This window comes from Cervus elaphus, chromosome 9 (genome assembly GCF_910594005.1).
Source record: "Cervus elaphus chromosome 9, mCerEla1.1, whole genome shotgun sequence".
Taxonomy (NCBI): Eukaryota; Metazoa; Chordata; class Mammalia; order Artiodactyla; family Cervidae; genus Cervus; species Cervus elaphus.
The window spans coordinates 14192507-14303014 of NC_057823.1; the positions used below are offsets into that span (position 1 = coordinate 14192507).

At 52.3% G+C, this 110508-nt stretch overlaps 5 protein-coding genes, 1 non-coding gene and 1 pseudogene across 15 annotated transcripts; 4 read left to right on the plus strand and 3 right to left on the minus strand.

Moving 5' to 3' along the window:
- The first annotated feature begins 2256 nt into the window (after positions 1 to 2256).
- On the plus strand, positions 2257 to 11776 carry PALM3 (paralemmin 3). 5 transcript variants are annotated; one of them, XM_043911245.1, is made up of 8 exons: positions 2270 to 2457; positions 5336 to 5384; positions 6288 to 6368; positions 6704 to 6961; positions 7104 to 7188; positions 9466 to 9511; positions 9600 to 10771; positions 10805 to 11776. In XM_043911245.1, the coding sequence occupies exons 1-8, from the start codon at positions 2433 to 2435 to the stop codon at positions 11537 to 11539; spliced, it is 2451 nt and encodes an 816-aa protein (XP_043767180.1). In that variant the 5' UTR covers positions 2270 to 2432; the 3' UTR covers positions 11540 to 11776. The 5 variants fall into 5 exon arrangements, with proteins under 5 accessions (XP_043767181.1, XP_043767179.1, XP_043767180.1 ...); XM_043911246.1 differs by having other exon boundaries at positions 2257 to 2457; positions 6819 to 6961; positions 9600 to 11776; XM_043911244.1 differs by having other exon boundaries at positions 2268 to 2457; positions 9600 to 11776.
- A 147-nt stretch (positions 11777 to 11923) lies between these two features.
- On the minus strand, positions 11924 to 35471 carry IL27RA (interleukin 27 receptor subunit alpha). The gene is made up of 14 exons (XM_043911250.1): positions 35214 to 35471; positions 34652 to 34769; positions 28831 to 28988; positions 28575 to 28729; positions 26231 to 26390; positions 26065 to 26138; positions 21215 to 21395; positions 20931 to 21119; positions 18288 to 18389; positions 18055 to 18213; positions 13964 to 14089; positions 13280 to 13373; positions 12974 to 13067; positions 11924 to 12627 (listed from the first exon to the last, which is right to left on the minus strand). Exons 1-14 carry the CDS (start codon positions 35308 to 35310, stop codon positions 12376 to 12378), a joined length of 1959 nt encoding a protein of 652 aa, XP_043767185.1. The 5' UTR covers positions 35311 to 35471; the 3' UTR covers positions 11924 to 12375.
- LOC122699384 lies at positions 32828 to 33473 on the plus strand (annotated as a pseudogene).
- Positions 35472 to 35650: 179 nt separating the features above from the next.
- On the minus strand, positions 35651 to 38009 carry RLN3 (relaxin 3). The gene is made up of 2 exons (XM_043911255.1): positions 37793 to 38009; positions 35651 to 36444 (listed from the first exon to the last, which is right to left on the minus strand). The coding sequence occupies exons 1-2, from the start codon at positions 37965 to 37967 to the stop codon at positions 36215 to 36217; spliced, it is 405 nt and encodes a 134-aa protein (XP_043767190.1). The 5' UTR covers positions 37968 to 38009; the 3' UTR covers positions 35651 to 36214.
- Positions 38010 to 54326: 16317 nt separating this feature from the next.
- LOC122701100 lies at positions 54327 to 54433 on the plus strand. Its single transcript, XR_006342949.1, has one exon. It is a non-coding gene; the product is annotated as a U6 spliceosomal RNA (small nuclear RNA).
- Positions 54434 to 59295: 4862 nt separating this feature from the next.
- On the plus strand, positions 59296 to 93001 carry RFX1 (regulatory factor X1). 5 transcript variants are annotated; one of them, XM_043911242.1, is made up of 21 exons: positions 59296 to 59664; positions 67435 to 67801; positions 75022 to 75131; positions 75355 to 75438; positions 76455 to 76562; positions 77478 to 77594; positions 78643 to 78738; positions 80247 to 80341; positions 84350 to 84749; positions 86528 to 86709; positions 87688 to 87807; positions 87898 to 88013; positions 88214 to 88332; positions 88414 to 88523; positions 88938 to 89089; positions 89177 to 89274; positions 90359 to 90508; positions 90615 to 90823; positions 91144 to 91297; positions 91381 to 91426; positions 91563 to 93001. In XM_043911242.1, exons 2-21 carry the CDS (start codon positions 67489 to 67491, stop codon positions 91730 to 91732), a joined length of 2949 nt encoding a protein of 982 aa, XP_043767177.1. In that variant the 5' UTR covers positions 59296 to 59664; positions 67435 to 67488; the 3' UTR covers positions 91733 to 93001. The 5 variants fall into 5 exon arrangements, with proteins under 5 accessions (XP_043767177.1, XP_043767176.1, XP_043767178.1 ...); XM_043911241.1 differs by having other exon boundaries at positions 67439 to 67801; XM_043911243.1 differs by lacking the exon at positions 67435 to 67801 and having other exon boundaries at positions 59425 to 59664.
- A 102-nt stretch (positions 93002 to 93103) lies between these two features.
- DCAF15 (DDB1 and CUL4 associated factor 15) lies at positions 93104 to 102066 on the minus strand. Of its 2 annotated transcripts, XM_043911251.1 has the most exons (13): positions 101894 to 102065; positions 99977 to 100074; positions 99753 to 99888; positions 99061 to 99167; positions 98841 to 98980; positions 98584 to 98754; positions 95127 to 95561; positions 94927 to 95018; positions 94705 to 94833; positions 94525 to 94610; positions 94190 to 94294; positions 94005 to 94120; positions 93104 to 93655 (listed from the first exon to the last, which is right to left on the minus strand). In XM_043911251.1, exons 1-13 carry the CDS (start codon positions 102023 to 102025, stop codon positions 93600 to 93602), a joined length of 1803 nt encoding a protein of 600 aa, XP_043767186.1. In that variant the 5' UTR covers positions 102026 to 102065; the 3' UTR covers positions 93104 to 93599. The 2 variants fall into 2 exon arrangements, with proteins under 2 accessions (XP_043767186.1, XP_043767187.1); XM_043911252.1 differs by lacking the exon at positions 98584 to 98754 and having other exon boundaries at positions 101894 to 102066.
- Between the last annotated feature and the right edge of the window lie 8442 nt (positions 102067 to 110508).

Below are 110508 nucleotides of genomic sequence, written 5' to 3' on the forward strand. Positions count from 1 at the left end.
CTTGGAAGTTGCCACTGAGTTTAGGAGACAGACACAATTATAAACAGAACAATCTTGCCTCAAGGTGGAACCCAGGACGAGAGTATAGAGGGAACCCTATATAAGTGTTTATCTAAATAGCTAACAGTTACAATAGATATAAGCATTGAAGTAAAATATACACTCTCCTCCAAAAGGTGGGAACAACCCAAATGTCCATCAACAAATGAATGGATAATCAAAATGTGATCCATTCATACAATGGAATATTATTCAGCCATGAAAAGGAACGAAACACTGATTCAAGCTAAAATGCAGATGAACCTTTAAAACATGGAGAAAGGAACAGCAACCCACTCCAGTATTCTTGCCCGGGAAACCCCACGGACAGAGGAGCCTAGTGGGCTACAGTTCATAGGGTTACGAAGAGTCAGACACTACTCAGCAACTAACACTTTTCTCTTTTGAAAAAAATGATGCTCAGTGAAAGAAGCCAAACAGAACAGGCCACATATTGTATGAGTCCACTGACTGAAAAAAAATGTCCAGAATAGGTAAATCTACAGAGACAGATGCAGATCAGTGGTTGCCAGGGGCTTGGGAGGGGAGTGCCTGTTTAATGGGTACAGAATTTCCTTTTGGGGTAATGAAAAGGTTCTGGACCTAAATAGTAGCAAGTTGCACAACATTACAAATGTACTAAATGCTACCAATGGTAATTTTTTTGTGTGTGTATTTTACCACAATTAAAAACTGATTTTTAAAAATGTGTTCTCTATTTCTATCATGGCAAATAAACTTTTATTTTATTTTATTTTTTAAAACTTTTATTAAAAAAAAAAAAAACTTGGCTGACTTGGGTCTTAGTTGTGGCACAAGAGATCTTCGTGCCTCATGTGGGATCTTTCACTGTGGCATGTGGGCTTGGTTGCCCCACTGCATGGGAAATCTTAGTTTCCAGACCAGGAATCAAACTCATGTCCCCGTCATGGCAAGGTGGGGGATTCTTAACCACTGAACCACCATGGAAGTCCCCCAAATATGCTTTTAGGAGGATATATTGGGTTAGCCAAAAAGTTCACTTGGGTTTTGCCATACCATCTTCGGGTTGTTGTTATGAAAAAAGAAAAAAAAAAAAACCCAAAGGAACATTTTGACCAGCCCAATAGAAGACCAGGTTCAACTGAAAATATTTTGAATCCCTAGGAGTTTTGTCCTTGGCATAGGAAAACCCCAGGCCTCAGTCTGGCCCCGTTTGTTTTCCACCCCCAAGTCTGTCCTGCACAATGAGGGGCCTTGTACATGTACTTAGGGACCCTGTCCCATGTACCCAAGCTCTTTCCTCGCTCCTCTGCCAATTTTTGGCCATCCTGAGTAGGATCTAGAGCAGGGAGGAAGGATTAAGTTGGGCACATTCCCTTTGTTCCATGGGGAGCAGACCCTCTGAAGCAAGGAAGGGGCCTAGGGGACTTCCCTGGCGGTCCAGTGGTTAAGACTGTAGGGGCCATGGGTGCGATCCCAGATCGGCTGGGGTGAACTAAGACCCTGCATGCTATAGAGCTTGACCACAAGAGTGTTGGGGGCTGCAGCAGACCACCCTGGAGAGTAGGAGATGATTTCCCCAAGAGGATGGTTGGATAAAACACATGTTCAGCTGAGAAAAGGGGCGCTGCTCCTTGAAGAAAGGAATGGTGGGAAGATTGAATAGGGACCTTCAAGACTTGGATAAGAAGTTCTCTAGACATTTCTCATCACTACACTCCCCCAATAGTTATCAAACCTAAAGGGCGTCCAGTGTCCTGGAGGCAATTTGATTGAATTCTCTCATTTTCTGAAAGGGGAAACAGAGGTCCAGAAAGGAAGTTGCCCTGAGTTGTCCAGAGCTCAAGCCTTCTGGTTCTCATGAGGCACAGGCTCTGGTCTCCAGAATCTTCTGGTGGGATCAGCCCTCCATCCTCACCCCAGAGATCAGGGTCCAAGAAGGGAGGGCAGTAGTATGTAAAAGCAACAGTGTTCGAAGGCAGGTTACCGTTGGTGGGCAGCCGGACTTGGAATGTCTAGGGTGCCAAGCAAAGGTGCCCTTGTCTGAGGGGTCAGGGAGTCCCAGCCCTAGTCCACAGGCTTGACCAGGCATGTGAGAGTGTGTTTGCCGGGAGGCAGCCGAGTGCAGCAAGGAGGCCAGTGGCTGGTAAATAATTGATCAGGACAGCTGATAGTACCTCCCCAGAACTGCCCGCCAGCCCCCAGCCCCCCTCAGCCCGGCCCAGGCGTCTCCCGCCTCCTGGCCCAAACCAGCTGGACCAGCTCTCCCAGTGCCCGCCTGCCGCCCCCCCCCAACTCCCGACAGCCAAGTCACAGCCTCCGGGGCACCTTTCGGCAAGCACCCGGGGTGGTGGATCTGGAATTCGGAAATCAGAACGTGGGCTTCTGGGCAGAGATGGCCCTGCAGAGCCATGTGTGGTCTCTGGCCACACCCATGTAAGTGTCCGGGGTCAGGGGGGCCAGTGGGCAGGGCCTGGGAGGGGCTCATGGGAGACGCTGGCCTTCCTAAGGGGGGACGGCAGGGTGGGGGTTGTTGCTGCTTAGAGCTCCAGCTAGCCTCTCCTAAGGGGGCCAGGAAGAATGAAGGGCGGCTGGCAGCCAACCCTGGAGCCTCTTCAATGCCCCCCTCCCCCGAAAGTCGGGTGGGAGATGTGAATTCTTACCCCCTTGTTTTTTTGGGATTTTCCACCGGCAGGCTTCAAGCCCAAAGTCCAGCCAGAGGCGGGGTGGGGCTATTACTTGAGTGGGGGATGGGGAATGTCAGGGTCCCTCATATTTCGCCTCTAAATTCATCCTTTGGCGTCTGGGGTGGGAAGAAATGTTTGAAATCCAACAGGAAAAAAAGTTAACAGCTCCCAAACTGGAAAAGAGAATTTCAACAGGGAAATGATTACCTGCTTAATGAAATGACCACCAACTGTCCCTGGCAGGGCAAAAAGCTGAAGATTTAGAGACAAGCAACATTGAATAAAGTGTGCAGATTATTTTAATATTTGAGATGTGAAGTCCTTTGAAAGTCAGAAAATGGAAGGGGCTCCAGAGGTTTGTAGAGACTTCTGGAAAAGGGGCTCCCTCCAGGGACCCCAATTGGGTCCCTCACTCTTTTGGGTTCCCCGTTGCATTATTCACCAACTACAAACCTGGTTGCCTAGCAATGGGAATCTGATCTCCCCCCACCCCCCCAGCAAGGAGGAGGCAGGGTGATTACATCTTGGGCGTGGGAGAACAGAGGGGAGACTTTAGCCTCCCCCAGGGCAAACCTATTAGCAGGGGGTCTGAGCTTCCTTTAGGACACCCTGTAAAGCATGAACTTCAGCATCCTGCCCTAATTGGAATTGAAGACCCACCTCCCCAGGCTGATCTCTGGTCCCCTGGCTGTCAAGATAAAGATGCATGAACTTCCATTTCTCCACAGTGTTTCCAGTATTTGGGCTCTAAGAGCCTTGAGTTCCAATCCTGACTCAATGACATTAGACAAGTCTTCTGCCACTTCTCAGAGCCTCAGTTTCCTTTTCTGTAAAATGGGGACAGTAGTACTACTTAGCTTTTAGGATGGTCGAGAGGGTTAAATGAGTTATTAAAGTTTTTTGAAAGGCGCTCAGTCCTGTCTGACTCTTTGCAACCCCATGGACTGTAGCCTGCCAGGCTCCTCTCTCCATGGAATTTTCCAGGCAAGAATCCTGGAGTGGGTAGCTGTTGCCTTCTCCTGCAGATCTTCCCAACCTAGGTATCGAACCTAGATCTCCCGCACTGCAGGTGGATTCTTTACCATCTGAGCCATCATGGAAGCCCCAAATAAGTTACTAGGAGTAAAGCATTTAACGGTGCCCAGCACGTGGTGTGCACTGGCTAATGGTTGGCTGATTTTCTTCTCAGTTGGAATGTCAACTCAGCAAAAAGTTGACTACAGTGTCTCAAGATCAGGGCAGGGAGGAGGAGGCGGAGATGGCTGCGGGAGCCTAGCGGAAGCCCCATAGAGCACTTAGAGAGCTATATATAGTAAGTGCTAAATGCGAGCTCACTATTATGCCTTCATGGTGAAGCCAGAGAAGATCCAGGAGGCCCCACCAGAGTTTGGGCAATGAGGTTTAAACTCATCTGATAGGTTAGTGCTCAAATTAATAAATCTTTGAAGGGCTTGCTCTGTGCCCACCCTGGGCGATGTGTCAGGGCCAACATGCAGATAGATATATCCTTCTAGATATTGGAAGCACCTCCATGTAGCTGGCACCCAGTGCATCTCTGTGATGGGAAGTTGTGACGATGACTGTCCCCGACGTGCACTGCAGTACCAACCAGTCTCCAGCTTCCAGGGGGAGCCCAAATGGACTAGGGGTGCCCTGGAGGCTGAGACCTGGGGACCCCGGGGTGTTTTGAGGTGGACAACGATGGGGGAATTGCAGGTTAAACCTTAAACGGCAAGTCCCCCTCCCCCCAGTTCGGAGTCCAGCACTAAGCAGTGTGACCTGGTGATCCTTGCCCCCTGGGAGGGTGGCTTGCAAGTGGAAGAGGCAGCTCTGGAGTTACCATGGCAATGGCATGTGTCCACAGCGAGATGGACACTTATCTCCCAGACTCTCACCCCCTCCCTCAACCCGCATGTAAGGGATGCTGGGTAACAGACAAGGTCCAGAGAGGGTGTGGATTTGGGAAAAAATACAGAGCATGTTCCAGCCTGGTGGGATTCAAGCTTCTGGGGATGGTTATTATAATTAATTAAAAACATTATTAGTCATGGGAATTATTTAAATTATTATTTTTCTTTTTGACTTGCGGGATCTTAGTTCCCCGACCAGGGATTGAATCCCTGCCCTCAGCAGTAAGCGCCCAGTCCTAACCACTGGACCGTCAGGGAATTGCCTAAAATTACTATTAATAATAAACTATGCTACTGTTTTGAGGGCACATAGTCCTAAGTTTTTTCCTGCATGGATAGATATTTCCCTGAAAGGGAATCTCTCTCTGCAAGGTGAGGAAGGGTCAAGCTATTCTGGTCCATTTTACAGATGGGGAAACTGAGGCTCAGAGGGGTGATGTCTAGCCTCAGAAGCTATTTAGCTCAGCCTGTCCCGGCCAGGGCTCTCTCCCCCTCACAGGACCCCTGCCTTCTGCCCTGACTCCTCCCAGGTGCAAAGGGGAAATAGAGAAAAGTACTGGGTTTGGTTGATTTCCAAGCAGCTCAGGGATCTTGGCTCAAAGAGGGGTGTTCAAGAGATGGGTCTGCGAGGGTTGGGCCCCCGGGAGGCTCCTTTCGCAGCCCAAGCCGGCCGCCCCTCAACCCCGCTCCCCTTCAACCCCCGCCGTCTCCCTGCAGGCCCATGGCGGAGAGCTCCCTCTACCGGCAGCGACTTGAGGTCATCGCGGTAAGGGACGCCCTACCAGCGCGCTGCGCCCTGAGCCCGAGGCACCGCTCGCCACACCCAGGCCTCTTCCTCACCTCTTTGCTATCTCAGGGAGCAGGCCTAGCGCTCTGAACGTGCGGGGAGCACCCTCAGCTCCAGCCGCGCCTGGGGCGCCCCACCAAAATCCTCAGGCCCCTCTGCTCCTCAGTTCTTCTGTATGATCATCAACACCCCCAGAATGGAGCTCTGGGGACTCCGCACTCTCAAATCTGCAGCATCTGTTCCATTCTTGAACCCCGTCTTCCAGATACACCATGTCTGAAGCCCCCTGTCTCAGACCCCCAATCTGGACCTCATCTCTCCGGACCTCCATCTCTGAATCCCCATCTCGCCAACCCCATCTCTCTGGTCCTCCACTGCTGCACTCGCATCTCTCTGGACCATCTCTACATCCTAGTCTCGCTAGATCCTCACGACTGCACCTCCATTTCCGTCTTCCCACCTTACTAGCCCCCTCCATTGGATCCTCATATCTGGACCCCCATCTCTCTGAATCGCATTCCTCTTAATCCCATATCTCAGACCCCTCCCCCTCTGGATTCCCATTCCGGGGCCCTCCCTATCCACAGACCCCGCCCCCCTTCCGCCCGGGCGAGGCCTCCGCAGCATCTGGGGCGCGGCCGGCCCCGCCCCCGCCGGCCCCGCCCCTACCCTCTGCTGACTCAGCGCCTCCGCCCCCCAACCTCTTCCCCGCCCGGGGCCCCGACGTGTGTTCCGCTACCCGGTGCGGCTTGCAGTCCCGGGAGTCCCGGGAGCCCCCGGGAGCCCCGGCGAACCCGGCGGAGGAGGGAGGGGGGAAGGGGAGGCGGCGGCCCCGGCCGGCCCCACCCGGCCAGCGGGCAGCTCAGGGTCCTCTGTGCGCAGGAGAAGCGGCGGCTACAAGAGGAGATACGCGCGGCGCGCCGCGAGCTGGAGGAAGAGAAACTCCGCGTGGAACGGCTCAAGGTTGGGGGCGGCCGGGGGCGCCTGCTTAGCCCGGGCAATGAAGTGGGGGTGTCTATGAGAGTCAGTTCTGGGAACCAAAGGAGCCTCTCTTTATACATGGGGTTGGGGGAGTTGGTTCCAGCTTCGGGGACGGGCGTCTTCCCCAGCTTGGGAAGAGTGGTTGGTGGTGATGGGGGACGTTTGTTCTACCTTCGGGAAGATCATGGGAGCGTGTTTGTTCCGCTTTGGGGTAGAGAGGGGCTAAGAGGGACGTTAATTTCCCCTTTTGGGGTGTCTGTCCCATTCTGGAAAAGTTGGGGAGATTGATGGGGGAGATTGATGGGTGTTTCTTCCAGCGTGGGAAAGCTGTCGGCTGGGAACGGGGTGGCTTCCCACCTGGCATTGTTGGGGCAAGTATCCCAGCCTGAGGCAGAAATGTCTGTCCGTCCACATGCCCCTTCCCATGGCCAGAGGAAGTCTCTCCGGGAACGCTGGCTAATGGACGGGGCAGCTGAGGAGCCAGAGCGGCCCCAGGACCCCACCTCACAGGACCCCCAGTCACCTGAAGACCAAGCTCAGGCCCGCATCCGGAACCTGGAAGACAGCTTGTTCACGTGAGTAGATAGCTTCGCCCTGCCTGATAGCTTCGCCCCTCTGTCTAGGCCAGGCCCCTCCGCCCACTCCGCTGAGACTTCCGGTGGGGGTGGCCCGTTGAGCCTGGGGTCCAGGCTCCCAGCAGCCCCTTCTCTTCCCCAGACTCCAATCCCAGCTGCAGCTGCTGCAGAGTGCGTCCACAGGTGCCCAGCACAAGCCCTCAGGCAGGCCCACCTGGCGACGACAGGTGAGGAACTAGGGGATGAACCAGCAGAGCTCAAAGCAGTAGTCTCCAAGCACAGTTGAATTTTTTTTGACCCTGCTATGTGGCTTAATTCCCTGACCAGGGATCGAACCTGTGCTCCCTGCAATGGAAGCGCAGTTACTTAACCATTGGACTGGCAGGGAAGTACCCAATCACAGTTTAGATGCTGGGTCCTCTGGTCTTGTGGTCTTGGGCAAGTTGCTTTCCATGCCTAAGTCTCAGTTTCCCCATCTCTAAAATGGGGATACATAACAATAGCATACAGCTGGAAGAGGTGTGAGAGAGGGTCAATGAGATCATAGCTTGGTACCGGAAGCAGACACAACGGAATGTTTTTTTGATATGTTGTCAAGTTGTGTTAATCGCTCGGTTGTGTTTGACTGAGTTTGTGACCCCATGGACTATAGCCCGCCAGGCTCCTCTGTTCATGGAATTCTCCAGGCAAGAATACTAGAGTTGCTATTTCCTTCTTCAGGGGATCTTCCTGATCCAGGGATTGAACCGGGATCTCCTGCATTGCAGGCAGATTCTTTATCATCTGAACCACCAGGGAAGCCCTATTTTGATATATGATTGCCAATATGACCTGAATGAAGAAAGTAGTCAGAAAATGTTGTGGGGCGGGGTTGGGGCTGGGGGGCTGGGGCTGGGAGTTCCCTGACAGTTCGGCGGTTAGGACTCGGTGCTTTCACTATAGTGGCCTGGGTTCAATTCCTGGTTGGGATTACTAAAATGATCCCACAAGCCGCACAGTTTGGCCAAAAAAAAAGAAAAGAAAATGTGGGGATGTGTTCTCAGAATTCAGCCTCCCAAATGGGAAAAGGGTCCCCATGAGATGCTCTAGTGATTTGAGGCATTTCCATGATTTGAGGGATTTGGGATTTTGTTTTGGTAATGCCTCTATTAAGATATAATCTACATGCCGTACAACATATGGGTCTTTGAAAACCAAGACGACTTTACATTAAGATCTGGCTCTCTGGGTTATCCTTGAAGTCCATAGATCCAGTAACATTATCCAGTATCCATAGATCCAGTAACTGATGCACCTGGCCCCAATAAGCTGTGGGTTTTCCACAGCCCCCACCTCTCCTTGATGCCTTACTTTGGCTCCCAGGTGCCTGTCTCAGGACAGAAGGGGAGAGGAGACCTTTGGACAGAGGAGGGTAGGATTGAGAGCTATGAGAGATCTGTGGGGTCTGGTGGAGGTGGCCTGCATGGCCAGGTCCCCAGCTCCCCTCCCTGAGCTCATCTTTCCCTCCATCCCTTCCTCACTCCACTCCAGCCACCCAGACCCTTTTCTGTCCCTTGAACTTGCTTAATTCATTATAGCCCCAGGGCTTTGCACTTGCCTTTCCCCTCTTCCTAGAATGCCCTTTCCCACCTCTTGACTTAAGGCTGGCTCTTCTCACCTTTCAGGCCTTTGTTCAATGTCACCACCTCCAAGAGGCCCTCCTGCATCTTTTTTTTTCTTTTTTTAATATTTATTTGGCTGTATCAGATCTTAGTTGCAGCATGTGAGGTCTAATTCCCTGACCAGCGGTCAAACCCATGCCCCTGCATTGGGAGCATGGAGTCTTAGCCACTGGACCACCAGGGAAGTCCCCCTCCTGCATTTTATACCTACAGGAGGCACCCCATCACCTCCCAGACATTTCCTAGCCCCTTATCCTGTTCCCCCCCCCCATAGCCCTTCTCACTTCCTGAATTATAGATTTGTATTTTATGTTTATTACCTGCTTCCTCCCACTGGAATTTAAGTTTTAACAGCTAAAGTCTTAAGTATCCCTTAAGTGGGATTTCCCAGGCGACTCAGTTGTAAAGAATCCACCTGCTGGTGCAGGAGATGTGAGTTTGATCCCTGGGTCGGGAAGATCCCCTGGAGTAGGAAATGGCAACCCGATCTCATATTCTTGTCTGGAAAATTCCATGGGCAGAGGAGCCTGGCAGGCTACAGTTCACGGGGTCACAGAGTCAGACATGACGGAGCACGCATGCATGTCCCTTAAGTAACCTCAGTAGCTGGCAGAGTAGGTCCCCAATAGAGGGCGAGGCTGCATGGACACAGGATTGACTGGGTGCATACCATGTGCAGGGCAGTGCAGTAGAGGGAGCTTAGAGAGGTGAGGAAGACTCACGGTTTGGTCCTGAAGTAATGGGGAGCCATCCAGGGTGTTTGAGCAGGGGAGGGGTGCTGCCATGCTGGAGGCTGGAAGTGAGATGTGGGCTGCCCTGACCTTGTTTCTGCCATCCCTGCAGGGTCACCGTCCTCTCTCCCAGCCCAGCGTGGAGTCAGGTCCTGCAGGTGGGTGTTTTGAGGTCTGGGGGTCGCAAGAGGAAGGGCCTGAACCTCACACTGTTGCCCCATCTCTCCTCTTCCTTGACTCCCCCAGGCCAGACCGATCTAAACAAGAGAGCCTCCTTGCCAGCCGGACCGGTGGGCACATACCCGGAGTCCCCCTCCGAGCCCAGAACTGAGGCTGCCGGGGTTCCAGCAGCCCCGAGGCAGGTCCCTGGGGTGGCAGGAACCTCCTCAGAAGCCAATGGCCCCTGCCCTGGATCCAGCCTCCCTCTGGAGCAGGAGCCGAGTCAGGGGGTGGTGGCACCTGAGGGGGCAGTGAGTGAGGCCAAAGCAGGAGGCATGGTGAAGGTGGTGTGGGAGGGGCTGAGGGCCACGGAGGACTGTGCCATCGGGGCCACAGGCTTGGAGCTGGAGGCTAAGGTGGAGGAGATGGTATTGGAGGCCATCGGGGACAGACAGGAAGCCAGCCGTCCAGAGCTCCCCTCGTGGGTCAAGGAGGAAAGGGCCATCGTGGAGGTGGTCTGGGAGGGGGTGGGGGGTACAGAGGGCAGTGACTTGGAGGCCATGGTGGAGGCAGGCAGGGGCCCAGAGGCCTTGCAGACCGGCTCCCTGGGGCTCCAGGAGGGATCGGAGGGAGCAGCTCCTGGAGCAGGTGCCCCCAGAAGCAGCCCTGATGGTGATGGGCAGGGGGTCTTTGGAGGAGAGGAGGGGTCCTTCATTTGGGTGGAGAGAGTGACCCTCAATGAGGAATGGGAGGAGCTGGAGGTGGAGGGGTTGGAAGGGCCAAAGGCACTGGGAAGGGAGGAAGAGGATGAGTGTCCACGGCGGGCAGAGGGCACAGGCGAGGAGGAAACGTGGGAGGTGGAGAGGAGGCGGGCGGAAGGACCTGAAGGTGCAGAGAAGAGAGGCAGTGAGGGAAAGGCAGGCACGGATCCAGAAGGAGCAGAGATGTCACTGGTGGCAGAGGGGAAAGGAAGCCAGGAATCCTTGGAGCCAGAGAGAAGAGGTGAGGAACACGTGGAAACAGAGATGGGAGGAGGTGATGAACCATTGTCGGCAGAAAGGAAAGAAGCTGAGGGACCTCGGGGGGCAGAGAGGGGAAGAGATGAGAAGCCATTGGGAGTAGAGCAGAACGGAGGTGAGGAAAAGCTAGAGGCAAGCCAAGAACCAGAGGCAGCAGAGAGAAAAGGGGAGGACTCACTGACGGTAGAGAGAATAGGAGGTGAGAAGCCATTGGAGGAAAAGGAAAAAGGAGATGAAAGGGCAGAGAGAATGGGAGACGAAGAGCCCTTGGAGGCAGAGAGAATGGGAGACGAAGAGCCCTTGGAGGCAGAGAAAACAGGAGACGAGAAATCACAGAAGGTAGCAGGACCGGGAGGTCAAGAGCCACTGGAGGCAGAGAAAACAGAAGATGAGAAATCACAGAAGGTAGAGAGAATGGGAGGTGAGGAGCCATTGGAGGCAGCGAAGACAAGAGATGAGAAATCACAGAAGGTAGAGAGAGCTGGAGGTGAGGAGCCATCAGAGGTGGAGAAAAATGAAGATGAGGACTCGCTGAAGGCAGAGAGAACCGGGGGTGAGGAGCCATTGCAGACAGAGAAGACTCAGGGGGTCGGGGAAGAGCAGGGAGAGTCAGAAGAAGAAAAGGAATGTCAGGCAGAGAAAGTGAGTGAGGCAGGGGCTCCCGCAGAAGCCAAGGAGGTGCCGAGGCCGGAGGATGAAGGACAGCAGCCCCAGGAGAAGCAGGAAAGCTCCCCAGAAGCAGAAGTGGAAGCAGCGAAGCCCCAAACTCCTGCTGAGGGCCAGGACCCCACTGGAGATGCCACCCCACTCCTGGCAGAGACGTCAGCTCAGGATCAGCCTGCTGAGTGCCAGCCACTGCTGCAGATGGAGGGGCCCAGGGCCAACCCCAGTGCCCGCCCCGTGCCCACTTATGCGCCTGCCCGGCAGCTGGAGCCATCTGCCCCTCCGGAAGGTGAAGAGGCTAGCGGCCCTAAGCAGAAGACTTGCCAGTGTTGTGCGGTTATGTGAGCTCATGCCCTCCACCCAGTCCCAGCTCCTCTCACAGCTACCTCGGCCTCTTGGCATCCAGCAGGCAGTCCCAGGCGCAGACGGGGCACCGGACTGACCATGGCACCTGGGAGCCCGTTGGTGTACACGTTCCACCTCCACCTGGGCTTCCGGACCCCTCACCCGCTGCCTGTGACCTGGCCCTCTTCTGTGACAAAGCTTTTTATACTTGAAAATAAAATGCTAAGCATTCGGACAGTGTGAGTGTGTGTGTGTTGTTGGCCCAGGACCCCCTCACCGTCTCCTCGTGGGAAGTGGAGGGCTTGACTCTGCTAGAAGCAAAGATTGAGTCAGTGAGAGTTAAATAGATGTGGCTGCCGTTAACAAAAAGATCTCAAGCTATAGTAGCTATCAAAAGAGAAAACAATTTATTTCTTTGGACACGTCTATGGGATCACTTGGAAACTCTGTTTTCTGTTTCTCGCGCTGCCTCCACCTTGGGTGTGGCCAAAGCTATATCACAGGGCACATCAAGGCTCCAGCTCATGGAAACGGGAAGGGAATGTGGAAGAGCCCCCACCCAGACTCAGCGTTGATGCACGTCACCTCTGCTTAGGTTTCACCAGTGAGAACTCAGTCCTTGGTTACACTGAGCTGCAAGGGAGGCTGAGAATGCGTCCGACTACAGTTCTGTGATAGCAGCAGGACAGATCTGGGGAGTAGCTGCCACTCTGGATATCATATATTTTTCCTTTGCTCCCTCATCCATCCACATTTTCCCTGTAGGGCCAGGCCCTTCTCTGTAGGGGTCCTTGAGTCTCAGCTCTTCCTTGGCTGGGTGTCCTCAGGCAAGTGACTCAGCTCTGAGCCTCTATGTTTTCATCTGTCAAAGGAGCTCCCCTCTCCCCTCCTGAGGTCAGTTCAGGCCGTAACCTGGAGCCTGCAGTGGGGCCCACAAGGCCCAGCTCCTCAGGTGTGGGCAGGAAGTGTTTCTCATACCCAGAGTCCAGTGGCGCCAAGGGCTGGGGGGGCTCCTTAACCGGAACCTGCTCTATTTCCTCCACTTCCAGGATGGGTGAGTCGCCAGGGGGCTGGGCCTGGGGCACCTCCTGGGGAGAGAAGAGGCCGAGATTGTTCCCCTTGTACATGTAAGTGTGCATGCTAAGTTGTTTCAGTCGTGTCCGACTCTGTGACCCTATGGACTACCAGGCTCCTCTGTCCATGGGATTCTCCAGGCAAGAATATTGGAGTGGGTTGCCATGCCCTCCTCCAGGGATCTTCCCGACCCAGGGATCAAACCCATGTCTCCTGCATTGGCAGGTGAATTCTTTACCATTAAATCCTGGGAAGCCCCTTCCCCTCATAACCCCCCCACCCTAGTTCCCAACTATTCCCCACTGTCCTAGCTTTCCCCAATCCCCTAGAGGGCCCCAATCAGCCAGGCTTTTCACTCACCTTCATGTGCGGCAGGCTGAAATTGCTATTGGCAGGGTCAGGAATCTTCTCCCAGATCCAGTGGGGCAGTATCTTGTGCTGCAGGTGGACACACCTGGCAAGCAGGTTCAGAGTCAGGGCAGGGAATCCAAGTGGCCAGATACCCATGCCCAGATGGCAAGGTCCAGGCACGTCACCGAGCTCTGACGCATCATCCCCTCATCCCCGCAGCCCCCACTCCCCCCCACCACCCCTGCCAAGCCAAGCTCAGCGATGCCCAGCTGCCCTCCCCACCTGGGCAGAGACCCATGTGTCTGACGGCCTCACCTTCCGCAGGTGGCCAGGCTCACACCACAGCTGGTCAGGAGCACACCCCACAGGAAAAAGACAACTGACAGAACTTTCCAGTTCAGGGTGTTATCTGGGGGGCAAGGGGGAGGGGCAGAAGAACATTTGGACATCAAGAAGGCCGGGAGGGCTCAGGGAAGGCTCCTGGGTGGGGCAGGGAACAGGTAAGGAAGTGGATACACGGGCAGGGCTCATGAATGGGTGAGGGCTTCTCAGGTGGCCCAGTGGTAAAGAATCTGCCTGCCAATGCAGGAGATGCAGAAGATTAGGTTTTGATCCCTGGGTTGGCAGATCCCCTGGAGAAGGAAATGACAACCCTCTCCAGTATTCTTGCTAGAGAAGCCCACGGACAGAGGAGCCTGGTGGGCTACAGTCCATGGGGTCACTAAGAGTCAGACATGACTCAGCATGCAGGCACAAATCAGTAGGGGGAGTCTCAGAGTGGGAGTGGGACTTGTGAGAAGGTCAAGGTCAGGGATGGGTGAAAGGGTCAAAGACACACATTGCCTGTTAATCCACAGCAGTATTTAGCAGCATCAAAATGCATCATCAACATCCCCAAGTCAAAAGGTTGTCTACCCAATGAAGTTCAGTAAGGATTGTGTAACCCCCCTCCAGTGGAACAGGGTCCCCTCCCATAGCAGTCCCACCCCAGACCCCTACCTGGTAGGTGGAACTGGAGGCTTGGACCAGGTGGGCCCTGTCCTGCGATGGTGGATGCAGTCACCCACAGCTTGCAGGGACCCCAGTGAAGGTCGGGCAGGGTCATGTTTCGGGTGCTGCCAGTCACTGAAGGACATACACAGAGAGGTGAGGAAGGCAGTCAAGTCCTGCCTCAGGACCTTTGCACGTGCCATGCTGTCTGCAACACTCTCTCCCAGACATCCACATGGTTCCCGCCTCACCTCCTCCAGCTCTTTGCCCACAGGTCACCTATCCAGTGAGAACTTTCCTGACTGCCCCTCCAGCCCAACCAGTTAAAACAGCACTTGCTTCTCCATTCATCTTTCTTGCTTTATTCCTCTACTCAGCACTTACCATCATCTGATATACTGCATAGATAGTATTTACTTTATCTATGCCTGCATGTCCCCCATGAGAAAGTTAGGGCCACGAGGGCCATATTCCCAGAGTCGTGTCCAGCTCTAGTCAGTGCCTGGCACATGGAAACCACTAAATAGTGATATACAGTTGACCTTTGAACAAGGCAGGGGTTAGGGGTGTCAACTCTTAACTGTTAAAAATCCAAGTACAGTATAATTTATAGTCTGCCCTCCTTATCTGTGCTGCTGCTGCTGCTGTCAAGTCTGAATCTTTGCGACCCCATGGACTGTAGCCCACCTGGTTCCTCTGTCCATGGAAATCTCCGGGCAAGAATACTGGAGTGGGTAGCCATTTCCTCCTCTGGGGGGTCTTCCCCACCCATGGATTGAACTCAAACCTCCTGCATCCCTTGCACTGGCAGGCGGGTTCTTTACCACTGAGTCACCAACACTCTCTTCCAGTCACCAACTCACTCTCTGCCTTCCTTATCTGTGGTTCCTCAATAGGGGCTTTCCTGGTGGCTCAGCTGGTAAAGAATCTGCTTACAGTGCAGGAGACCTGGGTTTGATCTCTGGGTGGGGAAGATCCCCTGGAGAAGGGAATAGCTACCCACTCCAGAATTCTTCCCTGGAGAATTCCATGGACAGAGAAGCCTGGTGGGCTACAGTCCCTGGGGTCGCAAAGAGTCAGACACAACTGAGCAACTAACACACACTCTGTAATTCCTAGTTCCACATCAGCAGATTCAACCAACCATACATAGTACTGTTAAATTTACTATGGAAAAAAGTCATGTATAACTAGACTTGCACAGTTCAAACCTGTGTTGTTCAAGGGTCAAGTGTATATTGGAATAAATAAAAGAATGCATGAATATCATATCCCTCAGAATGCACAGGATCCAGTGAAGGGAAATTTGCTTCAGACCAGGGAGAGACATCTGCACCTCCCACAACTGTTTTTGTTTACTTCTTTGACTGTGCCTTAGAGTTGTGGGATTTTTGTTCCCCTACCAGGGATTGAACCCAGACCAGGAGTTAAACCTAGACCTTCAGCTGTAAGAGTCCTAACCACCTGTCCATCAACTATTATCAGTCATTGATAAAGGGCTGCAACTGAAGGGCCTTGATTCCCCAGCACTTCCAGCTGTTGAGGCAAGCAAAATGCTTCAGACCAGAAAAAGCCCTCAGGCCAGGAATGCAGATGCCAGAGACTGGGAGATAAACTCTGGGCTCTAAGTAGGGCCCTGATGCCACCCATCACAGTAAATAAGGCTCCTGAAATCCCTTCTCAGAACCTGTGGTGCCATATAGCCTTCCCCAACTGGGAATTTTCCAGAATTGCGGCTCCTCTTCTTTTGTCTATATATACTTATGGTCTTGGGACTCCATCCTTAATCTCTCACTTGATGCCCTTCTCAGGCTGTCCCAAGTTCTTTATACCAAGGAGAGACTGCAGTGTTAAATCTCAGCCTAGAACTTATTGCTAGATCTGAAACTTGAGTATCTGACCATCTCATGGACAATCCCACTTCGATGAGGATGTCAGGTACAACAAATCCAAATGGGTCCCCCAAATTCTTCTCGAAAGTCCTTACCACTGGACCGCCAGGGAATTCCCTATTTTTGTGTGCTTTTTAACTGGATGTGCCATATAAAGATATCCAAGCTAAAACATCAAGTAGAAAAAGAAAGCTGCAAAACATCAGTCATAAGCTTTAGGGGCCTATAACATGGTTCTCTTTTAATACTATTAGTAGGTACATGTACTCATAAAAGGAGAAAGGGGAGCAGAGGATGAGACGGTTAGATGGCATCACCCACTCAACAGACAAGAATCTGAGCAAACTCCGGGAGATGTGAAGGACAGGGGAGCCTGGCATGCGGCAGTCCATGGGGTTGCAAAGAATCAGACATAATTTAGCAACTGAGCAACACATAAATATATATGATTTTTAACCCAGTGATATCTATGTATTCGTGCAAAGTGCAGTCATGGTAAATAACTATGTTTAAAAAAAAATAGGCTTTATCAGTTAGAGACAAAAGCAGAAGTACCGAATTATTTAAGGGTGAAATGAAACCAAAGACACACGAGGTAAAAAGTGTGGGGGATACACTGAAACACGAATGATTAAATGCAGTTAACTATTGAAACTGGATGGTGGGTACACAAGGGTTTGCTACACTATTTTTCCTACTTTTGCTTGAAATTTTCTACAGTAAAGCAGTTTAAAATTTTCAAACAACACAACTCAGAAACAACACACAAAAACACAACTCCCATCTTTGTGTTAACGTACACAGGGCAAAATATGGAAGCTGCATGATCAGTATCACTGAAGTGATGAGAATGCTGATATATTTGAGTATATATACTTCTTTAATGCGTCAGTTTTTTAAATACTTTTATTTCTTTATTTTTGGCTGTGCTGGGTCTTCATTGCTGAGTGGGTTTTCTCTAGCTGTGGCGAGCAGGGGCTACTCGCTAATTGTGGAGCAGACACTTATTGTGGCGGCTTCTCTCGTTGCAGATCATGGGCTCTAGGTGCCCGGGCTTCAGGAGTTGCAGCCCGTGGGCTCAGTAGCTGAGGCTCTCTGGTTCTAGAGGACAGGCTCATAGTTGTCGCACACAGACTGAGGTGCTCTGAGGCATGTGGGATCTTCCTGGGTCAGAGATCGAGCCCTCATCTCCTGCATTGGCGGGTGGATTCTTCACCACTGAGCAACTAGGGAAGCCCCAGCGTGTCCGTTTTAAAAACAAGAACAGGTAACTTTTGTGATCAGAAGAAAAGAATATTTTGAAGTTTTTTTACTTTTTTTTTTACTTTTTATGGTATCTGTGTGAGATGATGGATGTGAACGAAATTTATATTGGGAATCATTTCACAGTATTTGTGAGTCAAACCATTACGATGTACACCTTAAACATCCATAGTGTGTTTGTCAATTATATCTCAAGATGACTGTGGGGGAAAGGGTGATAAAGAGAATTTAGGGACTTCCCTGGTGGTCCAGTGGTTAAGAATCTGCCCGCCAATGCAGGGGACACAGATTTGATCCCTGGTCCAGGAAGATCCCACATGCTGCAGAGCTGCTAAGTCCACGCGCCACAAGGACTGAAGCCAGAGCCCCTGAGAACCTGTGCTCCGCAACAAAAGCCACCGCAATGAGAAGCCCGGGAACCGCCGCAACTAGAGAAAGCTAGCGAGCAGCAACAAAGACCCAGAGCGGCCAAAAATAAGAAAGGCATTTTTAAAAGGAATCTGTGCTCACCGTAAAAATGTAGCCTACATCCAAAGGTATAAAAAAGAAATAAAAATCATATGTAATTCTAAAATCCCTATTGATGCTGTGGAGGAATTTCTTTCCATAGTTGTGTCTCTGCTTTGCTCAGTGCTGGGTTTCTTATTGTATACAAGTGGAACCATCCCACAAAGTTTTATAACCCTTTTATCTTTTTTCACTTAATAAACTATGACAGACATCTTTCAATGTCAATAAATATAGATCAGACTCTTCATTTTAAACGGCCACAAGACAGTCTATTATACTGATAGCCACCAGGGTTATTATCCACTGGGGAACCCACGATATCAGGTGTTCTCGGAGGGGCTGAGAGGAAGCCAAAAGGTCCCATCTGGGGGCCAAGGGGGGTTAGACTGATGGGTGGGTCTTACAGGGGCTGGGAGCAGAGGCAGAGGAGCTCACCATTCTTGCAGACAGAAGGCCTGGTTCCACTCTGAGTGCACAGGGTGTAGTGGGTGAGATGGCCCCGAAGTTGGTGCCGTGGGACCTCTCCCCACGCTACGGCAGGGGTCCCTGAGGGGGTATCCTGGACTCGCCAAACCACTGGCCCCGATAACGGTACTGGCGAGAGAAAATCAGTGGGTCAGGTTCTGCCAGGATTTCAGAACCCTCCATCCTCCAGGCCCACCACTTACCTAGTTCCTCTCTGAACTTCCAGACGGAGGGGGCAGGGGCCAAGCCCCAAGGAGAGACCATGGTCACCGTGATTCGGTAAGGGACCCCTTCCTTGAAATCCACTGAGGAGGACAGGAGCAAAGACCCGTTAGAGTTGGCTGCCCCCCCCCCAACTCGTTTCTTATTTTGTAAGGAATCTTCATTGGTGACTCCAGAGGGACGCTCTGCTATAAGGGTTTTGAGGAAAAGTAATTTATCTGGGAGGTAACCACAGAAAACACCAATAGGGCAGTGGGGAAATGAAGCCGGGAAGGAAAGACACCCAGGAAACTGTGTTAGAGAACAAGTTCCCAATATGACCAACCAAGGCTCAGTCCCACTGGTGCCCTCTGGGTGGCAGAAGAGCTGACAATCCTGAGCTCCATCCCACCCAAGGAGGGAGGGAGGTGGGGTATTTATCCATCGACCATTACTGGTGAAAGGCTGCATCTGAGGGGACTTGATTCCCAGGCACTTCAGCTATCTAGGCAGGCAAGATGCTTCAGACCAGAAAAAGCCCTTGGGCCAGGAATGCAGGTGCCAGAGACTGGGAGATAAACTCTGGGCTCTGAGTGGGGCCCTGACATCACCCATCACAGTAAATAAGGCTCCTGAAATCCCTTCTCAAAGTCTGTGGTGCCACATAGCCTTCCCCAACTGGGAATTTTCCAAAACTGGGGCTCCTTTTCTTCTGTCCATATATACTTATAGTCTTGGGACTTTATCCTAAATCTCTCACTTGACACCTTCTCAGGCTATCCCAAGTTCTTTACACCAAGGACAGACACCCCAGTGTTAAATCTCAGCCTAGAACTTATTGCTAGATTTGAGACTTGAGTATCTGACAGTCCCATGGACAATCCCACTTGGAGGAGCAAGTCAGGTGCAACAAATCCAAATGGGTCCCCCAAATTCTGCGGTAAGACTCCCCAACAAAAACCTGCCTGCTTCTCTCCCGTCCTTCGTTCCCTCTCAGAAGGAGCAAATACAGTCCTTTCTGAAAGGGAAAGTGTCACTCCCTCTTTAGTGTCCGACTCTTTGTGACCCCATGGACTGTAACCCGCCAGGCTTCTCTGTCCACGGAATTCTCCAGGGTAGAATACTGGAGTGGGGAGGCATTCCCTTCTCCAGGGAATCTTCCAGACCCAGGGACTAAACCCAGGTCTCCTGCACTGCAGGCAGATTCTTCACCGTCTAAGCCACCAGGGAAGCCCCCAGTCCCTCCTGGGTTTCTCAATTCCAGCCCTCACCCTCTCAGCCCGTTCCTCCCACAGCCGCCAGGGGGCACCTGTGAGCAACTGAGTCAGGACACACCCTTCCTCCGCTTAGAGCCCTGTGTGGCTCCCACCTCACCCGCAGAAAAAAGCAAAGTCTTCTTCATGAGCCACAAGGCTTTGCACATTCTGCCCTGTCCGCTCCCTGCCCTCACCTCCTCCCACCTTCCCCTTTGCTCATTCCACTCCAGCCACACTGGGCTCCCCACTGCTCTCCAACACCTAAGGCACATTTCTGCCTCAGAGACTTTGCAGTTTGTCCCCTCTTGTTTTTCCCATAGACATCCTCATGGATCCTTCAGGTCTTAGTTTAAATGCCACTTTCCCAGAGAGACTTTTTCTTCTTTTTTTTTTCCCATAAAATAAATATCTTCCCTCCTCCCCCTTACCCTGATTTACTTTGCTCCAATTACATTACAGGGGTTTCCCTGGTGGCTCAGGGGTAAAGAACCCTCCTGCAATGCAGGAGATGCAAGTTCCATCCCTGCATCAGGAAGATCCCCTAGAGAAGGAAATGGCAACCCACTCCAGTATTCTGGCCTGGAAGATCCCATGGACAGAGGAGCCTGGCGGGCTACAGTCCATGGGGTACACAGAGCGTTGGACACGACTTAGCAACTAAACAGCTCATTGCATTACAGAGGTATTTGGTTTTTGTCCCACTGGTTGCCTGCCCTACAAGATGAGGATGGAGATGTTGGTGGAGATGAGGGAAGGGATGCTGTTGAGAGGAGACTACAGTGATAGTTCAGGGTTTGGCTTTAGAAACCTGACTACGTGGTTCAAATCCTGGTTCTACCACATACTTGTTGTATGGCCTCAGGGGAGTTGCTTAACTTCTCTGAGCCTTTTTCTTTTTTTTTTCTGAGCCTTTTTCTTTATCTTCATGATAATAGCAGAAACCTGCTTTATAAGGAAGATGGAATGATTTCACGCTGATGGAAAGGCCAATACACATCAGCTGCCATCACTGTGTGTGTGTCATCGTTAACTTGCCAAGTCGTGTCCAACTCCTGTGACCCCATGGACTGTAGCCCTCCAGGCTCCTCTGTCCAGGGGATTTTCCCAGGCAAGAACACTGGACTGGGTAGCCATTTCCTTCTCCAGAGGATCATCCCAACCTGGGGACTGACCCTGCATCTCCTGCATTGCAGGTGGATTATTTACTGCTGAGCCACTGGGGAAGCCCATCATTGTGTACTGGTGTCTAGAATAGGGCTTGGCACACAGTGGGTAGTCAGTGAATGTTTCTTACACGAATTAATAGTACTTGAACACTCTTCTGCAAATCCAGCCTCTCCTCTGTTCTCCAACAGCTGAAATGGGATCCCAGGTGCCCTTCGGCCTCACCTGGCAACACTGCGCTGAAGTTCCCAGGAGGAAGCCGAACCCAGTTGAGGTTCTCCAAGGGGTCGCCGTCTCGAATCCAGTCCACCACATGCTCCTGAAGCTCCCTAGGCTCCTGTTGCCAAGTCACCAGCAGCTCTTTGTTTCCAGAGATGCTCCTGACCACCACGCCATGGGGGGCAAAGTCTGGACCTAGAGGATGAGGAGGAGAAATCTCAGCTGTCTACTTGGGACGTCTCCACTTGCACCTCCAGGGCATCTCACAAAGGAAGTTCACAGCCTCTTACCCAAGCAAGTCAAAGAGAGGCTGGTAGGAGGCTCCCAGCTTGTGGCATTCACGGCAGACACCCCCACCCACTCTGCTTGGGTGGGGATGGAGAAGTTGCAGCAGGGGATCTCCTGGATCACCTCCTGATCTTTAACCTGGATCCAGACTCTGTAGGTCACCTGCACGCAGAGCCCTGAAGCCTAAAGGATAAGGGGAAGGAGGGGTGAATCTCTCTCCTTATCAGGCACATACTGTGCATCTCAGTGAGGTCACTGGATAAACCCATCAGTGAAACATTTTTGTTGGTTTCACTGTTGTTTGATCACGAAGTCATGTCTGATTCTTGACATGAATCAGACCCAGGTTACTCTGTCCATGGGATTTTTCCAGGCAAGAATACTGGAGTGGGTTGCCATTTCCTTCTCCAGGGCAGTCCTCCTGACCCAGGGATTGAACCTGCATCTCCCACACTGGCAGGTGGATTCTTTACCGCTGAGTCACCAAGGAAGCCCTGGTTTCACGGTACAGGGGAGGAAACCAAGTCTCAGAGGGGCTCAACAGCAGAAGTGAGATTAGAATACAGCGTGTGAGCCAGAACTAGGGTGCAAAACAAGAAAGGATACCAAAAATCCAATCAAGATAAATTATATTTTAATGCAATATTTTTAAAATTTCTTTTTACTGAAGTATAGTTGATTTATGAAGCTGTGTTCATTGCTGCTGTAAGCAGTCACACACGCATACACACACACACACACATATACACATTCTTTTTCATACTCTTTTCCATTATGGTTTATCACCGGATATTGAATACAGTTCTCTGTTCTACAGTAGGACCTTGTTGTAACACAGTATTTTAATCCATCAAAATTAATGCAAAAAAAAAAAAAAAAGACAAATTTTCAAGATTTTAAGTAAGGGACTTCCCTGGTGGTGCAGTGAGTAGAATCTGCCTGCCAATAGGGGGAACATGGATTCGATTCCCAGTTCGGGATAATTCCACATGCTGCAAAGCAACTAACCCCATGGGCCAAAACTACTGAAGCCTGCTCACCCTAGAGCCAGCAAGCTGCCAACTACTGAGCTCACGAGCTACAACTACTCAAGCTGGAATGTCTATAGCCTGTGAACCACCAGGGTATAGAGAAGCCACTGCAGTGAGAAGCTCATGCACCACAACTAGAGAGTAGCCCCTGCCCTCTGCAACTAGACAAAGCCCACATGTAGCACCGAAGACCCAGTGCAGCCAAAAATAAATTTTTAAAAAACAAGAGAAAATAAAATGATTTCTAAAAAAAAATATTTTCAGTTCAGTTCGGTCGCTCAGTCGTGTCCGACTCCCTGCGACCTCATGAACTGCAGCACGCCAGGCCTCCCTGTCCATCACCAACTCCCGGAGTCCATCCAAACCCATGTCCATTGAGTCGGTGATGCCATCCAACCGTCTTATCCTCTGTCGTCCCCTTCTCCTGCCCTCAATCTTTCCCAGCATCAGGGTCTTTTCAAATGAGTCAGCTCTTCTCATCAGGTGACCAAAGTATTGGAGTTTCAGCTTCAGCATCAGTCCTTCCAATGAACACCCAGGACTGATCTTTAGGACGGATGGGTTGGATCTCCTTGCAGTCCAGGGGACTCTCAAGAGTCTTCTCCAACACCACAGTTCAAAAGCATCAGTTCTTCGGTGCTCAAAGACAAAATCTGGCCAACGCACTTGTATAACCCTGCCTCGCTCACCTTACCCCATTCTGTCCTGTGTGGTTCTTAGGGACTGCAAAATTCCCACTGTTGTACAGAGGAGTGGTTATGTGTAGCAAAGAGGATGGTACCCTCCAGAGTCCTTTGGGGAAACTTGTGAGACTATCTGGTTACCTCAACGATTGGTATTTGATGCGCAAGAGCCAGGGACACTACTCTCTCCTAGAAACAAAAAGTTGCCCCACCTCCCTTGTGACTTTAGAATGTCATCCCAACTGGAAACTTCTATAGATAGAAAAATCTAACAATTTTAGCTGATCCTAAGACCTAACACCATTTGATGTATAAATACAAAACCTTTGGGGAACGGGTTTTAATATTCACTGAATGTTAAAATATTCCAAACATATAGGGACTTTCCAGGCAGTTGTGATTATCAATTTCCAGTACGATCTGTGTTTTGATCAGAGCATTTCTCTTGCATTGTCTCATCCCTTTGAAGTCCTTGGAAACTGGCTCAATAGCCTGGTATGTGGACAACTCTGGTAAATGTCCTGTTTGGTATGGAAAGAATGCATGTTCAGATGTTCCCTGTGTGAGTCCACTTGGTTGTCAGCTACTCACATGCTCAGATCTTCTAGATCTTGACTTGTTTTCCAGCTGCTTGTTATGGAATTACTTAGAGGAGTATGTGAAAATCTCCCACAATGGATGTGAATTCAGAGAGTTCCCCTTGTAGTTCTGTCAATTTTCACTTTATGTATTTTATTTATTTATTTATTTTTTTTCACTTTAGGTATTTTAAAGCTATGTTATGAGGTACACGGAGCTTCCCTGGTGTAAACAGTAAAGCTTCCCTAGTGTAGACAGTAAAGAATCTGCCTGCAGTGCAGGAGACCGGGGTTCGATCCTTGAGCGAGAAGATTCCCCCCAGAGGAGGGCACAGTAATCCGTTCCAGTATTCTTGCCTGGAGAATCCCATGGACAGAGAAGCCTGGTGGGCTACAGTCTGTGGGCCTGCAAAGAGTCGACCACTAAGAGACTAACACAACCCTATCAGGTAGGTACAGATTTAGTACTCATGCCATACTGGTGAACTGAATACTCTGGCATTATGTAGCAGCCTTATTTCCCCTTTATTTTCTACTGAATGTTACAATACACTGTATACTGTATGTTACAACACAATACACTGTATTTATACACTTTTAAATGTGCATATATATATATATATGGGTTATAAGAACTATATTTCTATTTTATAATTTTATCATGTATTATTTACTTGGGGCTGTATGGAGCTTCGTTGCTTGATGGGCTTTTCTCTAGTTGCAGAGAGTGGGGGCTACTGGTTGTGGTACTCGGGCTTCACACTGCAGCGGCCTCTCTTGCTGTGGGGCACAGGCTCTAGGCACACAGGCTTCAGTAGCTGTGGCTCCCCGGCTCTAGAGTACAGGCTAAATAGTTGCGGCACACAGGCTGAGTTGCTCAGTTGCAAGTGGGATCTTCCCGGATGGGGGACCGAATCTGTTTCTCCTGCATTGGCAGGCAGATTCTTTACCACTGAACCACCAGGGAAGCCCTGAGCTATGTATTTGATTTCAGTATAGTAAAGGGGCATTACAAGGTATGTGTCATAAAACGGAGGCACTGAGGGACTTTGCTGGTGGTCCAGTGATTACGACTCCATGTTTCCAATGCAAGGAGCACAGGATTGATCCTTGGTCAGGGAATTAAGATCCCACAGGCCCTGGAGCATGGCCAAAAAAAGCGAAAAAAAAATTTAAATAAATAAAATAAAGGTATTGAAAGTGTGAATTATGCTTTGAAAGCCAATAAACATCAGCTCTGCCATGTACCAGTTGTGTGGTTTGGGGCAACCTCTCTATGTCTCATTTTCTCATCTGTAAAGTTTGTCAATATAAATAAGTGTGTAGGCGAGGACCTGGCACACAGTAAGAGCTCTGGAAATATTATGCATGGTTAAAGTGAGTGATATTATTAGATCGTGTGGCCCAAGAAAGTAAGAGCCCTGTTACTGGTTTCTTGCCATGTTTACCGTGAGTCAGGGCCTTGCAGTGCATGGAACCGACTAGGTGCTCAACAGACTTGGGTCAGTGAGAACTGTTTCATTCTTGTCTGTCATCTCACAAGCCCTGTTTTTGTTTTGGTTTTTTAAAAAATATTTATTTGTTTGGCTGCACCAGGTCTTAGTTGAGGCACACGGAATCTTCAATTTTCATTGCAGGAAGTGGGGTCTTTTAGCATACAGGATCTAGTTCCCTGACCAGGGATCGAACCCAGGTGCCTTGCATTGGGAGCTCAGAGTCTTAGCCACTGGACCACCAGGAAATCCCTACCATGCCCCCGCCCCCCACCTTTTAAAATTATTTATTTATTTTATTTTTGACTGTTCTGGATCTTTGCTCCTGGACTCTGGCTTTTTCTAGTTGCTGCGAGCGGGGACTACTCTCCAGTTGCAGTGCTCGGGTTCCTCACTGTGGTGGCTTCTCTTATTGCAGAGCTCAGGATCAAGGGCGCGAGGGCTTCAGTAGTTGTGGCATGTGGGCTTAGTTGCCCCAGGGCATGTGGGACCTTCCCAGCCCAGGGACTGAACTTGTTCATGTCCCCTGCATTGATAGGCAGGTTGTCAGCCACTGGACCATGAGAGAAATCCCTACAATGCCCTTTTGATACTAACATCAAAGCCCTTAGCATACCTGGCTATACTTTGTGGAGCTGAGCCTTGTATTGCTTCTAAATCTTTGCACCCAACGTCCCCCCCCCCCCCCGCCTGGAACACTCGTACCCATCTTCAAGTCTCAGCTCAGATCCCCTACTTTCAGTCAACATTGGTGGAGTCTTGCTTGAGTCCAGCGCCATGCCAGGACTTCCCTGATGATCCCCTCCTTGAAGCCCTGAAGCAGCCTCAAGAGGGCAGCATAGTAGCCTCTGTTTTGTTTACATCATTGTTTTTTTGGTTTTGGGGGTGTTTTTGATTTTGCAGCAGCGGGTAGCCTGTGGGATCTCAGTTCCCCGACCAGGGATTGAACCCACGACCTTGGGAGTGAAAGCTCGGAGTCCTAACCGCTGGACCACCAAGTAAGTCCCTGCATCATTGTTATCCAGGGTTTCCTGACATGAGCAGAGAAATGGGTCTTCACAACTCACCTTCCACAGAAGCAGGAGTTCCTGTTCATCCGGTGCCCCACAGATGTTCCCCATGATCCACACATCTTTTGGAGCTGGTGAGGATGGAAAAAGGAGAGACAAATGGGAATGGCATGATGGCCAGACTTCCAGGAGAGGAGAAGATGGGAAGCCCAGAGATCCTCACCAGAGGGTGATGTCTGGAAGGGCAGAATGGGACTCCACTCGCCCCACAGATCCTCCTCTTTGTCCACTCGGCAGCGGCCCAACATCTCGTAGCTAGTGGCCAGTTCCAGGTCCTGGATCTCAATAGGGGTCAGAGGTATGGACTTCACTTCCGGTTCCAGCTGGGGGAGTGACATGTGAGTGATGAGGCTGAAGGCTGAATTGAAAGTTGACCTTTTATATGTCAATGTGTGTGCTCAGGCACTTCAGTCCTGTCCGACTCTTTGGGATCCCCTGGACTGTAGCCCACCAGGTTTCTCTGTCCATGTGATTTTTCTGTCAAGAATACTGGAGTGGGTTGCCAGGCCCTTCTCCAGGAAATCTTCCTGACCTAGGGATAAAACCCGTGTCTCCTGCATCCCCTGCATTACATGCACATTCTTTACCACTGAGCCAGCTGGGAAGCCCTTGAAGGTCAATAGGATGACCAGTACTGTCTTGCTTTGCCTGGGAGACAGAGTGGGTTTTCAGTTTTAAAATTTCAGTTTTAAAATTGGGACAATCCCTGGCAAAAAGAGACAACTTGATTATCCTTTGTGCCAGGTATAGCAGTAGGTGGGAAATTCTATTATTGTTCTCATTTTACAGATGAGGAAAACTAAGGTCAAGAGAGGGAAAGTGACATAGCCAAGGTCACAGAGCTAGTGAGTACTACAGCTGAGATTCCCACCCAGGCAGTAGGATCTCAACGCCTGTATCTTAGCACTGTTCTGAACTGCATGGATATTCACAATGAAAACAAGTCTATACATTGTGGTATTTTGCATCCCAAGCCATGACTGAGATAGTTGGTTACCCCCACTACCGATTCTCGGCTTCTTCTTTTGGAAACTCTGAGTATCTGTCAGGACCATGTGCATCAAGAATAAAGACATTTCCCAGTCTCCCTTGTAATCAGGTGAGACCATGTGACTATGTTTTGACCAATGAGATATGAGATGACAGATACATGCAACTTTGGGGTTGTGCTCTTAAAGTGTTTGGGCAGGTTCCTCAACTCCTGAGGGTCCCATTGCTCTGGAGCTTTCGTCTTTTTTTTTTTTTTTTCTGTGTGTGAGCTTGGGAAAGTTGCTTAACCTCTCTGAGATTCAGTTTCCCCAACTATGAAACAGAGATGATCGTAAAATAATCTATATATAGGGAAGTCAGAGTACAGTCCTCATTAAGATCATCGAAGCAGATTGCTTAGCTTGGGACCTGATGCATGGCTGGTGCTTGCAAATATGAACCACTTTTATTATGAACACTTTCGAGTATTTATTGAAAACCAGGCTCTGTTCCTCATCTGTAAAATGGGTAGGCACAAAATACGTCTACCTCAAAGAGTTCTTGTACGGATTTGACAAAGAGCCTCCAACAGTGTGCGGCACACAGTAGGTGCTAAGTAGTATCTGCTATAAACCTTTTTTTTTTTTAGTGTTCATTTATTTATTTGGCTGCATCGTGTCTTAGTTGCAACATGTGGGATCTAATTCCCTGCCCAGAGATTGAACCCTGCATCGGGAGCATGGAATCTTAGCCACTGGACCACCAGGGAAGTCCCCTGCTGTTAACCTCTTACTTTAAGTTTCACGTAAGCTATTTGAGGAGACAGCAAGGAGATCAAACCAGTCAATCCTAAAGGAAATCAACCCTGAATACCCATTGGAAGGACTGATGCTGAAGCTGAAGCTCCAATACTTGGGCCACCTGATGTGAAGAGCCAACTCACTGGAAAAGACCCTGATGCTAGGAAAGATTGAAGGCAGGAGGAGAAGGGAATGACAGAGGATGAGATTGTTGGATGGCATCATCGATTCAATGGACATGAGTTTGAGCAAACTCTGGGAGATAGTGAAGGACAGGGAAATCTGGGGTGCTGCAGTCCATGTAGTCGAAAAGAGCTGGGTACAACTTAGTGATTGAACAAGAACAATTCATTAAATGAAAGTGTCTGAGGAAGTTTACTGAGTTTCTCAAGAATTCCAAGTGAAGGGAATTAATTCCCTGGCTGTCCAGTGGTTAGGACTCCATGCCTTCACTGCCGAGGACCAGGATTCAATCCCTGGTCAGGGGACTAAGATCCTGCAACATGCATGGCATGGCCAAAAAAGAAAAAAAAAAATTCCAAGTGGGACTGCATGGAATTTATCCTGGTGCGGGTACATTTTTTAGCTGAACAAGATGCATGTACAGACCTTTTGTGAGGGATGTGGACAGACTCCAGGGGCAGGTGAGGAGTGAGTTCTGGGCTAGGTCTCTGATTTAGGAATGATGTCCCAGGATCCACCAGAGTAGGATGGGGGAAAAGGGTCCCTGACACTCACCAGCACCCAGGGCATCTGGCACCTTCGGTAGTAAAACTGGCAGACCAAGACCTTATGGGGTGGCCATGTAGGAGGGGCCCACTGGACAACGGCCTCCAGGGGGTCATCTTCTGAGAAGTCCACGTCAGGGTACAGGTGGGGGGCATCTGGCTTCACTGAGGAAGGGGAAATGCATTCAGCAGGGGCCTCCAGGACCACCCACCCCACACACAGCACATCCCCACACACAGCACATCCCTACACTCCCACCCATTACTTCGGGTTTCGAGGTTCACGAAGGTGGGGGGCCAGAGAGGCTGGCCGGCCTTGGCCATCCAGACAAGGAGCTTGTCAGACGTGGTGAGCTGTTCCCGTGGGATCGTCACCCAGTTCTGGCCGGTGGGCACCGCCACGGTCCAGGTTTTGTTGGAATGGCTGCGAGGAGAGATGGGGAAATAGGGGCGGTAGACGAGAGGCTGGGCCCCGAGTCGTAATGATAACATCGGCTCTGCCTGGGTTCAAGTCCTAGTTCTGCTTAAGAACTGTGTGACCTTGAGCAAGCAACTGAAATTCTCTGTGCCTCAGCTTCTTGACCTACAAAATGAAAGTGATAAAAGTGCCTGCGAAAAGGGCTGAATAGGGGAGATGAGATGAGATGAGATACGAAATGCATTTAGGACAGCAAGCAGGACTTCCCTGACGGTCCATGCATGTGCGCTCAGTCCCTCAGTCTTGTTGGACTCTGACCCCATGGGCTGTAGTCCGCCAGGCTGCTCTGTCCATGGGATTTTTCGAGCAAGAAGACAAGAGTGGGTTGCCATTTCCTCCTCCAGAGAAACTTCCCGACCCAGGGATCAAACCTGAGTCTCCTGTGTCTTCTGCATTGGCAGGTGGATTCTTTACCACTGAGCCACCTGGGAAGCCCTTCCTCTGGTCCAATGATTAAAAATTCACCTACCAATGCAGGGGATGTAGGTTCCATCCCTGGTTGGGGAACTAAGATTCCAAGTGCTGTGGAGCAACTAAGCCCGAGCCCAGCAACTACTGAGCTCTCATGCCACAACTAAGATCCCATGCAACCAAATCAAAACACTAAAGGAAAGAATAGCAAGCATCAGGGGCACAATACATGTTATATAGGCATTGGTTATTTTATTTATTGAGCACCTATTATATATATCCACATTAACTTCTATATTTTCTTGGGCTCCAAAATCACTGCAGTGACTGCAGCTATGAAATTAAAAGATGCTTGCTTTTTGGAAGGAAAGAATTACAGCTAAGACAAACCTAGACAGTGTTTAAAAAGCAGACATCACTTTGCTGACAAAGGTCCCTACAGTCAAAGCTATGGTTTTTCCAGTATTAACATGTGCAGCTGTGAGTGTTGGACCATAAAGAAGACGGAGTGCCAAAGAATTGATCCTTTCATATTGTGGTGGTGAAGAAGACTCTTCAGAGTCCTCTGGACAGCAAGGAGATCAAACCAGTCAATCCTAAAGGGAATCCACCCAATGGGAAATCCAATACCCATTGGAAGGACTGGTGCTGAAGCTAGAGCCACAATATTTTGGCCACCTGATGCAAAAAGCCAATGCATTGGAAAAGACCCTGATGCTGGGAAAGACTGAGGGCAAGAGAAGAAGAGGGCAGCAAAGGATGAGATGGTTAGATAGCATCACCTACTCAATGGACACGAATCTGAGCAAACTCCAGGAGGTAGTGGAAGACAGCAGAGCCTGGCATCCATGGGGTCAACAAGATTCAAACACATCTTAGTGACTGAACAACAACAAAAACAACTGTTAAGTCAGCAAATACATATTTTGTGCCAGGCCCTGCTGTAGAAACTGAGAATAGGACTATGACCAAAGCAGGCAAGGATCCACTCTCCAGAGCTGGTATTTCAATGGAGCAGGCAGATGAAACACATATAAATATATAATTGATGGTGGTATAAGCAATGTAAAGAACAATCAAGGGAGTTCCCTGGCTGTCCAGTGGTTAGGACTCCACATTTCCATTGCAGGCGGCACGGGGTTCAATCCCTGATAGGGGAACTAAGATCCCACAAGCCTCCCAGTGAGGCCAAACATACAGAAATAATTAATGAAATTTAAAAAATCAAGCGGGGTGAGGAAGATGAGGTGCACTGAGATGAAGAATGACAGCGCTGTTTTAGTACAGGTGGTCAGGAAAGCTCTCTGGGGAGACATGAGAATAAAGGCCTGAAGGAGGTGGGTGCACAGTTTGTGAAGGGCCTTCCTAAATGAAGAGCATTTTAAGAAGGAACAGCAGCCAAGGCAAGGGTCCCGAGGCCAAACCATGCCTGGTGCTTTTTCTTTTTTTCCTTTCATAATTTTCTTTATTTATTTTTGGCTGTGCTGGGGCTTTGCTGCTGCACATGGGCTTTTCTCTAGTTGCAGCGAGTGGGGGCTACTCTCTAGTTGCGGTGTGCAGGCTTCTCATTGTCGTGGCTCCTCTTGTGGAGCACGGGCTCTAGGGGCGCCGGCTTCAGTAGCTGTGGTGTGTGGGCTCAGTAGTTGCTCCAGAGCACAGGCTCAGTGGGGTTTCCCAGGTGGTAAAGTGGTAAAGAACCTGCCTGCCAATGCAGGAGACATAAGAGATGCAGGTTTGATCCCTGGGTTGAGCAGATCCTCTGGAGGAGGGCATGGCAACCCACTTCAGTATTCTTGCCTGGAGAATCCCAAGGACGGAGGAGCCTGGCGGGCTACGATCCATGGGGTCGCAAAGAGTCAGACACAACTGAAGCGACTTAGCACACGCAAGCACAGGCTGAATAATTGTGGCACACAGGCCTAGTAGCTTTGTGGCATGTGGGATCTTCCCAGACCAGGGATCGAACCCAAGTCTCCTGCATTGGCAAGTGGATTCTTTAGCACTGAGCTAACCAGGAAAGACATGGTTAGATAACATCACCGACTCCTGACTCAATGGACATGAGTTTGAGCAAACTCTGGGATATAGTGAAGGACAGGGAAGCCTGGCGTGCTGCAGTCCATGGGATCGAAAAGAGTTGGACATGACTTAGCGACTGAACAACAACGACCCCAGGGAAGCCTCTGTGCCTGGTATTTTCTGAGCAACAGTGAGGAGGAGGCTTGCATCCTGGAAGAGAGTGAGTAAGGTGGAAGTGGGAGGAGGCGAGGACAGGGAGGTGACAGCAGATTGTTCAGATGACAGCAGGAAGGATTCTGGCTTTTACCCTGAGTGAGCAGGGAGCCCTGGGGTGCTGTGAGCAGGGGAGGGAAGTGCTCTGATTCAGAAGTTCACAGGCGCCCACTGGATGCCATGGTAGAGAAGAGACTGTGGGGGTGAGGATGGAAGCCTGAGTCCTGAGGGGAGGTGACTGTGGGGTCCAGGCCAGCGATGATGGGGACAGGACCATGGTGGGTGATCAGGAAGTAAGGAGTGCCGGATTCTAGATAATGTTAACAAGGCCTGCTGAAGGATCAAATGTGGGTTAGAGAGAGAGGCTTGAGGATGTCCCAAAGGATTGGATTTCAAAGGTTCAAATCAAGGCCGTCATTTCAAAACAAAAACAAAACCAAAAAAAAACACATATGCTGGCAAAGATGTGGAGAAATTGGGACCCTCTTACATTACTGGTAGGAACATAAAACGGTGCAGCTGTTGCAGAAAACAGTTGGTTCCTCAAAAAGTTAAACAGAATTGCCAACTGACCCAGCAATTTTACTCCTAGGCATATACCCCCAAAGAACTGAAAAGAAGGACTCAAAAACTTGCACACATACATCCTCAGTAGCGCTAGTCACAATCACCCACTGCAATTGTTCAATGGTGGAAACATCCCAAGTGTCCATTAACAGATGAGTAGACAAATGCAGTGTATCCATTACAGTAGAATATTGTTCAGCTACAAAAAACGGAATGAAGTTCTGGTCCATGCTACAACATAATGAACCTGAAAAACATGCTGAGTGAATGTATATAGATATAAAAGACCACATAAGGTATGATTCCACTTAGGAGAAATGTCCAGGACAGGCAAATCAAAGGGATGGAAAGTAGATCAGTAGTTGTCAGGGGACAGGGATTGACTGCTGTTAGGGATGAAACTGCCTTTTGAGGGTAATGGACATGTTCTGGAATGAAACAGAGGCACTGGTTGCACAATAATGTGAAGTACTAACAGCTACTGAACTGTTCACTTGCAAATGGTTAATTTCACATTATGCAAATTTCACCTCATTAAAATTTAAAAAAAAAGCTTGCCCAGGCGGCTGCCGAAGATGGCGGAGGGGCAGGTCCTGGTGTTCGACGGCCGAGGCCATCCCCTGGGCCGCCTGGCGGCCACCGTGGTCAAATAGCTGCTTCTGGGCCGGAAGGTTGCGTGCGGTCGTGCTCTGTGAGGGCATCAACATTTCTGGCAATTTCTACAGAAATAAGTTGAAGTACCTGGCCTTTCTCCGCAAGCGGACGAACACCAAGCCCTCCCGCGACCCCTGCCACTTCCGAGGCCCCAGCCGCATCTTCTGGCGGCCCGTGTGAGACATGCTGCCCCACACCAACTGAGGCCAGGCTGCTCTGGAGCGCCTCGAGGTGTTTGATGGGATCCCACCACCTTGTAACCAGAAAAAGCCTATGGTGCTTCCTGCTGCCCTCAAGGTTGTGCGTCTGAAGCCTACTCGGAAGTTTGCCTACCTAGGGCGTCTGGCTCATGAGGTTAGCTGGAAGGACCAGGCAGTAATGGCCACCCTGGACGAGACGAGAAAGGAGAACGCCAAGATCCGCTATCGGAAAAAGCAGCAGCTCACGAGGCTACCGAAGCAGGCAGAAAAGAACATCAAGAAGAAAACTGACAGATTCACAGAGGTCCTCAAGACTCATGGATTCCTAGTCTGAGCCCAATAAAATAGACTGTTTATTCTTCAAAAAGAAAAAAAGAGAGGAGACTTTTTCTTATTCCCTGGTGCAAGCATCCATGCTAAGTTGATTTGCAGTCCTATGTATTGCAGCCCGCCAGGCTCTTCTGTTCCTGGGACCCTCCAGACAAGAATACTGGCGTGAAAGAATACTGGAGTGGGTTGCTATGCCCTCCTCCATGGGATCTCCCCAACCCAGGGATCGAACCCATGTCTCTTACATCTCCTGCATTGGCACTTGGGTTCTTTACCATCAGAGCCACGTGGGAAGCCCTCTTCCTTTCTCCTTCTCTACAAATTAAAACCCCTCTGGACATGGATGGTGGTGATGGCTGCACAACAGTGTGACTGTACTTAATGCCACTGAACTGGACACTTAAAAAAGATTGAGGGGACTTCCCTGGTGGTCCAGTGATTAAGAATCTGCTTGTCAGAGCAGGGGATGCGGGATGGATTCTTGGTCAAGGAACTGGGATCCCACATGCCCTAGAGGCAACTAAGCCCGTGCACTGCAACTAGTGAGAAGCCTTCAAGCCAGGATTAGAGTCCAAGCTGCAAAGACGATCCAGGACAGCCAAAAGAAAAAGATTGAGGAAAAAGGGGGTAAATTTTATGTGTACTTTACCACCATTAAAAAAAAAAAAAACAACCTCCCATGCCAGTTCCCATCTTCAAATGCTCCTTTTCCTCCCTTCTCACAGCCAAATTTGAGATGAATTTGAGTTTCCAAGTGTGATTCATCATGAAGCAATATCAGTCACCCCCTCAGACTGTGGGCTCCATGAGGCTTTCTGTGTCTCTTTCACTGGTGCATCCCCAGCACCAGACCAAATGATCTTTCCAGATTCTCAGAGAGGTTAAGCTACTTGCCTAAGGTCACACAGCAATAAAAAACAACTCCTGGTCATTAAGCATTTTCTTTCCCAAGTGCCTAAACTCACTGAATTCTCAGAACCAACGCTGGGAACCAGGTTCCATTATTATCAGCAGTTGAGAGAGGAAGAAATAAGTGCTCAGAGAGGGAAAGTGACTGGTTCATGGTAACACAGCAAGGAAAGGAGGGAATCTGGAACTGAAGGGCTTGAGAGTGGGGCAGGGCTGGGAGGTGAGGGTGGGCAGGACGAATGGGTCCTCTGAGAAGGCTAGAACCTGAGTGGCTTCAGTGCCCCCCAATTACCCCATTGTACTCACTACTTCTGGCTCTGGACATACAGCATGGAGGGGGCTCCCAGGTCCCCAGGAAGCTCCCAGGAGCAGTTCAGGTTGCCCAGGGGTCCAACTCCATAGCACTGCAGGGGCCCCTGGCTGCCTGGAGAGGGAGGCAGGAGGGTCTCAAGGAAGGGGGTCAGTTCCCCCAGCCTCGGGCACACCCCAGAACTTCTGACAACTGTGGAGGGCGATCCAGGGTCCCTTACTGAAGCGAGCAGCAGGAAGGGGGCGCTGGGCACCGCTCCCCAGGCTTTGGGCATAACTCCTCCCCTCCCACCAGCCACATCCTGTTAACTAACCACCCTCCCCCCCCCCCAACTCCCCGACAAAAGCCCTTACTCTACCCCCGCCTCCAACCCCGGCCTCAAGTTCCCACCTCGCTACCGCCCATTCCCCAAGCCCTCGCATCGCCCGGCCCCTAGCCCGGGGCCGGGGAGAGCAAAGTGGCTTCTGGACCTCGGCCATTCATTCCGCACACTTGAGGGTCACCCTGGAGGATGGGCGCTTTCGCGAGCATGAGACACGAGCTCGCTCCAGAACTCACCCTGGGGCCGAGTCCGGCAGAACAGCAACAACAGAAGCAGAAGCAGCAGCAACGGCTTCGGCCGCGGTGGGAAGGGGGCGGCCGGGGCCCCCCGCATGGCACTCCCGCGCCCCTCCAGTCCGGCCCGGCCTTGCCGGGCCCAGCGCTGCCGCGCCGCCCGCCTCACTCTCGGGAACCAACGCCTGAGCGGCGACGGGAAGCAGAGCCACCCCTCCCGGCCGCCTCCGCACCTTGCGCTCCGGGTCCCCGCCCCTTCTCTGCACCGGAAAGTTCCCGGCAGAACTCGCAGGGGCTGGGGAGGGAGTCTGGGGAGAGGGTGGGGGCTGCGCTGAGGGCGTGGCCGAAGCTGCCTTGATACCTGCCCCTTCCCTCCCCAAACATCACACACTGCCAAGTCTTTTGCAACTTTTTATTTTGAGGGGCTGGAGAAGGTTCTGATCCGTTCCCACCACACACACACACTGAGCTTCCCACCCCAGGATATGAAGAAAACCCAGGAGTCCCTCCACCAACCCTGGGGTCTACAGCTTTAGAACCGCCCCCCACCCCCAGCGGGCGGGGTTGGAGGGAGAAGGGCTGGCAGGCAGAGGGGCTGGCAGGCAGGAAGGCTGGAATGGAGTGGGGGTGTAATTTGGGCTGGCGAATGGCCACAGATGGGACAAAAGAGAGTCACAGCTTGGGCAAGGGTCTGGGTGTGGCCAGTTTGGGTAAGTAGGGACAGTAGGAGACAGAATAGGCCAAGAAAGGCATCATATGGGCTGCTCAGACGTCAGGGTCCCCATTTGGCCAGGTTGGGGCATAGCTTGCTCATGGGTGGGATGGACTGCTCAAAGATCGGGGTTGGGTGGGGGGGACTTTGAGCCCACAGTGCCGGACCTCCGTGACTTGCTGATGAATGAATGCGTGAGGGACCAGAAACAAGTGCCCAGCCAGACACCAGCCAGGTGGATGGCAGGGCTGGGGCATTCACCCCGGGGCTCCCCTGCTGCCCAGTTCCGCTTCTAGCAGAGTCTGCCGATTTCACTCTTGCTGCACCCCCGCTTGCAGCAGTTGCTGGACAGGCCAGCTAGGACGTCGCGTCTGCTCCGCAGAGACCCTGAGGTTCCCTGCCAGCCCTGTCCGGCCCCGAAGAAGGCCTGAGGGGACTTGGTCAGGGCCAGCCACTCGCTGAAGGCCACTGCCTCATCCAGCTCACTCTCCGAGTCGGTGTCCACCTCTGGAAAGGCATCTTCTGCAAAAGATGAGAAGAGTTAGTGCTCGGGATTGTGTCACACCCAGAGTCCCAGCTCCGGGCTGGCCCAGCTACTTCTCTGTTCTGGAGTGTGACTAAGCCTCGTCAGTACAGACTTTGATTCTGCTCAGATGTGGGTTCCTTCTTTGATGAGCAGTTTAACCCCACTGAACTTGACTTTCCTCCTCTGTCACAGCTTTTCCCCTGTGTGCTAAGTCACTTCAGTTGTGTCCGACTCTTTTCAACCTTATAAACCATAGCCCTCCAGGCTCCTCAGTCCATGGCATTCCCCAGGCAACCCACTGGAGTGGGTTACCATGCCCTCCTCCAGAGAACATTCACGACCCAGGGATCGAACCCACATCTTGTCAGGAAGGTTTGGGTACCTCTAGCGCCACCTGGGAAACCCAGCTTTTCCCCTCCTACTTAGTTATTGAGGACCTGATGGTGAAAAACACATGTCTGGGAGCTGAACTGACTGAGCCCTAGTCCAGTTATCACCCTTGAGCTTCAGCTTCCTTGTCTGCAAAGTGGGGATAATAATAACTCCTGGGATGTCCCTGGCGGTCCAGTGGTTAAGACTTTGCCTTCCAATGCAGGGAATGCAGGTTTGATCCCTGGTCGGGGAGCTAAGATTCCCCATGCCTCTTGAAACAGAAGCAGTATTGTAACAAATTCAACAAAGACTTTAAAAATGGTCCACATCAAAAAATTAAAAAAAGCTTCTACCTTGTAGAGTTTTATACAGAGTAGATGACTTAACTAATATGCATTAAAAAAAACAAACTTAAAATAGCATCTGATATATGGTAAGCACTCAGTTCTGTCTTAATCAGTTTAGACTCAATTTTGCCACTTAACAAATGTGCAAGATACAGGAGCTGTGCCTCCTATTTGCAGATAAAGGGGATCAGGGAAGAAAGGCAACTTGGTAGGAGGGTCACCTATTAGGAGATAAATCTAGCCTTGTAGTCACCACACTCTTCTTACTCCCTTCCCTGAAGGCTTGGAAAACACTTTAGTTTCGGCTTCTGAATGGCACTGACCAGGGTTGGGCAAACACCAGCCTTGTGTAACACAGGGCTCACACGTAGCAGGTATCCCAGACCTCTAGCTGGTTCAGATGGCTTGCCGCCCACCCCAACCCCCATCTCAGCTCTGCAGCTCTGCCAACCGGCTCCCTCAGCCTTGGCACAGCTTCAAGGGCCTGGCCCATCTCCCCAGCTGCATGTGGTGCAGGAGGGACCTTCCTGCCCCAGCCCCTCATCTCACCTCCGTCTCTGGTTTCTGGGACCCACCTCATGTCCCGTCAGTCCCGCGGCCACACACACTACCTGCCCAGCCTTACCCACAGCGTCACGGGCACGTCTCCACCGGGAGCCCCCACAGGTGAAGATGACTGCCCGGATGAATTCACGGCCGCAAAGTTTCACTCCGTAGGGTGTTGCCCGGGCCTCGGTCCTCGGCAACAGCTCCCCAGCCAGCAGCCCCACGGCCAGCAACAGCACCAGGTGTCTGAGCATGCTGGACGGGGCTGCCTGAGATGCGAGAATGGGCACAGCAAGGCAGCTTCCTGGTGACTGGTGCCTCTACCGCCTCCTGGCCCCTCATTTATACATCTTAGCTTCCCCCTCCTGTCCTGTAGGAGCTGAGTGACCTCGTTTATCTCCATCAGCAGAGGGGAGGCAGGCATGCCCCCCCCACCAAACCCTGACCTTTCCCGTTTCCTGGACCAAGTGATAACCTTTGGAAGGAATAGGGTGACGTGGTCCAGCTGTCATCACCGGCTGTCATCTTCAACAGAGAGAGGTGAGAAGGCCTCCGCTCAGCAGAGACCAGTGAGAGAGTCAGTTCTTAGGTAGGTTGATAAGAAGTCCGGACTCCCCACGGAGGAGAAAGGGGTCTGGAGTTCTCAAGGAGGAGAAAAAGACAAACTTTTTTTTCTTTAAGCCCTGAGCTGCTGCTGCTGCTGCTAAGTCGCTTGAGTCGTGTCCAACTCTGTGCGACCCCATAGACGGCAGCCCACCAGGCTCCTCCGTCCCTGGGATTCTCCAGGCAAGAATACTGGAGTAGGTTGCCATTTCCTGAGCTGATGATTGCACAACAAAACAACTCATCTTGCTCAAGGATATGTTTTTCCTTAAACTCTGTACCAATGACTATATAACAGCAATGTATCCTGCTTGACGATGTGTTTCTCTTCTTGAGAACCTTCTGACTAATCCGATCATCTTATAAAATGTATATTGTGGGAGTGGGTCTGGTAAGACCTTTACAACCTTGAGACATTCTTTTGATTTATTGTTAATAACCAATTGAAAAGTCTATAGCTCCCTTGCTAAGACTAGCGAGTGGGGCACTCTCTGTCCCCCTTCTGATGTGTATGTCAGAAGCTTTCTCTGTCTCTTTATCACTTTAATAAAACTCTGCTATGCAACAGCTCTTGAGTGATCAAGCTGGTGCCTGGTCCCGAAGCTAAATCTTCTTTGGAGATCATGAATCTGACACCGTTCACTGTAAGCTATCACCAGGAACCCAGACCCCCACCAGGCCAGGAGAGAGGGCGCAACCAGCCCCTCATTACCACCCTACTGCTAGGGTCCTGGGCCTCTTCTGTAATAACAATACTGAGCGCTTACACTGTGTGGGTTAAGGGGCCAGGCACCGCTCTAAATAGTTCAGATATTGTTTAATCAATGTAATCCTCTCCATAACCTATGATAATGCTTCTCAAAATCTGAGCAAGCCTCAGACTCTGGAGGGCTTGTTAAAATACAGATTGCTGGGCACTATTTTCAGAGCATCTGAGAATCTGTGTGTGTGTGCGTGCTCAGCTGTGTCTGACTCTTTTGCGACCCCATGGACTGTAGCCGGCCAGGTTTCTCTGTCCATGGGATTCTCCAGGCAAGAATACTGGAGTGTGTAAGGAAAGGGAGTTAGAGAAGGCGAGGTTCAAGGGAAAAAATAAAAACATGAAACCGGCACTTTACAGGAACAGATCACCTTTAACGAGGTGAGAAGGGGCAGCAGTCAGATTAGTGGGCTGCTGGGCTAAGTGGAAAAGAGAGTAGGTATATATAGAAAACGTATATATGCGGAGATGCATCATTTTGAGGGGGTCTGTTTTTCCTCATGATTATTTTTGATTAGTCAGCTTTTAGCAGCTGGGGTAAGGAATTCCTGAAACCGGCCGGAGACTCGGATCGGCTGGGATCTGAATGTAATCAATCTTAATGTCCATTCCTTTCTTCGGGGGAGAAAGTTCTTTATTCTGTATAGAATGGTGGGGAGGACCTGGAGGGAAGTTTTAACTCCAGGCTATTTTGAGCCGTGTAGCTTTCCTTCAGAGTGGGTTGCCATCTCCTCCTCCAGGGGATCTTCCTAAACCAAGGAATCGAAATCACATGTCCCGCATCTCCTGCATTGGCAGGTGGGTTATTTACCACTGAGCCACTTGGGAAACCCCATTGAGAATCTGCACTGGCAACACATTTCTGGGCCATGCAGATGCTGCTGGTCCAGAAAGCACACTTTTTTTTAAAGTTTATTTATTTGGCTGCCCTGGGTCTTAGCTGCAGCATGCGGAATCTTTTTACTAATAGTTGTGGCCTCTGAGCTCTTAGTTGTGAATATGGGATCTAGTTCCCTGACCAGGGGTTGAACCTGGGACCCCTGCCTTGTGAGTGTGGAGTTTTATCCCCTGGACCACCAGGGAAGTCTCTAGAAGCCACACTTTAGAGAACCACTGAACTATGAGATCGGGACTGAGATTGTCTCCATGTTACAGATAAGGAAACAACAGTGACATAAGGTGTCCAAGGTTAGTTAGTAGGTGAAAGTGGGGATTGAAGTTTAAGAAGAGCCTCTGACTCCAGAGCCCATGCTCTCCAAAAGGGAAAAAAAAAATTTTTTTTAACGGTTTTATTGGAATATAATTGATTTACAATATTGTGTTAGTTTCAGTGTACAGTGAAGTGAGTCAGTTATACATACACATATATCCACTGCTTTTTTTGGATTCTTTCCTCATATAGGTCACTACAGAGCATTGAGTAGAGTTCCCTGTGCTAGGCAGCAGGTTCTTTTTAGTTTTCTCTTTTATTTAGGGCAGTGTGTTTATGTCAACCCCAACCTCCTAGTTTATCTCTCCCTCCAGGGAACATTTTTAAAGAATTTTTAAAAAATTTTGGGGGCAGAGTTTCAGTTTCACAGGATGAAGAGTTCTGATGGCGGATGGTGGTGATGGTTACCCAGCCATGTGCATGTACTTTGGTTCATTGAACTGGACGCTTAAAATGGTTACTATGATACATTTCATGTTACGTGTACGTTACCCTAATTTAAAAGATAATTTTTATATGTTTAACTAATATCATATATAGGCTTCCCTGGTGGCTCAGATGGTAAAGAATCTGCCTGCAACTCAGGAGACCCAGATTTGAACCATGGGTCAGGCAGATACCCTGGAGAAGGGAATGGCTACCCACTCCATTCAGAGAGGAGCCGTCATGTGTGGGGCAATGTTTAGCAGTGGGCTCTCCAGATACAAAGGAACTTATTTACAAAATGGAAATAGACACACAGATATAGAAGACAAATTTATGGTCATCAAAGGAGTAGGGGAGAGATAAATTAGGAGGTTGGGGTAAATATACACACCCCGAATGCATGAGTGTTAAGTCACTTTGGTCATGTCCGACTCTTTGCGACCCCATGCTCTGTGGCCCGCCAGGCTCCTCTGTCCATGGGATTCTTGAGGCAGGAATACTGGAGTGGGTTGCCATGCCCTCCTCCAGGGGAACATATATACACTACTATACGTAAAACAGATAACCAACAAGGACCTACTATATATAGGGAACTATGCTGAATATTTTGTAATAACCTACAAGGGAAAAGAATCTGAAAAAGAATGTATATATATATCTATACATATATATGTATAGATATATATATACGTGTATATATATATATATATATATATATATATATATATATACGTGTATATATGGGCTTTCCTGGTGGCATAGACGGTAAAGAATCTGCTTTCAATGTCAGAGATCTGGGTTTGATCCCTGGGTCAGGAAGATTCCCTGTAGGAGGGCACGGCAACCCACTCCAGTGTTCTTGCCTGGAGAATCCCATGGACAGAGGAGCCTGGCAGGCAACAGTCTAAGGGGTTGCAGAGTCAGACGTGACTGAGTGACTATACACAATACACATATGTATATATATGTGTGTGTATGTATGTGTATATATATACATATATATATATATACACACACCTGAAACTAACACAACATTGTACACCAACTATAGTTCAATTTTTAAAAATATGAAAACACAATAAGACAAAAAAAAAAAGGGAAAAACAACTCAAGGGACTCTCCAGAAACAAAAAGGTCTTGATTTGTAGCAGTTACAGGTTTCTGGCCAATTTCAAGCTACCAATATGATATTAGTGTGATATAGCCAATTTTCTGAAAAGTTATTAATCAGTTCTCACGAGTCAGTGTAAGCTGGCTCTATGACACCACCAAAATGTGAAAAAAAATTGCAATTTGTGCAATTAAAAAAATAATTATGATTCAAAGACTTTCCTGGTGGTCCAGTGGCTAGAACTCCAGGCTCCAGATGCAGGGGGCCTGGGTTGGATCCCTGGTCAGGGAACTAGATCCCAGCTGTTGCAACTCAGGGGTCGCATGCTGAAACTGAAAGATTCCGCATGCTGTGACTAAGACCTTGCACAACCAAATACATTAATATATTATTTTAAGTAATGATTTTTTAACACTCGTGTCATCATTACCCAGATCAGGGAGGACAGTGCCAGCACCACTGATGTCCTACCCCCACCCCCCCATCACAATTCTTTCTTCCATGCCCAGGTAACCATCATCCTGACTTCACCTGTCATCATTTCTCTGCTTCTCATTTGTTTTGTTTTCACTTGGTTGATGGCTTGTGGAATCTTCAATCCCCAACCAGGGACTGAACCCAGACCCTTGGCCGTGAGAGTACTAACCACTGGCCTGCCAGGGAATTCCCTGCTTTTCATTAGTTTTTTTTTTTTTTTTTTGGCTGTACTGGGTCTTCGTTGCTGCTCTTGGGTTTTCTCTAGTTGCAGCAAGTGGGGGCTATTCTCTAGTTGCGATACACGGCTTCTCTTTGTGGTAGCTTTTCTTGTTGCAGAACAGGGGATCAGTAGTTGTAGCCCATGGGCTTAGTTGCCCCTCAGCATGTAGAATCTTCCGGGACGAGGGACCTAACCTGTGTCCCCTACATTGGCAGGAGGATTTTTAACTGCTGGACCACAGGGAAGTCCTGGTTTTCATTAGTTTTTACACCAACAGAGCATCTCTGAAAAAATAACTGAATCTCCGAATCATAACTGAATCTGTTTCTTTTTTTCCCTTTTTTTTCCCCCTCCATTCCAGCAAGTTGCACTTTCTATCAAAGTGTGACATGCATACAGAAAAGTGCCCAGACCATCAGTGATGTTGGAAGGATTTCCACAAACAGAACACACTTCTGCATCCATTACTTAGGTCCAGAAACAGAACATTCCCAGTCTTCACCCAGAGTGGGGGAGTTAAGCTCCACAGTCTTGAGGAGTATGGTAGAATTTGTGGACATATGTTAAACAGAGGATGAGATGGTTAGACAGCATCACTGACTCAATGGACATGAATTCGAGCAAACTTTGGGAGATGATGGACAGCAGAGCCTGGCGTGCTGCAATCCGTGGGGTCACAAGGAGTCGGACATGACTTAGTGACTGAACAACTACAATGTCAAAACTATACTAGCCAATAAATACTTTGAGTGAGACGCTTTGAGGTGATGCAAAGATCCTGTTTCCCATTCCATCCACGGAGTTTAGCCTTTGTTGGTGGATTGTGTTTGCAGAAATTATTACTGTGCTATTTGTTTATTAGTAAATTTCCATTTACCTCTCTCCTTCTGCATTTGTTATTATTTATTCTTTGGAATTCTTCTGTAAGGAAGAGCTGATTCATGTCCATTTATTTACTTGCTCCATCATTTATTTATACCAATATGGACTCACGAAGAGTTTTTTTTTTTCCTTTGGGTGAAAATTAAATACTATTATTGTTTATTTTACCACCCAAATTGTTCCAGCTTTGGCCATGGAGTCAGTGATGCTATCTAACCATCTCATCCTCTTTCAGTTGGCCCCTGCTCTGAGCATTTTCTCTCAAGCACTGTTCTTCTTTATCATGACTCCATATTTCTTTTTGAGTACTTCCTTACTTTCTGGACTCACACGATGTTCCAGGCTCATCTTACATTTTCCTTGCCCCAGTCCTAGAATCAGCCATTTCCCCAAAGATTTGGGAACTCCATTCTTGGGTTTCCTTTACTGGAAATTGGTGGCAAGATTGAGAAGTCCAAGATCGGGATGTTGTGTCTGCTTGCTGCTACTGGGGGTAGAGGTTGATGTTGCTGCTTCTGGGCCCTCTCAGCTGATAGCATTACTTAAAAAAAAGAAATATTGGCCTTCCCAGGTGGTCTAGTGGTTAAGAATTTGCCTGCCAGCACAGGGGGGGTGCAGAGTTAATCCCTGGTCCTGGAAGATTGAGCATGCCGTGGGACAACTAAATCTGTGTGCCACAACTACTGAGCCTGCACTCCAGAGCCCAGGAGCTGTAACTACTGCAGCCCACACGCCCTGGAGCCCTCAATGAGAGAAGCCCACACACAGAAACTAGAAAGTCGCCCCCGCTCGCCACAGCTGGACAAAGCCCACACAGCAGTGAGGACCCAGCACAGTCAAAAATAAATAAGCATTGAGGTACAATTCCTATGAAAAAACATGGACCACCTTTCACCAAAAATATTTATTTGGCTGCACTGAGTCTTAGTTGGAACATTCGAGATCTTTGATCTTTGTCGTGGCATCTGGGATCTTTAGTTGCCACACGTGGTGTCTAGTTCTCCGACCAGGGATTGAACCTGGGCCCCCTGAAGTGGGAGCATGGAGTCTTAGCCACTGGACCACCAGGGAAGTCCCCACATTGACCATTTTAGTGTTACATGTACACACATGTTCAGAGTCTCACTAGTCACAATAGCCAAAGAGTGAAAACAACCCAGATTCCCATCAAGAGATGAATGGGTAAACAAATTATGGTCCATCCCAAACAATGGAATATCACAGAGTCATAAACAGGAATGAAGCAATGACCCACACTACCATGTGGATGAACGTTGAGAACATAATGCTGAGTGAAAGAAGCCAGATACCAGAGGTCGCATCATGTATAATTCCATGGATAGGAGATGTCCAGAAGAGGCATACCCACAGAGGCAGAAGGCAGACTGGTTGCTAAGGGTTTGGAGGAGGCAGGAATCGAGAATAATTGTTACCAGGTATATCTTAGGGTGATGAAACCATTTTGGAACTAGACAGAGGTGGTGGTTTCACAACATTATGATTCTACTAACACCCCTGAATTGTTCCCTTTAACACTGTTAATTTTATATTATGGCAGTTTCACCTCAATTTATTTATTTCTAATTTCACCTCAATTAAAAAAAAAATCATCCATTAGGGGCTCTGGTGATGGGCAGAGCTGAGTTTGAATCCCATCTCTGCCTAGGTCCTGCTGTGTGACCTTTGACAAGTCTCTTAACCTCTCTGGGCCTCAGTTTCCTCATAGGTAAAACGAGGAGGATTCAATGAGTGTGTCAAATTCTTGTAAAAGTCTGTGGCACGCAGTAAGTGCTGCTTAATTAAATGTTATTTCTACTTGACACATCCCCTTTGGATTCTAACTTTATCCCTTTGTCCTTTCTTCATGACAAACTCCTGGCCTCAGTTGCCCCCAAAGCCAAGGGCAACCCTCCAGAAGGCGGGAGTCAGAGCTGACTGTACTGCTTCCAAAGGCCTGATGAATAATCCTCTCCCTTCCTCTGCCTCTTCTGTTCCCAGCTCCTCTCCAAGGCCACACCCTTCTGCCCTTTTCTCCATATCCCTGATCTTGGCCCAGGGATTGCTGATGAACAAACCCACCAGAAAAATATCTGCTGCCTGACTGTTTGCCTTTAATGGACTGTCCCAGGACCAGAAGCTTCTTTCTGTGCCTCACACAGAATCAGAGTTTTGAGCCCATCAGAGCTGGATTCAAACCCCACTTCCCACGAACAATTGGCACCTCTCTGAGCTCATTGGGAAGATGGAGATAATAAGCGTATGTACTTTATGGGGCTGTTTGAGGACTTGGGTGAAATGATGTAAAATGCATATCACTGGGCATGGCACCCAGGAAGGGAAGCAGGTTGAATGCTGACCTGCAGAAAGATATATCCACGTCCTAACCCCCAGGACCTGTGAACATGATCTTTTTTGGGAAAAAAAGGGGTCTTTTTAAAAATGTTATTTATTTGACTGTGCCAGGTTGCAGTACGTGCGTGTGTGCTAAGTCAGTCGTAGCATGCCAGGCTTCTCTGTCCGTAGAATTCCCCAGGCAAGCACACTGGAGTGGGTTGCCATGCCCTCCTCCAGCGGATCTTCCCGACCCAGGGATCAAACCCACGCCTCTTTGTTGTTTTTCAATCCGTCAGTTGTGTCTAACTGTGACACCACGAATTGCAGCACACCAGGCTTCCCAGTCCTTCACTATCTCCCAGAATTTGCTCAAACTCCTGTCCATTGAGTCGGTGATGCCATCCAACCAACATCCTTTGTTGCCCCTTCTCTTCTTGCCTCCGATCTTTCCAAGCATCAGGGACTTTTCCCGTGAGTCAGCTCCTTCCATCAGGTGGCCAAAGTATTGGAGCTTCAGTTTCAGCATCAGTCCTTCCAATGAATGTTCAGGACTGATTTCCTTTAGGATGGACTGATTTGATCTCCTCTTCAACACCACAGTTTGAAAGCATCAATTCTTCAGCGCTCAGCCTTCTTTATGGTCCAACTTTCACATCCATACATGACTACTGGAAAAACCATAGCTTTGACTACACCAACCTTTGTTGGCAAAGTGTTGTCTCTGCTTTTTAACATGCTGTCTAGGTTTGTCACAGTTTTATGTCTCCTGAATTGGCAGGCAGATTCTTTACCACTGTCTCCACCTGGGAAGCCCAGTTGCATTACGCAAGACCTTCAGCTTCTTGCAGCACTCAGGATCTTCAGTTGCAGCTTTCAAACTCTTAGCTGTGGCTTGTGGAATCTGGTTCCCTGATCACGGATGGAACCCATGCTCCCTGCATTGGGAGCTCGGAGTCTTAGCCACTGCGGGAATTCCCAGGGGAAAAAGGACTTTGAAATGACATCATCCTGGATTATCTGGGTGGGCCCTAAATCTGATGCCAAGTGTTAAAGACACAGACAGAAGAGATTAGGCCAAGTGGAGCTAGAGGCAGAGATTGGAGTGATGTAGTCAAAAGAGGCCCAAGTCATACCAGGAGCCACAGAAGCTGAAGAGACAAGGAAAGATCCTCCCTAGGCCCTTTGGGCTTCCCTGGTGGCTTATTGGTAAAGAACCTGCAGGAAACCCAGGTTCCACCCCTGAGTCAGGAAGATCCCCTGGAGAAGGACATGCAACCCACTCCAGTATTCTTGCTTGCGAAATCCCTGAAAGAGTCAGACACAACTCGGGGACTAGCATGGCAAACAAAAGAGGCTTTGGAGGGAGCCACGGCTCTGCTGAACCTTGCTGATTTGGGACTTCTGGCCTCCAGAGCTGTGGGGGAATAAATCTGCATTGCTGGAGGCATCTGATTATGATGAACAGTTACAGCAGCCTTAGGAAACTATAGAATTGCGAAAGGTAATCTGCTAGCAATATCATTATGGGCTTCCCTGGTGGCTTAACAGTAAAGAATCTACCTGAAATGTGGGAGACCCAGGAGATACGGGTTTGATTCCTGCTTCAGGAAGATCCCCTAGAGTAGGAAATGGCAGCCTGCTCCAGGATTCTTGCCTGGGAAATCTCAAGGACAGAGGAGGCTGGTGGGCTATGGTGCGTGGGGTCGCAAAAGAGTCAGACACGGCTGAGAGACTGAGCAGGCACACACCAATATCATTATTGTTATCATCATCATCATTATCATGGTCAGCATAAAAATGCACTCAAATCTTTCCAATCCTGGGGCCTTCCCTACTGGTCTGGTGGCTAAGACTCCACACTTCCAATGCAGGGGTCAAGGGTTCAATCCCTGGTCAGAGTACTAAGATCTCACATGCCATGAGGATGTGAAGTAAAAAATAAATAAAGTAAAGCAGGGAGTTCCCTGGCGGTCCAGTGGATAAGACTTCGCCTTCCAGTGCAATGGATACCTGATCAGGGAGATTGTGAAGGACAGGGAAGCCTGGCGTGCTGCTGTCCGGGGGTCGCAAAGAGCCGGACATGACTGAGTCACTGAAAAACAGGGAGCTAAGACCCCACATGCCTTGTGGCCAAAAAAATTTTAAAAAAAAGAAAACTACTGTTACAAATTCAATAAAGACTTTTTAAAAATAAATAAAATAAAATCTTACCAATCCTAAATAGAACCATGCTCCAGATTTGTAAACTAATTTTATTTTTGAACAGTTAACACATTCTCATGCTTCAACAAAGAGTGTAAAGTTATGTTGCAGGATCTTCCTCTCAAGTCTTAGTTACCCTCCCTTCCCCCAGAGGTAACTCACTGCTCTTCATTTCCTGAGTATCTTTCCAGAATTTCTGGGTACATATAAAAAGAAATCCAAACTCGAGTCCTTATCCCCTCACCCACTCACACACGCCTGCTTTTATTTATTTATTTGGTTGCTACAGGTCTCAGTAGAGGCACTCAGAATCTTTGATCTTTGTTGCAAAGTGGGGTCTTTAGTTGCAGCAGGCATGTGGAATCTAGTTCCTTGACCAGGGATCAAACCCAGGCCCTCTGCAATGGTAACGCAGTCTTAGCCACTGGACCACCAGGGAAGTCCCTCCCACACACCTGCTTTTACGTTAAAGGTAGCTTTAAAAAGTTTCTTTTTATTGTGGTTATATACATATATACAAATAAAATATAAAAATTTACCATTTTAGCCATTTTTTTCCCATTTTAGCCATTTTTAAGTATACAGTTCAGCGACATTAAGCACATTTACATTGTCGTGTAACTATCACCATCATCCAACTCCAGAACTTTTTCATTTTCCCCAACCGACACTCTGTACCCAATGAAACAGCGATTCTCTGCCCCTCCCTCTCCCGGTTTCTGGCCACCACCGTCCTACTTTTTGTCTCTGTGAATTTACTTACTCTAGGTACTTTACAAATTAAAACCAAACAGTATTTGCCCTTTTGTGTGTAGCTTCCTGCATTTAGCATAATAGTTCAAGGTTCGTCCATGTGGTAGAGTGTGTCAGAATTTCAGTTGAAGGTTTTACATATTCTTCAACACCTTCTTCCTCCCCACCTCCCCCCCACTTAACAACAAATGCTGGCCATCTCTCTCTCCTTTCCAAAGCTGTCATTACGCACTTGTCATTTTTTGTAACCACAAAGTATTCTGCCACTTAGATGCCCCATAGTTAATTTCACTGCTGGAGACAAACATATTTTCATCCATTTGTTCTTAGGTTAACACTGCAGTGAAGACTCTTATGCAAACATCATTTCACACACACGCGAGTGTAGCTGTAGATAAATTCCGCAAAGTGAGATTTCTGGCTCGAAGATTATGTGCATTTGTAATTTTCACAGATAATACCAAATTTCCCCCTTTGAGGGTTAGGTTAACTCATATTCCCTCCAACCACAGGTAAGAGCCCCGTTTCCCTTCAGCTTTACCAAGAGAGCATCATCAAACCTTGGATGTTTGCCAATAGGACAAGCGAAGAATGTTATCTCAGAACAGAGAAAATTTGCATTTCCCTTACCACAAGTGAGGCAGAACATATTTTCATAGTTCCATGTAGTTAAGAGCTATTTATAGTTTCTTTTTCCATTCTGATCACCTTCCTCGCCCATTATTCTTTGTTGATCTTTTCCTTCCTGATTTCTAGGAGGGTTTTTTTTTTTAATTATTGTTGCTGTTCATTTAAAACGTTTTTTTGGCTGCTCCGCATGGCTTGCAGGATCTGAGTCCCTTCTCAGGGACTGAACCTGAGCCGTAACAGTGAAGGCTCAGAATCCCATCTGTCGAGGCAGTCCGAGCACGGGTTGGAAAAGAATTTCCAGACCCAGAGCATGTCAGAAGGGAGTGAGATTTTATTAAGAACAAACAGCAGAGAAAACGTGGGCACTGCGAGCACAGGGGGCCGACCTCCTGACAGACCAGGGAGAGTTAACAGCTTTCATGAGTTAATAGACTCGAGGCAAAGAAAATTCCTGCTGGAAGGGTGGCATTAGATGACTTGTCAGGGTACTATAGGGTGTTAGCTGCAGTGGGCATCTTTGCCTAACTGATATCAGCTTGTTAGTGATATCGGGGGGCTTTTGGCAATGGTTGCAAAGGGGCTCAATCAGCTTCAAAGGTGACCTCGCTTCTGGGCTCTGTTTCTATGGCCTTGGTGCAAGGCCTTGTACCTGTGGCCTTGGGAGCAGGACACACTCCCAAGCAGGACACTAGCCACTAGACCACCAGGGAACTGCCCTAGGAGCTCTTTATATACTAAGGAAGCTTACCATATGGTTATAAAATGTGTAGTAAATATTTTTTCCAAATTTGTCCTTCCTCCAAACTTTTAAATTACTGACCACTAACATTTATTGAGGATTTGCTGTAAGTCTGGTTTTGTCTTACATACTTTAAAGACACTATCTCGCTCTTTTCTTTTCCTTTTTAAAAACTATTTATTTATTTGGCTGCATCAGGTCTTAGTCATGGCACATGGGAGCTAGTTCCCTGATCAGAGTTTGAACCCGGGCCCCCTGCATTGGGAGTGTAAAGTCCTAGCCACTGGACCACCACGTGAGTCCCCACACCATCTCTTTTCAATCTTACTGCCACTGTTTTTCATCTCTAAATACTGCAACACAAAGTTCTGAAAAATAAGATCTTCTCCTATAAAATATAAGGACATTTTCACACCTAACAAAATATTCTATCATTCATCAGTATCTTCTAACACCAGAGCGAATATCAACATTTCCCCAAGTCTCTGAAATGTCTTTTTAGAGATACTTTAGAGCAATGATGGCCAATTGAACTTTCACTGATAAGAATATGTTTTCCAATACAGTAGCCACTAGTTATTAATACATGTGGCTGTTGAGTGCTTTAAATGTGTTTAGTGAGGGCTTCCCTGGTGGTCCAGTAGTTAAGAATCTGCCTTGCAAGGCAGGGGATGCTGATTCAACCCTGGGTCTGGGAAGATCCCACATGCTGCGGGCAACTAAGCCCCTGGGCCTACGTGTCGCAACTACTGAAGCCCGCATGCCATAGAGCATGCTCCACAACTGCAACCAGAAGCCCTCGCACAACCAGAGAGTGGCCCCTGCTTTCTGCAACTAGTGAATACCCTTGCACAGCAAAGACGACCCAGCACAGCCACAAAAAAAAAGTGTCCAGTAACTGAGAAACAGAATTCTTCATTGTATTTTATTTTAGTTTCTTTAAGTTTTAATAGCTACTTGGAAAATTACAGGCCAATATCCCAGATGAAGTTAAATGTAAAATGTAAACAAAATATTAGCAAATCAGGGACTTTGTGGTTAAGACTCTGTCTTTCCACTGCAGACGGCTTGGGTTTGATCCCTGCCTAGGGAACTAAGATCCTACATGCACTGTGGCACAGTCAAAAAAAATTAGCAAATCAAACTCAACAATACATTAAAAGGATCACACACCATGATCAAGTGGGATTTAGTCTAAGGATGCAAGCAAGTTCAACATCTGCAAATTAATCAATGTGATATACCACATTAATAAAATGATGGACAAAAATCATGTAAAAAATCATATCAAAACAATCTTCCAATCATGATGAAAAATCAAGAACCTTGAAACCCTGCCCTTGATGGTGTACCGAAAATGTTGACCTTGTTTTTGTAACCTACCTCCCCCCCCCCGCCAAACCTTGCTAACTTTGATTAAAACACTGAAACCCGGAATAAAAGATCAATAGATGCAGGAAAAACATCTGACAAATTTCAACATCCTTTCATGATGAAAAAAAAAAAATTCTCAACAAACTGCTACTTAGAGGAAATGCACTTAATGTAACAAAGGCCATATGTGACAAACTCACAGCTAATATAGTCAACACTGAAAACTTTTCCTCTAAGATTAGGAGCAAGACAAGGGGGCCCACTCTTACTGCTTTTATTCAATATATCACTGAAAGCCCTAGCCAGAGCAATTAAGCAGGAAAAAAGAAATAAAAGGCATTCCCTCCCTGTAAAAATAGCCACACAGGACTAGCAGCTACCATGTGAGACAGTGCAGGTTTAGAGTCTGACTTCCTCACCCAAATATATCTCAGCTGTACACACTGTCTCCACTCCTCCCCTCCCGCTTGGCCCTCAGCCTTCTGCAGTGTGACAACTGGGCCCCTGCCCCTACAAATGTCACCGAACCCAGGTCTCAGCCCTCTCTGCCTCTTCCTAAACTCTGTCATACCTTCATCATGCAAAGCTCCCACTAGTTTTATTTCTGCCTGCTCCATCCCAGAGGGCTTCCCTGGTGGCTCAGCTGGTAAAGAATCTGTCTGCAATGAGGGAGACCTGGGTTCGATCGCTGGGCTGGGAAGATCCCCTGGAGAAGGGAAAAGCTACCCACTCCAGTATTCTGGCCTGGAGAATTCCATGGACTATATAGCCCATGGTTGCAAAGAGTCTGACACGACTGAGCAACTTTACTTCCGTCCCAGATCCCCAGATTCTGGCCCTTTCCAAACCACTGCCAGCATCTCTAAGGCATTTGCTACATGTTCCTGAACTGGTAAATATTCTTAAATTAATAGGATGTATCATTTTTGTATGTTTCTACAGTTTATTTTGCATGTTTATACAAGTGTGTTGTAATTTGCACAGTGACCCGCTGTGTACTAGATCTCCATCTGTATCCTTTTCAGTGATACACTGTGGGATTTTTTTGTTTATTTTGTTTGTCTCTTTTTTTAAACCACATAGAAAGCATTTTTTATTAACTTCTTTCCTTCCGCTTCCTCCCCACAAACAGATGTATTTCTGCTGGAAGTGGGAGTACGGAGGGGTGAGGTTGACACTGGTTCATGTAGATTTAGGGCATCATCTCTTAGATCTATGTTTTTATTTTCAAATCTCAGTCCATTTCACAGGTCTTCCTTTCTTTCAGTGCCCCTAGGAATAGAGTCACAAGACTGTCTTCATGTATTAAAATCCTGCTTCCAATATGTTTCCCCCAAACCTGTTTAAGTGCGTGTTCCTGACATTGGGCTTCCCTGGTGACGCAGACAGTAAAGAATCTGCCTGCAGTGCGGGAGACCTGGGTTTGATCCCAGGTTGGGAAGATCCCCTGGAGAAGGAAACGGCAACCTACTCCAGTATTCTTGCCTGGAGAATTCCATGGATTGAGGAGCCTGACAAGCTAATAGTCCATGGGGTCGAAAAGAGTTGGACATGACTGAGCAACTTTCACTGTTCACTGTTGCTGACATTAGACTCCATTGTATTCATGCATGTATCTGCACAGTGTTTATATATCACATATATACACACACACACACACATACCTATTGTGTACATAGTTTGAAAAGTTAGAAGAACCAGCTTGCTAATCATTCACTACACCTCATGTTTAACAAGCAGACATGCACATGCTTTTGAGGTGAATTTCCAGTGTAACAGAAGGACATCTTGTTTGTATTTCAATGTACCAAGTGGCAGATTCTTATTTCATTATTGTTGGCACTTTAGTGGATGGCTCTTATTCTTTTTTTTCTCTCTCTCTTTTTTAGCAAAATTCGATGGAGACTTCTCACTCTTGCCACTTGGGTCAGGTGTTGCTTTATTTTAAAATGCTGTAGTGTCTGAGTTTCACCCCATCAGCACCACAGTTTTAGAGAGCTACTTCATTGCTTTCAGTGTTGGCTTAGTATTCTGTATCAAGTAGTTCTTATTTCATCTTTCTAGTCCCCTAGGGATGGACACCTTCATTGCTTCCAACTTCCTATTTCAGTGCGCATTCTTACCTGGTGCAAAACTCAGTGAACATAAAAACTGGGAACAGTTTCTTTAGCACTGAGCTTTCCTAGTGGGTCAGTGGTAAAGAACCCGCCTGCCAATGCAGGAGACATGGGTTCAATCCCTGGTCCAGGAAGATCCCACATGCTGCTCAGCTACTAAGCCCGTACTCCACAACTACTGAGCTTGTGCTCTAGAGCCTGGGAGTAACAGCTGCTAAGTCCACGTGCAGCAACTTCTGAAACCCACGTGCTCTAGAGCCTGCGCTCCACGACAAGGGAAGCCACCACAATGAGAAGCCTGTGCACTGCACCAAGAGAGGAGCCCCTGCTCACCACAACTAGAGAAAAAGCCTCAGAAGCAATGAAAACCCTGCAGAGCCAAAAAGAAAATAAAACTTGGAACAGAATTAGCAAAGTTGTTGTTCTCTCTGTTTAACAGGGATACACAACTAGTTTAAACGAGAGAATGTTTGTCTCTGCTGGCAGACAGTCTAGAGATCCTGGCTCCTTTGGTCAGTTGCTCCACCATCCTCTAGGGCTGTCTCTTCAAGGACATTTGCCTGTGTCTGGAGACATCTTTGGGGTTTCCCAGGTGGTGCTAGTGGTAAAGAACCTGTCTGCCAATGCAGGGGATGTAAGAGACACGGGTTCGATCCCTGGATCGGGAAGATCCCCTGGAGGAGGAAATGGCAATCCAGTATTCTTGCCTGGAGAATCCCATGGACAGAGCAGCCTAGCGGGCTATGGTCCAAAAGGGTTGAAAAGAGTTGGACGTGTGCTCGCTTCGGCAGCACATATACTAAAGTTGGAACGATACAGAGAAGATTAGCATGGCCCCTGCGCAAGGATGACACGCAAAAAAAAAAAAAAGAAAAGAGTTGGACGTGACTGGAGCGACTTAGCTTGCACGCGCCCACGTACACCCCGAGACATCTTTGGTGGTCACACCTGGCGCATGAAAAGGGGTCATGGACCGGCAGTAGTGAGTGGTGGCCAGGAATGCCGCTCAGTTCTCCACAGGGCCCAGAACGTCCCCCGGGGACAAAGAACAATTTGGCTTCAAATATAAAAGACGTCACCCGCCCTAGAATAGTCCCCACTCGGTTTTGTCATGACTGACACGCTGAAGAGGCTGGGACAGTTGTTCTGCAGCACGCTCCACTCTCGGGCTTTGTCAGCTGTTGCCTAATGTCGTTTAACTTGTTCCTCTATGCTTCCTATTTCGTGCAAACTGGATGTTGGGTTGAGAGATTTGATCAGAGTCAAGTTTAACGTTTTGACAAGGGGTGTCCTGGGAGAAGCTATAAACTTCCTTTGGTATTGAGTCAGGAGGCCCAGGAGGCCGGAGGGTCCCTCTCCTCTGAGCTTCACTGCAGCTAATGCTGGTGACCGTCTGGCCTCCGTGATGAAGTCTGCACCCGCACCCCTAGTGAACCCTCTGAAACCCTGTGCATCTCTCTCGCTCCATCATCTTCTCACCTGAGGCTTTTTAAAATTAATTACTTTTTTCTTTTGCCTGTGCTGGGTCATCACTGCTTGTGTGTCTGTGTGTGTGTTGCGGGGGTGGGGGGTGCTTGCTCCACTTTCCACTCTTCCTTGCAGTGAGCGGGCTTCTCATTGCAGTGACTTCCCTTGGTGCGGTGCACAGGCTCTAAGGTTCACGGGCTTCAGTAGGTGCAGCAGGAGGGCTCAGTAGTTGCGGCTCATAGGTCCCTAGAGCATGGGCTCAAAAGTTGTGCTGCACAGTCTCAGCTGCTCCAAAGGCACGTGGATCCTCCTGGACCAGGGATAGAACCCTTGTTCCCTGCACCAGGTAGGCAGATTGTAATCCACTGTGCCACCAAGAAAGTCCTCACCTGATATTTGGTGACACCCATTGATGATTACCCTCTAAATTAATTACTGCATTTGGCTTTTGAAACATGGTGATTTTTTTTTTCTCCAGTTCTCTCCTTCCTTCCACATTTTTTAGCTGGCATTCTTGGGGTCTTTGGTGACCAAGGAAAGCTACTACTGGGAAGGCCAGATCATGCTAATTCCTTACTTTTCATAAGTAACGTTTCCAGGAAGGAGTTAGTTGAGAGCTACTTCCAATGGGTTAATGTGGGTGTGTTTTAGCTTCCAAAGTGAGGTATAATGTATATGAAGTGCTCAGACCTTTTTCTTTTTTTGGCCCAGCAGCAGGATCTTAGTTCCCTGACCGGGGGATTGAACTCAGCCTGGCAGTGAAAGTGTTGAGTCCTAACCACTGGACTGCCAGGGAATTCCCAAAGTGCCCAGATCTTAAATAGAGAGCTCAGGGAATTTTGACATCTATACACCTGTGCAACTGCCACCAGATAAAAATATAGAGCATTTCTAATCCCACACTGCCTTCCTTGCCAGTTTTTCTTTTTTTTTTAATTGAAGGATATTTGCCTTTTTTTTTTCTTGTTGTTGTGCTGGGTCTTCGTTGCTACAAGCAGCCTTTCTCTCGTTGCAACAAGTAGGGGCTACTCTCTAGTTGCAGCGTGCCTGCTTCTTGTTGTGGTGGCTTCTCTTGTTGTGGAGCACAGGCTCTAGGTGATGGGCTTCAGTAGTTGCAGCACGTGGGCTCAGTAGTTGTGACGCACAGGCTTAGTTGCTCCTCGCATGTGAGATCTCCCTGGATCAAGGACTGAACCCATGTCTCCTGCACCGGGAGGCAGATTCTTTATCACTGAGCCACCAGTGAAACCCCACCCCTCCCAACCCCTGCCCACTCCCATTAAGTCATAGAATGAGTAGTTTTAATTGAAGAAATGATTTCCAGGTTTGGTTGGCCCCAACTTGGGCTTCAGAGACTTCAGGAAGGTGGGGAAATGGGTGGGAAGTAAAAATAGGGCTTCTCGCACCCCACCACTCAACATGGCTGGCTTTGACACCCAAAACTGTCTCACAGAATTAGCTGAATGGGTTGAGTGACTTGCTTTGCCAGCCAGGACTTAACTCTGGGCACTCCTACCTGGAAGTCTCATTAATTCTCAGGGCTCAGTGAGCATTTCCAAGCAGACTGCTGCTTCTTGTCTTCCATCTAGGGTCACACCCAGGGGCAGCAAAGCACGCTGGAAAGTCCCAGAAAAGGAGACAGCCTGTCTGGGTGCTGCTGCCTTCCGTTACCTGGTCTCAGAGGATTCTCCTTTCCCTCCTGAGCCTTTGCTCACCTGGAAAGTGGGGGGAATATTCCACTTTGCTGGGTTCTTGGGAGGATTTCCGCAGAATCTGACTACCTTTACATTTCTGAACTCACCTCCTGGTGCTTTCCTCTCTGCTCATTCCACCCCAGCCAGGTGTGTGGTCCTGTCCTCAGATGTCTGTTCCTGCAGTTTCCTTCATCTGTTTTTTGGGGGCTCGCTTGCCTCTTCTCACCACTCAGGCTCGGTTCAAATGACCCCTCCTCAGGTTACATGGGTTCCAGCATCACTCTTATCACACACAGTCTAATGTTGCTCTCACAGCTTTTCATTTTTTCTTAAGAGTCTCTGTTGTTATTTTTTAAAATAAAGTATAGCTGATTGACAATGTTGTATCAGTTTCAGGTATATAACAAAGTGATTCAGAAATATCTATATATATTCTAGATCTTTCTCTCTCTCTCTCTTTCTCTCTCTCTATATATATATTTATTTATTTATGTATGTGTGTGTGTGTGCCCAGTTGCTAGTCATGTCTGACTCTTTGCAACCCCATGGACTGTAGCCAGCCAGGCTTCTCTGTCCATGGGATTTTTCCAGGCAAGAATATCAGAATGGGTTGCCAGTTCCTCATCCAGGAGATCTTCCTGACCGAGGGACTGAACCTGTTTCTCCTGCATTAACAGGCAGATTCATTACTACTGAGCCACCTACATATTCTTTCTCAGATTCTTTCCCCTTATATGTTATTACAAAATGTTGAATATAGTTTCCTGTGTTATATAATCAGTCCTTGCTGATTATCTATTTTATATTTAGTAGCACCTCACAGCTCTTATGAACCTTTTTTTAAGATTTTTTTTTTCAATGTGGAACATTTTAAGTCTTTATTGAATTTGTTACAATATTGTTTCTATCTTATGTTTTGGGTTTTTGGCCAGAGGCATGTGGGATCTTGACCAGGGATGGAGTCTGCAACCCCTGCATTGGAAGGCGAAGACCTACCCATTGGAACATCAGGAAAGTCCCATCCTAGATTCAAGTGTTAATTTAGTGGGGAAGGGGGACTGCACTACACACCCTGCAGGAAGTTATTTTAGTGCCCTTTGCAGAGATGGAACTTAGGCCCCAGGCAGTGGGAGCTCAGAGTCCCAACCACTGGACCACCAGGTAATTCTCTTATTATGTCTCTTATTTGCAGTAGACCACACAGTCAAGGGACTTGTCTTCTTTTTTCACTGTTACTACCAGGGCCTTGCAGAAGAAAGTGTAATGTTGGCCGCACTAGGAAACAGAAGCTCAGAGAGGTCGAGCCACTTTCTCAGTGTCACACAGCAGAATCTGAATTAGAACGTCAAGTTCTGAGTCTCTGCTTTCTTTTTCCTTTCTCCTTGGTCGCTGGTGGGAGCTGGAGCACAAAATTTAAAGTGTTAAAAAACTGTCATCAAGATATTTTTAAAGGTCAAAACTCATGCAAGAAAAAAAAGTAAAAGGTAAGATTCTACCCTATAGTTGCATGATTTCACTTCTCCCTAATCCCAGTTCTGGCAGATTCTGTCTTTATTTAAAATTTTGCTATTTTGTTCACCATGGATTTATTTTTTCCCATTAAATTTGATATTTAAAACATACTTCAATATTGCATTAGAATATTATTCATCTTGATGGTCGAATTTTTGTACCAAAGACGCTCAACCTAATACAGACTCCGCTTCTGTCTCTTCTCCTTCCCTAGAGAAACTGAGGCACGGAGGAGGGCGGGAGTGGGGCAGGAACGGGGGAGGGATGGGAGAGCCGCGTGGAGCCTGGTCGAGCAATCCGAGCTGCCCCGGGAAGGGCTGGACGCTGACCTTTGCTTATCGCTTACGGTGGAGGCAGCTAATTAAGTCCCCCGCCTGCGGGAGACCTTTCGCAGAGCGGTCCGCACCTCCTGCGGGGCCGAGATAGCCGCGGTCGCCCCGGCAGCCGTGACCTTTCCCGGCCCGAGGCAGCGGGGAGGCGGGAGAGAACCCGACGAGCCTAAGCGGAAGTGGTGGCGGGTGTCGCTCTGGGACTGGGCCCCGGGATCGAACCCTGCCCTCGGGTCCCCACCTTCATCCCACCGCCGTAGGGCAACGGCGTGCGGGGGAGGAAAAGAGCGCCCGGTGACGTCATCGAACGCGGAGCCCGGCCTCCGCCACCAACGTCACAGACAAGCAGCGCTGCGTCACCGTATTCCTCCCCTGACGTCAGCGCGAGAGACCAAGAACTGGCCCACCGGGAAAGGGAGAAGTCTGAAGGAAGAGATCTTTCCTTTCTCGCTCTTTACATTTGGTAAGGCGTTTAAAGTACGCAGGAACGGACTACCACTCCCAGGGGGCTTTGCGTGGCGCGCATGCGTATAGGCGCCAGCTAGAGAGCGCGGCAAACCTTTGGGTTAGACTGACATCCCTTTAGTCTAACCAGAAGACAGGCTTTAAGGCAGCAAACCAATCCCGACCTCACAGACCCCACCCCTTTATTCTTAGCCCGAAGCTTCCTTGCGGGAGTGACGGGCTCCACTGCCTTTGAGGGCTCAGTTTCCTTTGATGGACATTAACATCGGTGAATCAGAGCGCCGGGAAGTCGAGAGGGTGTTGAAAAGCGTGCCTTGGGGCCAATGGGTTAGCGGCAGGGCCTGGCGCCGTCCAATCACTTCTCCCCGTGTCGCCAATCATCCTGGACCCCGCCCCCCGAGCGTGACGTAGGTAGGGTGGGTAGCAACAGTTGCCCCGGTGAGGGAAACGGAGGCGCCATAGCCACGGTAGTCGTGGCGACCAAGCAACCCGGCAACGCGAGTCAACAACAACAACCGCCCGGCCGACCCCCACCCCCACCCCCCCGGCCCGGCCCGGGGACCCCGGCACGTTCTGTCCCCCTCCCAACATCGCCTCCGAGACCTCTGGAAAGCCCTTCCGCAGAAAGAAGTGGGAAGAAGCCGAGGTAACCTGGGCGGCCCCAGGGTGGCAGGCCGGGCCGGGGAGGGCGGCGGGGCCCGGGCGGCGGGTGTCGCTGTGGTGAGAGTCTTGGGGGAAGGGGCGGGCGGTCAAAATGGCGGCGGCGACCGTCGGGGCCGTGGGGGAGGGGGCTGGGGCCCGGCTGGGGCGACACCACCCGCCCCCGGGCCCCGCGGCCCGGCCCCCGCGAGGGGCGGGCGTTCGCAAGCCGGCGGCGAGTGGAGGTCGGCCGGCCCGGGCGGGGGGCTTTTATATGTCGGGAGGTACAGGGGGGCGGGACTTGGAGGGTTGGGCCAATGGGAGTGAGGGAGGGGCCAGGCGGGATCTAGGTGGATGGGCGGGGCCAGGCCGTAAGGTGTGGTTGGGGGCCGGCTGGTGCCCCGGGAACGGGGTGGGGCAGCTGCCGCCTAGGCCTTCCTGCTCTCTGAAGCAATGGAGGCCACCTGTGCCTCATCACTTTAGAACCTGCCAGTACTCAGTGCCTGCCACACCTAGGCCTCAGTTTTCCATCCTGTAAAGTGGGTTCAATCATTGCCATCTCCCCATTTTTTTTTGCATTTCAGGCCTCCTGATTCCTTTCAGAAATTTCTCTAGGGCTCATCCTTGAATTTTTTACTCCTATCTAGTGTTTCTGAAGTGTTTTATAGATTAACGGTTGGTCTTAATGTCAACGTTGCTATTCCCTCCAAAATCTACCTTCTCTTTGAGAGGAGGTGAGGGTGGACAGTTTTTTGAAGCTGTGGGCTAGGGGTATGACTTTAGTCTGGATGATTTGGTTTGCAGAGAGTGAAGGCCTTGGCTGAGAGGCATGATCTTGGGTGGCTGAGTTAGAGGAACCGAAACTTGATTGCTTCTCCCTGGGCTGCTCTAAGATCTCCTTCCTGTTGTCCCTGGGCAGGGGACTTATTCCTGGAGATGGGGCCATTCCTAGCTGTTCTGCCTATCCTGGGCTTCCTTTCTGGGCATGGGAAGTAAATGGCTCCTGAGGAAGTTTCTGAAGCGGCTTCTCTTGGTCAGACACATGTTTTTGTGTCAATCAAGTTGGTGTCAGCTGGATCACATGTCATTGAAGAGGTACCAGCCTCCAGAGCCACGTGGGGAGGGAGCAGGGACACTGAGGTCAGAGACAAGGGGAAGTGCTCTACTTTGTTAGAGGAGAATCTGAGTGAGTGCTTTGCTGGGCAACAAGATCTGCCAACTTGGGAAAGATTTTTTTAAATAGCCAGCCAAGCCAAGTCCACTGTGCTTATTCTCCGTTTTGCTTTGGAGCTTGGCATCGGCAGGGCTGAGGGCAGACTGCAGCCGTTTTGTTTTAAAATCAATTAATAAACTTCAAGGAGAAGAAATGTTTCAAGTTCTCCTAAAGCTTTCCCCCAGAAGTTTGAGATAAGGCTGGGAGAAGGGATGTCACTTCTCCAGGAATTTTTCCCAGGTCAGGGATGGTAGAACCTCTTGAAATTTAAGAAAGGAGAGATTTAATTTTTCAGTAAAAATCTAGAAATAACCAGGTTGTCAGATCATCAGCACCTGTTAGAAAGGTTTCTGAGACAGAAAGCGGTGTTATTGATGATCTAGTCTCATTGACTGCTTCTTCCACTCTCTGTGACCCCCCCCTTCCCCACCCCACCCCCCATATCTTAGGCATTTGAAAGACCCAAGCCCAGAGAAGTTATCAGACTCCAGAAGGGAATACTGGCTTTGGTTGCTTGTCTTTGAAACAATCAATGGCTCTCTAGCTGTGTGCTCCTGGGCAAGTAACTTAACTTCTCTGGGCCTTAGTTTCCTCCCATCTAAACTAGGGGCGGTGATCATTGGTCATGATTTTAATCTCATGTTAAGGTACTGTGGATCCCATAAAAGAATACATGTTGAGCATCAGATACATAGTAATTGCTCAGACTATGTTGACTGCTACTGTTATTATGACGATTGTCACTTCCTGCTCAGCCCTTGGAATTATACCACTCGCATTTATTTTTATCATTTCAAATCGAGCGACAGCCTAGTGGGTTTAAAGCTTGACTCACTTGCTGGTCTGTGTGGGCCGATGACAGGGATCCTGGGAAGCTGGGTCCTAGGACTCCAGTTTCTAGTGGGAAGGTGTCACTCTCCTAAGGCCCTTCTTCAGCCTCAGGAGAGGACCCAGAGAGAAAGTTTGTCCCTGGGCCCAGGCTCAGACTCAGCCTTCTGGGAAGCAGCTGGATAAGCTGGGGCAGTGGGTGTCATGGGAGAAGGGGGGACCTGGGAAAGGTTTCCCTGGAGCTAAGCAGCTCACCCTCCCTTCCTGCCGTACACTCCAGCATCCTGGGGCTGAAGACAAGAGTTGGGCCAGGCAGGACTCTTCCCCACTCCTCCACCTGCCAGGGAGCAGTTGCTCACCTCCAGAGAGCAACTGCTTGGTGCACAGTCTTCCTGGCCTAAGGGGCCGTTCTGGATTCGGAGGCATCACCTGCCCCTGTAGCACAGCTGAAGGAGGCAGTAACTCTTCCGCAAGCCTCTCTCACCAGTTGGTAGATTTCAAGCGGCTTTGACACTCACTAGCAGTGTGCTGTTCCCAGCATTGTGGACACTTGTTTGGCAGTGAAAGTGGAGTGGAGTCCCAGCTGTGTGCTTGTCAGTGTTCTCGTAGCTGGGAATGGAGTGATGGGCACCCTTACCTTTCTGGTTGTGGAGGGAAGAAGAAATAAACAGGATACAGGTCCAGGAAAAAAATGAAACTGGAGTATGTACTCCAGAGGGCTTGTAAAGCGGGTGCTTGAGACTTGACAAAGTGACCTATGAGCTGAGACGTGAGTGATAAGGAGCTAGCAGGCGGAGGTGAGGAGAGCATGCCAGTAGATGGAAGAGCTGGGGCAAAAGTCCTGAGGCAGGGGGAGGCCTGGAGCATTTGGGAAGGAGAGAGATTATGGCTAGAAGATTCAGAGCGAGAAAGGGGCCTGGAAGGGGCCAGATCCCATGAGGCCCTGTAGGTCATGGGAGGGGCTCCGGTTTTTTTGTTTATTCTCTGTGATGGTAAACATTGGAACCTTTTCAACAGAGGAGCGACAAAATAGGGTTTGTGTTTCAAAGAATCTTATAAAGGCAAGAGTGAAGCCAGGAGCCAGTGATGAGTGGGTCCAGGCAAGAGATGATGGTAACCATCAATACTAGCATGGTATTGATAAAGATGGAGGGAAAAGCCCAGCCTTAGGAACTGTTTTGGAGGAATTATTGATAAGTCTTAAAAACTAACTGGTGGGACTTCTCTGCTGGTGCAGTGGCTAAGACTGTGTTCACAATGCAGGGGGCCCAGATTTGATCCCTGGTCAGGGAACTAGATCCCACATGCTGCCAATCCTGTGTGCTGCAACTAAGACCTGCACAGCCAAATAAATAAATAAGTGTTAGAAAAAAAAAAATTTAACTGGCTAGGGAATTCCTAGCCAGTTCCTGGCAGTCTAGTGGTCAGGACTCTGTGCTTTCACTGCTGGGACCCAGGTTCAACCCCTGGCTAGGGAACTAAGATCCTGCAAGCCATGTGGTGTGGCAAACAAACAAATAAATAAAAACACCCCCCTCCACCACCACCAAAAAAAAAAACCCAAACAACTGGATATAGAAAGGATGAGGGAAACATACTGTTATATTTAATTTCTCCATTCCCCCAAAAGTTTGTTTTTGAAGCCAGTCTACAGGTGAGGAAAGTGAGGTTTTCTTTTCATTTCCTTGGGAGGGCCTTGTCCAAGATGTAAACCATTTGGTTAAAGATCTGGCCTCTAAAACAGCTAAACCTTCACCTGTTTTTTACGGCCTGTGATCTGAGAATGTTTTTACATTTTTGAGAAGGATATTCTGTGACATGAATAATATATCGTGATATGTGAAAATTATGTAAAATTCAAATTTCAGTGTCTAGAAATAAACTTTTATCGGCACACAGCCACACACCTGCTTGTTTACATATTGTCTATGGCTGCTGTCACACTCCAGTGGCAGAACTGAGTCACTGGAATAGACTTGTCTGTCCTTGGAGTCAAAAATCTTGACTTCTGGCTGGCCCTTGACAGAAATATGCCGGCCCCTGTCCTAAAGAATGGATTCACACATTCTCCAAAAACAGGTGTTGGCTTTGAAGATAGGTGCAGCCATTGGTGCATTTCTTGGCAGTTTCATTGCTAAGAAACAGATTTGCTGAGTCATGCTCAAATAGATGGGGGACACACCTCATCCTGTATAGATATTTGTGACTTATTCCTCTCCAGGGAACACCCTACCGAACTCTGCTTAACCTAGCCCTCCACAGTTGGGGAAAAAAAAAAAGGGAGGTTCCCTGGTGAAATAATTATGGAAACTTGGCATTCTATATCATTCTTCCTGGAGTCTAACAATGACAGCGCTGAGAAGGTCTCCAGTAGAGAAGGTGGTTTGGCTGTTTTATCCATCTCCCCTTCCCCATTTTGAGCTCAGTTGTGTCACTGCCACCTTGCGCTGTCCTTGAGTGGAAACAGGGAGGCCTGCAGGGTTTGCACCTCGAGGGGGAGAAAGCACCAGCAAGTGCGGAGCTTTTAAAGCCCTTTTGTGGTGGGAGGGGCCACAAGGGGCCACTCTCCTAAGGGTGGGGAAGCCCAGGCCAGGGTTTCCCAGTGCCCCCAGTACAACCTGCCCCAGAATCATCCAGGCAACTAGCTCAAACAACAGACTCCAGGGTCATCCCAGACTCTGTCAGTGGGCCTAGGAACCTGCATTTAACTGACTCCCCAGGTGAGGCTGACGAGCACCAGAATCAGAATCTCCGCTTGGTGCCTATTTCCAAGAGCTTGAGGATTGCGTCTCTCTCCTTTCCCCTCCAACCCCATGGGTGCTTGTTGAGTGAATAATGATAATAGCAACTTCCACTGCTCAGTGCTTATTTGGTGCTCTGCTGATCACATTGGATCTTTGCAACAGCCCTATGAATCAGGTGTTATCATCCCCACGTGAAAGATGGGGAAACTGAGGCCCAGAGGAAAGTCAGTTACATGTTCATGAATTAAGAGACAGGCCAGGGTTCAAGTGGAAGTGGGTCTGATACTGGTAGACAGGTGCTGGTCAGCAGCAGTGACTTGAGCATCCTATCTGGGCCAGAGTTTGGACCCAGTAGTGCAAGGAGGTCTGAGGAGGTGGGCCCCTCTAGTGCTGGCAGGAAAGAGTTTGGGGAGGGCAGGGGCTGGTGGAAGATGTTTTCCCTGTGTGCTTGGCAGGCAGTAGCCTCTCCCTCTTCAGGTGAGCAAGTTCTCCCTGCTACCCGAGTCCTTGGCAGCCCACCTTTCTGTCCTGCCCAGTGGGCAAGCCCAGAACCGCTCCCTCAGACCTGGACCATGGCCACTGTCGCCATCCCTCTCTCTGTAATGACCAGTCTTGGCAGGGAGGGTGGCCTCAGGGCCCTGCCAGCTCTGCTCACACCAGCCATCGGAGCCTGGCATACCCCAAGCCCCGCAAGCCCACCCGAGTGCAGACAGCAACCCTTGTTTCCTCTGTACTCAGCAGCTCAAAGCAGGGATGCAGAGCCCGGAGGCTTGTGGTCTTGCCTAGAGCCTTGTTCAAGGGCCTTGGGCAATGAGGGGAACCAGAGCCATTTCTTAAGTGCTCAGGCTGCACCAGGCGCTTGGCCAAACATTGCCCGCACAATCAGATGGAACTCTGCAGCAGCCCTGCACTGTAGGCCTGCTACCCTCCCATTGCACAGATGGGGCAGTGGAGGCCCAGGGAGGGGACACCCTCCCCGCAAGTCACACGGCTGGGAGGCAGTCAACTTCAGGTGGAGCACAGGCCCATCCAGGGTTTATGACTCACCTGTCTTGCCCCCTGCTGACCTGGATTCTTCTTGGGTTTGGCATCCAAGGGCAGAGTCCAGATCCCCAGAGAGCGAGGTACAGGGAGGCGTGAAGAACACAGGCGCCACGGTGCTGCCTGGCCTGTGGTCTCCCTTGGGCTGCTCTGGTGGGCTCCCCGCCCCTGAGTTCTGCTGCTCCAACCGGGGCCTTGGGTAGGTGGCATTACCTCTGTGGGTGGGCCTTAGGTGTCTCCATCAGAAAAACAGGAAGATGCCATCTACTGTGAACCCTGGGCCTGGCTCCCTGAGTAGGGCTGTGGGCTAACAGCACATATCTGGGGGTCAGAGAGACCTGGCTTCAAATCCCTTCCTTCACTGGTTGCTGCTGCAGGCCTGTGCGCAGTCCACTCCTGGGACTTGTTTTGTTCATCTGTGAAATGGGCACAGTGGCTCCTCCCTTGCCAGCCTGCTGTGAGGAGGTGATCACAGTGATTACCTGGGGGTTCTGATCACCAAGTAGCAGTTGTTTTTCTCTTCCCCTTGAAAAAATCTCACTTTTAGTCACCCTGCAGCTGGCTGGCCATGGCACACAGGTGCTCGAGGATTAATGCAGAAGAGCCTCTGGCTCAGCCCTGCAGTGCCATGCTGCTGAAGGCCACAGGTCACCGCGACCTCGCAGGCAAAGCTCTCACACTGAGATACGTCTAGGGTCACAGGGACCACGTAACTGTGAGGGGTGGAGCTTCTCTTAACCACTCGCGCATTTGTTTCACTGTCCCTAGACGCTCCTTAGCTAAGGAGCCAGGAAACCGGCGGCCCACTCCCTGCTGGGGCGGGGCTTAGCGAGGGGCGGGGCTTAGCCAGACCGATTTGCCTCACCCACAGCACTTGCCTCACACCCAGCGCCTGAGAGGCACCACAGACATTTAGCAGCCAGAAGCTGCCTCTGCATGGTCAGGTGGGCCCCGTTCTGAAGTCCGCGGGGCCTCCCAGGCCTGCTCTGTGGCCAGGGCCCGCTCCCAGCCCAGTCGCCCCAGGCCCTAGAAGGCCACTGTTTAGGGAGGAGCTCGTATCTGGCGTCGCCACCTACAAATGCCCTCGTTTCTATGGCCGCAAGCAGCTCAGGGGGCTTTTTGGACTCAAAACACCTTCCCCTTCCCCGTGTCTGGCGTTTCGCTCTCCACCCGCCCCCCGCCCCCCTGCCTCAGGGAATGACACTCAGCCAAGAATCCAAGCCCAGATGGCAGGCAAGGAGGGGACTGGAACAGGCTGGCTGAGAGACAGCTTTCCCCATGACCTTGCTTTCCAGCTGTTAGCCCACTAGTCCAGTAATCAGAGTGCCCAGGGTTCAGACTCAGTCCCACCTCTTCCCTGATGTGTGGCCTGGGGCAAGCTCCTTAACCTCTCTAAGTCTCAGCTCCTCATCTGGCAGAAGCAACCCAAGCGTGGATGCGACTGTTGCAGAGTTTTAAATTAAGTAATGTAGGGACTAGACTGTGTGCTTCCACTGCCTGGAGTAGGGGTCTGATCCCTGGTCGGGGAACTAAGATCCCACATGTCATCCAGCATGGCCAAAAAATTAGAGTTAATTGTAAAGAAAGTACGCAGGACAGTGCCTGCAGGCACCCTCAGGAGAACTGTATTATTTGTTTCTGGGCAAAAGTTGGAGGTCTCCCAGCCCAGGGGTCCCCCAGGCGCCGGAGCATGCAAAGGAAGAAGGCAGGAATCCTGGGTCGGGGTGAGTGGAAGAGGCGCAGACCAGCCCTGGTCCATCCTCAGTTGCCGTGCAGCAGCGGGTTGGTTAGATCTTGCCACCAGCCTCGGGATGTAATTAAGTTGCTGATGAACCCAAACGTGTCTCTGGGGAGCCAGGAGCTGTCCCTGGTTTCCTCTGCCTGTAGATTAATTCTTGTTTTTCCTTCTTTTTCTCCCTCCTCTTCTCTCTCCCCCCTCCCTCCTTCTTCCCAAGCAAGCAAAAAAAAAAAAGCCTTATTTATTATCATTTTCCCCACTGTTGGCATGGCAACACAGGCGTACGTTACTGAGTTACAGGCGGCCCCGCAACCATCCCAGCCACCACAGGCTCCGCCACAAGCCCAGCCGCCACCGCCGCCCTCCGCGGCACCCCAGCCCCCCCAGCCCCCCGCCACCGCCGCCACCCCCCAGCCCCAGTATGTCACCGAGCTGCAGAATCCGCAGCCCCAGGCGCAGCCACCGGGCAGCCAGAAGCCGTATGTGACAGAGCTCCCGGCTGCCCCCACGCCCTCGCAGCCGGCCGGCGCACCCACCCCGTCCCCGGCGTCCCAGCAGTACATCGTGGTCACCGTCTCCGGTAAGTGGACGCGTGCTCGGAGCCAGGGCACACTGTGAACAACTCCAGCAGAAGTTTGGGGGAGCCTAGCCTTCTGGACGGGGGGCATCCCGGAGCCCTCCCGTCATCACTTATTGTGCCGGTCACCCGGAGGGCAGCTTTTTAACTGTCTCAGCTTCACAGGTGGGATTTGCAGGACATCTCTGGGGAAGGCTTTCCTGGTGGCTCAAGACGGTAAAGGATCTTCCTGCAGTGTGGGAGACCCGGGTTTGATCCCTGGGTCAGAAGATCTGAAGGAGGGCATGGCAACTCACTCCAGTATTCTTGCCTGGAGAACCCCATGGACAGAGGAGCCTGGTGGGCCACAGTTCATGGGGTCGCAAAAGAGTCAGACACGACTGAGCGACTAACACTTTCACTTTTTTACTTTCCGGGGAAGAAGTAGTCAGACCAAGCAGGGAGGACTCTGTGCCCCCCCAGATTCTCCCCACCAGGGCAGCTCTTTGAGCTGGTTCTGTCTCTGTCCTCAAGTAAGATGTCACTCAATGAAAGGCTTGGACAGTGGAGTTAGTTTGCAAACGCCTGCCGGAACTGGAGGGGGAGCATTCAGCTGTCATCCGTAAAGGGACCGTAACAACTTTGAGTGACTTCCCTGGTGGTCCAGTGGTTAAGAACCCACCTCCCCACGCAGGGGATCCGGGTTCCAGCCCTGGTCGGGGAACTAAGATCCCACAGATGGCAGGGCAGCTAAGCCTGAGCGCTCTGGAGCCTGCGCGCTACAACCAAGACCCAACACAGCCAAAATTTTTAAAAATAAAGAGTAGCAGTTTTGAGCTCAGGGACTGCCTGTGAGGTGCTCCCAGCTGCATTTCAGGGAGGTCCCCTGGGAGGTCTGGAGGGGTTGCTTCCCTGCCCCTCCGTTTCATTTTTGACAAGATTTGGGCCAAGCAGGGCTCCTGGCTGGGTGAGTTCGTGAGTACGTGATGTGGCCAGGGGATCCTGTTTGTCACTGCAGCCGCCCCCCGAGGCTGTGGAGCAAGTGACCGGGAATCTTGGGCCATGGCACCCATGGTTCCTGCCTCAGAGCATCTTCCTCATGCCCACTTCCTCTAGAATGGGGACGGGCTGAGCAGAGGGAAGTGGAAGCAGAGAGTCGGGAGAGGTGGTCACTCCCCTGAGGGAGAAGGTGCAGCTCAGATGAACTTCCCTGGTGGTCCAGTGGTTAGGACTCTGCGCTTCTACTACAGGGAGCTTCCATCCTTAGTTGAGGAACTAAGATCCTAACATCCCACGTGCTGCATGGTGCTGCCAGAAAAAACCAGGTGGCGCTCAGGACTGGACTAGGTGGTTTCTGATGTTCCCCGTGTAGAGGGGAGGCTGGCCCTGGTCTTTCCACAGTGGAAAAGGAAGTGGTGGAGATCCTAAGGGCATCCTGGGAGGCTGTGGAAGGTGCGGGTCAATTAACTTGACCCAAGGACAATGAAGAGTCAAAATTGGTGGCAACTGACACGGCCCCGTGGGACCATGATGGAGGCAGCTGGGCCCCGGCAGTGTCCTGAAGGCTCCCGGCAGTGTCAGGGTCCCCAGGGAGGGCAGGGGGCATGCAGGGGCTTGGGACAGTGACTCTGCCACATAGACTGGTGTGGAGGAGGGCTGGCATGTGAGAGTCAGCTGAATGCAGAGCGAGGCCAGGCCCAGGATGTGGCCAGGGTCACCGGGCGAATTCTCCAGAGGGTGCTCAGTGCTGCCCGGTATCCTCACCAGCATTCTCCCCACTCTCTGAAAAACCCAGGCCCCCGGCTCCCCACTCACCTCCATCACCTCCCTCTCATTCCGTGTTCTTAACCCCCCACCCTGCTCCTGACCTCACTGTACACAAGGCATCGTCACGTGACAAGACGGACCCCATCTCCCACCCACCCAGCCTGCCAGCGCCCAGGGTCCATCTGCACCCACCAGCTCTGCTTTCCTGCTGCTAGAAGGGTGAAGTGGCCCCATGGCAGTTCCAGGCTGCCTGCTCCAGGACTTCTGCCATCCCAGCCTCATTACTGAGTCCCCTCTCTGGTAGATCTTTTCTACCTGCTTGTAAAAATATAGCAGCTCCCATTTTAACCAGGGCCCCCAGGCCCTGCACCCCCTACCGCTGTTGTCCCACATTCTCTTCCCTTTAAATTGTTTAGTTACTAAGTCATGTCTGCTCTTTGCGACCCCATGGATTGTAGCCCACCAGGCTCCTCTGTCCATGGCATTCTCCAGGGAAGAATGTGGAAATGGGTTGCCATTTCCTTCTCCAGGAGATCTTCCCAACCCAGGGATCGAACTCGTGTCTTCTGCATCTCCTGCATTGGCAGGCGGATTCTTTAACACTGAGCCACCTGGGAAACCCTCCCTTTAAGTCAGAATTCCTCAACGGGTTCATCCTCCCTTCCTTGGTCTCAGCCCTTTCACTTGGAGCTCTCTCTCCTCAACCCCAGAGTCCCAGGCAGGACCACCCATGGCCCCCATCTGTCGCTCCTCTGGTCACCCTCTCTTCTCCTCTTCCTTGGCCTCTGGGCAGCACGTGACAGTTTCTCCCCCCTCCCCCGCCCCCCCAGCGATGCGGTCCTGCTCTGGTCTCTGCCCACCCCTGCGTCCCCATCTCGGTTTCCCCTTGCTCCTTCCTCCTCATCTCCCTGACCTTGTGCACCACGACCTCTTCAGCTGAGGCCTCCTCTCTGCTCCAGGGCCGTGTCCGTCCCTCAGCCTCTGATGCCACCTCTGTACGACAATGCCCACATTGAGGTCAGTACCCAGGGACTCGGCCCTGAGTCCTCGCCACCTGTGACCCATCCACGCGGTTCCACAGACCCTCTCAAACCAGCATGGCCCGATGGCAGTCTGGAATTTCATTCCTTCTTCAAATCTGGTCTCCTTTGAGACTTCCTTGTCCTAGTAAACATAACCCCCTCTATCCCCCCAGCCCAGGCCTGGGTCAGCCTGACTCCTGTCTTACCCATACTTTTTTTTTCCTGACTGCGTGGTGTGGCATGCAGGATCCTAGTTGCCCAACCAGGGATCAAAACCATGCCACCCCTACAGTGGGAGTGCAGAGTCTTAACCACTGGACCACCAGGGACGTCCCCTGTCTTACCTTGAGTAAGCAAGATCTCTTGGCTCCACATCCTAAATCCAACCAGAACCCACCACCTCTCCCACCTCCCTGGCCCCTACCCTGGCCCAGCCTCTGTTCAGACCCTTCACAGTCCTCCCCAGCAGAACCAGAGGAAGCCTCTTGATAACTGTTGATTCAATTCCATCATGTCCCAGCTCACCCCAGAATATTCCAAAGCAGGTGACCCTGGGGGTACTCTCTGAGAAAGCCTAGCCTGGCCTTTCTTGGCCCTCGGAGACCTGGATCCCTGTGATAGGGACCAGCTCCACACTCCCACGCCGCTGCTGACAAATGTCCAACCTCCTGACTTGGGCCTTCCAGGCCTGCTGGCCACCCAGGCCCACCTGGGATCAACCTCCCCCCCGCCCCCCCCACATTCCTGCGTCAGCCCCACTGGCCTTCCTGTGGCTCCACAAACCTTCCAGGCTCAATTCATCTCTGAGCCTTGGCACTTGCGTTGCCCTCTGCCTGGAGCTCTCCCATTCCAGACCCTCTGGTGGCTCATCCCTCATGAATGCTGACCTGACCCAGCTCAGCGCTCCCATCCCATCAGCTCCTGGGTAGCCACGAGCAGGCAGGAGGGCTTGCCCATTGCCGCTGGAGGACTTTTCATAGCTTCCACGGCATCTTATTGGCCCTGGACCTCCTGAGTGCTGGCTTTTGCTGCTTGCCGTGTCTGAGGTCCCCAGAACAAGGGTCTGGAATGGACGCACGAGTGCAGACCCCAGCATCCCCCAAGTCCCAGCCCATCTCCTCTCTCCCCTTGTCTTTTCCAGCTCCTCCCAGCACCCCCCTCCTCCGCCCTCAGGGAGGCCCTGGTGCCCACTGGTCACAGCCTTCGTTGCCCCCTCTCCTGGCCCCCATCGTGCTGTGGGGCACCAGTGTGCACGGCTTGCGGTGCTGACGTGACCGCTTGTGGGTGTGAATCTCAGCCTCCCTTCTTTGGTCAGGCAGTGGCCTCACTGTCTTTCACAGAGGTCCTGGGGAGCTGCCTGTCCCTTCTGCTCCTGGTTCCGCCAGCAGCAGGCCTATCCCTGGAATGGTTACCAGGCTCTGCTTCCTTGATTTGTTCTAAGAGGACTCCTGCGGCTTCGTTGACCCCTCCCCCATCCCTGGCAGTGATTCCTGAGGGTTCCTTTGTAACCCTTAGTGTCCCTTTTATCTAAGGGTGGCCTCTGGGTCACGTGAGCTGGTCCTGGGGGTGGAGGTGGGGGTGTAACTAACACCAGCAAAGGCTTCGGCAAGGTGCCTGGGGCTCCTCCCGAGCCAGAAGCAATGTGAGCTGGGCAGGGACCCGGGGAGTTGCAGGCAGGAGGCAGGGAGGGGCCCGGGAGCCAGACCTGGAGCCCAGATGGGAAGCCAGCCAGGAGCGCCTCTGCTGCAGAAGCAGCTCCTCTTGCCCAGGCCTCACGAGCTCTGCCCTAAGGTAACTGTGGAGGTGATGGGAAGGAAGCTCAAATTTCCAGCTTAGGAACAATTCCCTACATATAAGTCCCTGTCCTCAGAGGCCACCAGGCTATCACTCGAAACCCAAGTGGAAGGAAGACCTTGTGAGTCCCGCCGGCCGTCCCTAGAAAGATGAGACCAAGCCGGTGGAAGGGGGTAGGGCTGGACTGAAGAAGGGACCATGTCCAGCCTCTCTTCCCTGCTTCTGTCTCACTTGGAGCCCCTGGAAGTCCAAGACTTATGTCAAGAAGAGGGACCTGGAAGGTGTTTATCAGTGTCCCCAACCATAGATGGGGAAACTGAGGTCGGGACAGACAAGGGACCCAGGACCCTGGGGGCAGCAGGAGTCCACAGGCTCCCCTCCCAGTGAGCCTTTGACTGAAATCATTGGCAGGACGGGAGCGAAGGATCAGGAGGAAGAGGAACAGATGGCCCCATCTGTGGTCCACGGTGACCTGGGTCCCGTCTTGGAGTCCAGACTCTCAGGCTTCCCTCCGTCCTCCCCCAAGTAGCTCAGAGTGGCCTGTGAGGCCAGAGTAGGTCTCAGTGAGGAAGTAAGCGCAGGAGCCAGGGAGGAAGAGATGCTCATCAGATCGAGGGACAGGAAATCAGCTGCCGCTTCCTGGCTAGAGATTTGAGACGGCAGAGCCCTCTCTGGCCTGTGCGCATGTGCAATGTGGAGCTTGCAGACAGATGCTGATGTTGGCGGACTCAGGGTCCCCCATGCGCACACGCAGAGCCAGGGCGAGACACTGTGGCAGGGGTCCCATCTTGGCCACAGGAGGCCCCTCATCTAAAGAGTAGACTCTAGAATCTCACCTGCTCATCCTCATGGTGCAGCCTGGCCAGGATGGGGGTTCCAGCCTGGAGGGCCACCCCTGAGGCAGGAGATGGGCAAGACTGCCTCCCGGAGCTTCCTTGTCCAAGGTGATGCTGGATCCCAGCAATCCCCAGGCCTCCAGCTGCTCTGGGTCCCACTCAAGGACCAACCTTGCCCTTTTCATCAGAGTTTCAGGACGTTGGAAGGGACGGAGAAGCCCCCCAATCGCTGCCCACCCTGAGCCAGGCTGAACCTGCCATAGGCCTTCTCAGTCAGGCACTGTCCCTTGGGCTGGGCCATGGACACCCAGGCTACCGGGGCCCCCGCGGGACTGGGTGCTTCCTTGGGTTTCTCCCAGTGGGCCGGCTCAGTGAGGGCCTCCTCTTTGACGATGACTAGGAAGCCTAAGTGGTTGCGGGGGATGACTCCAGCAAAACAGAGGAATCAGTGTCTCCTGGAATGAGCTGCAGAGTTGTCCCAGGGCCTACCCCCCATCTGGCCCACACCTAGCATACACACAGTCACGTGCTCTGCTTCAGACCTGGCCCCTGAGGTCTTTGCTTCTACCTGCATGCGGTCACCTTTCTGTTCTAGCCAATCCCTTCTCGGTGTCTCCCTGCAACAGCTGAGGCCTAGCTCCTCACTTTAGAGGCTGAGACCCAAAAGGATGCTCCGAGCCTTCTGTGTCCCCCATAGGCCCTCCGCTCAGACACATGCCTCCTTACCCACATGCCTGGGTCTGCATCCTTCTGCCTTTGGGGCCTCGGCCTAGGCCTGACCTGTGACTCGGTCCCAGCCCCACCCCACCTCTGAAACTGCGGGGAGTAACCAGGCGACAAAGGGGGTGGGGTGGCTGGTGTCCCAGCTGGGATGAGGGTCTCCCAACCAGTGCCTCTGGGGACACTCGCCCCCTGCCCCACCCCCCCCCCCCGCTCCCCTGCTCATCACTTAGCAAGAGGTGCATGAAACGTGACCTTCCTGATAGCATCTCTGGGTACCGGCCTCCCTCTTGACCCCAGCTCCTCAAAGGCCCCACTCGGGCTGGGAGGGAAGTATGTTTATCCCAAGAGGACGGCCAGGAGCGCTGGGGAGATTATCGCCCCAAGGTTGCAGGTATAAAGCCGCCTGCGCACCCTGCTGTTCCTGGAGAGGTGGGCAAGGATCAAGGAGTGCCAGGCAGGCTCCTGGGGACGGACGGGCAGGGGCAGGGGGCGGCGGGGGGGGGGGGGGCACCATGTTCTATGACTGCCTCTTCTCGGCTGCCTGTCAGCGTGAGTACCCGCCTGCCCCCCACCCCCCACGAGGACAGGGACGCTCTGACAGTGGCAAGGGAGGAGGGGGTGTCTGACAGCAGGCCGGTGAAACCTGGGGTCACTCCTCTGACCAGCTTCCATTCCTGGGAAACCAGGGGTCACCTCAAGGCAGGTGGTCCTGATGCTTTCCAGGGCTGTGGGACCCCTGGGAGGTGGGGTTGATGGGGTCGGTCGTGGTCCACAGTCCTGCCTGCTGGGCAAAGGAGTTCATCTCCCCAAGCCTCCACTGCATCTTGGCTTGTCAGTCAACCCTTCTGGACACCCTGACTTCAGGACAATGAAGGTGGTGGTGGGGGGGCTGCTAATGAGTGTTAAGGATTATAGGTCCTTGTGGCCCCCAGCCCACTCCAATGGGCAGTCTTGGGGCTGGCCAGGGGCTAGGCAGGATTCCTGGAGAGGCCTAGCCCCATCTGGAGCTGGCTTCAGGCAGCGGCATCCATCTCGACGGCCTCAGGCTCAAGGTGGGGGTGGAGGCAGCAGGCAGAGCTGACCTGGTGACCTTTCCCTACAGAGGGTGCCATGCGGGCCAGCGAGACTGTGTCAGAGGCCAGCCCAGGCTCCACGGCTAGCCAGACCGGAGTCCCCACTCAGGTGGTTCAGCAGGTGCAGGGCACCCAGCAGGTAGGACATGCCCCTCCCCCAGGGTGGACAGAGGCTGTGGCCGTAGCGACCTTGCTTCCCCCCCTCCCAGTCCTGCTGCTGGAACCATCTGCTCACCTGTTCTTATCAAGATGCTCACTGCTAAAAAAAAAATCACTACCCCTCCACCCCGCCTTTCCCCCACCCCGGCCAGGCTTCCCTGGGGAAACCAATCCGGTTCAGGTCCTTCCTCCTTTCCCCACAGCGACTACTGGTCCAGACAAGCGTGCAGGCCAAGCCGGGCCACGTGTCACCCCTCCAGCTCACCAACATCCCGGTGCCCCAGCAGGTAAGCGCCCCGCCTCTGGCCCCACCCCCGCTCTCAGAGCCTCCCCAGGTCGTAGAACCAACCCCCGTAGCCTGCTCGGATCTGCCCGCACCAGCCTTGAGGATGCGGGGCCTACCCTGAGGTGGCCGGTGAGGCTGTATCAGTCAGGGCCCATCAGGTAAGAAGGAGCTGCAGGAGTCATCTTAACAGGGAGACCTGAGGATTGACAGTGGGGAACACGGCTGGGGGGTCCAACCCTTATGTTGCAGAGCAGAGAGCCCAAAGCCAGTTAGGAACCAGGAGCCCAGCGCCGGGAGCAAGTGCATGGTGACCTGGGGGCTGCGAGGCTGCACGGCGGCCGCTGGGGCCGGCATGGATGGGGACAAAGTCCCGCCCGGTTTCCAGGGTGGGAGCACATGTTGAGGCCCACAGAGTCAGGCTCCCTGGGAAAAAACTTCAGCTCTGCTGAGTATGGGCTCCAGGACCTTGGGCAAATGCTTCTGCTGTCCTGAGCCTCGCTGTCATCCTCTGAAATGCAGGAGCCACCTCGCATCGGGACTGTCGGGGCGATTCTGGGAGCCCGTGGGCACGCAGCGCTAAGATAACGCCTGGTTCAGCACATTGATGTTGAGTCAGTCAGTCGTGTCTTACTCTTCTGCGACCCCGTGGACTGTAGCCCACTAGGCTCCTCTGTCCATGGGATTTCCCAGGCAAGAATAGTGTAGCGAGTTGCCGTTTCCTTCTCCAGGGGATCTTCCCGACCCAGGGATTGAACAAACCCACATCTCCTGCATTGGCAGGTGGGTTCGTGACCACTGAGCCGCCAGGGAAGCCCCTGGCACACACAGGTGCACAGTAAGGACACACAGGCCAGGGATTTCCCTGGTGGGCCAGTGGTTCAGACTGCGCTTCTGAAGCAGGGAACTCGATCCCTGGTCCAGAACTGAGATCCCACATGCCTCGAGGAGGGCAGAAAAAAAACCACACACACACAGAGGTCATTGTCAGTGAACTATGGTCCTCCCTTCTCGCTCCAGGCTCTCCCCACGCAGCGTCTGGTGGTGCAGAGCACAGCCCCAGGCGGCAAGGGCGGCCAGGTCTCCCTGACGGTGCACGGCACCCAGCAAGTGCACTCACCCCCCGAGGTAGGTGCTGGCCCCTTCGGCCATCCTCCCCACCCCTCTCCCCAAAGGAGCGAGGACTCCCTCCTCTGAAGTCCCTGTTGAGCCTGAGCGAGAGGGGCTCGGCCGCTGGACTCTCTGCTCTGCTGGCTCTGAGCTGAGTTTGGCTCCAGGAGGAGGCGCCTTCTCTCCTGGGTCAGAATGGATCTCAAAGTTCCAGCTCTGGGCACTGCATCCCAGGAAGCAAAAGTGGCCCTCTTCCAACCACAGTGTGAATACTGAGGACCTCTAATTTCCACGTGGGTGTGGAGGCAGGCGACCTGTGGATGGCTGGGAGGATGGGTGTCAGCAGTCGGACTTTGAGGTCCCAGGCTCAGCCATTCAGTCCTGGGGGACTCTGGACAGGCCCTCAGAGCCTTCTGAGCCCAGAGTTTTCTAGGCAGGAAACAAGTAATGAAACCCACCCCGCATCTACTTCCCATGACACAGAGCTGATGGGTGCTTTGCAACCAGCTCACCCAGGGTCAGCATTTGCTGCCACCACTCACAACTGTGTGGCCCTGCTCATGTCCCTTCCCATCTGCACCTTCACAACTCATCTGGAAAGTGGGGACCCCCTGACCTAGCCTTTCTCACCTCAGGGCTGTTGTCCAGCTGATGATGGAGGCAGCTGGGAGCTGCTGAGCAGAGGCCAAAGTCCCCACCCTCCTCGCTGGGGAAGACAGGCCTCCCCAGCATCTCTGGGCTGAACTCTGAGCCTTGCCCTGGGATCCCTGGAGCTGCGGGAGGGACCAGGTGTCTGGATGCCCGGGACTTTATCAGCTTAGGTGGCTGGGAGATGTCCCCCCCTGGCCGTTGTCCTCCCCGAATAGCTCTTGGGACAGGGTTTTGTCAGGGCCCGGCTGCCCCACACACTCTCTGTGCCTCCTTCCCTTGCAGCGGTCACCAGTGCAGGCCAACAGCTCCTCCAGCAAGACGGCCGGGGCCCCCACGGGCACGGTGCCGCAGCCGCTGCAAGTCCATGGTGTCCAGCAGAGTGTCCCCGTCACCCAAGAGGTGCCAGGCCAAGGCGGGCGGTGGCAGGGGCGAGGGGTGCCGGCCCCGCGGCCTCTGCATCCTCCTGCAGCTGTTTGCTGGGGTGGTGGTGGGGAAGGCCCATGAGAGACGAGCCGATGGGGTCCAGCCCCAGCTGGCCACCCGGGCCTACGGCAAGCAGCTCTGCTTCTCTCCAGACTCTATGTTCTCATCTAAATACTGGCTTCTGCTCTGAGGGCCAGGGAGCTAGGTGGTTGGGGCTGTAGTGGAAAGCACCTCAGACTGAAGAGGCACTGGAAACAGCTTTGAAAAACAACCTTGGCGTCTCCAGGCCCATTTGCCTGGAGGCAACCCCAAGGCCAATTCCTGGCTCACCCCTAGGGGGCTCAGGGAGAGGCCTCAACCTGTTAAGTCCATGCCCAGTCTTCCAGAGGAGGCCTCACTCTGAGCTGCCAGCTACCGTGGCCAGAGCAGGTTATAAGGCAAGGGTTGTCTGTCATCTGGTCATTACCAGTGTCGGGGGAGGGGGTGGTTTCCAGCCCCTCAGAAAACCAGATGAAAGCCATAGATCCTCTCCCTGGAGGAACGCAGAAACTCCACCCTGAAGGACTCAACAGATACTCTCCGGCCAGGCACCACAGCCCCTCGGAAGCTCTAGCCCTGGGTTCTTCACTCAGCTGCTCCCCACCTCCCAGCCTCTGTCCCTCCCTCTGTCCTGAGGGTCATGCTGGCATCCCCGCCATAGCATGGAAGTGAGGACCTGCTAGATGCCGGGGTGCGGGATGACCCATGCAGGCAGTGGGGGTGGAGAGCAGGGACCCCCCTCAGTCAGCTCCAAGTTCACCTCCCAGTCCTGCTTCCTGTCAGCCTCACCTGGTAGAGCCTGGGTTCCACATGGCGCCCAGAGTCAACCTGGTGAGGAAGCTGGAAGCCACGTGGTGCGGGGCCAGCAGTGAAGAGCTGGAGAGAGGCTGACGCCAGTGCTGAGGACAGGGTGGCGCTTGAGGACAGGCGGGCAGCCATCCTGGCCATGGCTGTCACAGTCTGACTTGCCTTTCGCTCCCTGCAGAGGTCAGTGGTTCAGGCCACTCCACAGGTGCCCAAAGCTGGCCCCGTGCAGCAGCTCACGGTGCAAGGACTCCAGTCGGTCCATGTGGCTCAAGAGGTGTGTGTCTCCCCAACATGTCTCTGGGCAAACTGGGGCTCAGTCACGTGGGGTGGCGGGGGTGGGGGGGGTAAGGTGCAGGCCCCTCAGGCCGCAGGGAGGGAGTGGAGCCCCCCTGGGAGGGGGTCTGGGTCAGGGGAGGCAGCTGGAACCTTGAGAAACCCAGCCCCACCCTGGACTCCAATTCCAACCATGGGCCTCAAGCCTTCCTCTTTGCTAGCACCGGGCAGTTCAGGGCCCAGGCTTTGCTAAGAGAGAGCTCTGGATTGTCCCTTCCCTGACACCGGGTGGGGGTCTTCTGGTCGGGTTGCTGCCTAGTGTCAGCAGCCCGGTGGGCGGTGGAGGCCTGGAGACCCGCCCGCTGCCGGCCCCGGTGACCCCTCAGTGTCTCTGTTTGTCCTCCAGAGCTCAGGCAGTCAGTTTCCCGCTAGGAAGGCAGAGCAGCAAGAGCCCTGGCCCACGCCGCCACCGGAGCCGCCGCCGCCCCGGCCGCCCACGCCTGGGCCCGGGCCGGGTGCGCTGGCCCCGGAACCGCCAGCTTGCCGCGGGGAGGCCCCGCAGCTAGGCAGCCCCGAGCCGCTGCCGCCCCATTACGAGCCGGGCGCCGAGCAGTGGGTGGAGCTGGTGGGCTTCCTGCCCCCGCACCTGCTCCTGCCGCAGCAGAAAGTGGTCCTCGAGCCACTGCCCGGGCTGCCGGCCCGAGCCAGCCCCGACCAGAGGGTCAGGATCCAGAGAGTCCCCCAGGTGCTAGTGTTCGGCACGGCCGCCACGGCCCTCAAAGTAGGTGGCGGACGCACGGCGGGGGTGCGAGGGGCGGGCGGGGGCGGGATCCGCCGGCCCCGGCCCGCGCCCGGCCCCACAGGCCCTGTAGACCCCACCTCCACCCAGACAGCCTGGGGACCCATCTCTGACTACCCCCTTCACCCACCAAAGCGGGCTCCAGGTCCCAGACTCTGCCCCTACAGACTGGGATGGGGGATGGGTGGGGGACTCAGGCCCCGCCCCCGCCCGCTTTGTCAGTGGTTCCAGACTCTGGCCCACCAATGGGGCCCCACCCCTGGCCCTGGCTCCGCCCATCGCATCCTGTGCACCGGGCCTAGGCCCCGCCCCCATAGGCAGAGGTCCCTCCCTGATGCAGGCGCCTACCCTGCAGCCATGGCTAGTTCCGGGCTCCGGCTTACACGTCAGGCTTGTACTAGAACTTGGCTCTGCCAAGTTCAGCTTTCATGCCCGCAGTAGGACCCCAACTGGGGTCCCCTCCTCCCACCTCACCTCAACCCTACGTTTGCTGTCCACAGTCCAAGAAGAGAGGCCTGGCTTTTCCTGACACCGCTGTGCCTGCTTCCCAGCCCTGTCCCTGTCCAGGGTGTTCAGAGAGCCCCGAAGTGCAGCCTCCCAGCCGGGGACCGGGGAGTCCCTGCGAGCTTGGCCAGCTGCCGACTGTGAGAAGCAGGAGGCGGGGCGCCAGCCCGCCCCTGACCCCCCGTGTGCCCTTCCTCCCATGCCAGGTGCAGCAACTACAGCAGGTGCCAGTCTCACACGTGTATCCCAGCCAAGTTCAGTACGTGGAGGGCGGTGATGCCAGCTACACGGCGAGTGCCATGTGAGTGGGCCGGGGTGGGGGAAGGGACAGGAGGAGAAGCATGGGTCTGCTCAGGACCCCTCCCCGGGACTGAAGCCCCAGTCTCCAGCAGACCAGCTAGCCTTCAAGGTGAAAACAGGCAGTGGGTGCTCACCAAGGGGAGAAAGCAGTGAAGCAGAGGGGGCCCTGGCATGTTGGGAAAGGCATTCCAGCATAGCATCGGGCTTTGGAGTCAGGTGGGTCTGGTTCTTTGCAAAAAAACAAAAAAATATAGACTTCCCTGGCAGTCCAGTGGTTGAGACTGCGCTTCCAATGCCAGGGGCGCAGGTTCAATCCTGATCAGGGAACTAAGATCTGACATGTCCCAAGACATGGCCTGAAAAGAAACTGCAAAAAAGGAAAAGAAGTTTACCAGATAAAATTTTTAATGAGTAGGGAATGTTAAACAGTGAAAAAGAAATCTCCTTTACTCCTGAGCCTCAACCCTGCCCCAGAGGAGATGCTGCGCCCCATTTCTTTGCTTCCTCCCTGAGATAGTCTGAGAATAGAAATTACCTGCTTTGTGTGTTGAGAAATAGAGGCAGCATGTTCTGTCCCCTATTTCTTCCCCTGCCACATATTTCAAAGATTTTCATGTGAGTCCCAGTTACCCTCTTTAATCACCATGTGTGACTCCACTGCTCAATCGCAGCATAAATGTCATATGGCCAGTCACGCCCAGCTAGCATGTAGACGACTTCCACTCTCTGGTACTGTACACAGCTCAGCCTCAGTACCTGCCATATCAGGCATATGTCAGCCCCAGGCCTGCCCTAACCCTGGCTCTGGCTCCTTGCTGGGGGTCCTCCATACACCACCACCTTCTGTCTCCCCTTCTCCACAGTAATAATTCCAGGAGTTATTCTAGTTGTCAGTTCAGCTTCCCAGGGGGCGCTCGTGCTAAAGAACCTGTCTGCCAAGGCAGGAGACTCAGGAGACATGGGTTTGATCCCTGGGTTGGGAAGACCCGCTGGAAAAGGGCATGGCAACACACTCCAGTATTCTTGCCTGGAGAATCCCATGGACACACGAGTTGTTTGAGTTTGGGGAAGTTTCATTGACTTTCTTTGCATTTGCCTGATGTCTTTCTCATGTCCCAGCCACCTGTCCCTGTGGGCATGACACTGGGGGTGGATCAGCTCATGGAATGACTTGATCCCTGGGTCCTGATGCTGTGGGTGTGGGGCCCCGGCCCCTGAGTCGTGGTCTGCAGCATCCAGCGACCTCATGGTTCTGTTGCTATATTTCCCGCGGTGCCTGGCTCTCATCTGTGCAGCGGACCACTGCTGGCGGGACCACAGAGGACATTCCAGAGAGGAGCCTAGCTCCCGAGGGCCCCCAGGGGCTCTTCTGCCTCTCCCTGGTCTGTCTTTGGCTTCTGATTCAATTCTTCCCTCTGTGACTGTAGTGTGTGAGTGATCACAGAGAGTCCACTGTTACCATCAGATTCTTCTGCTGTATGACTTTCCTGAGGGCACCGTATCTTCTGTCTCTCCCTCACAGGGGGTTATTTCCACATTTCCAGCCCTTTGCTGGTCTGGATTCCTGCTCTGACTAAAGCCACACCCCCTGGGCTCCTGTCCATGGCCCTGTTTAGCTTGTATCCAGGTGTTGTTCAGTCGCTAAGTCATGTCTGACTCTTTGCAAATCCATGAACTGCAGCACATCAGGCTTCCCTGTCCTTCACTGTCTTCCGGAGTTTGCTCAAGCTCATGTCCACTGAGTCAGTGATGCTATCTAACCATCTTAATCTCTGTTATCCCCTTATCCTCCTGTCCTCCATCTTTCCCAGCATCAGGGTTTTTTCCAGTGAGTTGGCTCTTCGTATCAGGTGGTCGAGGTAGATATACACACTCAGTCATGTAGTCATTTGGCAAACAGTTGCCATAGCAGCATTTTCTGAGAGCATGTGTTGCAGGTAGGGTGCTGGGCTGGTTTCGGTTCCTGCCAAAGAGCGGGTGGCAGGGGCACTTAGCAGCACTGGCTCAGGTCTCACACTTGTGGAGTCACTCGTGCCGTGGATGTGGACTATGTAGATGTGTGAACCAGGGCACAGTGAACAAGAGCTGCATCCTGGGGTCTGATGGGTGACGCCATACACCAGGAGTGACCACGCCCCCCCACCCCAGTCGCTCTCCTTGCTGCCCTGGGAGGCCCATAGGACTTCTCTCCCCAGCATCCTTCAGCACCTTCTGGGCCAAGGACACTCCTGACGGGCCTCCCTCCCTTTCTGGGTTTTAACATTTTAGCTTACGTTTTTTATAATTACTTTTATTTTATTTATTTAGTTTTGGCTGCGCTGGGTCTTCATTGCTGCGCGGGCTTACTCTAGTTGTGGCAAGTGGGGGCTACTCTAGTTGCGATGCACAGGCTTCTCTCGTTGTGGAGCACGGGCTCTGGAGCTCCCAGCCTTCAGTAGTTGCAGCGCCTGAGCTCCAGAGCACAGGCTCGATAGTTGTGGTACATGGGCTTAGTTGCACAGCATGTGGGATCTTCCCAGACCAGGGCTCAAACCCATGTCTCCTGCATTGGCAGCAGATTCTTTACATACTGAGCCACCAGGGAAGCCCAGCCTATGTTTTCAAGTGACTAACACATTGTGCGTGCGAGCCAAGTTGCTTCAGTTGTATCTGTCTCTTTGCGACCCCACAGACTGTTGCTCACCAGGGTCCTCTGTCTGTGGGATTCTCCAGGCAAGAATACTGGAGTGGGTTGCCATTTCCTTCTCCAGGGGATTGAGAGGGCTCAAAAATCAAACCTGTGTCCAAACACATTTAGTGAGGTGGCTGCCCCCTGTCCACACACCCTCCACCCCGATGAATGGCAGGTACAGATAATGAAATGCCGTGCAATCTCTCCCTTCTTCCCAAAGTGTCATCCACACCCCTCCCTGCCTCTCTTGTTCACCTAATGGAATATTCTGGACCTTGTTCTTTGGTGGGACCTCAAGACCTTCCTCCTCTCTCACCCCCACATAGGATTTCATCAGCTTTTAACTTGACATCCCAGTAAAGATAGACCCCCCCCCTCCATGTGACTCTTGCTATGATTTGCAGCCTTGAGTTCATGTGACCGAATAGTTGGCGACCTCTCCAGGGCAGGATGGGTCGCTGGGTCAAAGCGAAACACATGTGCACCTTAATAGTCGCCGCTGACCAGCCCCCCATGGTGGCAGCCGGTGGATTTAGAAGCAGAGCGCGCTCTCTTCCCCACCCACTTCCTGCCTCGTGTGCCTTGGTACCTGCCACCTTCCAGAGTGCCCTCAATTTACCTTTGCACTTGGCTTCTCCTCTGGCTCCCTTGCTAGGACATTAACCTCCCCTGGACCCCAGGGTGGGGCCTTTTCTCTCGTGTCCACCATTGGGTCCCCCATACTTAGAACAGTGCCCAAGCAGGCCTTCAACAGTTGTTGGTCTTTTTTTTTTTTGGCTGCACCACCAGGCTTGAGCAATTTTAGTTCCCCGACCAGGGCCCCCCCAGCAGTGGGAGCGAGGAGTCCTAACCCCTGGACTTCCAGGGAATTCTCTTCAGTAGTTTGTTTTCTGAGTGACTGAAGTGTTTAGGCCGTTGCAAGTCACTCAGCTCTTCCAGTCCCAGTTCCTCACGACTGAAGCGGGGACTCCCAAGTCACGGGACTGCTTTGAGGATTCAGTGAAGAATTGCCCAACAGGCACTTGGGGGGATGTGCAGTGCATGGGGCTGTTACTGCCCTGCCCTGCCTCCCCCCCCCCCCCCCCCCCGATTGCAGGGCCCCCTTCATTATGCCCCTGGGCCACCCAGCTCTTATCCCCTGTCTCCCGCTCTCTACCTCACGGGACTGCTTTGAGGATTCAGTGAAGAATTGCCCATCAGGCACTTGGGGGGATGTGCAGTGCATGGGGCTGTTACTGCCCTGCCCCGCCCCCCCCCCCCATTGCAGGGCCCCCCTCATTATGCCCCTGGGCCACCCAGCTCTTATCCCCCGTCTCCCGCTCTCTACCTCTTTCGTAGCCGCTCTAGCACCTACTCCTACCCAGAGACACCACTGTACCCGCAGACGGCAGGCACCAGCTACTACGAGGCCGCCGGCACGGCTGCCCAGGTCAGCACCCCTGCCACTTCCCAGGCGGTGGCCAGCAGCGGCTCTGTGCCCATGTACGTGTCTGGCAGCCAGGTTGTCGCCAGCTCCACCAGCAGTGGGAGTGGAGCCGGCAGTGGCGGCAGCGGCAGCGGCGGCAGCGGCATCAGCGGCGGCGGCAGCGGCGGCGGCGGGGGTGGCGGCGGCGGGGGTGGCGGCAGCGGCGGCGGCGGCGGAGGCGGCGGCGCAGGCACCTACGTGATCCAAGGCGGCTACATGCTGGGCGGTGCCAGCCAGTCCTACTCCCACACCACCCGTGCCTCACCAGCCACCGTAAGTGCCGACCCAGGCCCCAGAGGAGGCAGGGGTGGGAGGGGGGCCCTGGGCAGGGGCGGCGGGTGATGGGCGCCGGCCACCGTCCCCAGGAGTCTGGGTAGCCTGGTGCCGGGGTGCTCAGGTGAAGAGGTCCTGGGGTTGACTTCTCACTGTGTGGCCTCAGGCAAGTTCCTCAGCCTCTCTGGGCCTCAGCTAATACGCCCGAAGCTCTTGGAGCTATTACCCAAGGAAGTGTCATCGAGTCTGATAGTAACTGGTGACGGGGGATAGATAGCATGGGGCGGGAGATGCAGGCACCACCATGCCAGGAGCTACCCGGAGCAAGGATCTGTGCCTGTCCAAAAGGCAGTGAGATAAACTTCCCGTGCCCAGAGCGGCTCTGTGGAACAGCCCTAGGGCCTAATCCTGATGGGGCTCGTCATCAGCTCTGTGATTGTGGGTGGGGTGTCCCGGCATGGTCCTTGTCCTCCAGGAGCTTGAGGTCTGAGCGATGGCTGCCCCTCATGTGTAACTCCCGCTCTCTGCCGCGGCCACCCATTGTGGTCATCATTACCAAGACCGAAACTTTCTCAGAAGACAGGACCTCTCTCGGGCACCTGGGCAGCCTGGCTTCTAGTCTGATTTTTTTTTAATGCTGGTCATGACCCCCATAACTGACTTCATGAGCCCCAAGTGGGTTCTGAAAATGTGCTCCCCTAGATCCATGCTGTCTGATAGAACATCCTCCAGTGATGTGTTCTTTGCTTGCTGCCTACTGTACAGGCCTCGGGACACATGAGGCTATTGAGTGCTTGACATGTGAGTTTCACAGTCCCAGAGACAGAGTTGTTATTTTTTTATTTTAGAATTTTTAAAAATTACTTATTTTTGGCTGTACTCGGTCTTCATTACTGTGCCTAGACTTTGCCTAGTTGTGGTGAGCAGGGGCTATTCTCATCACCAGGCACAGACTTCTGACCCTGGTGGCTTCTCCTGTTGCGGAGCACGAACTCTGGAGCGTGCGGGCTTCAGTAGTGTGGGGCACAGGCTTAGTTGCCTCATGGCACGTGGGATCTTCCCGGAACAGGAATCGAACCCGTGTCCCCTGCGTTGGCAGGTGGATCCTTAACCACTGGACCATCAGGGAAGTCGCAGAGTTGTTTGTTTAAAAAAAACAAAAGAATTATGGTCACAGAAGCTGCAGAGATCCCCGTGGACCCCTCACCTAAGTTACCCCACTAATTACAATTTATGTAACTGTAGTACAGTATCTAACTCAGAAACCGACAGTTGGTGTTATATGGGGGTATCTACTTCTGTGTCTTTTTATCACATGGGTAGATTTGGGAAACCACCATCAAACTCAATGCAGAACTGTCCTGTCCCCACAAAGATCTCCCTGGTGCTAACCCTTTAGAGTCTCCCTTACCCTCCTCCCTTCCAGCATTCCTGACCCCCGGCCATCACGAATCTGTTCGCCGTTTCTCTAACACTGTCATTTTGAGAATGTTCTGTGAATGGACTCATACTTGACGTGACCTTTTGACACTGGCTTTTTCCATTCCGCCTACATTCATTTAACCGCTCTCCACAGCTAGTGGTGACGGCCTGGGACAGCACAGTTCTAGAGAGTTCCACTGGATTTAGTTCCCATGGGCAAGGGTGACATGACACCCTCTCCGGCATGGCTGTCAGGATCACAATTGGAAATAAATAGAGCACTTAGCGACGAGCACTTGAGAAATGGAAGCCATTCTTAGCATTCTTCTGATTCTTCCGTCCCCCTCGGGCCCCAGGTCCAGTGGCTCCTGGACAACTACGAGACGGCCGAGGGCGTGAGCCTGCCGCGGAGCACCCTGTACTGCCACTACCTGCTGCACTGCCAGGAGCAGAAGCTGGAGCCCGTCAACGCCGCCTCCTTCGGCAAGCTCATCCGCTCCGTCTTCATGGGCCTGCGCACCCGTCGCCTAGGCACCAGGTGGGGCCACCTGCCCCTGACAGCCCCCAGTGGCCGCAAGGCCCGCCCTCACCCTGTTTCCGAGGTCCTCCGCTCCCCTTGTCCCTTCACGACTCTCCAGCCCCACTGGCCTCGTCACAGTTCCTGACACTCACATGCTCCTGCCCCAGGGCCTTTGCACTGTCCGTGCCTTTCCCCATCTCCTGACTCAAATATCCCCTGGCCCTCCTAACCTAAACTTCAGCTTTTCCCTACCTCCCTGGCATCCACCCCACTGAGTTTTTCCTCCTGAGCACCCATCCAGCATGCCTTTCATGTTACTTCTCACTTCTGATCTGTCTTCTGATGCTGAAATTGCACACCCCTTGAGAGTGTGGGGGCTGCACACAGTCGTTGCTTAATCATGGCCTGTGAGTCAGTGAATTCACAGAGGAAGGAGCAAGGAGCCCTCCCGTGAACCCACCCTTCTCTGCCTCTCCTTTGCGATCCCCCCACACCTTTCTGGGCTGAGCCCTGCTCTTCTCTTGGTTCCAGCTCCCAGTTCAGGCCTCAGTGTGACCTCATTCACGCAGGCATGCATGTAGAACCTTGGGCAGAGTACCTCACCTCTCTGTGCCTCCATTTCCTCAGCTATCAATCTAGCATGCTAGGAGTACCCTTCATGGGGGAGAGATGAGGAACACGTACATTCGCATGTGCTCAGTGCTCAGAACAGTGCCTGGCAAATTGTGAGACTAGCAGTCAGCAAAGACCTGCTAAGTGCCTGCCCCAGACTTGGTCCTGTCTTCACAGAGCTCAGTCTGCAGGTGGGGGCCTCTCCTGGCCCCCATAGCCCCCACAGCTTCCCCAGCCCAGCACCCCGAGCTCTGTGGAACATGGGTCACACCCCCGGGCTCTGTTTGCCCCCCTAGCAGAGAGAACGTGGGTGCGATGTAAAGTTCCCAGTGGATGATCGGGGGCCACCCCCAGCCCAGCCCTCACCCTCTGCCTCCCTCCCAGGGGCAACTCCAAGTACCACTACTACGGCCTGCGCATCAAGGCCAGCTCGCCCCTGCTGCGGCTGATGGAGGACCAGCAGCACATGGCCATGCGGGGCCAACCCTTCTCCCAAAAACAGAGGTAGGAGGGCGGGCTGGCTGGGTGCTGGCAGGCAGGGACGGACGTGGCAGCCTAACTCCCCATCCCATTGCCTACCCATCCTTCCTCCAGGCTGAAACCCATCCAGAAGATGGAGGGCATGACCAACGGCGTGGCCGTGGGGCCACAGCAGGCCACTGGACTCTCGGACATCAGCGCCCAGGTCCAGCAGTACCAGCAGTTTCTGGGTGAGGGCTCCCCGCACTCTGGGGCGGGGCCCAGGGCAGGCTGTGCAGCCCCCAGAGAGCCAGCAGATGGTTCAGTTGCCTTTCTTGAACCTCATCACCCCAAACTGGTCATGGGGGAGCTTGGTAGCCAAGTGGTGCCAACTTAACAGGATCCCAGGATGAGGCTGGAAGGGGCTCACGGTGTCTCCTCTGCCCCCCAGATGCCTCGAGAAGCCTCCCTGACTTCTCAGAGCTTGATCTCCAGGGCAAAGTGCTGCCCGAGGGCATCGGACCTGGGGACATCAAGGCCTTCCAGGTCCTATACCGGGAACACTGTGAGGTAGGGCACCTGGGCAGCGGCGGGGGTGAGGGCGCACCATGCTGCCGCCCAGCCCCCTCGAGCATCTGGCCTCCCCAACAGGCCATCGTCGATGTCATGGTGAACCTGCAGTTCACACTGGTGGAAACGCTCTGGAAAACCTTCTGGAGGTACAACCTGAGCCAGCCCAGCGAGGCGCCGCCGCTGGCTGTGTGAGTGCCCCAGGGGAGGAAGGGAGGAAGTTGGGCACCTTGCGAGTCTGCCCTCAAGGCTGGGGTGGCTAGACCATGCAGGAGCCAGCCTCTCTGACCCCCGCAGTTTGTGGGGCCCGCCTCCAGAGTGTGCCTGGGTACCAACCTGATGCTCCATGTGTGGGATGGCGGGCCCCACCGAGCCATTCCCTCCCTGCAGTGGCTAGGTGCCTGGGTCCCCACATGCAGGATGTTGAGATCCCTCTCTGACCCTGGGGGCAGTGAGGCCTGTATCAGCCTGACCCTGGGGGTCTTCAGAAGGCAGAGGGTACCTGCCTGAGCCCAGGGTGGGGTGAGGGTGCTGTACTCTTCTGACCCTGGGTGCAGGTCTGTGGAACAGCCTCGTAACACCCCGGGCCGGGTGGGTGCCCACAGGCACGATGAGGCTGAGAAGCGGCTGCCCAAGGCCAGCCTGGTGCTCCTCTCCAAGTTCGAGCCCGTGCTGCAGTGGACCAAGCACTGTGACAACGTGCTGTACCAGGGCCTGGTGGAGATCCTCATCCCGGATGTGCTGCGGCCCATCCCCAGTGAGTGCCCGCCTCCGCCCCGCCCCGCCCCCGCTCCCCGTGCCCCACCTCCCCCCGAGTCCCCACCAGCCCTCCTACCGCCCCCAGGTGCCTTGACCCAAGCGATCCGGAACTTTGCCAAGAGCCTGGAGAGCTGGCTCACCCACGCCATGGTGAACATCCCCGAGGAGATGCTGCGGGTGAAGGTGAGGGTGTGAGGTGGGGGGCGGAGGGGCCAGCTTGGGCCCACAGCTTCGGGTCCTCCCTCCTGCTTGGGGGGGCAGCGGGCCTCAGCTGCCTCTGCCTGACCAAGACAATAAGATGCGTCTCTGTGTTTGTCCCCTCAGAGTGAGCTCTGGGTGTTGTCTTTACAAGCCAGCTTCCTCAGGTGCCCACTTCTGACACACAACCCGTTTGTGGTATTTCTGTATGCAACACATCATCTTAAAAAAAATAAAAACCAAATGCAAACTTGAGGTAGTTCTCTTCAGAGAGCTTCAGCAGAAAGTGCTTTAGATGTTCAGAAAGAGATAAAATCTTTAAAAAAAAAAAAAGACACCTATAAGGAAACACAATAACGGCCCCCTTCCTCAGTGCTGCACATTCACTAACTACCAAGATATTTGGAAACAGATGGAATGGGCTTGCTCTTGAGCAAAAGGAAAAAAGAAGGAAAGAAAAAAAAAGCTTTTAAAGTCCTGAAAATGCTAATAAGACTGGATGTCTGAAGAATGACCCCTGGGGTCTGCTGGACGGAGGGCTGGGCTTGGTCTGTGGAGAAACTAGAAGCTGGATCCAGGGGGAGTCCTTCAGAACTGGCAAGACTTATGTATTCATTTATTACACACATATTTACTGAGCACCTGCTGTGTGCTTGGCCTGGTTCTAAGTACTGGGAGCACAGCAGTGACCAAGATGGACAAAACTCCAGCCCTCCGGGAGCTGACATTCAAGGGAATAATAATTCAAACAGAATGAAGCAGGTGGTTATGGAAGCGGTGCCCTTTCTGGGCAGTGCCCTCCCATGTCTTCTTGTGTGCTTTGATGAAAAATAATAGTGCTCAGATACACTGATTTTATTTTTTCTTTTGGACGCATTATTTGTGTGGCTGATGATCCAAAGTTTAAAAATCCTGATCCTTTTAATCTCCCAGCAAAAGCAACAAGGTTTTTTCTCCCTTTTCGGAGAAAGAAACAGGCTCAGAGAGGTCACTGTGGATGGGGGAAGGGACCTGAGTGGGCGGGGGCAGGGATGAATTCCAAGAAAGCCACAAGCCCCGGGCCCTACAGGTGGCAGCGGCCGGCGCCTTCGCGCAGACCCTGCGTCGCTACACGTCGCTCAACCACTTGGCACAGGCGGCGCGCGCTGTGCTGCAGAACACCGCGCAGATCAACCAGATGCTGAGCGATCTCAACCGCGTGGACTTCGCCAACGTGCAGGTGAGCGCCGGCGGGGCAGGCGATGATGAGCGCGGGGTGGCCAGGCGCGGCGGGCCCCGGGGGCGGCGACTGATTCGCGGGCACCCGCCTTCCTGCTCTGTCCCAGGAGCAGGCTTCGTGGGTGTGCCGCTGCGAGGATCGCGTGGTGCAGCGACTGGAGCAGGACTTCAAAGTGACGCTGCAGCAGCAAAACTCACTGGAGCAGTGGGCGGCTTGGCTGGATGGCGTCGTGAGCCAGGTGCTCAAGCCCTACCAGGGCAGCACCGGCTTCCCCAAGGCAGCCAAGCTCTTCCTCCTCAAGTGGTCATTCTACAGGTGCGCCCCGGCTGGGCGGGAAGTGCTCGTTTTGGAGGCAGGGCAAAAGGGGGCCAGAGATGGCCCCGCCTCTTCGAGGAGGGTGGGGCCAGATAAAGCCCCGCCTCCTTGAGGGACTTGGATGCCTTTTAAGAAGGCCAGGACTCTGTTGGAGGTGTGTGGGTCTAGGGCCCTACCCCCTCTCTGATGGACGCCCCGGGGAAACTTGTTCGGGGCTGGGTGGTGGTCGCTGCGTTTGCTCAAGCCTGGTTCTTATGGAAGGGAAGTGGGGCGAGAGGTGGGTCTTGGCCTGAGGGTCTCCTGTCTGTCGCCGCCTCCAGCTCTATGGTGATCCGGGACCTGACCCTGCGCAGCGCCGCCAGCTTCGGCTCCTTCCATCTCATCAGGCTGCTCTACGATGAGTACATGTACTACCTGATCGAACATCGTGTGGCCCAGGCCAAGGGCGAGACCCCCATCGCCGTCATGGGCGAGGTGCGCGCAGCGGGACGCTGAGGGCACGGGGCGGGGCGCTCCTGGGCGGGACCCTCACCCCTATTCCTCTCCCCACCTTCCAGTTCGCCAATCTGGCCACTTCTCTGAACCCCCTGGACCCGGACAAAGGTAGGTAAAGCCAGGACCTGAGTCCAGAGGTCGGTACAGGGGGGCTGGGATGGAGGAGGCGCCAGTCGGGGCGCCACGTGGGGGCCTGGTGGCGCGGCCGCCCCGCGCTGAGCCAGGCCCGGTCCGTGTGCCCCAGACGAGGAGGAGGAGGAAGAAGAGGAGAGCGAGGATGAGCTGCCGCAGGACATCTCTCTCGCGGCCGGCAGCGAGTCGCCTGCGCTGGGCCCCGAGGCTCTGGAGCCACCGGCCAAGCTGGCGCGGACAGACGCGCGCGGCCTCTTCGTGCAGGCACTGCCCTCTAGCTAAACCCGCGGCCTTCCCCGCCCCTCACCGCCCGCCCTCCCCCACCGCCCCTCCTCGCCAGGGTCCTTCACAGCTTCTGTGGCTTCGCTGTCACCGCTCCAGCTTCGGCCAGGGCCAGGAGGGGGCCTCCAAGACAGGGAAGGCTGGGGGGGTCCCTGCCCCCCCCCCCCCATGGGGCCCGCACAATCACAGGGCCGGGCGGAGCCGCAGCTGCAAACACTGACACAAAAGACGTGCCTTAAGGAACCCGCCACAGTGCCCAGGTGCCCCCTGGGGCAGCCAGCTTGGCCCCTTGGCCCCAAAGGCTGCATCATCTCTCTCCCTCCCTCCCCCAGCCCCACCCCCACCACCCCAGGGGGCAGGCAGGCAGGCCCCCTACCTTGCAGAACTGTTAACTTATTCAGCTCGCTGGCTTTGCACAGCCTGTCCTGGGCCCAGCCCTGAGCCCCGGGTGGGCGCAGGTGGGCATCACCTGGGGACCCACCACTGTCGGCAGCAGCAGCCCCGGGACCCCTCCCTCAGTAACCCCACCGCTTCCCCCTCCTTGGTATAAGTGCAATTAAAGCCGTGGGTGTCGCATCTTCTCCAGCGCTGGACCCTCCCGTGCCCCACAGCCCCAGAGGGGGGCACTGCCCAGCCTGGACAGGGGGGTAGGGCAGAAGGGGCACCATCTCTGGCTTCCAAAGAGCAGCAGGCTGGGCCGGGCGATAAGCCCAGAGGGGCCTGCTGCAGGCAGCGGGCCCGGAAGTGCCCACGCCTGCCCCGGCCGGGGCTGGGTGCTCCGCTTGCTCGTATCCAAGCCCCTAAGCCCCCTTGCCGCTGGTTTGTAATGGAATCTCCACGCTCCTACTCAACCCCCACCTCCGCTCCTGGAGACCGTGCTTCTCCTCCGTGTGTGGGACCTCTGCCCCTCCCCACCCCCCACATGACTATTGTGCGATTTGTGAGCGGAGTCGGTAACTTGTTGGGTTTTTTTCCAACCATCATGGCCTTATCTGTTCTGGTTTTCTCAGTGTTTTCAACCTGTGAGATAGATGTTTATGGCAAAAAGCGAAAAAAAAAAAAAAACCTGACCTATTGTATAAAAATCACTATTTTGTGTGCTCCGCGTGCTACAGCTTTTGGGAGTGGTTTGCCCACTCCCTCTCCCACTCCTCTGGGCCTCCCTTCTCCTGGCGGTGAAAGTGTCCACGCGTGTGGTAGTCTAGTGTGCCGAGCTGTTTTCTATCTTTTTGTAGTCTTTCTTAAAACACAATAAATTCCACTGTCATATTTGGCTACTGCTGACTTGCCGGGCTTTGGTGGGAGCCTGGGGGCTGGAGGGGGGCCAGCTGGACCCCAAGCTCCTGAGTAGCAGGCAGTGAAGGGAACTGGTGAGGTTCAGAAATAAAACATTTATTATGTGAAGAGGAACAACAGGGCCAGGAGGGGGAGGTGTGACGGCCACTAGGTTCTCCACCTCAGATGGGGGAGACAGAGGGTGGTCAGGGCAGGGGTCTGGGATCCATCTGGCCTCGCTGGGCTGTGTGTGGGGGGCCATGTCCACACCTGTAGCTGAGGAAAGGGGCGAACTCTCAAGGAACGAGGGCCCGCGCCCAGCTTAGGGTGAAGGCGGGCGCTCAAGGCAGGTGGGACAGAGGGCTGTCTTCCCTCTGCCCCTTCCCCACTTAAATAGGCATAAATAAGAAGCGTCCAGACTCTCAGGCCACCAGGGGCTGCCCGGCCCAGCCCCCTTCCCGCAGCCTAACACTAGTGCCGGTCATCGGTTGGTCGGTTGGTTGGTCGGCCGGCCGGCCGGCGGCTACCAGGAAGGCGGCCAGCTCCCAGGCCGCGGAGGTAGTTGGAGTCAGTGTCCAGGGCGGCCGGGCCCTCACAGCACAATCCACGTGTATCGCTCGCTGTCGGCCAGAACTTTCAGTGAGCACCCTGCAGGGGAAGGTGTGGACAAGGCCTTGGAACCTCGAGCCGGCCCAGTCTGCAGGAGAGGCTTCTTTCCCTGACCTGATGGTGGCCCAGAAGGCTCTAGCAAAGCAGGTCCAAGTTATCTCTGCCTCGGGCCTCCAGCCACTCAATGTCTGCTGAATGCTGCCAGGTGCCACATCTGAAATGGCGCCCTGGCCCTGGCCTGGGCTGCCCTCACCTTCACCTCCATGCCGCTGCTCAGCCAATGGGCTCCTTCATTCAGCAACATTTAGCAATTAGCGCCCGCTCCAGGCCCCGCCCAGCCCCAGGACCAGGACCTCAGTCCTAAACTGTTGTCAGGTCAGCGCCCCACCTTTGTGCAGGGCCTCGTTGGTCATCCTGTTGACGTATCGGCCGCTACTCTCGGGCACCAGCCACTTCATGACCATGTCCACACAGCTCTTGCGATATGAGCTCCAGACGCTGCCGCTGAGGAGGAGGGTATGAGCGACTCCCAGCCCTGGGCCCAACCCACCCCTGCCCCTGACCCTGCCTCACCTCGTCTGTCCTTTGACCTCAGTGAGGTCGCCCACGCTGACTGTCACAAAGATGCCCGTGTTGAGGTCCCATGCCACCTTGAGACTGGTGTGGTAGGTCTTTGGTCTACAGGAGGGAAAGCTGGTGAGCACAAGAGAAAGTGGGGGACTACAGGGCCCCTGAGCTTGAACCCAGGCTACCCTAAGGGGCTTTTATCTTTGGAGCAGTAATGGAATAGCCCATCCAAGCTTTGGGGGGTCAAGGGGAGTTTTATCATATGCCACCTCCCCACATCGAGGTATCATGACAGCAGGACCCTGCTGGGCAAGGGTGAGGGCGGGTCCTTGCCCACTCACCGGAGCTGGCCTTCCTCGGTGGGGGATGGGAACGCCAGGAGCAGCAGGCCAATGTTAATGAGGACCTGGTTGGTTTCTGGGCAGACCTGGGGGGTGGGGAGGGTGGACAATGACAGCTACTGAGAGTGCCACCAAGAGCAGGGGAGGCCCTGGGCTGTCCTGCCCAACACCTGGACCCACCTCCAGGATGACAATATCATAGTCGCTAAAGGAACAGAACTGGTGACCCCAAGTGGCGTCATGGCGGATCACCTCGTTGATGACATACTCGAAGTCCAGTGTGAGCTGCTCGACTGTCAGGTACTGGCCCTGTGGACAAGGGCAGGGGGAGAACTGCGCTCACTGCCATCCCAGGAGGTGCCCCAGGAGCTGCCCCTCGGCCTGCCCACCACCCACACCCACCTGGACGGCGGCCTGCTCACGCATGGGCCGCAGGTTGCGACCTCGGAGATCAGTCACCACGAAGGGCAGGGAGATCTTGTCATCCTCGAACTCTGAGGGGGCAGGACATGGGGGTAGGAATGGTGGTGGGAGGCCTAGAGGCTCTCAAGGCCAGCCTCCCACGCTTGGGGCCCTGCCCACCAGAGGGGCTCCCCGCTCACCATCCTCTGGCTCCGTCCCCTCACCGGACCCCAGCACGTAATAGAGCTTGGTGTAGTTGACATATCCAGGCTCCGGAGCGGGCGCCTCTGCTGCAGGGGGGCTGTCCCGGGGCACCGCCTCCCCACCTGGGCCAAGGGGCTCAGAGGGCAGGCGGCAGCGGCTGCCTGAGGGCCCTGGGCAGGGGGGTGGCCGGACTTCCTCCGAGGTCCCACCCTTGGCCTCTTTGGCCCGGCGGAAGATGTCAGCCACAAACTCCTTGGCTTTGGCAATGGCAGGCGAGGGATCGGGGGTCCCAGAGGGCCAGGCTGGGGCTGCTTCAGGGCAGAGGCTGGGGAGAACAGGGGGCAACTCTGGGCTCTGGGGTCCAGGGGGGCTGGGAGGGGCCGGGGGGTAGGTGGTGTGGTCGTATAGGATCTGGCAGAAGCTGCTATCTCCTGGAACATAAAAATAGTGAGGGAGGTAGAAGAAGTCAATAAATGAGTTTAGGTCAGGATGCTCTCCTGAGCTCCCTCATAACCCGGGGGTGGGGGGTGGGGGGGCGTGGATCTTAGAAATCCAAGAGGAGACCAGTCCAGAACAACCAAAATGGAAAAAGGACTTACACACATGCATGTTCATTCAAACCTTCCTCTTAAGCATCTGCTGTGTGCCCCATATTGAGGATACAGGCGTGAACAAGAGAAAATTCCCTGCCCTTGGGAGCTGACATGTATGGATAACAGCAGTCATGCATGGATGTGACAGCTGGACCATAAAAAAAGCTGAACGCTGAAAAACTAAAGATTTTGGTGCTGGAGAAGACTCCTGAGAGTCCCTTGGACTGCAAGATCAAACCAGTCCATCCTAAAGGAAATCAGTCCTGAATATTCATTGGAAGGATTAATGCTGAAGCTGAAACTTCAATACTGTGGCCACCTGATTTGAAGAACTGATTCATTAGAAAAGACCCTGAAGCTGGCAAAGATTGAAGGCAGAAAAAGAAGGGAATGACAGAGGATGAGATGGTTGGATGGCATCACCGACTCGATGGACATGAGTTTGAGCAAACTCTGGGAGTTGCTGGACAGGGAAGCCTGGCATGCTGCAGTCCATGGGGTCACAAAGAGTTGGACACGACTGAGTGGCTGAACTGAACTGGGGAGCTGGGAGTCTATGATGATGACAGAAGAAAAAAGCTACATAAGGGCTTCCCTGGTAGCTCAGTGGTAAAGAATCCACCTGCCAATGTAGGAGACATGGGTTCGATCCCTGATCTGGGACGATCTCACATGCCCAGGAGCAACTAAGCCTACGCGCCACAACTGAACCTGGGCTCTTGAGCCACAATTACTGAAGCCCACACGAGAGGCTCTGCTCTACAAGAGAAGCCACCCCAGTGAGAAGCCCATGCACCACAACGAGAGAGCAGTCCCAGCTCTCCACACCTAGAGAAAAGCCTGCACAGCAGTGAAGGGCTTTATTTGACCCCACATGGTCAAATAAATAAGCCACAGAAGTTTGACAGTTTACCACACTGTCTTCTGTCCTTTTCAACTCGAGACAGACCCACACAGGCACAGCCTGGCCAGATCCCAGGCCTCTCTGTGACTCCACCTGACTGGGGGCCAGATCTCCCTATGGAGAATCTGTGTGGAGAAGCCAAGCATCCACCAAGCAGCACCACCGCCGGGCCCTGGGCTCTGCCTGCCCTGCTCCACTGGGCCCCTATAAGCAGCCCTTGTAAAGGGGAGCTCCCCTCTCAGTTCAGAGACTCGGGGCCAAGGCTCAGAGAAACTTGGCCAAGGTCACACGGAGAGATAATACAAGTATGCCAACAAACTCCTGTCTGCCAGGGCGGCGGCATGTCTTCCGGAGAGGAGGGAGATGAGAGGAAAATGTTCACATCAAAACTCCCCCTCTGTGTAGATACCCTCCTAGGGTGAGAGGAGTGTCAGACACCGCTGACAATGCCCCTCACCTGGGCCGTGTGTGCACGGCTGCATCCTGTCCCATGCGGTCCTTCCTAATGGGGTGGGGGGCAGCCGCCCCGTCCAGGCCTAGCTTGTTGGGGGATCATAGTTTGGCGAGAAAGCAGAGCCTTGCCCACTCTGGTACAGGTGGCCAGGGCAGCGGCGGGAGGCCCCTGGAAGAGCTTAAGGACAAGGCACACCGGCCCTTGCTGGTCTGAGGGCTCCGTTATATATACATACATAACACATACATGGCTTCCCCAGTGACTCAGAGGTAAAGAACCCACCTGCCAATGCAGGAGACCCGGGTTCAGTCCCTGGGTTGGGGATCACCTAGAGGAGGAAATGGCAACCCACTCCAGTACTCTTGCCTGGAGAATCCCCACAGACAGAGGAGCCTGGCGGGCTGCAGTCCATGGGGTCCCAGTTGTACATGACTGAAACGACTGAGCACACACATGAGCACATACATAGAATCCGCTTCTCATGTCCACTCCCCTGCCTCCCCAGGGGCAGTCACTTTAAATGCAGGTAGTTGGTATCTTTTTTTTTGGCCATGATACTCAGTCTGCAGGATCTTAGGTCCTCCCCAGCCAGGGACTGAACCTGGGCCCTCGCAGTGAAAATGTGGCCTCCTAACCACTGGACCACTGGGGAAGTCCCAGTGGTCATCTTTATTGGACTGGGTTCTGACATAATTGGAACACATTCTAAACTCATATATAAATGGCATCAGTAGCAGGTTACAGATCTTCTTGTGTTTCTTTTGCACGTGAACATGTCTTTAAGGCACACTCTCCACAGACAGGCATGCTGGGGCACTCCCTGCTGATCCGGGAGAGGTAACCACCCGGTCCTACCTTCCCAAATGCCAGGCAGGCCCCAGCTGCCACCACTAAAGCCTCGGACATGCTTAGGCGCAGGGCTGCTGCTGGGCCACAGGGACCCTCTATTGCCATAAGGCCCTGGGACAGCAGGAGTGCCAGTGGCCCCCCTGCCCCATGTCAGCAACAGTCAAATCCGTAAGGTGGTCCTCTGCGCACTAACCACTCCCTTAAGTTTTTAATCGACCTTCCTCTTTCTGACTAGAAGGACGCACTGCACTGTCCAGCATGGTAGACAGTGGCTGACCACATGTGACTATTTGAACTCGACATCACTAAAATTAAATTTAACAACTCAGTTCCTTGGTCACATGACCCACTGTCAAGTGGCTACTGGTGGCAGCTGTAGCAGATACCCCAGCTGTGGACCCTCTTAGCCCCAAGGAAAGTTCCAGTAGGCAGTGCTGGGGCGGGGGCGAGGGGGCAGGGTGGCTGGGTTGGGAGCCCACATTGCCACTTCCTGAACCAGGGACTTCACCTCTCCGGGGTCTCCATCACCTCATCTGTGATGCGGGGTAGTGATGGCGCCGACCTCAAGGGGCTGCTTGGCCAAGTCACTGGGTCACAGGGCCCCGAGGCCAGGAGCGCGTTCGCAGGGCCTGTCGGCAGACCCAGGAACCCACCTGCCGAGTGCACCGAGACGGCGCAGGCCACCAGAGAGTAGCTGGTGTTGAGCAGCACCACCTGGTCCTTCTTGAGCTGGAAGGCGGGCTGGAAAGTGGGGAAGGGGTAGACCACCTGGTACTTGGTGTGCAGCATGAAGCCATGCCGCAGGCACTGCGCGCTCGGGTCACCTGCAGCGACACAGGCCACGCGGGCTCAGCTGCGGCCGCGGGGCAGGGAAGCAGGCCGCCCGGCGCCCCAGGCCCCAGCCCCTCACCTGGGTGGGCGCGGCTGGCGTCCCGGCAGGCGGCACAGCGGCCCGGCGGCGGCACGGCCACGGTGCTGATGTAGATGTCCCGGTGGTTCTCGTCGCTCATCACCATCATGTTCATGAGCATGCCGTTGGCTGAGCGGGTGCTGGGGGCCGGTGGAGCCTCAGAGCCTGGCCTGGGCGCCCGCCCCCACCCCCTCCCCACCACCCTATCCCCAAGTCTCACTTGAAGCCGAAGACAATGACTTTGGAGGCGTCACTGGGCCACTCGCACACAGTCAGGTACAGGTCACTGTAGATCTCCTCGTCCTGGAAGAGCCGCACCTGGCGGACCTGAGCAGCAGGTTCTCATGGGGGTGGGGTCTGAGTGGGCCGGGGCCAACCCGAGGCAGCAGCTGCCGGCAGTCTTGGGCCACGGAGCCCCAAGCGGCCTTCACCCCACACCCCGCTCTGCCACCCTGAGAACACGCTGAGGAGGCTCATAAGAATTTCCCCTCACATGTGGGGGACACAGGGAGGCCAGGCCTAGGATAGGATGCAGCCAGACCCATAGGCTCCAAGCCTGACCCACCCTGAGACCGGATGACCTCTCTGAACTCATGTGGAAACTGGGGTAACAGCACTCACCTCCCGGGGTGGGACATTTGAGGAGTCAAGGTCAGGGCGAAACCAGGCATGGCAGCCTGCCTAACAGACCTAATGGATCCCTCCTGCCCTAAGCCATCAGACCATAGGAAATCCTGCCATTCCCACTTTCGGCTCTGAAGATGGCCATTTCCTACAGTTCGACCTAACACTTGGGAGTCCTGACAATGGCCCCGCGAGTACACTATCTCCAATCTGTGGCCATGGAACCTGAGGCTCAGAGTGGGGTCATGTGGTCAGAAGGGAGGTGCCCAGCGCCCAGCCTGGCCCTACCAGCTTGAGCTTGCTGTGCACGTTGAACTCCCACCAGTACAGGTGGTAGATGTAGAAAGAGAAGTCGTCGTCCCCACTGCTGCTCGTGTAGGAGAGAACATAACGGCCGCACTTGGAAAAGCCCAGGAAGATGTGTCTGTGGGGATGGCAGGGAGGGGCCAACGGCCAGGTCAGGGCCGGCCAGCCGCCCCACCCCGCCAACCCCTGCCTGGCCCCCACCTCACCCTGCGTAGAGGAAGTCTTCATCCACAATGTTCTTGAGAGAGACGCAGACCCTGGGTGGCAGCTTCCGGAAGAGGCGAGGAGAGAGCTGCCCACTGATCTGGGGAAGGGTCAGCCAGAGCTCTTGAGACACCACATGGCAGAAGCAGCCTGCAGCACCCCCAGCCCCCTCACCCAAGGCAGAGCAACACCTCTGGGGTCCAGCCCAGCCACATAGGCCTACTTCCTACCAACCATAACGGTCCAGGGTGGCCCAAGCTCTGGAAGGTGTGAATGGCTTGAGCCTGTCTCTCCACCAGGGCCCCATGCCACCCTCCCAACTCCACAGCCTAAGGGTTCCTCTTGCCTGCGGTATCCCTGGTGGCTCAGATGGTAAAGAACCTGCCTGTAAACGCAGGAGATGTAAGAGACATGGTTCGATCTCTGGGTCAGGAAGATCCCCTGGAGAAGGGAATGGCCACCCATTCCAGTATTCTTGCCTGGAGAATTCCATGGACAGAGGAGCCTGGCAGGCTACAGTCCATGGACACGACTGAGTGACTGACATTTTCACACATTCCTCTTGCGTAAGCCCCCAGGCTGTGAGAACTATCACTGGCATTGCCTCCCCCAGTCACCCCTGGCCCACACTGGCCACCTAGCTGTCTTCCTGAAGGCTACCTGAAGGCACAGTGAGCTCTGGACATCGAGGACCACCAAGGAGGCTGAGATGGGGGCTTGACCAACTCCACTCACCTGTTCCCAACCCACCAGCCTATACACGGGGCGCTTAGGTCCCTGGGGGCCTGTCTGTTGAGGCAGACAGAAGGGTAAACCTGACCAGTGACGGTCCAACTCCTGCCCGACCCCCCCTTCTCAATTAACAGCCACCTTCCAACTGACTCCCTCATCCCAAAACTTCAAGGAAGGTTTGGGCGGGAGACAGGCCCAAGTTGAGCACTAAGGAATCAGAGCACCTCGGATCCTGTTACCCAGTCTAATGGGGGAGATGCAGCCCAGCCCTCGAGGAGATCCCAGAGTGGAATATCCCTGTCAGTGAGGCCCAGGCTGACCGGGAGACACAGTTCCCGTTCACCGAGCTTCCAAGCTAAGGGCGGAGCCACAGCCCAACCCAGGGAGCAATCAGGCTGAGGGTGGGGACTGTCCCGGCTCCAGGAGCTCTAGTCAAAAGGAGAAGACACAGCCCTGCCCTCACAGAGTTCCCAGCCTGATGGAGAAGACGGCACAACTCCTGACCCACGGAGACACAGACCTGCCCCAGTTGCTGCTGACCTGACAGTAGATTTACACGCTTGCCCTCCCAGAGCTGGCAACCCGATGGAGAAAAAGATCCCAGCACGCTGAGAGTTTGGTCTCATGAGGAGACAGAGCCTTCCTCAGGTAGCTGAAGATCAGGCCCTCTCCAGGGAGCTCCCTCCCATTCAATGGGGGAGGCAGTTACAGGAACTCCCAGCTCTCCTGTGGTCAGAGCTGGACAGAGAGAGGAACCCCAGGCGGAGGAATCCCAAAGCCGGTAGCAGAGACTGTGCCAAGGGGGCGGTAAGGCTCCAAAACGGAGGGGCCGTGGGAGCAGGGTTTTGAAAAACGAGTCTGACCCTGCGTCGCCCCCTTCCTCCTCACTCCTCCAGCGGCCTCTAAGGCCCCCTTCATCCAAGCTCGTCCTCGGGACCCCGCCCCCAGCCCGTCCATCCAAGCCCCCTCCCAGGGACCCCGCCCCCAACTCCCTCCATCCAAACTCCCGCCGCAGCCCCCCCATCTAAGCTCTCTCCCCGGGGCCCCGCCCAACCCCCTTCCTCCAAGCCCCCTCCCCCGGGGCTCCGCCCCCAACCCCTCACCCCGCGAACGCCCTCCCTCCCCGCCGCCTCCCTCGTCCCTCCTCCCTTCCCTCCGACGCGCTCCTCCGAGACTCCAGGCCTCACCTTGACCCGCTCCAGCTGCTTGAGGACGTGCTCCCGCCGCCGCCCCGCTGCCCGCTTTCCCCCGGCGCCCCCGGGGCCGCCGCCGCCGCTCCCGGCCCCGCTGTTCCGCTCCGATTTCGAGCTGGGCGCCATTTTCACCCCCTCCCTCCACTTCCGGAGCAACCGGCCTCTTCGCCCCACCCCCGCCGCCTCTTCATTGGCCGTTGCTCGACACTGCGGCCCGCGGGTTGGGTGAACGCCCGCACTCTGGGCTTTTTCCCGCTACTCCTGTCCATCACTGCCACCTCGACCCTTGATTGGTAGAGACGGTACAGTCCCGCCGGCCCGTCGCCGTATTCCCGCCTTCCCGCAAGGACGCACCCGTCAGAGGCCCCATTTGCGCCCCTCGCTGATATGACTTTGACCCAATAGGTAGAGGACCCTATCCGTCTCCAGGGCGTCACGCCCCCTTGTGGCTGGTGGGTTTCCATGGAGATCCAGGCGGTCCTGGCCTGTGGGCGGGGCGATGGGCGCCTGTGGTCCAGAAGGGTCATAATCCCCAGCCCAAGGATATCCGCGCCCAGTCCGGGTGCAGCGGGGCCTGGCAAACATCCTAGGGCTACCGGCCGTGCTGAGGAAAGGGATTTACAAAATAAAAGGATGAAATTGATTAAAACATCTTTCAGGACTTCCCTGACGGTCCAGTGGTTTCAGGACTTCCTCATGGCTTCAACTGCAGTAGGTGTGGGTTCCATCCCTGATCCAGGGACTAAGATCCCACGGTGCAGAGGGGCATGAGAAAAAAAAAAAAATTCAGATGGACTGGCGGGCGGCCTGACCAGATCATGATGATGATAATAACAACAACATTAATTACTTATATAGTACTTTACACTTAGCAGAAACAGTTCTGCACTTAGAATCCTATGTAGTAGATCGCTGTTAGGCCAATTTTATAGATAATAGTAATAGCAGTTGTTTAATGTCAGATATGAGTATCATCTTCCTGTGCTTTAGCTTATTTAACTTTCAAAGCCGTTTTGGAGATGGATCGTTTTATTATCTTCATTTTAAACGTGGTGAAACTGAGGCTTACAGTGTACTGCTCCTGAACCCCTGGCACATATACACCTCAGATGCCTGAATGTTATGACCATAATTAGAGAAGAATAGAATGGATCTGGCTTTCATATTCTTCCAACCTCTGTCTTCACTTATTCAATAAATACTTACTGAGCACCTACTATGCTCAATGAATATGACAGGGCTTATTTATTTACGTGGCTGTATCAGGTCTTAGTTGCATCATGGGAGATCTTTTGTTGGTTGCAGCACACAGTCTAGTTGTGGTGCATAGATTCCAGAGTGCACAGGCTCAGTAGTTGCAGCTGGTGAGCTTAGATGCCTCATGGCATGTGGGATCTTAGTTCCCCCACCAGAGATCAAACCAGTGTCCCCTGCTTTGCAAGACAGATTCTTAACCTCTGGACCACCAGGGAAGTCCCTAGTGATTCACTTTTAGAAAAAAAGAATGGAAAGGGAAAATGTAGTCTGGCAGTGAAGAAACTTTCCAGATAACACCTCAGTCAAGTGGTCAAGTTTATCATCATAGTGATAAGTTGTGTGCATGTCATGGGCACTTGATGTGACGTGAGGACCCTTGCACTTGTCTGGTATCCTCCAAAACCTATAACCTCCATCTAATGAGAAAACATCAGGTGATTGTCCCAAAGGGAGGGACAGGACCTTCTACAAAAGTCCTAACCGGTATACTTCAAAAGTGTCAAGGTCATGAGAAAGCATGACCAAGGAACTGGCACAGTTTAAAGGAGTCTAAGAAGATGATGTGATATCCAAATGAAGTGTTAGCTGTGATCCTGAACCACAAAAGGACATCATAGTAAAACCTGGGGAAACTGACATTATGTCTGTAGTTTAGTAAATAGTGTTATACCAACATTAGTTAATCTCTTAGTTGTGACAAATATGCCTGGTTAGGCAGTGTATTAAAATTTGGGGCAGTTGGGTGGAGGGTAGACAAGAATTCTTTGTACCAACCACCTTTGCAGATTATAGTCTGGTCAAGCTGCTATAGAAAAAATACTATAGACTGGGTGGGTTTGCAACAAACATTTATTTCTCACAGTCCTGAAGGCTGAGAAATCGAAGATCTAGGTTCTGGCAGATCTGGTATTTGGTGAGGGCCCACTTTCCTTATTGTGGACAGCATCTCCTTGCTGTACCCTCACACGGCAGAGAGAGAGACATAGAGATAGAAACAGAGATGAGGAAGAAAGAGGCAGAGATCTTGAACGTTCCCTTCTAAGGGCACTATGCGCTGTGCGGTACCAAGTCGCCTCACTTGTGTGTGACTCTTTGCTCCCTATGGACTCTAGTCCGCCAGGCCCCTCTGTCCATGGGATTCTCCAGGCAAGAATGCTGGAGGTGATTGCCATACCCTCCTCCAGAGGATTTTCCTGAACCAGGGATCAAACTCACATCTCTTACATCTCCTGTGTTGTCAAGCAGGTTCTTTTACCTATAAGGGCACTAATCCCATTCCACCTGCCTGACCTAATTATTTCCCAAAGACCCCCATCTCCTAATACCATCAAACTGGGGTTTAGGGCTTCAACCTTTGAATTTCAGGGGGACCCAAGCACAGCCTGTAGGACAAGTCATCTGTAAATCAAAAAGTATTCCAAAATAAAAAGTTTTTAAAGAGTTGGGGGGCAGGTCATTATGGTTGCTGTATAGAGGATAGTTTAGGGGATTAAGAGCAAGAATGGCCTCAGAGAGGCTAGAGAGGGAGGTGATGGTGCCTTGAATTCAGATAATAGCAATAGAAAGAGAAAAATGATCATATGCAAAGGTGATGGGTGATGCTCATGGATTGGGTATTGGGATGGAGGCGAGAAGGGAAGACAGTGACCTTCTTCAGCAGGATGAAGGAAACCAGACAGGAGTCCCCCTCATCCCCTTTCCAGAGCCCCACCTACCCCAGTGGAAGAGATCTTGTATCAGTTATCCATTGTTGTATAATAAACAACACCAAACCCAGTGGTGTAAAATTACAATAATTGTTTAATCATTTTTTAATATACTTATGTATTTATTTGACTGGGTCGGGTCTTAGTTGTGGCACACAGGCTCTTCATCGCTACATCATGCAGGATCTTTCGTTGTAGCACATGGACTCTCTGGTTGTGGCATGTGAGCTCCAGAGCAGGTGGACTTCAGTAGTTGTGGCACGCAGCCTTAGTTGCTCCACAGCATGTGGGATCTTAGTTCCCTAACCAGGCATTGAACTCTCGTCCCTTGCATTGCAAGGTGGATTCATATATACATATACATATCTCTGTTGGTGTGCAGGTTTTTCCCTAGTTGTGGCAAATGGGAGCTACTCTCTAGGTGCAGTGCACGGGCTTCTCATCACGGTGGCTTTTCTTGTTGTTGAGCACAGGCTCTAAGGTGAAAGGGCTTCAGTAGTTGAGGCATGAGAGCTTGGGAGTTTCAGTTCTTGGGATCTAGAGCACTGACTCAATAGCTGTGGTGCACAAGCTTGGTTGCTCCAAGTCCCATGGGATCCTCCCAGGCCAGGGATGGAACCCGTGTCTTCTGCATTACATGGCAGATTCTTAACTACTAGACCACCAGGGAAGTCCTAGTCATTTTGTATTCAGTTCAGTTCAGTCGCTCAGTCTTGTCTGACTCTTTGCGACCCCATGAATTGCAGCACGCCAGGCCTCCCTGTCCATCACCAACTCCCGGAGTTTACTCAAACTCATGCCCATCGAGTCAGCGATGCCATCCAGCCATCTCATCCTCTGTCGTTCCCTTCTCCTCCTGCCCTCAATCTTTCCCAGCATCAGGGTCTTTTCCAATGAGTCAGCTCTTCTCATGAGGTGGCCAAAGTACTGGAGTTTCAGCTTCAGCATCAGTCCTTCCAATGAACACCCAGGACTGATCTTCTTTAAGATGGACTGGTTGGATCTCCTTGCAGTCCAAGGGACTCTCAAGAGTCTTCTCCAACACCACAGTTCAAAAGCATCAATTTTTCGGCGCTCACCTTTCTTCACAGTCCAACTCTCATATCCATACATGACCACTGGAAAAACCATAGCCTTGACGAGACGGACCTTTGTTGGCCAAGTAATGTCTCTGCTCTTTAATGTGCTATCTAGGTTGGTCATAACTTTCCTCCCAAGGAGTAAGTGTCTTTTAATTTTCATGGTTACAGTCACCATCTGTAGTGATTTTGGAGCCCAAAAAAATAAAGTCTGACACTGCTTCCACTGTCTCCCCATCTATTTCCCATGAGGTGATGGGACCAGATGCCATGATCTTAGTTTTCTGAATATTAAGCTTAAGCCAACTTTTTCACTCTCCTCTTTCACTTTCACCAAGAGGCTTTTTAGTTCTTCACTCTCTGCCATAAGGGTGGTGTCATCTGCATAGCTGAGGTTATTGATGTTTCTCCCAGCAATCTTGATTCCAGCTTGTGCTTCTTCCAGCCCAGCATTTCTTATGATGTACTCTGCATAAAAGTTAAATAAGCAGGGTGACAATATACAGCCTTGACGTACTCCTTTTCCTATTTGGAACCAGTCTGTTGTTCCATGTCCAGTTCTAACTGTTGCTTCCTGACCTGCATACAGGTTTCTCAAGAGGCAGGTCAGGTGGTCTGGTATTCCCATCTCTTTCAGAATTTTCCACAGTTTATTGTGATCCGCACAGTCGAAGGCTTTGGTGTAGTCAATAAAGCAGAAATAGATTTTGTATTACTCTCTTACAATCCTAAGAGTTGGCTGGATTCAGCTGGGCAGTTCTCACTTGAATTCTTTCGTGCATTCTATTCAGATGATGTGCTGAGGTTGGAGTCAACTTAGCACATACATGTGGACTTAGCACACATATATGCCTTGTATAAGAATAAAAATATTGTCAATATTATTGACGATCCCATTGTCTTTATTCCCTGTCAAGGTAACAACATCCTAGAATTTTGTCCTACCATTCTCATTATGTTTATATCCCTAAAGAACACAGTGTTTATTTTGCCTGCTTTGTACTTTTATACAAATGAATTCATAATGGTGGGACTCTCTTATGATTTGCTTTTTTCACTCAACAGCATGCTCCTGTGATTCACCCATATTGTGTGTAGTTGGGGGTGTGTTTGTTCTCACTGTGCTAAGTTGCTTCAGTCCTGTCCGATTCTTTGTGATGCCACAGACTATAGCCCACCAGGCTTCTCTGTCTATGGGAGTCTCCAGGCTGGAGTGGGTTGCCGTTTCCTTCTCCAGAGGATCTTCCCGACCCAGGGATCGAACCTGTGTCTCTTATGTCTCCTGCGCTGGCAGGCAGGTTCTTCGCCATTAGCACCAGCCACTTTGGAAATCCTTATTTTCACTACCATATAGTGAATGCACCATAATTCTCTATTGTCCTGTCAGTAGAAAGTGCAGCTGTTTCCAGTTTGAGGAAACATGGTCAATGATCAATGCTTGATCATGAAAGCATGATCAGTGCTTCTCTGAGCCCTCTTTTACATACCTCCCAGAGAACCTGTGCAAGAGTTTATCTGAGGTCATACGTTGGAGTGGAATTGCTGGTATGTGTCAAGTTGTTTTTGCAAAGTCGTTGTGTCCATCTACACCGTAACAACAATGTGTGAGCATTCCAGTTGCTCCACATCCTGAGCAACACTTGACATTGTCTGACTGCTTCACGTGTGTCCCTTACCAGGTAAGAAACACAGCAGTCTGGTGTCATTCATCCCTGCTGGGAGCACCCCAGTCAAGAAAGGTATCCATATTCTAGTTAAAAAAAAAAAGATGTGGCCTCCCTGGGAAGCCTCCTGCCCAAAGCTTGGTGTCCTCTCTCTGTTTCCTTCTTCCAACGTGGCAATGTTACAGCTTCCATAGACTTGTGGTTGACACACGCTTAAGGTATGTAGATTCTACTGTCTATGTAGACTCACAGAAAGATGTGGTAGGTTCTGAGCAGGGGTCCATCTGTTGGGGCAGAGACAAGCATGGGATCGAAAGGATACAAGATGCCCTTAAGAAGCCACTGTTGGGAATTCCCTGGTGGTCCAGTGGTTAAGAACCACCTTCTAATACAGGGGACTCGGGTTCAACTCCTGATCAGGGAACTAAGATTCCACATGCCACTGAGCAGCTAAGCCCACATGCTACAACTACTGAGTGTGCTCACTCTAGAGCCCGTGACGCACAGCTAGAGAAGCCCCCTCACACTGCAACCAGAGAAAGCCTGTGTGCCACAATGAAGACCCAGCCCAGCCTCCCGCCTTAAAAGAATTCACTATAATTTACTGTGACCAAGCCTGTATATGAACTAATACAGTTTATTTTTAATAAATAAGAACAATTGATATGCATATTGTATACAGTTCAGTCACTCAATCATGTCCGACTCTTCGCAATACCATGGACCACAGCATGCCAGGCCTACCTGTCCATCACCAACTCCCGGAGTTTACTCAAACTCATCTCCATTGAGTCAGTGATGCCATCCAACCATCCCATCCTCTGTCGTTCCCTTCTCCTCCTGCCCTCAATCTTTCCCAGCATCAGGGTCTTTTCCAATGAGTCAGCTCTTCGAATGAGGTGGCCAAAGTATTGGAGTTTCAGCTTCAACATCAGTCTTTCCAATGAACACTCAGGACTGATTTCCTTTAGGATGGACCGGTTGGATCTCCTTGCAGTCCAAGGAACTCTCAAGAGTCTTCTCCAACACCAGAGTTCAAAAGCATCAATTCTTCGGTGCTCAGCTTTCTTTATAGTCCAACTCTCACATCCATATGTGACCATCAGAAAAACCATAGCATTGACGAGACGGACCTTTGTTGGCAAAGTAATGTCTCTGCTTTTTAATATGCTGTCTAGGTTGGTCATAACTTTCCTGCCAAGGAGTAAGCGTCTTTTAATTTCACAGCTGTAATCACCATCTGCAGTGAGTTTGGAGCCCAAAAAAATAAAGTCAGCCACTCTTTCCGCTGTTTCCCCATCTATTTGCCATGAAGTGATGACCAGATGCCATGATCTTAGTTTTCTGAATGTTGAGCTTTAAGCCAACTTATTCACTCTCCTCTTTCACTTTCATCAAGAGGCTCTTTACTTTTTCTTCACTTTCTGCCATAAGGGTGGTGTTATCTGCATATCTGAGTTTATTGATATTTCTCCCAGCAATCTTGATTCCAGCTTGTGCTTCATCTGGCCCAGCATTTCTCATGATGTACTCTGCATAAAAGTTAAATAAGCAGGGTGACAATATACAGCCTTGACGTACTCCTTTTCCTATTTGGAACCAGTCTGTTGTTCCACGTCCAGTTCTGACTGTTGCTTCCTGACCTGCATACAGATTTCTCAGAAGGCAGGTCAGGTGGTCTGGTATTCCCATCTCTTTCAGAATTTTCCACAGTGTATTGTGATCCACACAGTCGAAGGCTTTGGCATAGTCAATAAAGCAGAAATAGATGTTTTTCTGGAACTCTCTTGCTTTTTCGATGATCCAGCAGATGTTAGCAATTTGATCTTTGGTTCCCCTGCCTTTTCTAAAACCAGCTTGAACATCTGGAAGTTCATGGTTCACGTATTATTGAAGCCTGGCTTGGAGAATTTTGAGCATTCCTTTGCTAGTGTGTGAGATGAGTGCAATTGTGCAGTAGTTTGAGCATTCTTTGGCATTGCCTTTCTTAGGGATTGCAATGAAAACTGACCTTTTCCAGTCCTGTGGCCACTGCTGAGTTTTCCAAATTTGCTGGCATATTGAGTGCAGCACTTTCAGAGCATCATCTTTTAGGATTTGAAATAGCTCAACTGGAATTCCATCACCTCCACTAGCTTTGTTCATAGTGATGCTTCCTAAGGCCTGCTTCTGTTAGGTCCATATGATTTCTGTCCCGTCTTTGCATGAAATATTCCCTTGGTATCTCTAATTTTCTTGAAGAGATCTCTAGTCTTTTCCATTCTATTGTTTTCCTCTATTTCTTTGCACTGATCACTGAGGAAGGCTTTCTTATCTCTCCTTGCTATTCTTTGGAACTCTGCATTCAAATGTGTATATCTTTCCTTTTCTCCTTTGCCTTTAGGTTCTCTTCTTTCTAAGCTATTTGTAAGGCATCCTCAGACAACCATTTTGCCTTTTTGCATTTCTTTTTCTTGGGGATGGTCTTGATCCCTGTCTCCTGTACAATGTCACAAACCTCCTTCTAGTTCTTCATGCACTCTCTCAGATCTAATCCCTTGAATCTATTTGTCACTTCCACTGTATAATTGTAAGGGATTTGATTTAGGTCACACCCGAATGGTCTAGTGGTTTTCCCTACTTTCTTCAATTTAAGTCTGAATTTGGCAATAAGGAGTTCATGATCTGAGTCACAGTCAGCTCCTGGTCTTGTTTTTGCTGACTGTATAGAGCTTCTCCATCTTTGACTACAAAGATAATCAATCTGATTTCTGTATTGACCATCTAGTGATGTCCATGTGTAGAGTCTTGTGTTGTTGGAAGGGGGTATTTGCTATGACCAGTGTGTTCTCTTGGCAAAACTCTGTTAGCCTTTGCCCTGCTTCATTTTGTACTCCAAGGCCAAATTTGTTTGTAACTCCAGG

What these genes read in the sequence shown, in the direction of transcription:
- IL27RA (XM_043911250.1), bottom strand. Translation starts at nt 35,310, where the DNA reads ATGCGGGGGGCCCCGGCCGCCCCCTTCCCACCGCGGCCGAAGCCGTTG. An exon ending in CCTCCAGTTCCACCTACCAG is followed by an intron (nt 13,374 to 13,963) that starts GTAGGGGTCTGG and finishes CTTGCCCCCCAG; the next exon opens with ATAACACCCTGAACTGGAAA. An exon ending in TCAGCCTGCCGCACATGAAG is followed by an intron (nt 12,628 to 12,973) that starts GTGAGTGAAAAG and finishes TTCTCTCCCCAG; the next exon opens with GAGGTGCCCCAGGCCCAGCC.
- DCAF15 (XM_043911251.1), bottom strand. Translation starts at nt 102,025, where the DNA reads ATGGCGCCCAGCTCGAAATCGGAGCGGAACAGCGGGGCCGGGAGCGGC. An exon ending in GAAGACTTCCTCTACGCAGG is followed by an intron (nt 99,889 to 99,976) that starts GTGAGGTGGGGG and finishes CCATCCCCACAG; the next exon opens with ACACATCTTCCTGGGCTTTT. An exon ending in GTCATTGTCTTCGGCTTCAA is followed by an intron (nt 98,981 to 99,060) that starts GTGAGACTTGGG and finishes ACCGGCCCCCAG; the next exon opens with CACCCGCTCAGCCAACGGCA.
- RFX1 (XM_043911238.1), top strand. Translation starts at nt 66,919, where the DNA reads ATGCGACTGTTGCAGAGTTTTAAATTAAGTAATGTAGGGACTAGACTG. An exon ending in AGGTGCAGGGCACCCAGCAG is followed by an intron (nt 75,132 to 75,354) that starts GTAGGACATGCC and finishes CTTTCCCCACAG; the next exon opens with CGACTACTGGTCCAGACAAG. An exon ending in CGGTCCATGTGGCTCAAGAG is followed by an intron (nt 78,739 to 80,246) that starts GTGTGTGTCTCC and finishes CTCCCATGCCAG; the next exon opens with GTGCAGCAACTACAGCAGGT.
- RLN3 (XM_043911255.1), bottom strand. Translation starts at nt 37,967, where the DNA reads ATGCTCAGACACCTGGTGCTGTTGCTGGCCGTGGGGCTGCTGGCTGGG. An exon ending in ACGTGCCCGTGACGCTGTGG is followed by an intron (nt 36,445 to 37,792) that starts GTAAGGCTGGGC and finishes CATCTTTTGCAG; the next exon opens with AAGATGCCTTTCCAGAGGTG.
- PALM3 (XM_043911244.1), top strand. Translation starts at nt 2,433, where the DNA reads ATGTGTGGTCTCTGGCCACACCCAT. An exon ending in TGGTCTCTGGCCACACCCAT is followed by an intron (nt 2,458 to 5,335) that starts GTAAGTGTCCGG and finishes GTCTCCCTGCAG; the next exon opens with GCCCATGGCGGAGAGCTCCC. An exon ending in TCCGCGTGGAACGGCTCAAG is followed by an intron (nt 6,369 to 6,703) that starts GTTGGGGGCGGC and finishes TGTTTCTTCCAG; the next exon opens with CGTGGGAAAGCTGTCGGCTG.